The 107361-nt window shown below is 34.8% G+C and overlaps 3 protein-coding genes and 1 long non-coding RNA gene across 11 annotated transcripts; 2 read left to right on the forward strand and 2 right to left on the reverse strand.

Moving 5' to 3' along the window:
- Positions 1-1364: 1364 nt before the first annotated feature.
- LOC100233022 (serine carboxypeptidase-like) lies at positions 1365-6268 on the reverse strand. The gene is made up of 9 exons (XM_002266415.4): positions 5734-6268; positions 4900-5068; positions 3921-4040; positions 3284-3427; positions 3034-3184; positions 2797-2885; positions 2123-2381; positions 1859-1992; positions 1365-1756 (listed from the first exon to the last, which is right to left on the reverse strand). The coding sequence occupies exons 1-9, from the start codon at positions 6042-6044 to the stop codon at positions 1619-1621; spliced, it is 1515 nt and encodes a 504-aa protein (XP_002266451.1). The 5' UTR covers positions 6045-6268; the 3' UTR covers positions 1365-1618.
- Positions 6269-30553: 24285 nt separating this feature from the next.
- Positions 30554-37350, reverse strand: LOC100854399 (uncharacterized). 6 transcript variants are annotated; one of them, XM_010660033.3, is made up of 7 exons: positions 37171-37322; positions 35231-35306; positions 34669-35128; positions 33439-33712; positions 32523-32610; positions 31355-31421; positions 30554-31006 (listed from the first exon to the last, which is right to left on the reverse strand). In XM_010660033.3, exons 4-7 carry the CDS (start codon positions 33563-33565, stop codon positions 30953-30955), a joined length of 336 nt encoding a protein of 111 aa, XP_010658335.1. In that variant the 5' UTR covers positions 33566-33712; positions 34669-35128; positions 35231-35306; positions 37171-37322; the 3' UTR covers positions 30554-30952. The 6 variants fall into 6 exon arrangements, with proteins under 6 accessions (XP_010658335.1, XP_003633469.1, XP_059598079.1 ...); XM_003633421.4 differs by lacking the exon at positions 34669-35128; XM_059742096.1 differs by lacking the exons at positions 34669-35128; positions 35231-35306 and adding an exon at positions 36189-36896.
- A 5627-nt stretch (positions 37351-42977) lies between these two features.
- On the forward strand, positions 42978-103568 carry LOC100247866 (pullulanase 1, chloroplastic). 2 transcript variants are annotated; one of them, XM_002271784.5, is made up of 28 exons: positions 42978-43292; positions 43830-43971; positions 44086-44138; positions 44305-44413; positions 57348-57484; positions 57608-57807; positions 57988-58137; positions 59239-59299; positions 60621-60741; positions 67693-67783; positions 67874-67967; positions 68114-68209; positions 68993-69133; positions 69546-69596; positions 70435-70505; positions 70611-70703; positions 71161-71251; positions 72968-73039; positions 85681-85737; positions 87308-87376; positions 87625-87681; positions 87797-87871; positions 100153-100241; positions 100465-100542; positions 100737-100875; positions 102756-102865; positions 102961-103060; positions 103151-103568. In XM_002271784.5, the coding sequence occupies exons 1-28, from the start codon at positions 43080-43082 to the stop codon at positions 103259-103261; spliced, it is 2871 nt and encodes a 956-aa protein (XP_002271820.3). In that variant the 5' UTR covers positions 42978-43079; the 3' UTR covers positions 103262-103568. The 2 variants fall into 2 exon arrangements, with proteins under 2 accessions (XP_002271820.3, XP_010658333.1); XM_010660031.3 differs by having other exon boundaries at positions 43836-43971.
- On the forward strand, positions 87878-100144 carry LOC104881109 (uncharacterized). Of its 2 annotated transcripts, XR_787122.3 has the most exons (4): positions 87878-90065; positions 90608-92420; positions 92526-92853; positions 92942-100144. It is a non-coding gene; the product is annotated as an uncharacterized LOC104881109 (long non-coding RNA). The 2 variants fall into 2 exon arrangements; XR_009467317.1 differs by having other exon boundaries at positions 90608-92853.
- Positions 103569-107361: the final 3793 nt, after the last annotated feature.

Consider the following 107361-nt stretch of genomic DNA (forward strand, 5'->3'; position numbering starts at 1 on the left):
TTTGAATAAAATTAAGGGAAAGTGAGATTTGATTCACTAATATGAAAATATATGGAAAAAAGAACCTCAATTTTTTTTTAAATTAGTATTATATTCATCTATTTAAAAATAAGTTGAAGTTCATACATTTTTTTTAATGAGTCATTCAATTATTCCAAAAAATGTTCAATTACTTGTCATGTCATCTAAATCAATTGATAACTAGACTCAGGTCTAGATGTTTCTCTTCCTTCTAAATATTTTATTGTTATTATTATTATTATTATTTTATTATTATTTATGATTTTTTTTTGTTAGAGACATTATAAAGTAAGAATTTAAAAAAAAAATAGTATTAATAAGTTAAAAATAAATTCATATTCTTGATAATAAATAAACCGATAATAAATTTATATTTATTATATAATATTAATAATCATTTGATATAATAGAGAATAAAATTTGTTATAAGAGTTTTTCAGATATTAAATGTTTTACAGTATGATTATACTTTGATATGTAGCATAAAAATAAATAAATAAATAAATATTTTATATTAAATAAATTAATCATAATTAAAATAACTATATTTTATTAAATTTATTATTTAATAAACAACTTTATTACTTTTTGAATTAATAATTATGATTAAATATGATTTGTCTGATAATATTTCCTCTTAACATTTTAGGAAATAAAAAAAATATTAATCATATTTAAATTAAGTTTATTTTTTTTATCTATAATATTTCTTAAACTTTTAAGAAACTAAAATAAGAATACTACGAAGTTTTGTTTCTAATGAAAAAATAATAATTTACTTAGGTTAAATTTCTTTTTATTTTTTTCTCCTTTTCATTTTTATTTTCTTTTCTTCAAATTTCCAAAAAAATAAGATTCTTAACCATTTTTTAAAATAATTTTCTATTCTTTAAAATATAATTATTGAATATTTTTCCATTTTCAAAAAACATATTTTAATTATTTAATTATGATTTCTTTAAAAAATAATTATATTAAAAATAAAATACTACATATAAATTTTATTTCTAAAACATATTTAGCAACATAAAAATCATATTAGAATCATTTCAAATTCTTTATTTTAAAAACACTTCCGGACAGGCCTTACACATCCCCATAAGAGTAAAAAATGACAACTAAGAAACCAACCAGGGGCATTTGGGCGTACCAATTAGGTTGTATGATTGCCTTTTTGGAAGTCAAAATGTAAAAGCACAAAAGGAAATGATGACAAGTTTAAAGCAAGAAAATAACAGGGTTTTAGCAGCAACAATAAAGAGTGGTACTATAATCAAACCTCAAATCCAAACCAAAGGAATAAGCCCACAACCAACATTCAGATGAATACAATACAGAAGCAATGTAGAACAGTACGTATTCTTATCCCCAACATAAGTTTTTGTAAGATAATCAGTTGCTGAGTAGTCTTTAATAACCACAAAAACATCAAAAAGTTGTCCAGAAATTTATCTGTATCTGAGGGCAAATATATTTACAGGTGCACTCAAGACTTCAACATCAGCTAGCTTGCAATGTTGGACATACCCAATTACTCAACTGCTTGTGGATTTTGATAAACCTAGATATATGATGAACACAAACAGAGGGAATCAAATCACATTTGAGCAACTAATTTTTCTGGCTCTTCTGATTCATCTTGGCCTTCAACGAGTTTGCCTTCCATCCACCTCTTCAGCATCTCTAATGAAGCTTCGGGCTGATCCATGGGAACCATGTGACCAGCATCATGGACCTGTTTATTATTACATAGAAACCACATCACCATGTCAGCACTGGTAATCACCTACTTCCTAGTATAATGCTATGTAAAAAAGCAATGGTCAGAGAGAGAGACCTTGAGGAAGGTAAGAGGGCCATAGCTTTTCACCAGTCCAGCATGTGAATCTCTTACTTCGAAAGGAATTTCAAGGGATGCTTGGAAATCTTTCTGGCCACTCCATTTCATGGCATGAACCCATCTTGAATTACCTGTTCAAATAAAATCACACCCAACACACAACTAAGTCAAGCACATCCTCAGCTTTGATAACAATTCAAAAAGGTTAGCTCACTAAATCAAAAGATAAACATGGAGGTTCAAATTAAGCCCAAAGCTTACCAAGCCAATTGCAAATGAGATCATATTCTCCAGCATATACAAGCAATTTGACTTCATCCTCAAGTAATGCAGGAATACCAACTTCAAGATTCCTCATCCAGTCCATCAGCATAGCCTGATACACAGTGGGGCTACAAGAAACAAAATCTATGTCCCCAACTCCAAGAGCATCCCTAACAGATCTCTGGTTCAGGAATCTCTCCATGTTTGAGAAGTCATAGCAAAGACTCCCCTCACACTTCTTTCTGATGTCATAGTACTGCAGAGGTAACATAATAATGATTGCCAATAATTTAAGAAATGCCTGACACTGGATTCACTCACATGGTACTAGGATGCAAGTTTTCTTGACATCTTTTATGGAATGTTTTCTTGTAGCTGAGTTGATAAAGAATTGATTTTCTTCAAGAATCTTCTTTTATTGAAGAAGAGAAAGCTTAGAAAAGAAAACAAGCACATTTTTTTTCAGTTGAAATCAACATAAAATCATCTTTCAGTCTCATAGCAAAAGGATTTTATACATACATATGCTTTGGGTAGAAAAGGTTCTATGAAGAACTGACACCAAACAGCAACAATCATAATCCAGTTTAGTGCTTAATATGCAGAAGGAATTAACAAACATTCAATGTGGCACAGACGCTAAAGAAGGAAGGATTTATGTGCATTCTTACATTAGCATCACCAGCAATGGCCATTATACTACTGAATATGGTGTTGCAAACAAAATATGAAGCCATGCAAGAGATTGTCCCATCAGTGCCTGAAACAGAAAAAGAAATGCTCATCAGAAATAAGCATCTTCTGCCAATCCACATCCACGCAGAATGCAAAAAGGAAGAAACACATTACATAGAAGGGTTAAAAGAAAAGGTGCAAGCTCATTTTTAGAAAAAAGAATAAGAAGTTACCACAAAGCCTTATTGCCATCTCACACACCGGAAGCACCTTGTTGATACGGTCATAATCAGGTTTTTGAATTATCCCCATGTCTAATGCATAATCTGTATATGCTTTGTACTGGATTTGAGGATCAGTAAGCCCATTACCAATTGCAAATCCCTGCTCAAGCATTTTGAGTTAAGTCCAATACTACTAGTTAGAATAACCAATAGCAACACTTAGAAGTAAAACTTGTGAATGGTAAAACTGATGATATACCTTAAGCTTAATGTGAATTCCTTCTTTAGCTTTGTTTCCTCGGTGAACTCGAGCAGCAAAAGCAGGAATATAGTGCCCAGCATATGATTCTCCGGTTATATAGAAGTCATTGTCTGCAAACTGGGGGTGCTCCTCAAAGAAGGCCTAATAACAAAGAAAATTGCCCACTGTCAAAACAAAAGATATTACACAGATAAAACTAAATCTTTCAACAATGTTGTTTTTCCCTTTCCTGTTGTATGCATGTCCAAATGTGCCATTGTCAAGTGGTATGGTATCCTAAACAATACAATCAAAGAGCAATCCAATTCTGTTAAATAACATGCTAACTTAAGGCTACACTTCAAAGATCACCTAGCCCTGAATTGCAATTCCATGCAGCAAACCACAACATAATTTATCATCAGAAAATCCTAAGGACCAATTCCATTTCAAAATTTGGTATGACATCTCCCTTTTGTTTCCTTTTCTTTTCTTTTTTTTCTTTTTTTGAGAGGCAAAATTTGGAATAAAATTAACACTTCAGGACTGCATATACACCCACGATAAAATGGTTAATAAATAATTGGATTTAAGAGGTTAACACCTGTTAAATCCCATGTTTATTACAGAAAATATAAGGATAGAAAAAACGGACCTGTAAGAAGTCATACAGGTCATTACTGACACCCTCTTCATTGTGACGAATGTCATGTTTATCAGAGCTATAACTGAAGCCAGTACCAATGGGCTGGTCAACATACAGAAGGTTTGATACCTGCAGAATCACCATCACAATAACATTATCTTTCTTGTAAAGAAGTCAGGAGTTACTGAAAGAAAACTTTTCAAAAAAATGAAAAACAGAAATACAGCTTGTCCAAACAAAAATTTCTAATTTGGTTATTCTACAACTCTTAATAGCTTTGTTCTATCCACTGCATTAAGCTCCGTATTTATTACAGCAGCAAGTACATGGTGCCAGAGTGATAGCTCAGTCTCTTAGACAATATGCTTAAACATGTTGGCAATTATTCTGGAGTTTGCACAAGAAACACTAAAGTAATCACTCCAAGCATCGAAGTTGCAGGAAAGTTTTCTAGGTTCAGGATGGGAGAAAATTAGATGGCCCAAACTACATACTATGCAAGGGAGTTGACTATAACAAGATCTGACACAGCGTATCACCTAACCTAGGTGAATTTAAATGGGAGTAGACAGCTGCTAAATGTGCATTATCTTACATAGGATGGATTCTACATGTGCAGCTGAAAGGTAATAACTCTCTATGTACTCTACATCCATGACAGAAAAAACAATGGAAGGAGGTAGGGAATGATGAAAATTCCAAAAAATATATTTAATAAAGAAGAGGAAGAACTAATTCATATTTTTTTACAAGTAATCTTAAACTTATGTAGTTATGTTGAACGTTCTATCTTAGATATATATTTCAATTTGGCTTAGGGAATAGAACAAGAGGATCAGAGAGTAGATTATGCCATATGGCACCTGACACTTGAACCCAAGTTCATGTAATATGGTCCAAGTGAGCTATAATGCCATATCAAGCTAAATCAGCTGTAAAAGTCCAACCAACTCTAATGACAAGATCGATTAAACAAGCATGAAGATACCTTGTCCCAACCAAACTCATTCCATAAGAGCGACAAGTTTTTAGCAATAGTGAAAGGCCCATTTTCATAAAATACAGCCAATTCACTACTACACCCTGGTCCTCCAGTCAACCAAATGACAACAGGGTCCTTCCTGTTGTCTCGCGATTCAAAGAAAAGGTAGAACATCCTGAAAACAACAAATGAAGGAATTCATCATTATGTGAAGAATACTACAAGAACACCAACCATGCAGACAAACAATTGGAAGATATAACAAAAGGATAACACATTAGCTGCAAATGAAAGTAAACTGATATAAGATGCAAGTATAATTTGATCAAGCAACTCAATCCAGAAAAATATGACAACCAACATGGATAACATTCATCACCTTAAGTTTCATCAGGGACGGATATCGTTATGGACAATTCCACATCTAAAATTGTTGCCCATTTATCCACTGGGTAATATCACCACATCGTAAAGCAACATGCTCCACAAATAAACAACACATGTATTTCCTTTTTGCCCATTACCAATCGGTGCTTTTTCATTTGATTAAACAGGTTCTCCAATAATGGACCCAATTCCACGGGAGTTATTTATTCATAAAGACCTCCACTGAGCATTAGAATTTCAATTTTTGTCCCAGAAAGAAAATAATCAGTATACAACACCCATCACATTCCAATAAACCCTTAAAAAAGAAAAAGAAAAAGAAAAAGAAATGAAATCTAGGGTTCCCGATTCTCCGATCAATAACACAAACTCCCGCCACATAACAACAAACCCTAAAAAGCACCCAAACAAAAATGAAAACCAACCAGAATCCTAGGGTTTCAGAAAACAAACCTTGCAGCACTAGAGTGCTTAATCTTGTAGTAGCCGGCATGGTGCCCCAGGTCCTCAACCGAAACCGAAGCATCAGAGTAGTCAATACCGGGGAACCTCAGCCGCGTCTCCACAAGGCTCTTCGGAGACTCACGGCCCACGGCGTTGACCGGCTCCGCGTCTTTGGGGAACAAATTAAGCTCCCTTATCAGCTTCTCCGCTTGCGACTTTGGAAACTTAGGGTTGGAAGAAAACCCTAGAATGTCATTGGCGGAAGAGAAAGGAGAGAGAAGAACAAGAAGAAGAAGAGAGAGAAACACCAAATTCTCCATTCTTCCCAAACTCTGCTGAGTCTCCGATCCCCAATACAAATATATATATACACACACGTGGGTGGTTTTAGCAAGAGAAAAGAGTGGAACTAACGTTCCATTCAACACAGTCTTGGGCCGAGAGAGGAGGGTGGTTGAGTGGTGACGTGGCAGTATCTTGGGTTGCTTTGGCGGGAAGAAACCATCTTTTTAGGGCATGGTCTTACGTGTAAAGTTCCCCACCCTTCATAACTTGCACGCCAGCTGATGTGTGGCCCTTGAAAAGCCATAACTGCCTTCCCAATTATTACAAAAAAAAAAAAATGCTCATTTTGCCCGCCAGCTTCAATCAGAAGCTTGTAGGATACTATAAATCTGATGTCAGATAAATTTAATGTATATTTTTGTTCCGATCAATCAATTTGATATGGGTTTTGGAAGATATTTTAAGGGAGTGACGCTTATTATTAATTAATTTTTAAATTTATTCAAATTTGTTTTGTCTGAAATTACAAGATTGGTTAGGTCTCAAATAAAATTGGATTTAACAGAGATTCAATCTTCTGTTGACATTTGATATGGTTGATGGGGACCAATATTTTATTATTATAAATGGATTTTTTCTAATTCGTTTTCTAGAAAATTACAAGGTGGAGTTCAATTTTGTATTGGCATGGAAATGTGAAGGTGAAGTATGATAATCGTATCATGTGATGTCTTTGATATATTGTGGGAGAGCTAGGAAATGCTTCGAGGGGGCAATATGTAATTTTTTATTTCAAGGGCAAAAGTAAAATAAAAAACATTTATTGGTTCAAATTTCCCGAGACAATTTTATAAAAATTTTATTAAGATATTTTTTATGCTCCCATGAAAGATGATTGATAAAACAACGATATCCACATGTTTTATGTTTGTCTAAATCGAAGAGTTAAGTAGAAGGGCCCAATTGGACTAATTAAATAGAAAGATTAGATGATTCTCGAATCCCTTCTTATATTTTCTCCTTAAATAGAAATGTCTCGCACCATTCATGTGACCAAGTCCTAAGAATGCGTCGAAAATGAAATTATCATTGTCTCGGCTCAGCCGAAAAATGCAATCCAAATCCAAATTAATGATTAGGGGAAAAAAAATGGGAAAAAATTATCAACATTGATATTTGATGTAAAAGTATGATATGACTATAGCAAGCCACATCTCATCTCTTCCACCTCTTGTTTGTTTGATATTTTAGCTGGTAGCTAAAAAGCACAAAATGAAAAGGAGAAAGGAAATGGGGGGATCACATACTTCTTGTGAGTTGGTTGTCTGCATAAGCAGCAGCTACCTAGCTTTTACTGATCTGTGGTTGCTGGCAGCTACTGCCTAGCAGTGGAGCTTATCCACTTCTTCCTCAATTTCCTCTTCCATATCTTCTGAAACACCTTGTAAAGAGTCCAAAGTAGGGTGACAGAGGCAGTGACTTGAAAATTGCCAAAAACCTCAAGGTCTTTAACATGGAGAAGCAACAGTATCATTCATTCTTTCTGCCCACTTCCTAGATGAACACATAATTTTTGTAAGAGGACACTTCTAACCTAATGGAAAACTAATGCAAACTTCTCTGAAGTAAATTTTTTTTATGCAAGTGAGGGAAAAAAATGTCATGAGACATGTCCGTGATATCCCTTATTGGATGAGAGAGAAAGTTTCGAATGCTATATAAATGTGTTTTTTTTTTAATTATATAAATGTGTTTTAAAATCGTAAGGGTCCTTTTAAATCCAATAACGAATAATATCTATATAGTTAGGTGTTTATTTGGCATCGTGAAAGGTGTTTGCCTATTTGATCTCACACTGTGCCGATCGATATGTAAGAGGTGAACGAATAATAGCTTTTTAACGGAAATAGCAATAAGCAACCTTATATCTAAACCTAACCATTTATTGAGAGAAACTCTAACATGCATCCAAACAATGCCCAACTAAATATTCTCTTTCTACTTTATAAATTCAATAATTTCTTAACCATACTTATCATTTTGTTTTTAATCTTTTCTAATTTTAAACTCACCATTTTTTTTATAAAAAGTTTATAACATTATTAATTTTTTTATATAAATATTATAATTATATTTTTTAATTAAAAATAAATAATAATAATATTTGAAAAAAATTTAACAATGAATCATAATATTTTAAAAATTCATATAAATTATTATATACTTTAAAATGAATATTAAATTGTTGAAAATAAATATAAAATAAATAATAATTTTTGTTTCAATAAAAATTCATATAAATATTTATCTACTTTAAAATCAATATTAAATTTTAAGACAAAATTACCCTATCTATTTTTTTTCGGACGGACTAACCAGAATTTTGATAGTCTATCTAGAAGTCAATCCAATCCCTATATGGAGACTCTAGAATAAGCATTAGATAAATTTGTATTTATTTTAAAATTAATGTTAAATTCTAAGACAAAATTTTAAAATAATATTATCTCATCTACTTTATTTATTGAAACAATTATTATTTATTTATTTTATATTTATTTCTTATAATTTAATATTTATTTTAAAGAAGATAACAATTTATATGAATTCTTTAAAATATTGTAATTCATTGTTAAAATATTTTCAATGCTATTATTCATTTTTTTTAATAAAAAAGAGTATTATAATGATCATATAAAAAATTTTAAAATTAAAAAAAAAAGAGAGGTCCATTTAGCTAGATGGAGGGGTTTGTGAAGTAGAAAAAAAACTGAAAATTAAATATTAAAAATTTCAAAAATTATTGAGTTTGTAATTTTTTTTTTTAAAAAAAAAAATCATACATTTAGCAACGTGTGAGGGTTTGTAAAGTAAAAAGATAAAAATAAAATTAGGAAAAAGAGGGGTATAATTGGCAAAATGGAAAAATTTAAAAAAAATAAAAAGATAATTACATTTAGAAACATAAATGGGTTTCTAAAGTAGTTCATAAGACTACTTTTGGAAATTACTATTTTTGGATAGTTGGGGGATTCATTTTAAAAAGACAACATATGCATCCTCCTAATATTTTTATACATCCCCTAGTTACACATCTATCTTAAAATATCAATCCTATCAACATATCCAATTAAATATTATCGATACATCTAAAATATTCTCCATATTCTTTTCTTCCACACCATACTTTCTTCTATCTTCGTCTTTCAATTTTTTGTCTTTTCAACAAAACCTAAGGTAAAATCTTCCCATTTCAAGTCTATTTATCATTAAAAATGTATTTGAGTTAGGTTTTCTTTTTTGTCCCTCAACGGGATCCTCCTTGCTGGTTTTGAGATTGGACGGCTAAGCTAAGCACCAACGTCCACAAGGATTGCCTTTAATGAACTTCCAAAATCAGGAGTATTGTAATTTTAGCAACTCTCACTATAACGCGTTTTAGCTTCTACATATTCCCGATTAGTGGCTTCTTCATAAATCAACCTCTTCTCGACCTTGCTAACAAATCCTTAAATTCCTTCTTATATCAAGGTTTATTATTTATGTAATTTTTGAAAAAATAAATTGTTGAATAAATAGTTTTAAAAAAATTAGAAATAATTTATAAGTGAAAGACATTTTAAAAAGAAGAAAAAATAAAAGAAAAAAATATAGTAGGTGTCCGACTTGAAAGGCTATATACCAAAGGGCGTTTAGAAGTACAATATTGAACCCCCTTAAGAGTATTTGGAGGTATAGTGTTTGGAGGTACAACGTCGGATGCTTTAAAATCCATCACCACTCTACAACTTCGAATAGTCTTCTCAATCATTCCTTTTCTAATAAACCTAAAAAAATAAGAGAAAAAAAGTGTTTGGAGGTATAGTGTCGAATACGCTTAAGGGTGTTTGGAGATACAATACTGAACACTTCAAAATCCATTTAAATCTATAATTGTGAACACTCTTCTCAATCATTCATTTTCTAAACCTAAAAAAACAAATAGATAAAAAAAAAAAAAAAACCGCCAAAAATGATACAAATGCACTTCTAACATCATTAAAGATGGTTATTAGTTTATTTATTGTTCAAAAATCACAATTTTCTTCACAAATTTTGTTAGGGTTTTTAAGGATATTAGAAGAGAAAAAATAGAGGAAAAAAGGAAGATGAGTATGTATTGAACTTTAAGGGTGTATTTGATATGTTAAAATGAGAATGAATATTTTGTTTTGATTTCTATTCCCTCTTAAATAAGAATGAATTTAGTAATTATAATTCTTATATTTGAATGTGCATAGGAATGTAAGGTTCAAATGATAATTTGATTCTATCTTAATGACAAAAATAAATAAATTGTCAATAATATATGTACATCTGCATTAAAATAGTTTATTTATTTTTTAATTACATAGTTTGAAATAATTTTTTTTATTTTCATTTAATAAAAATCTTTAAGAGTATTTTTTTTACTAAATAATAAAAACCTATTTGGGCGTGTGATTTAAAAACAAAATTACTTTTAAAAATTTATACCACTATTTGCTTACATCTGCATTAAAATAGTTTATTTATTATTTAATTACATAGTTTGAAATAATTTTTTTATTTTCATTTAATAAAAATCTTTAAGAGTATTTTTTTATTAAATAATAAAAACCTATTTGGGCGTGTGATTTTAAAAAAAAATTATTTTTAAAAATTTATACCACTATTTACTTATTTTTCTTTAAAAACAATTTTTGAAAACAAAATAAAATAGATGATTGTTCTTCCAAATTTTTTTCACTAGAAAAAATGAATTTCAAATCAAGTGAGACTTTATAATGAATTTATTAATAAGTTTGATAATTTTAAAAACTAATTTATAACTCAAAAAATATATATAATGACTATAAAATAATATACATAATTAATGTTTTAAATTGCTTAACAAATCTTGTAACTTTTAATAATAATTTGAAATTCAAAAAAACTAAATAATTAATTATAGATTAAATAAAATAATTCAGAATATCATCTTGAGTAATAAATGTACGCATATAATAAAATTTTTTGACTCATTTATACCTTAAAAAATTAAATTTTATTTATTTTTATATTCATTTAAAATAGAATATTATTAACAATTATTAATTTTGAATAGCTATTCTTTTTTTTTTTTAACAAAATTAATTAATTATGCTCTTATAAGATATTAATATTCATATTTTATAATGTTTATAAAATCATATAAAAAGTATTAGAAATTATTAATTTTGAATTATTATTATTTACTTTTAACAAAATAAAGTAATTAGTGTTAATATCTATATTTTTATAATATTTATAAAAAAAAATATAATTTATGATTTTATTTTATTATTAAGAATCATATTTTTGTATATTAAAAACTATTTATTTTTTAATAAAAATTTGTTTTTATTTTTAATAAGATATGAATTAAATTAAATTTACATTTTATAAATTGAATTTAAAATTTGTGTTTTTCACAAAGTCAAAATTTAAAAAAATTAAAAACAACTTATCCAAAAATAATAACTTATCTAAAAAAAATTAATTTTTAAAATTTTAAAGTGTTTTAACGTTATTAAGGAATCAAACTACCTCCTAGTTGAAGAAAATTGAAATGTCACTTATAAATGAGATTTCATTTCCATTGAAATCACTTTTGACTTCATTCTTTATCATGATTTAAGTTATTCAAACATTATAATAAAACGAAAAAGGAATAAGATTATTTCCACGTTCCAAACACACCCTCAAGGTAGGTACTTTCATGAAAAAGTTTTTTTATTCTTAAAAAGTCATGAATACATATATTAGTTTCTTGTTTTCAAAATTGGACTTTTGGGTTAAAATAGTGAAAACTAAAGGCATCAAGTGTTCGAGTTTTCCAAATTTTGACCCAAAAGCATAATTCTCCATTCTTTTTGCCTATGAAATTTTGATGAACATAGAAGCAAAACAATCTAAAGAAAACTTATGCCTTAAAAGTAATATAGATTTGAAAATTGTTTTGAAACTATCATATTTTAAAATATATTTTTTAAAAAGTACTGTATTTTTTTTTAAATACAGAATTTGTAATATTTGTATAATTGGATTGATCATTGAATCACAAAAGTTACCCATTCACGATCTAATGGTCAAATTGGTGGTTGAACTGTAGTCGAATTGATAATATAATAAATATATCATTTATATTTTATATAAAATTAAAATTATTTATAAGAAATTAAAATTAAAAAATAATAATATTTTATTTTTATATTTTAATTAAATAATAATGATAAATATAAATATATCAATATTTTAAATTTTATTAAATATAACTTCTATAATATTTTAGTGGGAAGATATGTTTAAGATGGGGAAAAATTTAAAATATTTAGTTTTATTTTGCATGTCAACATTTCACAACATCAAATAATTTAATGCTTTCATATCCCAATGGTCCCTTCAACAAACCGGTGATCCAAGGGTCAAGTGCAATTTTTGGTCAACTAAAGTCGAATCAACTAAGGCTCAATCGATTTTTAGAGAATCAGTTGGTCCATTCAATTTGGTTTAACTAAGCTGATCGAATCAAAGAGGTCGACAATTTGATTGGTCTAACCAACCAATCTGATTTGGTTTTTAAAATCTTATGGATTTATTTGCTTAATTTATTTTTGTACATGAGATGTTAGTGAAATAAAAAAAAAAATGCTTATTATAAGTAATGTTGGTACGTGACCTCTTCTTGGGTCCTGATTTGCTGCTTTATAGACTTAGCAATCTTTAGCAGTGACTATCCAAGCCTCTTTAAATGCTCTTAAGGGTGGAAGTATTGTTGCTAAAGTGAACACAATACTCTTAGAGGAAGTAATATCTCTCTTGTTTCTAGGTGTTAGCCCAAGGGTTCTCCTAATCGGGTTTTGATGATAACAAACCATGGTTAAGTAACTAATTGGTTTAATGTTTAAGAATCTCAGGTATAAACTCGAAAATTCATCAAATGACCAAATGGATACAAAATCGAGACGCTTGGAAGACTTGAGATCATAGGAAACTAATGTAAGATGAATGCATGAGTGCACTTAGAATTTTCATATGTTTTCATGCATCTTAGAAAACTCGGTTTATTCTTTAAAACGTCGACTTCATTAAAACTCGAGTTTTTAACTAATTTACCTTCGGCAAAATGTTTCAAAATTGGCTTGATAATTTACCTAAATACATTGCCTAAGTGTTAGAAAAGAAAGGAATCAAAAAATAGGTTTTTCGGGGCCAAAAATGCTCAATCGGTCGAGGCTAAGGCCAACTAGTCAATCGGTTGAGGAACCGATCGACCGGCTAAGGTCGTCCGGTCGAGGACCTGTCGAGGAAGGTTAAAAACCTTCTCTCTCTCCCAGTAGCCTTCTCTTCCTGGTCGAGGTGATTCCTTTACCAGTCGAGGTCCGGTCGAGGTAACAGTAACCTGTCATGCATTAAATGCTCCAACGGCTAGTGAACTGGTCGACCCTTTGCTCGTCCGGTCGAGGCTACTTTCTGCTGTTTTTGTCTCCCGAGCTTAGAAACCTATAAATAGAGAGCTCCACTTTATTTATGACTAAGAGAACCTTTACAATCAATTGTCTACCTACTTGTTCTTGATCAAAAAGCTCTCATTTCTTTCTTAGTGCATTAAACCATCACTTGCATATTCTTAGTGCACTCTTGTAAATCATCCTAGCTTTCTCTTGTACTTGAGTCATCCTTAAGCTAGGTTGAGAGTTTCATCTTTGTGTAAACTAAGTATGAAAGCCTTCAAGTGGTTCAAATCTTGAAGAGATTGTGTAAGAGCCCATTGGAGTCGGAATCCAAGTGTAAGAAGATTGAAAGCTTGATTGAAGCTTCAAGTTAGTGGAACCCTTACTCGGTTAGGAAATTGAGGAGAGTGGACGTAGGCAAGGGAGTGCCGAACCACTATAAACCCGAGTTTGAATTCTCTAACTTTATCTATTTCCTTTATTTATTTTGTGCATATATTATTGTGTGGAAAAAGATTTTGAAAAATCCAATTCACCCCTCCCCCCCCCCCCCCCCCCCCCCCCTCTTTTGGGTATTTTCCTTAATTATTCACGACCTTTGTTTTATCACTAGGAATTACTTATCTTTTCAGGTCTAAGAGGCCTCCATATTAGCTTTTCCTCACTAGGTTTTGATTGATAGGAGGATGAATCAACTTTCCTTTAGGAAATGACAAACTAGTAAGTCAGATCTTGGAAAACTCTTAAGCTCATTATTGGTTGATCAGGTTTACGTCAAATTGTACCAAGCAAAGTCGAAGGAATATTTTATTGATGGGATTGGTCTTTGCCTCAAGATTTGTTTTAAGGTGATAACTCATGATGGATCATCGAATGACTCACACTCACACAAACTTGTTGGGGAGTTTTCATTCTACTCGGGGCCTGGACATTTCTACAAGGATGTGTTGGCCAAGCACTCTACCTAAATGCAATTGTTATGACTACTCATAGTTCGAGTTGAGTATCTCAAGTACTATAACAAAAAGAATGAGAATTCTTGTCTACAAACTATATTTTCTTTTTATCATTCCACAAATTTTCATTTTGTATACAAAGAATACAAAAAGAAGTCTAAGACGATGGAAAGTGTAATACTCAAATTTTATTCTAGTACTATGATTGCAATATGATTGTGTGATCATCACTAGTTTAATGATTTTATAATTTTTCTCTCTTAGCCCTGAACAAGCTAGTTCTAACTATCATGTCTCATGTAATTCATAGTTGATTATTTCAACTTTGGGTGCAATGGAACATCCCAAGTCGAGAGAGTTGGTTTGGATGTACGAGGTAAAGTGCCTGGACGGGAGAACACGTCCTCTATCCAAATAGACTTCACCCAATCAGAGAAAAACATCTAGACAAACTATGTCCAAACATACTCTATGACAGATGAGCACATCCTCTATCCAGATAAACTTCACCTAAACAGAGAAAAACATCCTGATAGACTATGTTCGGATATACTATTCCAAACGAACTATATTTGGGCAGACTATGTCCAAACAAGCAGAAAGACTATCTTTAGACAAATTATGTTCGGATAGACTATGTTCAAACAAACTATGCTTGAATAGACTATGTTTGATAGGTAAACAAGAAAATCAAAATTCACCCACTAAAGCCTATTTGGCACAGCTAGTTCGAATAGATCAACAAAATTAAAATTAATTTGAAATAGTCGACCATTACACATTATTAATATGGTAATGTAAGAATAAATGTTAACTTAAAGGAGCCATAAAAGTTGTGCAAATGTTACAAATTTCAACTATATAAAATGACAAAGTATTAGAGAAAATAAGAAAACTTTCCCCATAAAAGCTATACATTACATAGTTTGACTTAGTCTTTAGAAGTGTTTGCCCGAACAATATCCTGACACATTTTTTTTTTTTTTTATATAGGAATAGTTAAGGGAAGGAAGCACGAAAGCTAAGGTAAAGAGGTATGAAAAAAGCAAGGGCCCAACAATGGCGTTGTTTGTGGGAAACTAGCAAAAAGCCATATTCCCGATAAAAAACAATTTTACCCCTCTAACTCAAATGGAGGATCTACCATTTCTTTTATCTACTTTTCCTTTTTTTATTTTTTTATTTTATGTTCATAACCAAAATCTTCTACTAAAAAAAACCTTTTTCCCCAAAGCTGCCAAACCAAGGCACTGGGGATCTCTCCAACTAAAAAATAGGTCAAAGAGAGCCTTAGTAAAAAAGAACAAGCTAAAAAGAACATTAAAGAAAAAAAAAACCTTTCTCGGCTCTAGCAAAAGCCTTAAGCAAAAGACACAAATGTTCATATAGCCAAACAAGAAAGCAAAAGCCTCTTGGTTATAGTAAGAGCCTTGAGCCAAAGGCACTAATGGGTATATAGTCAAACATGAAGGCAAAAACTTCCTACTTGCAATAAAAGTCTTTCTTACACTTCTCTCATAAATTTTCAAATCACTCGCTAAGACGCTTTGTGGGACCTTTTCTACAATGTCGATCCGTAGTTCTTTACTCTCTTGCGACCGTTTGGCAGTGCAAGTCGTTTGGAATATCGTTTTCAGTCATATGGCCCAACGACCCTAAGGTTAAGTGACTGACCCGTCCTAAAGTGGGCCAGATGGACAAATTGTCCTCCACACATTTACTTACCCATTAATGCACAGATTGTGCGTCAGCCATGCTTCATATTAAATGTAGTCGCTATTAGAAAACATTCCATTATCAACAGCTCATCAAGGCAAGACAGTCGTTATACATCGATAGTCAATGCCATAATATTGCGTAATCAAGCATAGTTAAGGTGCTATTAAGACACCTGGAAAGGCGTTACATTGGAATAAGTATAAATAACCATGCAAACTCCACAAATGGTAGGCGCTCTCTTTCTAACAAAATTCCAGTACTTGCATAAGTCACTCATTGACTTTAGCATCGGACGGCCATGCCCAGACAAACCATTCGGACAGCCTTTCGTGCAAATATTGCAACCATCTGTATCTCGAGCAAGCTAGATGGAATTACTGGTCGTGCCATTCATCCGACTCTTGGGAGCTAGACGAAACAATTTGTTTGGATCGTGCAACAACATTGGTGTCGTCTATGGGAAAACAACACAAAAAGCATACTAGCACAATGGCCAATACGTCTAACGCATCCCAATCAGCCACTATGGTTTACCAATTCCAAGCTTGGCAAACTAGAATGAAAAGAAAGTAAGAAGAAAACGAGCATCGTATGCAGTCTCTACTTCAGCAGGTAGAACAGTTGAGGCAAGAGAACTAGAAGTTGCAAGCTCGGATGGTTGAGGAGCGTCGCTCACAGAGCCGTTACACCTCTCTTCAGCAGACCAACCCTAACCGAAGTCATAGCCAAATGACATGTTCATCTCGACGTCATGTTGTGTCGTCTTATCATGCACATGAGGAAAACTTTTACTCTATTCGTTTTCCTACCTGGCCCAAACCTACTTATCCCTCAACTCACCAGTCTCATCCTGACAAAGCCACTAGTTCCACCAGAGGAAAACGAAAGAGGGGACAACGGTGGGGCTCCCACTTGTCTAAAGCCATGAGGGTCCGCTTGGGGCCCTAAGACCAACGGGCGTAAACACCACCATGCATCTCCTACACCTTGAAGGCCTGGTTGGGCCAACCAAAACAAAAGGCATCACCAAGCTTCCAGCCACCTTAAATAAAGTTGCTAGCAGTGCCCAAGCCCACAGGAAAGGTCTTCCTTGGCTCTATAAGCCAGAGGTTGGATGATATGCTCTCCACACCGTTCGACCCTCATATAATCAACTACGGTTTATAATGCCCAAGTTCACTATGTATGATGGGATGAGTAATCCTGTAACGCCCAAGTTTTTATTTTTAGGGATAATTTAGGAAATTCTTAATTTAATAAAAATGAAGAGGGGTGAAAAGAGAGTTCCTGAGAACGTAAGATTGGAGTCGGATTTTAGGGTTTGAAGAACATATCTCTATAGGTAAGATTCTAACCCATAGATTAATATTTAGATTCATTAGTTAATTTTTAAGCACATTAGATTTTTTTTTTTTGAAAACCCAAATCTAGATTAGGGTTAGTTTATTATTTTTTTTTTAATTTGTTTTAATATCAAATAATGAAAATTTAAGATTTTGATTTATTGTTGGAATTGGGGAGATCTTAAGTTTTTTTAGAAAAAAAAAAAAAATTCCTGTGAAGATTTCGATTTAGATTAGGGTTAGTTTATTTTTTTTTTTAATTCATTTTAATATTAAATAGTGAAAATTTAAGATTTTGATTTATTGTTGGAATTTGGGAGATCTTAAGTTTTTTTTTTAAAAAAAAAAAACGCGTGTGCACTAGTTGCATGCGTGTGGGAACTGTGCATCCATTTTTTTTTTTTTTTGTAAGGATTTCATGGTTGAAATCTAGTTGGTGGATTTTCACATACTCTATTATTAGACTTTGATGGATACTTGGGTATGTAATATTTAATAGTAGCAGGACTCCGTATTGTTAGACTTTGATGGGTACTTGAGTACTGAGTACTGTATTATTTAACAAAGGTAGGGCTTTGTGTTATTAGAAACAAATTGGGAATTTATTAATTTATTGAAATAAGGAATAAATTAGTTAAATTATAGATAAATAGTAATAGTTATTTCCTCTTATATTTTGTTAGGTGAAGAGTAGATTTTCAGGATTATTTTAACTTCAAAGTTTTTGAGGACTTCTTTTGAGGTAAGGGAAATTAATGTAGTTATTATTATTTTTTTAGAAACAAATTTTTATATACATCTTTTGGAAATATTTTGAATTATTATTCGTTTTATGCATGGATTAAATATGTTTTGTATGAAAAGTATGTTAGAACTTTATATTTTGTTTACAATAGAGAAATGTGTAGATATTATGTTTTGAAAATTCGAATAATTGAAATAAGTGTTTGACTCTGGTTTGTTTGGCCCTTGTCAACGGGATATAATAGTTGACCTTTACATTTCTTGGTGGGGAATGTAATTGATTTGGACCCCAACCTTTAGGGGTTTGGTTAGAGGTTACTAGTACTAGTAGTGTTTAGTTCCGTCCACCTTAAATGAACAATTAGAGGCTAGCCACCCATTTGAAAAGTCCCACCCAACTAGGCACCCTTTGATGTTTGATGACCAGAGTAAATAAATTATTAGAATGTTTTGACTGAATTTGATATGAAAATGTTTGAATAAAAAATAAATGCATACAGTTAGAAATTTTGAATGTATTGGCAAAAAAAAAAAAATTAACTCACAGGTTTATGAAAATGATTGATTACAATGTCTCCTATTTTGCAAGTGAATTTGAAATATTTGATCCATGGACTGCATTAATGTTCCTTATTGGGCTGTGAGTTCATTCTATTTGTTGACTACTTTTCAGGTACCTTTAGTTCAAGTGAGGAGTGATGGCTAGGCTGAGGAATGGTCATCATTAAGATTTGACTTAGGATTTTATGTTGGTTTTTGTTTAACTGTTAGTTATGTTCATTTGGATCTTTTGGTATTTGGAAGCTATTTGGATATTGATCCTTTAAAATTTATGTTAATTCAAAGTTGAGTTTTGGAGATTTTGAAATTTGTTTTAGTACTTGAATTGTTTAAGTTTGCAAATATTTGGACAATGGATTTTGGATAATGGATGTTTTAGTTTTAGAATTGAATTTTGAGGATTTTAGATTTTGTTCCGCTACTCTGAACAGGTATTTGGTAATTGGTAACTTTCGATTACAAGATAATTGTTTGAGTCAGGTTACATTGTAAGTCTTCGGGTTGAAGTGTGAAATGACCGTCATGCCCTTGGAGTGGGTCTTGAGGTGTGACAAATCCATTCAATCATCTACTGCATTATCGACAGTTAATGACATTGGACTTTGAAAACAATGTATTGCTCTACAAAGTCTTTCTAGTCAGCCTTCATGGTTCGACCCTATCATGGTTTCACCAGCTCCCTAAAAACTCCATCAATTCATTTCACGATGTCTCTAAGGCATTTTTCAGCCACTACTTATGTTCTACATACCAGAAGCAAAACATAAGCACCTTGCAGAACATTAAAATGCAAGAGAATGAATCATTGAGAGACTTCATGAAGTAATTTGGTCAAGTAGTACTCCAAATTGAGTCCTACAACATGAATGCTATACTCCAGATATTTAAATAGAGCATAAGCTTAGACACTCTGTTCTTTGAGTCCCTTGCCAAAAACCCATCCGTCTCAATGGACGACTTGTTCAGACAAGCGAATAAATATGCTATGCTCGAAAATGATGTTCGAGCAACTTCCCAACAGGTTCTGGTCACGAACGAGCCAACAAAAAACAATAAAGTTGGAAACTCAAAAACCCTCAAACAATCACTCTAGAAATTAGGAAAGAAAACAAGACGGATAGCAACAGCAGCCCTTAAGGCTCACCCCGTTGACCGTCTTTTATGAACAACTCCTTCCATAATTCAAGAGTTGCCTAAATTCAAATGGTTAGAGCCGATCAAAACTAATCCGACCAGGCGAGACTAGAAGCGACGATGCTCCTACCATAAGGAGCATGGACATACCACGGAGTACTGAAAAAATTTGCACTACTTGGTAAAGGAGCTCATTAAGGCTAAACACTTAAAGCAGTACGTATGTGCCTCTAGTAGACAAATGAGGCAAAGGCAACCAAACGGGCCCCTCCGTCTCTTACAGCACCTAAAGTGGTTATCAATTATATACACAGTGGACACGTAGATAATAAATAGTATTCCAAAAAGCATAGTCGAATGCTAGTCCGCACAGCTTCTATAATTGAGAGATTGCATACCGTTCAGTGCACGTTCACTGATGAAAGTGTCCAACCGATAAATGAACCCATTACCTTCCCTCATATCAACTCCAACAAGGTGATCCTACCACACGAGGATGCCCTAGTCTTAACACTTGGAGTCAATGGTTTTGACTTGCATAGAATTCTAATCAATCTCGGAAGCTCCGCAAATCTCTTGCAAATGTCGGCCTATAGGCAAATAAGGTACCCTCCGTCTACTTTAGAAAATCCCGATCACATCCTAATCGGCTTTAACAAAGCAACAATAGTCTCCCTAGGCAATATCGTTATTGTCGTCTAGGTTGACCCAATCACCTTAAACATCCACTTCTCAGTAGTAGAGGACTTATCACCCTACAACGTCATTATGAGACAGATATGGCTACACAAAATGAAAGTCATCTCGTCTACATATCATCAAATCGTAAAATACCTTATTGAGGCTGGGCAAGTGGACTTACTTAGTAACCAATTAGTTGCTCGACAATACTACCAGGTGATTATAAAAGCCGAGTAGACAGACTTAGCCGAAGACGAACTCAAGTCGTCAAGTGCAAAGAGCCAATAACAATTACAATAACAGGTGAAGAGGGATCCACCAGCCGCTAATCCCCTGCTACCCATTGTCCTTATCAGACAAAGAAGGTCATATGACAAACGCCAACTCTTTGCTAACGACAGAGGAGTGTAGCCACCTAGAAGCCCTGCTCTGTCAAAACGCAGATATCTCCGCCTAGACCTATTCAAATATGCTAGGAATCAACCCTTCTGTGGTTGCTCATAAGCTAAATATTCTCCTGAATACATGTCTTTTGAGACAAAAAATTCAAAGCTTCCACCCGGATCACCATAAAGTAATCTAAACAAAAATTGATAAGTTGTTGGTCGTTAGCTTTATTCGAGAAGTCGCCTATCTAGATTTGTTAGCCAACGTCGTGGTGGTCCCAAAGAAATGAGGAACCTTGCAAGTATGTGTGGATTATACGAACTTAAACGATGTTTGCCCGAATAATAGCTTCTTTTTGCCCCAAATTGATCAAATTGTTGATTCTATGTCAAGGAATGGAATTCTCTTTTTCTTAGATGCTTTTTTTGGATACCACCAAATCCCCATAATCTGGTCAGATTAAGAAAAAACATTATTCATTATTTCTCATGGATTATACTGTTATAGCGTCATGCCTTTTGGACTAAAAAATACGGGCGCAATGTATTAATGGTTGATGACAAGAATCTTTAAACCATTTATGGGACGGAGAGTAGAGGTGTACATTGATGACATAGTCGTCAAAAGTAAAACATGCACAAAACACATTCAGCACTTAAAAGAAATGTTTGACTTAATGCGGAAATATAATATGAAACTTAAGCCGCTTAAATGTGCATTTGGCGTCAGTATAGACAAGTATCTTGATTTTTTTGGTGACCCAACAAGGAATCGAAATAAACCTAGATCAAGTAAAATTCATGCTTGAGATGCCCATTTCGTCCACTAAGAAAGAAATGCAGTGACTCATGGATCGTCTAGTAACCTTGGGTTGGTTTATAACTTGCTTCACTGATAAGCTCCGTTATTTCTTCACTATTTTGCGCGGAACCCAAACGTTTAGCTGGACTAAGGAATGTAAAAGTGCCTTTGATGCTATCAAGCACTACCTCATAGAACCTCACATTTTAAGCAGTCTAGAGGTGGGCGAGAAACTATACATGTATTTCACTATGTCAGACTACGCAGTTAGTGTCGTCTCGTAGTCCTTCACTTTCTCGCAACCATTTGGTGGTGCAAGTTGTTTGAAATATCATTTTCAGTTGTATGGCCTAACGGCCCTAAGGCCGAGTGACTAATTTGTCCCAAAGTGGGTCAGACGGACAAATTGTCCTCCACGCATTTACTCACCCATTAATGTGTAGATTACGCGCCAGACACGCTCCATATTAAATGTAATCGTTACTAGAAAACATTTCATTATCAACGGGTCATCAAAATAAGACAATTGTTATGCATCGGCAATCAATGTCATAATATCACGTAATCAAGCACAATTAAGGTGTTATTAAGATACTTGGAAAGGCGTTACATTGGAATAAATATAAATAACCATGCAAACTCCATAAATGGTATACGCTTTCTTTCTGACAAAATTCTCTTACTTGTTTAAGCCACTTATTGACTTTAGCATTGGAGGGGTGTGCCCAGACAAACCATCTGGATAGCCTTTTGTGCAAATACCGCAACCATTTGTATCTCGAGCAAGCTAGACGAAACCATTGGTCATGCCATTTATCCAACTCTTGGAAGCTAAATAAGGGACAATTATCAGAGCAAAGGAACATTTTTGGTTAAAGTGAAGAAAGCTAGTCTGGACATTCAATGTATAGTGCCTAGACGGATGAGCACATCCTCTATCTGGACAAACTTCAACCAAACAAAGAAAAACATCTAGACAAACTATGTACAAACATACTTTGTGACAGATGAGCACAATCTCCATCCAAATAAACTTCACCCAAAATAAAGAAAAACATTCGAACAGACTATGTTTGGACACACTATTTCGAACAGACTATATCTTGGCAGACTATGTCCGAATAGACTATGTCTAGACAAACTATGCCCGAACAAACTATATTCGAACATATAAATGAGCATATCAGAATTCACCCACTAAAGCTTATTTAACCAAGTCAGTCCAAGTATATCAATAAAGTTAAAAGTAGTTTAAAACAACTATCTATTACACATTATTAATAGGGTAACATAAGAATAAATGTCGGACTTAAAGGAGCCATAAAAGCCATGCAAAGGTTACGAAATTCAACTTTATAAAGTAACAAAGCATAAGAAAAAATAAAGAAGAGAAAACTCCCATAAAAACTATCCATTATGTAGTCTAACTTAATCTTTGGAGGGATCTGTTTCGACAATATTCAAACACACCTTGATTTGCAGGAATAACTAAGGAAATGAGACATGAAAGGTATGGGAAAAAAAAAAAAAAAAAAAACAATGGCCCAACATCAACTAATATAAATGGCAAGATAAATAAAAAAAATATATATATTTTTTTATCCATAACACTCCAAACTTTTAGAACCTACTTCGAGACAAAATATGTTGATAATTTCTCAAAGAAAACATTAAAAATTTTAATTATATAAATATGAAAAATAATTGAAAGGAAAAATTATAAATAAAAATTATGTTTAAGAAATATTTAAAAATATAGAAAACAAGTTAAAGACATTCTGAATTTTCAAAACAACTTTTATTATATAAAAAAAAATATAAAAGAAATATTTTAAAAATTCTCAAAAATGATTTTTTGAGAACTTTAAAAAAAAAAAAAAAAAAAACCATTCCTTAATGAGCCATCATTCTTTAACGCATAGTTGGTATGTAAAACTTTTCCTTGAGTCATTTTTCATACCTTAGCTTAGCATGGTTGTGGACCCCACATTTCACTCGATGGTGAACTCACTTTTTATTTGTGAAAAAATTATTTTTTAGAAAAAAAATTGGAATCGTCACTTATTTTTGTTTTATTTTTAAAGTGAAAACAAAATAAGAAAGAAAACCCTAAGTGTGACTCTTTATTCGAAAAAAACAGTATGTGGAAAACCAAAGTCAAGTTCAAGGGTCAGGTTACTTATTGGGAAGGTACGGTTGTGAGCCGTAGCACTCCTCTAAACCCTATAATAAGGTCTCTACTAAATAAGGTGAGACAAGTGTAGCAATTGAAAAGGAAATTAATGGATACCAATGAAATGATCAAATAATAAAACAAATCGAGCATAAAAACGAATAAATAAATGAAGTAGGAGTGGGAGCATACCTTAGCAGCAAATAAGAACATGCTATTATGAAATGGGATTAGTGCACAATAATGAATACAAAATATATCACATGTGTCACAAAACAGAGTAAGAAATCCTCAATGGCAATTATGCACTTCACTCAAATCATTTTTAAAGAAAATATCTTGGATGTTGAGCCTTTACCAAAGCCCAATTTATTTTGCATGAATTAATCCCACAAATTTCGTTATTTTGAAATTACGAAAAATTCATTCATGCTTATTAAAAATCGAGAAAATCGGAAAATTATTTGAAAATCAAAGAAAATTTGTAAAAATGCGTACTTGAAAGGAAATGTAGCAGATTTATTAAAAAACAAAAACAAAAACAAAAAAAATGGGATTTTTGGTGACTTTCAACCCTAAGGAAGGAAGGAAGAAGAAAAGAAATGACTTAAACTTATTTGAAAACCAGAATAGAATTAAAATTATTTGAAAATCCGGAGTTTTGAAAATTGAAATTTTGAAAATTAAATTTGAAAATTAAATTTGAAAATTGGAGTTTTGAAAATTGAAGTTTTAAAAAATTATTCGAAAATTGGAGTTTTGAAAATTAAATTTTTACACTAAAAGATGAAAAAAAAAAAAAAAAAAAAACAAAGAGGATGACATGTGGCCTTTAGGTGGTGCACTAAAGGATGGTCATGCAAGAGTGGGACCCGGGGTGCAAGGTGGCTGCTCTGTGGATACTAGTGGTTTCAATTTAGAGCAAGTAGCTTGTTTGTTGACCTTCTACTGGCATAAGTATACCTTCGTGGGTTGGTCGAAATAGAAACTTCACTCTTAAATTTGTGTTGTTCTTGACAACGTTTTAAAAACTGGACTGGACCGACTGGTCCAACCAATCTAACTGTCAACTGGTGGCCTTCCTGGTTCAGTCCTTTCCTCTAAACCGTTTAGCTATTGAATCGGTCACGAACCGTCTAAACTAACGATTGGACTAGTAAATCGGGTGAACCGAATGGTTCTTCAAGAACCGAATTTTTGAATTACCCCTTTTTTTCGTTCAAAACAACCCCTTTGCTCATTAGACTCTAAGTCTCTAGCAGCCTCCACCTCCAATCCATTGGAAGGATGTGCCAATGACTGGCCGACGTCCACTAGCGTGGTAAGGCTAGGTGGGATGTGAGAGAAAATGGGTAGTAAAAGAGAGATTATGAGCTATAAGAGAGAAAGATGATGAGATGAGAAGGAAGTAGGGGGGTGTTAGTTGGGGTAGTGCCTAGAGTCCCATCGCAGACGATGGTTGACGAGAGTGGCAGCAGTGGGGGTCAATGATGACAAGTTGCAGTAGGTATGGTGAGGGAAAAAAAGAAGAAAGAAGAAAGAAAATAAAGAGAAGGGAAATAGGGGAAATGAGGGTGGCTTGTGGCAATTAAGGCTTATTTTTTAATGAACAGTTAGAATGAAGCCTAAAAATGGAGGGTCTAGATTAGTTCTCTAAAAATGGATATAAAGAATTGAGTTTGGATGTTAGACCAAAGAAAAGGCCAAAAATAAAATATAAAAAAAAAAAATTAAAAACCACAATTAAAAATGGGCTTAAAATAATTTTTGAGGTCTATAATTATATATATTATATTTAATAAAATTTTAAATATTAATATATTTATATTTATCTTTATAATTTAATTTAACATATCAAATATAAAAATAAAATAATATTAAATTTTTTAATTATATATATTTTAAATTTCTTATAAATATTTTTTATTTTATATAATATATAAATTATATATTTATGACGTCACCGGTTTGACCAGTGAACCGTAAACCGGTAACTTTTCTGGTTCAATGACCGATCCGATTTTGAAAGGTTCTTGAACATTGCCATTAGGACATCATCCACCAGGAATACTATCAAATATATATTCCATAAAACTGAGTACGAGTGGAAAGCCTTGGTTGGGTTAAGCCAAAGATAGATTCTATGTTATCTCTCTCATTTTCTTCCCGTGAAGACATTTGTTTGTAAAATGAAGCGTTGGCCAAACTTGTTCCCCGAGAACTCAAAGTTTATTTCATCATGCTCTGAGTTTTGAGAAGATAGATAGAAAGCAGTAACAATTCCTGTGCATTTGTCAAGAACAAGCTAAATCTCAGAGCCTCCATTATAGGACTTGTTGTGGTTAAAAACCCATGTAGGCACTAGTTTCTACTAAATGGCACATCGATACACTTCCTTATAGCAACACCCCTCGCTCTAGAAAGCATAAATAGTAAACCCAGACAGAGAACCCAAAATTTTTTTATTCCAAGAGGAAGAGACTGAGGAAGTGTGGTGAGCATGGTAATGAGATTCCGACATGGAGTTTTCTAGCTTGAGGTTTGGATTTGCTAAAATAAGGATTTTGATGGAGGCTTTGCCAACGCTTTGGGTGGCCATGCATGCATGGGTCATATGTGCGTGGGTAGGATGGTGGTGCATAGGTGACTCCAAGCTGCTGGAGCTTGTGGATGATGGTGGAGCCAACAAAACCATGGTGACCAATGACAAGGACCTTGGCGGATTGGTTTGAAAGGAAAGAGTCCACAGTAGTTTCGTGACTAGAGCTTCCTATTGTCAGAGATTAGAGTGGGAACGAGAAAGAGAGTGAGAACAAGCGTGAGAATGAGAATGAGATTGGGTGAGTGCACAATTTCTGACCTTCCAACTATTTTAACTTCTATAGTCTAGAAACTGCTTGCGAGACCTTCCTTGGCTACTGAATTATTGTGCATATCACCAGAGACTTTTTATGATTTACTTTTTATTCACACAGTTGGCAATCATGTTCTGAAGCAGTCTCATTGGCTTCATTGCCAACTAAATCAACATTTGAAGCCACTTCTAGAAAGTTGGGTGATAACTTGAATGTCGTGAAGACTTAGTAGCAAGCTAGAAGACTCGAAAGGAAATGGCCATGTACACTAAGATGGCCATACCCATAAGAGCTTCATACATGTAGAAAGTGGAAGGAAATGAGCTAAAGGTGGATTATGTGATGGTGGAAATGATGATGTACTTAGTAGGTATGAAGGATAAGGAGATGAATAGTGGGGATGACAGGTTGCTTTATGCATAAAGTGGTTTGGCCCAAGAGGTGGGCTTGATGGAGGAGGGCTTTTTATGGAGGATTTTGCAAAGGACCGGAGTGATTGCGTTAATGAGGTGCTACTATGGAATTCTAGCCGTCATCTCCATGCAAAGAAGTCATGATGGGGTCAAATCCTCAAGGATACAGTTCATTCAGCCTGTCAAAGGCTCTTGACCATAAGGGAACAACTAAACAAATCTCCAGCTCTCTTCATCTCTCATTTTTCCATGCAACCCTCTTTCAATAAAGTACAAGCCCGAGACACGCATCTACCAATTGTGTCGCATTGCTCCTACTCTCATCCTTAGGGCCTTCAATTTCTTTACTCTGTGATGACCCATGTTCACCCAAATAGCAAAACAAACTCACTAACCAACTTTTGGTACCCTCAAAACTGTGTCAAACTTGAGAAACAATCACCAGCATTCCAAGGAAATGCAAAAGAAATTGCACTTATCCTCATAAACATCCTTGAAATTATCGAGTATTATCTCACCCAATCTCATAAACGCCTTTGATTCACCAGCACTAAGAACATCCTGGTGCTCCAAAATTATTGTGCCCAACTCTCCATAGATAGACATCAGAAACAAGGGAAAATGGGAAGCAATAAGAAAATAGAGCACAAATGAAAGAAGCAAATGGAACCAACCATGGCCACATTTCACATTTTAATCAACGAGCTAAGAATTGGTGGATGAAAAAAGAAGCAGAGAACATGATTCTCGTACGTCATATAGTAAAACTGAATTGTGTTCAGGATATACTTAAAAAAAACAAAACACAATAGATGAATATAGCAAGATCTAGTCCATCAACAACTTGATAGGCAACAAGCGATGCATGAACATATAATATTCACACCCATATCAGTAATCAATACTCAAAATCAATAAGCAAAGAGGAAAAGAAAAAAAAACAGTGAAATGCACGATAACGATACCTGAAAGTTTATTTTCCAATAATGTATTTTTGGGTTGCAGCTCACTACTCTTTCTTATCCTCCCAATCACCGGAAACCCATAATATTTCTTTGTGTCCCCTCGCACCTCTCTCGCTTCTTGCCCCTCTTCTTGCAACTTTTTTTTTTTTCTGCACCTTCTTACTCCACTGCTCCCCGCTCAACAAAAAAAGTTTCTATCTCAACCACCACCATGGCAAGGTGGTAGTGTGTTTTTCCACACGTCCCATGCAGCTTGCTCACTTGTGGAGGTCATCCCCCACTCCTCTCTGTAGTGATAGTGTTTCACCATCCTACCCCTAAAAAACCAAGCTTCCCAGGTGGTGACAAATACATATTCCATGAAATGCAATCAATGAAAGCAATTAAAAAAACAAAAAAAAAAAATGTCCCTTGGTCCCAAAAGAGGGGTCTACAATGGTGTAATTAATCCTCTAATTCTAGGATATGATATCCGAACATGATATCATAGAGTAGCATATCCTTTGAGATATGTTATATTATATTATATTTATATTTAGTTTGTGAAATGAATAAAAAAAATAACATAGAATATATATTATTGTTCAATGCTTAAAATTAAAAATACATTATATTTCAATATTTTTTATTTTAAAAAATGAAATTTCTCTTACATTTAACAATTTATGATTAAAATATTTAAATTAAATAAATAAAAATTTAAAATTAATTAAAAAAAAATTATGATACAAAATATATGCATATCTCACATCTTAGGATAAGATTAACATATCTTATCTAGAAGGGATATAAAAAAAAAAAGGAAAATAATATATCTCACCACTTATCATAATTGAACATAAAATAAGTTATTAGATAGTTTATCTTATCTCATTACAAACTAAATATGAGATATTATAATATTTTTTTCTTTTATCCTATTTCATGGTTTATCCAATCAACCAAACATAACTTAAGGTTACGTTTGGTTGGAAAGATATGATATGCATATCTTAAGATACCATATTTCATTTGATAGGATATCCTAAAATATGATTTCCAACTAAATATGATATCTTTAATAGATATCCTATGAATATATAATATTGTAAGGTAACATATACAATGAGATATGTTATATTATATTATATTATGTTGATATTTAATTTGTAAAATGAATAAAACAATAATATGGAATATATATTATTTTCAATATTTAAAATAAAAATGATATCACATTTTAATATTTATATTTAAAAAAATGAAAGTTCTCTTATATTTAACAAGTTTCATGATTAAAATATTTAAACTTTATAAAAAAAAATATTATGTTATTCAATATATAAAAATAATTTATATATCATATATTAATATTATTTTATAAATTTTTTTTTAACCATAAATTTAATTTATAATAAAAAGTTTTATTTAGAAAATGAGTATATAAAAAAATAATAAATAATAAATTTATGATACAAGAAGATATGCATATCTCTTATCATAGCATGAAATTAACATATATGATGTAGAAGGAATAAAAAAAATTGTGAATAATATATTTTATCACTTTATCTTATCCCATATTTGGTTGAATATAGGATCGAAATAAGTAATAGGCTGACTTATCTTATCTCATCACCAATCAAACATAAAATATAATATAATATCCTCTTTTTTATCCTATCTCATGCTATCTCCAACCAACCAAACATAGCTAAAGGTATCAAGACTTTTTAGTAGCCAAAATAAATATGAGATTAGGATTTGTTCATACTTGTGAAATAAGTATGGCAATGAGGCAGCCGAATGAGTTTAGATCAAAATAAACAGGTTAGAGAGTTGGGTTAGAGTGTTTGGAACAAGTTCAAGTATTACTTTATCCCTCCCACCCCACTTATAAATATAATTAAATTTTTAATACATATAAAATAGTTAAAAAAAAAAAAAAAACTACTTTTAAGTTATACAAATTACAATATTTCTTTATCTAAAAATATATTTATTTTTAATATAATTAAAAAAAATTAACTAATCCCATCCAGCCTCACTTAAATATTTTATTGAGATGGAGATGAGAATTAATTTATATAATCGAGATAAGACAACTCATCCTGACCCACCGCATTGCCATCCCTGCTGTCAAGAGAGCATCAACTAATGTGTATAAACTTAGCAAGAAATATAACAACCTGCACTGGAGGATCAAGAGGAAAATAAAAACCAAAATTGATATCCTACATACACTGTGAGCATGTTTGAAGGAAATGAAATGGAAAATTATTACAATGATTGATTACTAGAAATTCTCATTCTCATGAAAAACAAAAACTCACTCCTGTATGGTATTGTAATTCACCTTTATTTTTATTCCTATCATGTCTGTATTTTATACCAGGAACATTTAGCACCACTCTTCAGATAACTCATTCAAAGATCACCAAAAAAATACCAGAGAAATGTCATGCGTCCACGACTCAGTAAGAATCTCTTTCAAGTGTCTTAATAAAACAGCAACAACAACATCATGTAATAATCAATTTTTCTGTCCTATAAATGAGAGAGCGAAACTGTTCAAATTGCTGTCTAAATTTTAATCAGAAGCCAAAAATAAAAATTCAATTTTGGCTCCATTGGGAGTTAATCTGAAGTTTAGCAGAGGCTTTTCAGAGTTCATATGATCAAGAAATGGAAGAATCAGCAGCTAGAAAGGAATAGAGCATGTCCAACCTTCCACTAGAATTAATCATACAGCCCCTCATCTTGCCAGATATCAACTAAAAAATCTACCATCTCCTGAAATCCACAAATCAAGCAAATTCATAATGGTGTTTTTCCCCCAAAAAAATAAAAGATATTAACTGAGGAAGAAATAATAAACTGTATCAGGATCATTTAGAGGTTCTGATCACTGCAGTTTGATTGCCTTGCATTTTCTAAACCCATCCTATATGATGCAGCAATGACCCACACAGCCATGTCCTATGTGGTTATAATGATGGAATTTCAATGGGATTTTCAATGACTCCATTTCAATGGGATGTTCAAATGCATACTCAATTTCATTCCATGGCATGATTTAAAATTACATAATTGAATATCTAAAAAGATTCTTTGGTTGGTTTGAGCATCAAAGAAGCTTACAGTCAAAGGGATTGGCTCTGAAAAAGGCTCATTAGTTGAGAGCAAATCCTCATAAGTCATTGACCAGCTGCAAAGAAAACTTCCAGCAGTTAATTTCCATATAATGGTTTAGAAGCAAGAAAGGATGATGACAGGAAAAAGCCTGAGCCGTCACAAAGTAATATGATACTCATAAATGAAATAAGAAAGGATTATGCATTCTTTTGTAGGTGTATTTGCAATCCTTCACTTTTCTTTTGGGATTTTTTCCTCAATGTACAGTCACCAGTCATGAATTTCAAAGCTGAATCACCATTTCAAATGTAAATATCTCTCCTTTTGAAGGTAGCACACAATTCTCATGAATTCAGAGTCCAAATGTTGGGTGGCCAACCTAACTGAGATTCCTAGTATAGCTTTCTCAGAATCTAGACCATCAGTTGAAAATATGAAGCAAACCCCTCAAAATCTTGAATGAGTCCATTTTGCAAGTGCAGAAATGGATACATTAAGGGAAATGCCAAGAAAATATCCAAGTCTGTAAACTACACTTCAATATAAAAAAAGTTTGGATTACTATGTCAGTATGAAAACTTGTCATTAATAATTTTTTCTTTTTTCTGAAAGGCCCTTTTGTACAAAAGTTTAAAGCATGAGATTTATAATACAGGGGAGACAATATTTGTCACATATGAACAAAAACATCACCGTATGCCCTTGGTCTCAAATTCAAAAGCACAGGGTTTACACTTTACAGCGTTCTGCTAAATTGAAATATTACATAAGAGAAAATATTGATGCCCTTCAAAGTTCAGACTCATGCATGCAATTTCAACTAGATGTATGTGTTTCCTTTTTCTCTTTTGCATTTTTTATGCTGAGGACAAGCCCACAAAAGAACAGCCGGTAAGGTGAATAGTGGCACTCTCCAACTTATTTGCCCAACCATTCTGTACAAATTTTATTCATTATACTATTATGGCATAATTTTCATCCAGTGATTCATGCAACTATGATTTTTACTTTGTTTCACCCTGAAAAGTGGAAATATTTCCAGAAACTTCTACTGTTTCAGTTATAGAGTTCTTTAAGGGAGACCATTCCCAAATCATACAGATCGATAATATGGAATTTTAACCATAAAGTTTGTATCGGGAAATGAAAGAGCTCCAGAAAAGCATGTCAATACCTTATAATTGGATCCTTCTGCTTTCTTTGTGACTTTTGGGATTGATCTCCAACCCACTCTCTTCTTCTGTCATGCCAAGCAATTGCAGCTACAAGATATATACCAGATTACACTCAGAAAACTACTAAATTTATGAAAAACTGAGTATGAAAAAGGGAAAAAATGCTAGTAATATTAAGCTATAGAGGATAACACCAAGAGGAAAGAAAAACTTCATTGAGCCAATCATAAAATTTCAAATTAATTTCTAATCTTCATTTTTTCTTTTAATCAAAATTTTTAACAACTTAACTTTCTAATGCAACCTCAGAGTATATAATGATATCTTAATTATCAGGCATCCCAGAGGGCTGCACTGCAGGATATAAATTTTTGTGTTTGATGTGTCAAGGGAAAAAATTAGCCTTTTGTTGACTGCAATTTTAAAGGAAAATTTAATCCATTCTTGGACAGATATTCCCCCAAGATAGCGACCTGGGCATAGATCCAATGAGAGAAAGTCAACATGCCACCTTGTTTTTCTTTCCTTTTTTTTTTTTTTTTGTTTAAATTTCCTCTTAGATTTTTACATCTAGAACAATTTATTGAGTCCAATATACCAAAGTAGCATTGCCTGTTTTTGTAAAGGATTTTTGTTCATAACTGCATATCTAAAATTATATATAAAAAAAAAATCTTACTTTGAATACTACAATGACATAGATACTAAAAAAAAAAAAATCTTTCTGGGCCTCATAGCATTGAATAGTTAGGAGTTATTTGATTGGACTACTGGAGAGGGAGATGGGAGGTAGTTAGTTGATCTATAATCTTCAATAGAATTATTGATATTTAGTTTGTTGTTCAGCAAAATGTCCACTAATTTTCTCCTTCTGTCCAACTTAGAGAGAAATCTAGAGAAAGTGAGGGTGGTTACCATGGTTGATGAATACAAAGGTGCTCACTTCCATAGGCTCCTTTTGTTCATTAGCGGATGCTGAACACTCCAAAGTTTGCTTCTCATTGGAATGGGAACCTCCAGTATTGACCTCTGCCATCTCCATAATGAACGACCATTCCCTTTTGCAATGACACAGGAGTTAATGACTGGTGTTCCTTTTTAGAAGTCCTCCCAAGGTTCTGCTAATAGATATAGCCACCTGGAATGTAGCTAGGTTTCCAATGCAACTACTCTGCGTAAACTAGCTCTTCTGTGCAATAAACAGATAAAAAGAAAAGAGAAAAATATCAGCCTGGATGCAATACATGTTATTCCAATCAAGAACTCCATATATATATTGGAGATAATTAAGACAATGTCTCTAAAATTTATAATGAAGTCCTCTCAATCTCTGAGAAATTCATCTTACCCAATTTTTACATTAAGCATATGTGACCTGGTTTCCAAATCATTCAAGTCCATCTGAAATAAATCTAGAATGACAACATTCATTCCTTTTCCCTATTAGAGTTCATTCTTGAATTCTTCTTCCAAATTATTTCATAGAGCGCTAATTGAGATTAGAGTGGCAATTGGCTCGAGGAGAAAGGTCATGCACTTGTCTAGGAGGTAAAAAACTTTGCCATGTGTATGTATCACTCAAGCCATTAACGTATTAACTAAGCAAGATGCATCTCTAATCTGATGAGCAATACAGATGTACCAGAAGATTTTGGTATAACAAATAGCTTTATGCAGCCTATTCAAATCTGAGCAAGACAGATATAGCAGAAGATTTTGGTATAATGAATAGCTTTATGCAGCCCATTCAAATCTTATTCTAGGCATGGAAAGTTGAGTAATAGCTAAAATTTAGGTTATGTAGTGAGGATAAATCTCCAAGATATACATCAAGAAAGGGAATTAGTATTAGTTGGAACTGAAGTAGGATTAGTATTTGTTGGAGTTTAATTAGGAGGAGCTAATTATTAGACTCATAATAGGAGAATTAGAATTAGAGTTATAATAGGTTATTAGAATCCTAGTAAAATTTGGAATTCTTAGATAAACCTATAAATAAGGCTAATTGATGTAAACCAAGAAAGAAATTCAGAATCTCTTCCCTCTGCTGCACCTCTGGCAAGCCTAACTGAAGCCACACTGATACATCTACAACCATTTTCTCTCTGCACTACCTCAGAGAAAGACCCCTTCTGCAGGCATTACCTGTCTTCTGCTCCCCTCCTTTGACCTCTGCTGCAGCATCTCTCCTTTTGAATCTGAGAAAGAACCACACTAAGATCCCTCAACTTTTTGGCCAGAATGGTCCACCCTCCCACCACTACCCTGCCTTCAGGGAAGATCAGAACCCTTGGCCTCAATGGATTTAACTGAACATTGAATAAAACTTTCCATCTCCTTTTGAAAGGCTTTCCATCCTGAAAGACCTCTCTCCTCCCAAACCTTGCAAAACTCCTTCCCGCCTAATTTATTGCAACAAGCTTCCACCCCCTCCAGAAACTGAGACAAGCTCACCTTTCTGAATCCAATCCACCTAGAGGAACCTCAGCTCCTCTCCAAAATGCTTCCTCTCAAGCCTCCATTGACCTCCTCAACAATGATTTGGAAGGATTTCAACACCACTGTGAACCAGCTCTTACCTCCCATGCTAGCTCTCTTAGCTTCCCTATGATGATAATTAGCCAAATTTTTATAGGGTTAAGGGAGCAAAGATATTCCCTAAAACCTGCCACATTTAGTCTACATATTTAACTTCACCGTTTCTTACCCAAAAAGGTTGCTGCAAAACAATCTGACTCCATGACTGAATCCGAAACAAACCTCAAAGGCTCATGAGACCAACCCTGCACTTCCAGAAAGTACAGTCAAAAAGAGCTTGCACTGATATATATTGAGCTACAATCAAGCCTAAACTGAGCTATAGTCAAGCTTAAATTCAACAGGCTATGAAAACCCCAATCGGAGTATCATAATGTTTGCCACTATAGACTGAAATGTTCCTCTATCAGTGTATATAGAAAAAATTTTAGGAAGAAGAAAGAAACAACAAAACAAAATAAAATCATTAATAAATTCCAGAGCTTTCTGACAAGTTTTAACCTCAATAGGATTGGAGTTAGAATGAGCTATGACCATAGAAAGAAAGCATACACTACAAAATCATTTAAAGGGCAAACCCAAAGGCTTTTGTTTATGAATAACAATTTTAGCCTTCAAATCAGACCCAAAGGCCCAAAGCCAAATGAGATCATTTTTGAGGACATAGAGAACCAAATATTTGAACCCTAAATCCCTATTCCTTTTTTTTTTTCTTTCTTTTGTTTTTTGAATAGGCACCTTAAATATCTATATTTTTTTCTCTTTTACGTTTTATCCATGTCTCTAGGTCAATGTTTTTCTTACTTGAGACAATATAACAGAATCAAAAATTTCAGAAGGAAGAATGCAACAAGGAATAAGTAAATATAGTGCTCAAACTAATTCCTTACGTTCCTTAGATGGTCTGCCCCACTTGATCATTGATTAATGATGCTCAAACTCTTTACTGTTTCCTTCTTATTTTTATTCCATTATGAGGATATCAATAAAAATTTAGTGCCTAAACCCTTCCAACCTCATAAATTGATCTCTAAATGCAAACCAAAAAAGAGGATTAAACCCTTTACATATTTAAATATTTGGGGTTTCAAACCCATCTTGATAAGGCACTGTAAATGGAATTTTACTTCTGTTGAAGATTCTCCCCAGCACTTTATGCTTCTTTAGGCTTTGCTTGCCACATCGAAGAGAGAGAAGAACAGGGAATCAGAATCTTACTATAGCCCTTCCCATTCCCAACAGCTGTAAGATTAATGTTTTCACTTCTTTTCCTCAATCTTGTTTGCAACCAAATTCAGAATTAGTCTCCAAGTGCTCCACTTTCCACCACCAACACAAGCAAAGAGAGATTTGCAAATTCTCCCTTCAAAACTAAAAAGATAAGCTCCAACAATCATATCTTGTTCAACATAGACTCAATTAGGAAACCCTATCCTTGTTTGATCTAAACCCAAATTAGCGTGTAAACCAAACCCTTCATAAATCCCCTTTTTACAATTCAATTCCAAACAAGAAGCTTCAAAACTGTCCTTTCAAATTCAGGGGATTTCTCCCTTCAACGGAGACCCAATCATGACAAACCCAGCCTTGGCATTTCATCCTTCAAACCCCAATAGCCACAACAACAACAACAACAACAAGAATAAAAATTAAAACTTTTATTATTGTAATCATGAAGCTCCAAGCTTAATATCTCAGAAAAATTCCTTCACATCTCTCCAAGATCCATAAAATTCCTCATCCAGAACTCGGAACATTTGTACAACGCAACCTCGAGAGCACCGCTCCACAAAATGCCATGTTTGGCTTCTAAGATCCCCAACATCAATAATCACCTATACCAAATTAACATTCCTTAATCTTAACATCTCAGATATGGAATTAATTAAAACCATAACAACAAACTGAGCCAATACAGGAAAATCCCCACAAAAACTCCAACTCATTAACAAAACCCACCGAAACCCATCAATTTCTTTCCATAATTATCAATGCATTCACCACAAAAACAAAAAACAAAAAAAAAAACAAAAAAAAAAAAAAACAGAAAGAACCCATCTGAGAACCAACAGATTTACACACAAATCTCCAAAAAATAGAAGACCATACCTGAGTCGGAGAGGAGAAGTAGATCGGAGAACGGAGGAAGAAGATTCCGTATTTTAGAGAGAGAAAATAAAGAATTCAACGTTAGATTTTGAGTCTTTGTAGGCTAATAAAAAACAATTAAACATAGATTTGTATATTTTGTTTTTTTTTTATTTTATGTTTTTTGGTTTGTTCGCTTACTGTTTCCATTCTCTCTCTAGATGACATGGATATGATTTGGAATTTGCAGTGGATAAGCCACGTGTTATATTCCTTGTGACCATAATACCCTCCACCTAACGACTTCAACTAAAATATTTTAGGGCCTTTTTGTCATTTTCTAAATAATTTCCAACAAAATGATGCCACAAAATAAAATATTTATATATTTCATCTTGCAAATGGATATTAATATATTATTCTATGGTAGCTGAGCTGTTAGCCCCTCACTCTAACATCGTGGCAAAAGGGCCTCATGGACCGATGGACGGAAACATTAAACCTATGGGGGCAGCCGAGAAAGTGACAAGCTACTGAAAGTTTGGTAAGCATCGCAAAGGCTTTCCCGTGGTGTGACACTAGTCGATCATAGCAATTTTAATCATACAAAATCAATTATCTTTATTTTTAAGTAATATTTGATCTCAAAAAATATTAAGAAAAAAAAATGAAGGAAAATCGTTTTTATATTTAATTTATTATGAAAAATTAAAATTAATTTAAAACTCATTTATTTTTAAATTATATAATTTTTATATAAAGAAAAAGATAAATGAAATAGCTTTCAAGAAATATGTACATAAAAAAATGAATTTTTGTAATTTGGATAAATGGCCCTTTGAAAAAAATAAAATTCATTGATGCTTTTTATATGGCAAGGTACTAATAATAATAAACTAGATAAATAAAGAAGAAAATGAATGATTCTTAATACAACACAACAAATTTTTACCAACATCTTGATGATTTAAGTTTGTGACATATGATTCAACATTTTGCAATATTTGCTAAATAGTAAAGTTGGAAAACACTTTTTCCTGAATAAAATGATAATTGATCTCGATGTCCTTTGTATAAGTGTGAAATGTTAGGTCGTGAGACCTACTAAGAATTTAGTAGTGATAGTGGCTAGGGATCAATATTTAACCTCAACACTAGACTATATTTCGCTTGAAGTCCAAGATATGCAATTTGAACTAAGAAAGATGCAATAGTTGATTGTGCTCTACCTTATAACTAGATAGTCAATCCAATATAGACAATGAAAAGCTTTTAAGTGTAAGGGAACTTTGTGATAAATATTGAAATGTCATAAGTGAGAGTCCTTTTAATTAATCATCAAATGCATGTAATTGCACACAAAATTTTCATGTTTGGGTTTTGAAAATTTGTCACATAAGGTTTACAACATGTGTGAGATCCGGTCTAGTAAGTATAAGGTATTGTAAAGAGTCACATAATTGACAATATTCAATGGAGTCGATTGGTCCATGATCATCACGAGAATGAGTGGTTTTTGAAACAATAGGGGTATTTATTTTAAAGGCTTCAAGCATGTTGGCTTTGGCAAGGAGGTCACTATCATATTTTGTTTGGGAGAGTGTAAGACCACTAGAAAAATATTTGACTTCAAAATTGAGGAAATAATTAAGTTGGCAAAGATTCTTGAGAGTAAATTCTTCGTGTAGCTGACAAATGAGCTAAGAAATAAGAGAAGAGACATTGTCAATGAGAATGATCGCATTTACATACACGAGTAACAAAATTAAGTTAGATTCGTGTCAATAAATGAATAAAGAGGAATTGTCGCTACTACATCTAAAACCAAAAAAGAAGATATATTGAGATCATTTTGAAACCAAACATATGGGTGTCTTGTTTGAGACTATAAAGAAACTCGTGTAATAGGCAAAAATGATTAGAAAGTTTAGGATGCGCAAAATCGAGTGATTGTTTAATATAAACTTACTTATTAAAGACACTATGGAAGAACACATTTCTTACATCAGTAGTCATTTAAAGTCAATAATAAGGGAAATGATAACTTAGATTGTTGTAACCTTAATACTAGGACTAGATGTTTTTCCAAAAATCAAGGTTTGGAATTTGTGTGTAGCCTTGGGTGTGACCAATCAAGCTTCAAACCTATCAAAGTTCATCTTTTTTGTATTTTATGCAATACAACTAGATGAGGAACAAATAAGTTTGGTTGCCTTGTAAGGTAGCTTAATTCCCTTTTTACTGAATGAGGGACAAGAGACCAAGTTTCGTTACCTTGTGAGGTAGCTTAATTTCTTTTTTACTAGACGAGGGATGAGGAGACCAAGTTCGATTGCTTTGTAAGGTGGCTTAATTTCTTTTTTACTGGACAAGGGATGAAAGACCAAGTTCCATTACCTTGTTGGGTGGTTTAATTTCCTTTTACATTGCTTATCTCCAATTTGTAAATTTTAAGATTGTTTTCGAACTTTTTGAGTTCAACAAGGGAAACAAAGAGTGTGGGGTTGGAATGATTGGAAATAAAAGGTCACACATAGTATTTAAGGTAAGCAAGATGACATTTTTCTCGAATTAGGTTTGAAAATGTGTAAATTTTATATTATTTTAAATTATATTTGATTTTCTTTCATATTTTTTTTATATAAACAAAAAATGGAATCATTTTTCCTAAAAAACATTCCCTTTCTTTGAGTACCTTCTCATTTTCTTAGCATCTCTAGGTTTAATACTTTTTTGTTAGAACTTTAAATTTTTAATTTTTTGAACCTTGAGTTCATTTGATCACATTTTTTTTAACTAATTTTTAAAATTATTTTTAAGTTAAAGAATAAAAAATAGTTTTTGGTAATTTTTGAAAACAATGGTGTTTGATAAGGTGTTTTTAAAAGTACTTTTCAACAAACAAAAACCAAAAAATTCATTTGTATAAATAAATTTTAGTTTTTTAAAATATTTTTTGTATTTTGATTTTATAAAAAATTAGTAGGTTCATTAAAAAAATCTAAAGAATTAACTTTCCTTTGATTTTATTTCATTTTATTTAAAGTCCATTTGCAAAAACAATATAGTTATAACTAATTTTAGACCAATTTTGGTCTAGTATATTTTTTTGTAATGATCTATTTTTGAGTTGTAAACTATTTTTAAAAATTATTAATAAGTCCAACACATGAAGTCTTTATTAGTTTAAAGTTTATTTGCTTAATAAAAATATTAAGAGAAATAATCAAAGAAGTGCACAAAATGGCATGATAAAAATAAGTAAGAAGAACACAAAATGAAAGAATGGAAATTTATAAAAAGAAGTAATATAATTTAACATTTTTATTATCATATTATCAAACTTTTCATGATATCAAAGTTGGAGGAAAAGGCTAAAACTCAAGTATTCTTCAAAAGACTCGATTATTATCAAGCTAAATGATGGATCACCCAAATAATGGTGGTCGAATGTTATAAAAGACTCGAGCTACCCTCACAAACCATGTCTTCTCTTCGGAAAAAAAACCCCCTTAATATTTAAGTCTCCTATTAATATTCCAGTTTAATCTCAATTAATTCAAACACCATAAATTTTCTAATATGACAAAACTAAATCACCTTCTTAGTTCGTAGCATCAATATCATTCTTAAGTAGAGAAAACTTGTTGAAGAAATTAAAGATGATGAAGGTAGCAAAAAATATCATCACACAAACACTAGCTAGGATTGACAACAATGGTAAGCTTGTCGCTTCATAAGTTCTTAAAACCATGAAAGAAGACATTTTTAACATAATCTTTGGTGTTAACATAGTATGTTAGGTATAAACTTTTCTTAAAGGACATTTGTTCTTGTAATAGTTAAGAAATAAAGAAATTTAAAAAATATATTGATGACTCGAGAAAAGAAAAAGTCATGGTCTTTTGAAGAATATTTATATAACTTCAAAAATATATGTGACGAGCTCATCATGATTAAAAAAAAAAAAAAAACCAATTTCAAACCAATATAATGTTTTTCATAGAATAAATGTATGAAAATTTCGTTTTGTTAGGCTTACAAAACCATCTCATTATTCTTTTAGCCCATCCATGCTAACTAAATCTTCAAAGACTTGAGCAATTACTCCCTACCCAAAAGAGGAGAAAATGTTTTTAAAACATGTGTAAGTTTTTATTTGGACAATAAGATCATTATCAAAATGGTTAAGGAGGCAAACATTTTAATTTGAGGGGAAGAGACTGCACCCTTGAAATTTTTGAAATAGTTTTATCAATCTCTGCTTAAATATGTCTTCACCATATTTTGTGACAAACTAGACTTTCATATTCATTATCACTTTATCTTGAGAGGCAAATTAAAGAAAATGATGTAAGAAATACGTAAAGAATTGAAATGAGCAACGAGATCACAACATAAAATCAAGAATGACAAAATGAAAATAACAAAAAAAAAGTACACAAAATCAAGTATATAGTGACAAGAATCTATTCGATCCATATTTCTAGAAATAAAATGCAATCAAATAATAATTATTTTAATTTTAGGAAATAACATTTGTTTCCTTTAGGATATCCATTATTATTATTATTATAACTTATTATACTTTTTTTGTTTGAATTTTTGAAAAGAAGTAATAAATTCAACTATTCCATCACAAAATTATTAAAATTTCCAAAATAATTCATAAAAATGTAATTATGTGCTAGATAAACAACATAATTATTATAGACCAGTCTTAGTATATGATTTTCTAGTGGAGTTTCAAGTTATTTTAAAATTTTAATGAGTTTGTTAATCAATCCAATGTATTTACTTTGGAGTCTAATTATCTAGTAATTTTTTTTTTAAAAGTATGATACTACCTGGAAGAGGAATAACATGGTTATGGACCAATTTTTATACGTAAATTTATTCGATTCATATTGTTAGTATTTGAGTTTCAAATTATTTTAAAATATCATTGAACTCATTAACTAATTTAGGTATTAAGTTTTTTTCTTAAAATTTAAAGTTTATTTACTTAGATGGTGTTTGTTTTTTTTACTTTTGGTTGAAAACCACTTGTTTTTAGAATTTAGGTTGTTTGTTTTTATATTTTTTCATTACTTATTATAAACTTTTTACTAAATAGAAAAAACCAAAATATGTAGTTTTTTTTTAATAGAAAAACTAATATCTTGTTTTTTTTACTTTTTAATACTTAATAAAAATAAAATATTATAAAAATAAACAATCTAATATTTAATACTATTAAGTATTAAGATTCTATTTAGAATTAAGTAAAAAAACAAATACTACCTTAGTGAAAAAATTTAGAAAAGTTAAAAGGAGAGAATCTATATTAAATAAAATAGTGAATTAGGTAAAGGTACACAAAGAGAGAGATTCAAACCCTCGATAAACAGAAAAACCTACATAATAGTGCTAATGCTATGTTTTGAATCACTTGGTCATATTTCCTACATAATGATTATCACTTAAAAACCACTTTGTGAAAAATCGTTAGATATGAATAAGTTAAATATCTGTGACTCAATTGGTGAAATAGTATATTTCTAAAAAAAACATGTTTTTATTTTATTTTTTATTATTACAAAAAGAAAATATTTTCTTGCAAATGAACAAAATATTAAGGAATTATTCATATGTAAAATCAAAATTATTAGATAAAAACATGAATAATTTAAAAAATATTTATTTAAAGATTATAGGTGCAAAAGAATAAAGAAAATGAAACATCAAAAAAATATCATTTTCTATTATATTGACTTTTTATATTTTGTATTATTATTATTATATATAACTATATTTGAATCACATGCTTTAAATTTCAGAAGATCACCAACAACTATTCAAGATATTTTTCTCTGCTTACAAGTTACAATCCCATGGGTGTGGGTGGTTCTTACTTCTGAAAGGGATCTGAAAAGTAGATTGCCACTTCCATGGCTCTTTCATTGTCACCTCCACTTTCTCTCCTGCCAATCACTCCTTCCTCAAACCCCAACTATCACTTCCCTTCTCGCTTCGCTTTCAAACCATTCCCAACTTCCACCCCACTCTCTTTTCCCACCCTTCCCAGAACCTTTCATAATCAACCCATCAGTTTCTGCAGCTGTCTCCCCATGCCCCTTGAAGTTTCCACTTCAACTGCACAGGTTCATACTGTTTCTATTTTGAGTCATAAATTGAGGGTTTCTTTTTCTTTTTGATTTCTTTAGCTTTCCGAGCAACCATACTGTTGGCTAAATTGAGCATTTTGTGATGTTCCAATTTAGCAAAGTTGCCAACTCAATTTGAGTGGCACTTTTGATAGTTCAAAGTATGAAAACCAATCATTCACTGCCTGCCTATTAAGGTTTATGATGATTTTCTTTAATTTTACTGGGAATGTAGTGCTCTGTATATTTATTCCCACTGAGTAGAGAAAAAATTATGATGCTTCTAAGAATTTGAATACAACATAATAGTTTGTGTTGAATGCTTTTGGATGAGCAGTATAAACAAATGGATGCTCGAAAAAGGTATGCAAGTCCTGTGATTAGCTTTTACGCCCTTGAATCGGATTTCTGGGTTGGGACTTTTATTGTTCATATAAGAATGTGATTATCTGTTGGTGTGCTAATAATTGTAAACTTTCAATCTACTTCAGATGGCACTCTTTAACTTAAAATAGTTCATATAAAATCTTGCAGTTGCAGGATAGTTTGTTGTACTCTAGAGCATACTGGGTCAGTGAGTCTATAATTGCGTGGAATGTGGATGTTGGAGATGGTTCCTGCTATTTGTATTCTAGTAAAATTGCTGCTTTATCAATCGGGGACAGTGGAATCACAGGTTTGGATTTTACTAACTACTGCCAATTTGTCGTGATTTGTATAACTGAAGAAAATTCTAGGCTCTTCTTAAGCAAGTAACCTTAGTTGGAAAGCTTTATTTCCATGTGAACAGGGCATGATATGACGATTCAGCTTGAAGAAGACAATGGCGGGCTTCCTATAAATGTAATACATTTTCATTTCCATAATTAATTTTCTGTTGTATTACTGGTTGATGGTCTCTTCTTGTGGTTTGCTCAATTATAACCTCCTATTGGTGTCGTAATGCATCTTCTTGGTTTTCATAGGACTAATGGTACTAATTAGTCTTAAATCTGTGTAATATTTCTAGGTGATCGAAAAATTTCCTCAACTTCAAGGTTATAAGGCTTTTAAAGTCCCTCAGGCAGTAGATGCTAAAAGTCTCATCAAATGCCAGTTAGCAGTTGCTGCTTTTAGTTGTAAGCCCTTTTCTGTATTTACATCTTTTGTAGTTGCTTATAGGCATTACAGATTATCTCTCAAGAATAATGCATCATCGTTTTGTAATAAGAAAATGCTCTAACATCACTCCCAAAGGTTCTTTAACATCCTCCAATAGTGCTTGTGCCATCTTGGAATGTCCTTATTGAGTATTTCATTTTGCATCTCAACATCATTACTAGAACCTCAGTCGTGTCATATTCTATGTGCCTATTGAAGTTGGTTTTTGCAACTTGCATTCACATAAAGGCTGCTTGAGAAAATTTGCTGATTAGTTACAACAACACTTACAACATTGTGATGTGCAATGTTTACGGTTATTGTGGAGAAAAATTGAATTTCTCATTCATATTTTGAAAGTATACAACCTTAGAAATATACATTGTAGCAGAAAAGAAAGAATAAAGAAAGAATTGAAAACTACCCTATTAAAGGTTAGAACGGATTCAGAGAAGCTTTCTTTGGGGTGGTGGGACTTTGGAGTGCAAACCTCATCTTGTTAAATGGACGTTTGTTTGTTGTGACAGGAGGAAAGAGGGCTTGGGGGTTAAAAGTCTTGCACTTCTTAATAAGGCACTTCTTTGCAAGTGGAGTTGGCATTTTGGGGGTTAAGAGAGGGGAACTAGGTTATTTGTGGTAGGCATGAGGAAGTAAGAGGGGGGTGGGCAACTCAGGAGGTAAAAGAGGGGTATGAGGTTTGGTTGTGGAAAGCAATGAGGAAGGATTGAGATATTGTGAAATCTAGGTGTTCCTGTGCGGTGGGCAATGGACAGAGGGTACTTATTTAGAAGGATAGGTGGTGCGGGGATAACCTTTTGTTTGTGTTGTTTCCTTAACTTTTTGCTTTGTTAATCTCTAAGGATGCATGGGTGGCGGATGTTTGGAATTCTTTGGCTGAAATGGGGGGCAAGGGCTGAAATCCTTATTTCTCTAGATCTTTTATTGATTGGGAGGTGAATTTTGTGGCGAGATTTCTGACTTGTTTGCAAGGGCAGCAAGTTTGTCGGGATGTGGAAGATTCTTTGATATGGTCAATGACAAAAAGTGACAAGTTTATAATTAAGTCCCTTTATCATGTGTTGGAACCAGACATCGGTGGATCTTTTCCAATTGGAATTTGGATTTCATGGGTTTAGCCAAAAGTTAGTTTTTTTTTCTAGGGAGGCAGTGTGAAGTAAAGTTCTAACCTTGGATCAACTGCAGAGATGAGGTTGGTTTTTGGCAAATCGATGTTTTTTGTGTTTTCGACATGAAAAATCTATTGATCACTTGTTGCTCCATTATAAAATGACAAGGGTTTTATGGAAGCTGATTTTTGCATTTTCTAAGGTGTCTTGGGTGCTTTCTTCATCGATTAATGATACTTTGCTAGGTTGGCATGGTTCTTTTGTGGGTAAGAAACGAAGGAAGGTTTGGCAAGCAATCCCTTTGTGTTTGTTTTAGATGATGTGGAAGACTAGGAACAATATTGCTTTCTGTAATGATGTTTTTTCTATTCAAAAGTTGAAAAAGGAGTTTGTTTGCTTTTTGTGGTCTGAGGCTAAGTTGTTTGTCAATGAGTGCCCACTGACTTTAGTTGGATTTTTTGAATGGTTGGGTACTGGTTGAGTCTGTTAAAGTTCTTTCTATACTCTTGTGGTTGAGTCTTAGTGGGTAAGGGAGGTTTGTTATCTTGTATACTTGGGGCTATTTTCTGGTGGCTTTTTTATTTAATTTAATTTAATTATTTATTTATAAAAAAAAAAAGATCCCTACAAATCAAAGATTATATACACAAATATACACAAATCTACACAACTGGATATTTGTGTAGATATTATAGTACACACACACATGTAGCTATATTTTTTTTTTTTTTGATAAGTAAAAGAAGTATATTAAACGAAAAGAGGAAACACCAAAAACCGGTGCCCTCTAAGTATACAGGGAGTATACACACCACCTTCCCTAACTAAGAGCCTATCCAGTCTACAAAACTTACAAGAGAAGAATGACTCTCTGCTAGGGAACCCCTGACCCAAAACTAAAGATTACATACAAAAGAATATTTCAACCTTTGAAGCGAAAAGTCCTCATCCCCAAACGCTAACCTATTTCTCTCCTTCCAAACTGACCAAAAAATACATAAAGGGGCCATTTGCTAAGCCTTCTTGCGTCTTTTTCCCACAAACCCTCCATTCCACCCAAGAAGGGTTGTCTTCACTGTACACGAGAGAATCCAAGATATTCCAAAAAGAGAGAAAAGGAGGTTCCATAGGACTCGCGTCTTGACACAATGCAGTAAAAGATGATCCACTGTTTCTTCTTCAGATAGACAGAGAAAGCACCTGTTTGCCAAAGAGAACCCCCTCCTTTGAAGTTGTTCCTGTGTTAAAACTTTACCCCAAGAAGCCTCCCAAGCAAAGAAAGCTACCCTGGGAGGCACTCTTGCCCTCCAAATTCTTTCACTAGGGAACAAAGAAAGGCCCCCCGGCTCCATCATAGAATAAAGGGATCTAACTGAGAAAGCCCCATTATTTGAAGCTGTCCATATCACTCTATCTTCCTCCTCCCTTTGAACCCTGAAAGCTTGGATCTTCTGTAACAACCACTCCACCAAATCAATCTCCCAATCGTTAAACGCCCTTGCAAAGAGAGGAGTCCAACCAATCCCATCACCAACAGGATTCCACACCTTCGAAACCCAAGCATTCTTCGACATGGACATGGAAAAAAGAGATGGGAAGGATTCACAAAGAGGCCCATCACCACACCACTTGTTTGTCCAAAATTTCACTCTTTGCCCATTACCCAAATGGAAAGCTACCCTGCCATCAAACAACCCCCACTTCTTCCTAATTGCTTTCCAAAGTCCAACTCCGTTTCTTCCCATCACATCCCGAGTACACCAACCCCCCTCCTCTATGCCATACTTGAGGCTAATTACACTCCTCCACAACGCATCTCTCTCATTAGCAAACCTCCAATTCCACTTACACAAAAGGGCGTTATTCATCAAAGATAAATTTCTCACCCCTAGTCCACCTTTTCTTTTCTCCAAGCATACCAAGTTCCATCTTACAAGGTGAGGTTTATGGGCTAAAGTTCCCCCACCCCACAGAAAATCAAATAAATAGGCATACTAGACATAGTGCTTCTAATTAGGGTGAGTCTTCCCCCTTTAGATATGTACTGCCTCTTCCACATAGCAAGCCTTCTACGAAAACGCTCTTCAACCCCATCCCACACCGCCAAAGAGTTGAAAGCTGCCCCTAGGGGCATTCCCAAATAACTAGAAGGAATCCCTCCCACTTTACACCCTAACTCCAAAGCCAAACCCTCTATATTCAGCACCCTTCCAACCGGGATCATCTCACTCTTCTCTAAGTTAATCCTCAAACCCGAGCACGCCTCAAACCACATGAGAAGCCAACTTAGATAAGTCATCTCGTCTAAAGACTCCTCACAAAAAACCAACGTATCATCCGCAAACAACAAATGCGATATATGCCTCCCCTCACCCCTCCCACCACTCACCTTCCACCCAGATAAGTAGCCCCCACTAATAGCCCTTCTCATCATACTACTAAAAACCTCCATGGCGATCACAAACAAATAAGGGGAAAGGGGATCTCCTTGTCTTAGCCCCCTCGTGCTTTGGAAAAAACCGGATGGAGACCCATTAACTAACACGGAGAATTTCATTGTGGAGATACACCAATCAATCCACTTTATCCATCTCTCTCCAAACCCCATCTCTTTAAGAACAGCCAGCAAAAAGCTCCAACTAACACGGTCATAAGCCTTCTCTATATCCAACTTGCATAACACCCCTCCCACATTGTCTTTCAATCTTGAGTCTGTCAAAATATTGTGTGAATGGTCGAATACCTTGGCCTTGAGTTTTGTATATTATATATAGGCTTTACAAGGATGCTATACATGGAAAGCAAATAAAAGCAAATAAGAATCCTCATGATTCTAGTCCTATACATGTAAACTATAATCTGTCAAATAATATATGCTAACTGTACAGAATAATAAATGGAGAAATAAGGAAACAATTGTAGGCTAAAATAAGGAAAGAAGTGTGGGTTAAAATAAGGAAAGAAGTGTGGACAGCAAAGCTGTCCTTTGACAGCCCCCCTCAAATTGATGCAGGTTGATCAACAAGCATCAATTTGCTACTTAGCAAGCAATGTCGATGACGAGGGAGAGCCTTGGTGAAGATATCAACAATTTGTAAGTCAGTGGAAATATGTGGAAGAGTGATAACACGAGCTTCAAAGGCTTCACGGATAGAGTGACAGTCCACTTCAATATGCTTTGTGCGCTCATGATAGACAGAATTGGTTGTGATCTGAATAGCACTTGTATTATCGGCATGTAGAGGTATAAGATCGGTCTCAGAAAAATCTAACTCCGCAAGCAAACCTCGAAGCCAAATGATTTCAGAACAAGCAAGAGACATCGCCCGGTACTCAGATTCCGTAGATGACTTAGAGACTCTGTCTTGCTTCTTACTTTTCACAAACATCTTAAACTAAAACTCCCAACTAAGATAGTTTTTGCCATTGAAACGAACAATAGAATATTCTCCAGACATTATGAAGACAGAAATAGCCTAGGAAACAAAAAAAAGAAAAAAAACATCGTCAAAGAGCCTAAATATGATAACAAACCTCCAAATAATCGAAGATCTCCAAGAGCCTAGAAGCGAAGAAACCTAAAGAAAACTCCAAGATCACACCACAGATGTGTTATCACAATCACCAAAAAGAAAAAAAAAAAGGAACCCAAAAGCTGGGCTAGAGTCCGAGAGCCCCTAGGGCTAAATCCGAGAACCCCTAGGGCTAAATCAGAGAGCCCCTAGGGCTAAATCCGAGAGCCCCTAGGGCTAAATCCGAGAAAACCCAAAGAAAAACCTAGAAAGCGTATAAACTCTAGGTTCAAAACACAAGCTCTGATACCATGTCAAAATATTGTGTGAATGGTCGAATACCTTGGCCTTGAGTTTTGTATATTATATATAGACTTTACAAGGATGCTATACATGGAAAGCAAATAAAAGCAAATAAGAATCCTCATGATTCTAGTCTTATACATGTAAACTATAATCTGTCAAATAATATATGCTAACTGTACAGAATAATAAATGGAGAAATAAGGAAACAATTGTAGGCTAAAATAAGGAAAGAAGTGTGGGTTAAAATAAGGAAAGAAGTGTGGACAGCAAAGCTGTCCTTTGACAGAGTCCACAGCCTCGTTTGCAATCAGCACTGCATCCAAAATCTGTCTACCCTCCACAAAGGCATTTTGAGACTCTGAGATCACTTTCCCCAACACCTTTTTAATTCTATTGGCCAACACCTTGGCCAGCAGCTTGTAGAGGCTGCCTACAAGGCTGATGGGCCTGAAATCTTTCAAATCTTCAGCTCCTCCCCTCTTTGGGACTAGAACAAGGAATGTTGCATTAAGAGATTTTACAAATCTGCCCCTCTCGTGAAATTCCTTGAAGAAGCCCATTATTTCAGCCTTTACTAAATCCCAACTGAACAACCAGAAGACCATGGTGAAGCCATCCGGGCCAGGGACTTTATCCTTGCCTAGATCTTAAAGTGCCACGAACACCTCCCCTTCTGTAAAGGGAATTTCCAGCCCCTCAGCCTCATAGCTGTCTAATCTCATGAAGGGCAGCCCCTCAACACCAGGACGCCACCCCCCTTCTTCAGTGTACAGATTTTTAAAAGCACCCACCACACTATTTTTTAAATCTAACTCCTCCGTATGCCAACAATCATCCACTTTCAGCCTAGACAACCAGTTCCTTTTGCTATGCGCGTTCGCCATCCTATGAAAGAATTTGGTATTATTGTCCCCCTCCTTCAACCACAATTCCCTTGATCTCTGTCTCCAAGAAATTTCACACACATGTAGCTATATATTATAGTTGTAATAATATTCTACAATTATAATAATTTTCAACACTCCCCTTCGAGCTAGTGAATAGATATTGTCCATTCTCACCTTGATAATGATTTCTTGAAACCGGGTGTTGGCTAATCCTTTCATTAAGACATTGGCTAATTGACCTCTAGTGGACATATTTGACATGCAAATTAAGCCATTGCCTAACTTCTCCTTAATAAAATGTTTGTTTGCTTTGACATGCTTGGTTTTGTCATGTTGTATCAGGTTATGTGCAATATTGATGACTGACTTATTGTCGCAATAAAGTCTCATCGGTGTTTCCTACTTAATCTTCAAGTCCTCCAAGATAATCTTGGGCCAAAGCAACTCACAGATTCCTTGGGCCATTGCACGAAACTATGCTTTTGTATTAGATTTTGCAACAATGTTTGGTTTCTTATTCCTACAAGTTACGAAGTTCTCTCTAAGAAATGTGCAATATCCTATAGTAGACCTTCGATCAATAACTGATCTTGCATAATCTGCATTAATATAGGCCTTCAATGATAGTTTAGTGCTTTTCTTAAACAAAATTCCTTTCCTTGGAGTTGCTTTCAGGTAGGGTAGGATTTTGTATACAACCTGTAGATGAACTTTCTTCGGGTTATGCATAAATTGACTTACTAGGCTGATCGCATAAGCAATGTCTTGCCAACCAATCTCTGGTCCATACCCTTATCTACAACTGCATCATCATTTGCTTTTCCAAGCTTGTGATTTTGATTAGTAGGTGTGTCAACCAATTTACATCTTGTTTTTCCTATCTCCTACAATAAGTCAAAAACATACTTCTGTTAGGGGATACAAATTCCTTTTTTGAGTGAGTCGCTTCAATTCCCAAGAAATACATTAATCTTCCAAGCTCCTTTATTTCAAACTCTTTTGCTAAGTATGCTTCAATGCTTCTCTTTCTTTAAGATCATTTCCAATCTCTATTATATCATCCACATAAACCAATAGGGCAATTACTCCCCATCAGGACGAGTGCTTGACAAATAAGGTGTGCTCATCGTTGATTTGTTTGTAGCCAATAGTTATCATGACTTTGACAAATCTTGCAAACCAAGCCCATGGAGATTGTTTTAACCCATACAAAGCTTTTTTCAATTTATATACCTTTTTTTCCCTTTCAAGTGCAAATTTAAACCAGGTGGAAGATCCATATAAATTTCGTCTTCGAGCTCTCCATGTTGTAATGCATTTTTCACATTAAACTGTTATAAGTTTCAATTAGATTGGGCAGCCAAAGAGAGCAAAACTCTCATAGTGTTCATCTTGGCTATTGGTGCGAAAGTATCGTGGTAATCTACTTTATATGTGTGAGTATAGCCTTTGGCAATAAGCCTGGCTTTGTATCTCTCAAGAGAACCATCTGCTTTGGACTTTATTGTGAACACCCACTTGCACCCTACTGGAATCTTCTCTCTTGGTAACTTAACCACATCCTAAGTCCCATTCTTTTCAAGTGTGTCCATCTCAACCCTCATGGCTTGTTTATCTTTCTTACTATTTAGTAACTTGGATAAGGTCTTAGGTATGACTATGATATTTGGGTTGGTGAGAAAATTTCTATGAGATGATGACAATCTGTTATTAGACACAAAATGGGAAAGTGGATATAAAGGGTGTTGAGTAAATGTTCTCGTGCCTTTTCTAACTGCAATTGGCAGATTTAGATCACTAATATCAATAGAATGAGGAGAAATCTCAGAATAAGATGGATTATTTACCTCATAAGAATCGGTTGGTTCTGACTCTTGGACCTGCATAGGTTCAATGATGGTTACTTCCTTCCTTGAGTAAACCAAAGTTGGCCTTGTAGGATCAGGAACTTGTTTTCTAGGGTCAAGACTAGCAGGTTCAAGAATTTATGAGTGCTTGGACACAAACTCAGACATAGACTTAGATACGGATGATTGTGCTTGTGAGGGTTTATTGGTTTAGACACATATAGGGGCAAGTTAAGTAAGAACAAGTCTCCTATATCCGTATCTTCCATGAATGATGTCTCCCTCCTAAGGATAAGGATGATTGAAGTAATTTTCATGTCCAACAAAGTGTACATCGGAAGATACATAAAATTATTGAATGAGTGGATGATAATATTTGTAACCTTTTTTAGTAGATGAATACCCCACAAAAACGTGCTTAATTGCTCTTAGATCTAGTTTTCCTCTATTATTATGAGTGTGGACATGGATAAAAGAAACACGACAAAAAACTTTTGGAACAAGATTGGTATATGTTGTAAAGTTTGGGAAGTATTTTGAAAAAATTTCTAGTGGACTTTTGAATCCCAAAACTCTAGATGGAAACCAGTTTATAAGATGAGTAGCAATAAGTATTGCTTTCCCCCAATATGATTTGAGAACATTTTTCTAGAACAAAAAAGTTTTTGTAATAGTAAGAAGATGACCATTTTTTCTTTTAGCAAACCCATTTTGTTGAGAAACATTAACATTCATGGATAATACCTTCATTTTGAAAACAAGGAGAAAGGACTTGATTGAAGTAATCCTTTACATTATTAGATCTAAACTTCTTGATTCTTGTTCCAAATTGAGTTGTGACCATATTGTGAAAATTGGGAAATATAATACTCACATCCAATTTTTGTTTGAGAAGAACGATCTAAGTTACTCAAGTGCAATCATTTATAAATGAGACAAACCATCTAGAGCCTAAAATATTAGGAATTGTGGAAGGATCCCAAATATCACCATGAACTAACACAAAAGGACTTGAAACTCTTTAATTACTTATTGGAAAAGAAGCACGATGGTGCTTTGCAAGCTCACAAACATCACAATGTAATTTTTCCTTCGTGTGTAAACCGAAGGAAATAGGGGGTTTGGGTTTTGGGAATATTTCTCTGAGGAATCTTGCTCTTTTAGGGAAATGGCTGTGGAGGTACCCTAGAGAGGGTTCAGCTCTATGGCATCAGGTCATACTAAGCATTTATGGTTCACACTCCAATGGTTGGGATGCCAACACAATAGTCAGATGGTCACATCGCTGTCCTTGGAAGGCTATTACTCAAGTCTTTCAGGAGTTTTCCTCGTTTACTCGGTTTGTGGTAGGAAATGGGGAAAGAATTCGGTTCTGGGAAGATTTGTGGTGGAGGGACCAACCTTTGGGATCCCAATATCCAAGTCTATTTAGAGTAGTCTTGGATAAAAACATACCTATTTCTTCAGTTCTCGGTCCTACTCGTCCTTTCTCTTGGAATTTAAATTTCCGTCGTAACCTGTCAGATTCTGAGATAGAGGACTTAGAAGGCCTCATGCGATCTCTCGATGGATTGCATTTATCTCCTTCGGCTCCAGATGCCAGATTGTGACCCTTATCTTCTTCAGGGCTTTTTTCAGTTAAATCTTTCTTTCTAGCTTTATCCCAATTTTCTGGATCTCCTCAGGTTTTTCCTTCTAAGTTCGTTTGGAATTCTCAAATTCCTTTCAAAGTGCAGTCCTTCATCCGATTAGTGGCACACAAGAAGGTGAATACTAATGACATGCTACAAGTGAGAAGACCCTACAAAGCCCTTAGTCCGGATATTTGTATTCTGTGCATGAAGCATGGGGAATCAGCTGATCATATTTTTCTTCATTGCTCCTTGACGATTGGGTTATGGAACAGGTTATTTCAGTTAGCTAAGATGGATTGGGTCCCCCCGAGGAGCATCCTTGACATGATGTACATCAAATTTAATGGATTTGGTTCGTCTAAGAGAGGGATAGCCTTGTGGCAAGCTGCAAACATCGCTCTTATTCGGATTGTGTGGAGGGAAAGAAATGCGAGGATTTTTGAGGATAAAGCAAGGAATTTAGAGTTTATTTGGGACTCTATTGTTTTCCTTGCTTCTCTTTGGGCTTATTGTTCCAAGGTTTTTAAGGGGACTCCCCTTAATGTGATACAACTTGATTGGATAGCAGTGTGTACTCCATAAGGAGTGGTCTTTTTAGAGTGTTTGCTTGTTTTTAAGTGTATTTTTCTATAGATTAGCTTTCTTTGGCAGGAGGATTCCTCATCCTTTTTTTGTACTTATTTTTATCTATCAATAAATCTTTGTGTCGTTTCCAATCAAAAAAAAAAAAATTCCTTTGAACAATAAAGGATAAATAATTTTAAGAATGCCAAAAGACGGATGTCCAAGATGACAATGATGAAGCCAAATCTTATCTTTTATTGCGGATGAGATTTCAAAAAGGAATGATAAGGATACCTGATTCTTAGTCCTATTTTGACCAAACTACAACTCAAGATAGTAAAGTCCGTCCTTTTCCCTAGTATGTCCAATCGTCTTTCCCATACCCTGTTCTTGAAATACACAGTAAAAGGGAAAAAAAATCACATGACAATTCAATTCTTTGGTAAGTTGATGAATGGAAACAAGATTGGTGGAAAGCTTAGGTACATGTAGCATATTTTTCAAAACTATGGATTTATTCAAGTGAACTTCCCCTTAACCAACTACGGTGGTTATAGAGCCATCAACAATGACTACTTTCTTATTGCTAGGACATGGGCTATAGGTACTAAACTTTTGTGAGGAATGGGTCATATGATCTGTAGCTCCCAAGTTGATGACCTAAGAGCCTAGGAAAGACACATCTGAGACACTAAAAGCAAGAGAAGGGCAATACTTACCCGATTGAGTGAGTGAGCAAGCACCACTGGGATTCTCAAGGGTTCCAAGGAGATTCTTCAATTTCTCAATCTCTTCCTTGTTACGCTCAATATGTTCACTACCATCAGAATTCACCCGCTCTTATAAAGGTTTTTTATTGATTTGAAAGTTGGTGAAGTGTGCCTGAGTTCTTTGTTATCCACCTTTGAAACCTTGTTGTCCACTCTTGAAAACCCAATTTTTACTCGAAGTTTGTGGCTTTCCATATTGGTCCCTTGTGTTTCTTGGCTTCTTACAGTAGGTACATCAAATTGTGTCCTTGTTTGTTGTTCTGGACAAATCTGCCTGACCATTCTCAACTCCAACTTGTCGTTCTGGTGCTACAATTTTGACACCCACGTTATTGGAACTTGTTGAAATCATTGTCGAGCCTTGTTATGGTTGAGGGTTTAACATAAATCCTCTCCTACTTTCTTTAGCCCGAATCAAAGAAATGATTTCATTTAAAGAAGGCAAATCATCCTTTCCTAATATTTGAACCCTCATCTAATCAAATTCAGCTTTTAGACCCGCAAGAAAATTATAAATCTGATCCTTTTCAATGAAGTCTTTTTGTATGGCTGCATCATCGCTGCCCTTCATCTTAATACATCGATAATGATCCATCTTTTGCCATAGATTCTTCAACTGATTGGCATATTCAGGGATAGAGCGTCCTCCTTGTTTTGTGGTAGTGGTCTTAAATCTTAATCTCATAGACTTGAGCAACATCCCTAACCTTAGAATATGTCTGTCAAATTGCTTCTCATATATCTTTGGCAGTGGGTAGAAACACACAAGTGTCACTAATTTCTGGAAGCATTGAATTCCATAGCTAAGACATAACCATGGAGTCTTATTCGACCCAAGCCTCAAATATGGAATCCCCTGGTTTGGGTCCAATACCAAGTAGGTGACTCAATTTGCCCTTTCCTTTTAGAAAGGTTCAAACTGAGACTGAGACCACTTTAAATAATTTTTCTGTTCAATCTATAGGCTGCCTGAATGTTCTGCAAATCTTCCGTTGATGGAGGATTCACGTTGTCAATCACTTGAGTTTGGGCAGTGTTGGTGTCATCAACAATCTCAGACATGGTGGGTAGAATTCGGGAATAATTTCAGAGAAAAATATAGCAGGATGGCTTTGAAATGACAATGAAGGCCGTTAAACCGGCTTTCAAAAACAGAGGAAAAAGGTTAATACAACTCAACAATGAAGATTGAAAAGAAAAAATCCCAAGGAGCCTAATTCGGCTTTGATAACCATATGGAGAAAAATTGTATTTCTCATTTATATTTTAAAAGTATACAGCCCTAGAAATATATACTGCAATAGAAAAGAAAGAATAATGAAACAATTGGAAACTACCCTCTTAAAGATCCTTACAAATCAGGGATTATATACACAAATATACATAAATCTACACAGCTGGATATTCACACAGCTGTACACACACACACAGAGCTATATATTATAGCTGTATATCTCCCACATCTATATATTACAGTTGTAATAATCTACCACCGGTAATAACCTTGAACAGTCATATTGTCTATTTGTGCTGAAAGAAACAAGATAAATTTTTAGGACATTTTTAGTGTTGCAGAGTTTGAGAAAAAAATCACTTTCATTCATCCCGTTGAGCTTCAGTTTCTAAGGAATTTCAAGGATTCTCCATCCCTCTGGTTTTAAATTCTTATGACCTTTCTCTTTTCCAAGTACTTTTTAAGCGGTGGCTGCACTTTCAATATTAGTGATGGCGGCATTTCTAGGAATACTTTGGGCCATACTTTGTTTCATTTATTAATGCTGTATATGTTGGGGAAATGTAGTGAAAGCTGATATTATGGCTTTTTTTTTTGTTTAGTTTTGGAGAAGGTAGATGAATTGGTTTAACCAACACTTGTTGAACATTATTCATCCTGTGTCACTAGTTGGAAGAGGTGGGTTTTTGTGGTTCTATGTTACAGGATTGTACTGGCTCACTTTTATCCTCTGTAGCATCCTCAACTAAAATAGCTTTCTACTTATTTTGCTTCTCTTGGAGCTGGGTGTTTATTTCCCCGTTTTCAAGGATATATTGTCGTTCTGGTAGTTTGCATGGTTTAGTTGAGTTAATTAAGTACAATTCCTAAGCATTGAAATGTTTAAATGAATTTACCTTTTTCCTTTTTGTTGATAAATCATAATGGCTTTTATATGATCTTACTCACCTTGACTAGTAAACTACCTTTGGCATAGTCACTAAATTTCAACTAGTGACAAGTACACATCTGATTCCCTCTCTTTCGTACAGGTGATGGGCAATGCAACAATGTTACTGGTTTACAGTTACCTGGTGTCCTAGATGAATTATTCTCATATGAAGGCCCTCTTGGTGCAATTTTCTCTAAAGAAGCTGTAACACTTTACCTCTGGGCTCCCACTGCTCAGGTATATTACATTCCAAGAAATATTTTACTGCTTACTCTATGCTTTTTCTCCTTTGCTCCACACCATCCTCTTCTCATATTACTTCAGTAAGTGTTCTTTTCTTCTAACAGTACATCAAAACAGGTTGTGCATGCTTGCATTTACGGGGATCCATCAGGTGGTGATCCCTTAGAAATTGTCTGCCTTGAGGAATTTAATGGTGTTTGGAGTGCTAGTGGACCAAAAAGTTGGGAAGGTTGCTATTATGAGTATGAAGTCTCTGTCTATCATCCTAGCACACTGCAAATTGAAAAATGTACTGCCAATGATCCATATGCTAGAGGGTATGCTGGTTGTCTCAGACTCTTAGTTAGTCCATACTTCTCTGAAAATAACTAAGGTGTCTATGTATTCTAAAATTTCATATCATTAACCTTAACAAGTATGTATCAACATATGTATGTACCTGCACATACATATGCACGTTTATACATATCTTTATAACTGTTGTCTTCTTCTAATAGGTTATCTGCAGATGCCAGGCGGACATTATTAGTAAATCTCGATTCTGATGATTTAAAACCTGAAGGATGGGATAATTTGGCAGATGAGAAACCTGCTCTTCTTTCTTTCTCTGATATTAGTATTTATGAATTGCATATAAGAGACTTCAGGTAATAATCAATTCTCCTTGTGTTTCTGATCCAAAACCTGCTCTCAATGAAGTTTGTTGTTTCTGATTAAAGAAAAAAACACTCTTTAACATTTCTAGATCTGGTGTCTTTAATTTTTTCCCTGTGCCCTTCAAAAAATTTTGGAGTTCAACACATTCTAAAATCTATTTTAACGTGTGAACAAATTATGGACTTGAAAAAGTACTAACATAAAGGGTTACAAACCAACATGTCAAGTTTCATAATGAGTAACTGCAGAATTGCTAAACTTTAAACATGGCTACTGCTTTCTCCATCTGTCCCCAGTTTTTCTTTTGGTCCTCTGCAACCTGGACTCTGTAAAGTGAGAGACTGCTCTCATTCCATATATGTAGGGATGACAATAGGGCAAGTTTTTTTGGATACCCACCCTAATAGAATGAGTTTGACATGATGATAAATGGGTTAAGGGTGGATTTGAATTTTTTTTAACCCAGGTTTTGGGTTCTTAGCGGATTTGGGTATTGCTTTATCCTGCCTTGCCACACCCCATTGATATATATATATATATATATAATTAATAAAAAATATTTTAATTTAATTTCTTTTTCATTTTCCCCTTTTAACACATAAAATAAAAAAATTATTTCCCATTAAAATAAATCATAAAAAATTATAATATTTATTTATTTATAAATTCTATTCATTTTTAATGTAATTAAAATTTTAAAAAATTGAAAGAAATTAATTGAGGCGGGCATGGAAAATTCTCATAATCGCTCTCCTTGTTAAATTTTTATTTTTATTTTTATTTTTGGTACATGGATGAGAATATGTTGAAATAATTGGGGCAGGGTTGGGATGGAGGTGGCCTGTTTCAAACCCGCCCCATTGTCATCTCTGCATATTTGGTTTGAATCTCATTTGAAAATCTCTTTTACTCTTATCCCTTTGTGGAACAAGCATTGATCTACTATAGTCTTATGTGCTGAGATTTAGTTTTCATTTCTTTTTTCTACTCTCTCTCTCTCTCTCTCTCGCTCTCTCCCTCTCTCACTTTTCATTTTCATGAGTGTCTGCTTTGGGGGTTTCTTTTCCAAATATTCTATTTTGCTATTGCAGTGCCAGTGACCACACTGTGCATCCTGACTTTCGTGGTGGTTATCTTGCCTTCACTTCTCAGGTAGTTTTGCTATTGCTCTTCAGACTTTTGAAGAAGTTTTTTCTCAAAATATATTATGAATTTGTAATTATGTATATTTTTCTTGACTGATTTTGATTTTCAGAACAATAGTGCTAAGTTTCTTTGCTTCTATTTTCTTCAATAAGCAACTTGGTGAAAATTTTGTGTTTTTGGTTGATCTCTTTGACTTATCAGCTGTGTATACTAGACAGGGTGTGGAAAAGCAAAATGTTGCTTCTTGTTTTATTATCTTTATTTTACATGGTGAAGATGACATTTTTCTTGGGAATGGGGGTACAAAGGGTACATCCAAAGTGCATGGGTGTATTCAAGATCACAAATAATCTCTCAAGGACCAGTACTGTTTTCATATTATCTTGCAGTGTCATTGTAGAGCTAGTTGGTAGTGGTTTTGTATGTTAGCACGTGACATGGCATTCTGGGTGGTAGGTGGTTATTTCAGTAGTTTTGTCACCGACCATCGTTTTGATGCTGGCCATAGGTCAGATGCTTGTGATTTCTTAAAATTTTCAGGCAATGATGGATTGGGTGGAAACTCAAAATGGGCAAATCAGATATTAAGTGTTATATTAGGTTGAGTTCAGTGAAGGAATGAGTTCTATTTTGGCAGAAAGGATCAAATTGAAAACTAAACCAGGGTTTTATGGTAGGAATTAAGCACTGAATATATGACAATTGCCAAAGAAAACCAAGTGAGAAAATTTTAGTGGAAAGAGGAAAATGTTGTGTTGTGCCACACATTCTGGATTTCAATCTCTTCACCTTAGAGATCTAACCTAGTTTCTCTTTGGTGTGAATGTTTGGGTTGCAATGCACTATTTTTCCATCAGAAGTGACTTTGGGAAGGCTGTGGAAGGATTGGAAATCTGGCATCTTGTAAGGAAAATGTTCAGTTTATTAGATAAAAAGGACAGAAAGGCCTTGCTGCTGTGGGCTTTTCACCTCAAAAGTATTTCAGGTATGAATAGGGATTATCACTGTTTGATTTTTTATGAGAACAAAATACATTGAAGTTTTTATTATTTTTCACAGTAAAAATGACATGATCTTGTTTTTTTTAATTTTTTTTCCTAGTAAACGATCTTAGTTATATAAGTTTCACATTTTTCTGGGGATCCCTTATTCCTACTTTTGTCATGGTTCTTACCTAGATTATGTCATACGATTTTGCCTGGTAGTTTTTCTTGTTTATAATTTCTATGAGAAAGCATAAAATATTGGTATCTAACTTTTAATTATTTATTATAGACTAAGACTTAACAAACACACTGGTACTGAAGTTAACAAATGATGTTTGAAGGATTCAGCAGGCATTCTTCATCTAAAAAAATTATGTAATGCTGGTATCTCTCACTTACATCTTCTGCCAACTTTCCAATTTGCTGGTGTTGATGATGAGAAGGACAAATGGAAATGTGTGGGTAAATTTCTTATTTCAACCTCTGATATTTGAAGTACTCTTTTTTTATTTATTTATCATTACTTCTCTGTTTATATTTTGGTAAGACAGAATTCCATACATGTGGATATTATTAAAGTAATACCTTTGCTTCAGAAAAAAGGTCTAATTTGGCCCATGCCAATTGTTTAGGCATAAATGCAGAAGTTAGCTGTCCAACTCTCTGCCAGTCATATTGATTTGTCAATTAAAATGGATAATAGCCAAGTAATGGAGAAAACCCTGCATATGATAAGAATTATAAATTCATTTTCATGATGATTTATGTTGCACATGCTTATCAGTGATACCCTTGAGGAAAACTGAGTCATATTGCGAATTTTGCCTAGATGTATAGGCAAGATCGTTAATTTTCCAGTGCTATAGGCTTATCAAAAAATAAAACAAAATAAAATATAAACTCCAGTACTACCATCTCTCTCTCTCTCTCTCTGAGTTTAGAACAAGGTGAAAGGAGTTGGGAAGACTAGATGAGGAAAGAAAATCTTGGCAATCACACCTAGGGTTCCTAAGCAATATCATCAAGGAGAAGTCAATCACATCTTTCAAAGAAGCTTGGTAGCAACCAAAAGTTTGAATAAATTATATTATTAAATTTGATAAACTATCTAGGTTTATATAGATGGCTCTATCTTGAATGTGACTCCTAACAATCAAATTACAAATTAAGACAAATAAAAGATGAACTACCAAGACCAAGGTTCCGACTAACCAAGACGTGCTAGTCTAGCCATGCCAACAATCTGAACTTACTAAGGTACCCTTGCCTAAGTTTTCCCCCTTTTCTTTCACAATTCTTGAAAAGGTTACTTCCATTTAAGCTTTTTTGGAATATATTGAGCATTTTTTTCCTCTTTCTCTTTATTGATTTAACCAATTTCACATGAAGAACTAATAAATATGAAAGGAAAGTTTCACTAAAAATTTGGAGTTTTTGGGTAACTTAAAATCATTTAGACTTGCAAGTAGCATAAATTTATAGTCTAGGGATCCCTTGTCATTTAGGTGCAAACTGATGTGCAAACTAAGACTCCTTATGATGGATTGTATCGATGTGGAAGGAAAAACTCAACGTTCCACCATCCATTATAATGATTACATTCCCCTTTACATATAGATGATAATACTCATCTATTTTAGGGATATTTACAACTTATAAAAAAAAAATCAAAACTACCTAAAACAGAAATGGATTTGGTAACAGATTACCAAATCCCATAAAATCATGGGATAAGAAAAGATGATTTGTTAGCTGTAGATATCCTCAATCTTAGCCCTTAACATTGCTGACAAATCATCAAATTAAATCTTCCTATAATTTTACACTCCCCCTCAAGCTGGGCGGTAAATATTTATTAACCCCAGCTTGGAACTTAGATCATCAAACACCTTTCTCGGTAGAGCCTTGGTAAGAATGTCAACTGTTTGAAGGCTTGTAGGCACGTACAACATCTTGATTATTCCTTCCTCTATCTTCTCCTTTATGAAATGTCGATCAATTTCCACATGTTTTGTTCTATCATGATGTACTGGATTTTTTGCAATGCTGATTGCTGACTGATTATCACAGAACATTTTCATAGGTTCTTCATTTGAAATCTTTAATTCCTTTAGCACCCTTCTTAACCATATTCCCTCACAAATGCCGTGTGCCATTGCCCGGAATTCAGCTTCTGCACTGCTCCTTGACACCACTGATTGCTTCTTACTTCTCCATGTGACCAGATTACCCCACACATATGTGCAGTACCCTGAAGTTGATCTTCGGTCTTGTACTGATCCTGCCCAATCTGCATTGCTGAACACTTCAATATTTCTTCTTTGGTTCTTCTCAAAAAATAATCCTTTACCTGATGTTAGTTTTAGGTATCTCAAGATTCTATACACAGCCTCCATGTGTTCTTCATTTGGATTATTCATGAATTGACTTACCATGCTGACAGAAAAACCAATATCTGGTCGTGTATGAGATAGGTATATTAGTTTACCTACTAATCTTTGGTATTTCCCTTTATCCAAGGGTGCACAATTTTCCTTAGCTCCTAGTTTGGTTGTTGGATCCATAGGAGTATCTGCTAGCTTACACCCAAGCATTCCAGTCTCTTTTAAGAGATCCAGGACATATTTTCTTTGTGAGACAGAGATTCCCTTTCTTGACCTTGCAATCTCCATACCTAAGAAGTATTTGAGATTCCCAAGGTCCTTGATCTCAAATTCTGTAGCTAGAAAACTTTTGATGGTGCAGATTTCCTCTTCATATTCTCCCGTTAGAATTATGTCATCCACATATACAATGAAGACAACAAGCTTTCTTGCAGGAGAGTGTTTAACAAATAAAGTATGGTCCGTCTAACATTGGGAGTAGCCATGTTTCTTAACTACCTTTGTGAATCTTTCAAACCAGACTCTTGGAGATTCCTTGAGCCCATATAGAGATCTCCGAAGTTTACAAACTTTGTTGCGTGTAGTTTGTGTCTCAAATCCTGGAGGAATTTCCATGTAAACTTCTTCAGCTAGGTCCCCATTTAGGAATGCATTCTTGACATCTAGTTGGTGGAGAGGCCAGTCAAGGTTTGCAGCCAAAGATAGTAGAACCCGAACTGTGTTTAACTTGGCTACAGGGGCAAATGTCTCCTCATAGTCGATTTCGTATGATTGGGTGAATCCCTTTGCAACCAGCCGTGCTTTGAATCGATTAACACTCCCATCTTCATTATATTTGACTGTGAAGATCCATTTGCAGCCCACTGGGCGTTTTCCAGCTGGTAATTCTGAGATTTCCCAGGTTCCATTTTTTTCAAGTGCATGAATTTCTTCATACACAGCTGATTTCCACTCAGGTGAGCCGAGAGCTTCTTGTATATTATTAGGAACCTGGATGTTGTCGAGGTTGGCAACAAATGTTTTGAACTTCGGTGATAGTCCTTCATATGACACAAATGTGTATATAGGGTGTTTTGTGCATGATCTTACACCTTTTCTCACAGCAATAGGAAAGTCACTATCATCATTAGTTTCGGGATTATAGTTACCTGATGGATCTTCACTTGATCTAGAACTTGGGTCAGACTCTTGGGTTGGCTCAAGAGATGCTTGTTGTTCCATCTCCTTTTGGTTCTGTCTCCTTCTTGAGTAGGTAATCAACTCATCATTCTTTGTTGATTGAATAGTGTCCAGATTTTGAGGAGGTGGATTAGTAGGCGGATTGTTGGTTTGATCTTGAGAAGGAGATTCTAGGAAGTAAGGAGACTCAAGGAAGAGATTTTGAGGAGGAATGGATTCATGATTTAGTGATGGGTAGGGTTGGTCAGAATTAGGAGAGAAATGAGATGATTCTTCAATATCCCAAAGCTGGTATTCCTGGATAAAGTTAGTCTCCCCCTAAATATCAGATTTGGAGAAATAAGATTGTTGCTCAAAGAAGGTGACATCCATGGAGTGATAGAACTGTTTAGTGACCAGTGAGTAGCACTTATATCCTTTTTGAGTTTGAGAGTACCCAAGGAAAATACATTTAAGAGCTCTAGGATCAAGTTTGTCCCTGTGTTGTTGATGGACATGGACAAAAGCTGAGCACCCGAAAACTTTGAATGGGATTGTTGAGATTAGACGAGTATTGGGAAAGGACTGAAGAAGAATTTGACAAGGAGTCTGGAAGTCGAGAATACGAGATGGCATCCTATTTATGAGATAGGCAGCAGTGAGGATGGCTTCACCCCAGAAAAATTTTGGTACATGGGTAGAGAACATTAGGGAACGAGCAACATTAAGAAGATGTCGTTTTTTCTTTCGGCAATACCATTTTGTTGAGGAGTGTTGACACAGGAACTTTGGTGAACTATAACATGACTTAAGAGATAATCATTAAGAATGGAGTTGAAATACTCTTTGGCATTGTCAGTTTTCAGAATTTGGATTTTTGCTTGGAATTGTGTTTGGATCATGGTGTTGAAGGTTTTGAAAATCTGGTTTGCCTTTGATTTTTCTTTCATGAGGAATACCCATGTGAGTCTAGTGTGATCATCAATAAATGAAATGAACCAGCGAGAACCAATAACATTTTTTATCCTAAAAGGACCCCATACATCACTATGAATCATGGAAAAAGGTTGAGATGCTTTGTAGGATCGGTTAGGATAAGAATTACGAATATGTTTAGAAAATTGACAGATCTCACATTGAAACTCATTTGGATTTTTATTATGGAATAATGAAGGAAACAACTTCTCAAGGTACAAGAAATTTGGATGACCTAACCTATAGTGCCACAACATAACTGCACTATCATTATTAGATTGACTCACAGACAAAGAAATAGGACTACTGGACTCTGAACAATCAGAATGATGAGTTGATCCTTGAGGAGGATCATTAACCTCTAGAAGATAGAGCCCCGAACACATCTTAGCACTGCCAATCGTCTTCCTCAAGTCCAAGACCTGAAATTCACACAGATTTGAGTCAAACTTAGTAACACAGTTGAGATCCCGAGTGAGTTTACTAATGGACAGTAAATTGCAATTTAATTTTGGCACAAGGAGAACTAAATCAAGGGTGATGTTCTTTGAAACTCTAACAGAACCTGTACCAGCCACCTTTGAGAGTGAACCATCGGCTATTCTCACAGTTAAATTTTTATAGCATGGATTGTAAGTAGAAAAAAGCTTCTCATCTCCAATCATATGATCAGATGCTCTCGAGTCTATAATCCAGGGACTTAACTTCTCCTTTTTAACATTTAGAGCACTCAAAAAATTACCTTTTTGTGTCAAGGAACCAGTACCAACCACAGTGGGGACAGCTGCAGGCAAGGATTGGCTGAACAATTTCTGTAGGACTTCTATCTGTTCCTTGCTGAAGGGAGTGGGTTCGGGTGATGGTTTTTCATCCATGGAGACGAGGTTGCCCCGTCCTTCTTTGTCATTGGCAAACCGGGAAGGCTTCCAATCTGCAGATTTGCCGTGAATCTTCCAGCAGGTGTCCTTGGTGTGACCAGGACGTCGGCAATGATCACACCATGGTCGCCCTTTCTTCGGTTTGTGATCATTGTTGTTAAATGGATTTCCTCTAACTGCAAAGGCTGAGCTCTCAGGATTTGTCACAGAATCTTGAGAGCCCATCATGATCTTCTTTCGACTTTCCTCTCTCCGAACTTCTGAAAATGCTTCCCGGATATTTAGTAGTGGTTTGGATCCTAAGATTCTTCCTCGTACTTCATCGAGATTCTTATTTAATCCAATCAGAAATTTGTATATTCTTTTCCGTTCAATAGTCTGTTTATACTTGATTCCATCACCCGGACAGCTCCAATTGTGCTCCTCGAACAGGTCCAGCTGCTGCCAGTAGCGATTGAGTGTGTTGAAATACTGAGTCACCGTTAACTCTCCTTGGCGGAAGTCATGGAGAACACTCTCCACCTCGAACAATTCCAATGTATTCTCATTGTTGGAATACGTTTCCTTGGTAGCGTCCCAAATCTCCTTTGCTGTTCCATAGAGAAGAAAATTTTCTCCAATGTCATTTGTCATGGAATTAATGAGCCATGACATGACCATATTATTTTCAGCATTCCAGACTTTGAACTTTTCATCTGTCTTGTTTGGTTTGGCAGCAACTCCATTGAGATAATCGTCTTTGCCCTTTCCGCATATGAACATCATTACGGAATGGGACCATTGGAGATAGTTGTTCCCATTCAGTTTGTGTCTTGTAATGGGCATGAGGTTACTATCTGCACTACTATTGCTGGAAGCCATGGCTTCCTGATTGGAGGTGATTTGGGAAACAGTAGCAGTTGAATTATGTTTGCCGTATTTGGTCATATGAGGGAATTAGGGTTCAGAGAATGCTCTGATACCATATCGATGTGGAAGGAAAAACTCAACATTCCACCATCCATTATAATGATTACATTCCCCTTTACATATAGATGATAATACTCATCTATTTTAGGGATATTTATAACTTATAAAAAAAAAATCAAAACTACCTAAAATAGAAATGGATTTGGTAACAGATTACCAAATCCCATAAAATCATGGGATAAGAAAAGATGATTTGTTAGCTGTAGATATCCTCAATCTTAGCCCTTTAACATTGCTGACAAATCATCAAATTAAATCTTCCTATAATTTTACAGATTGGAAACCTAAAATCACACTTATTTTTTCTTGTTTTGTTTTCCTAAATTAAAACGATACTGTAATTTTTATTTGCTGCATTAATTAGTATATCATAGTCTAAAACCTATTTGTATTTTCTTCTTTTTTAATTTTTTATTTTATGTTTTCGTTTTTAGAATTTTGAAGTTGTTTAAATTTAAGGGAGCTTGTTTACAAAAAAAGTAGATCAAGTTTTAACCTTATACATCTGATGCCTAAAGACTTTGCCTCTTGCCTTTTACCTTGTGAAATTTGACATGGAAAATGTGGAGGGTTTTTCCAAAAATGAAATTTATTTGTGGGCTGAGAAAATATATTAATTTGGAAAATTAAATTGGCCAAAATTAACAATGTGGAAAAATTATGAGGGACTTAGAAACCTAAACTCTAGTTTAACATAAATTAGTTTCTTTCAATTCTGATTTAATATTCTATGAGTTGCACATATGTTTTTACACATGAAGATTTCAGGATACAATTTTTTTCTGTTCTAGCTCCAGAGGAATACTTTGCTAAGTCACATTTTCATTTCTAATGACTTGCTTTGAATAGGTAGATAGCTTAGCACATGTTGGACCATCTTTAGATAGGTTGTTCATTTTGACTGTAGTCCTATACTTGTACCTTATTTTGGAAGATTCAATTATTTAAAATTTCTTTTGGAAAAATATAAAAGTCTTGATTCAAAATTATATTGAATAGTTTCATGTTTATTGGCATTATTCCTCAAAATGACATAAAGGATTTTACAGATCCTAACATCCTGGAAACGTTACCTCCTGATTCAGTTGAACAACAAGCACAAATCATGACCATACAAGATGAGGATGGTTACAACTGGGGGTATGATAGAATACCCATATATGTCAATTTGAATTATTTTTATGTTTTTAATAAATTTGCATTTGCTAATTATATCATTTGTTAACAAAGGTACAATCCTGTTCTCTGGGGGGTTCCTAAAGGAAGCTATGCAAGTAACCCTAATAGTCCATGCCGTACACTTGAGTTTAGAAAGATGGTGCAGGTAGGGATCTTGGGTTTCATTTTGCATGAAAGAATAACAGATCTGATTTTTCACTGTCTTCTCTCATGGGGACTACAGATATGTTATGTTGCATTACATCCACATTCAACTTAATCCTGCTTTTAAGTTATTTTTCTAAATTTCAGGCACTTAACCGTATTGGCTTTCGTGTTGTGTTGGATGTTGTCTATAATCATTTGCATGGAAGCGGGCCATTTGATGAGAACTCTGTTTTGGACAAGGTCATAAGTGAATTCTTATGTTCTATTTCCACTTTGCTTTTCATATTGTAGCTTAGCTTGCTTCTCTTCATAGGATCTCATTGAAGGCAGGGGTAGCAATTGGGCCATGTCATGTCAAGGTTAAAAAAATCATGAAATTTAGTTGATATGAACATGCGCTATTTAATAACCGTGTCAGAGTTCTTTGGTATGGCAACAATTTGTTTGTTATATGGGTAACATGACAAAGCCTATGTAACCCTATAAATAGGTCGAATTTGGTGGGGTTGAAGTATATTTAATTATCTCGGAAATTACATGAACAATCCATTTAACCTGAATACCTGCCTAACATGAGTATGACACTACTTCATAACTTTAACATGAATTAAAAGTTAGCTTATTTTTCAAAATAATTTACTATAAATATAATAAAATTATTGTAATTCAAATTTTAAAAGAAAAGTCTTAAAATTTACAACTATATGAATAAGTGGGCCATATATGGGTCAAGTCATAATTGTGTTAACACGACAAGGTAAATTAAATGTGTTAAAATGGGTTGTGTTCAGTTTGAGGACTTCAACTTGAACATGACTTGTTTAATAAACAGGTTAAGTGGGTTGACACAAATATAACATGAACATGACCTCAACTCAAACTCGCTAGTTTCATGTTGTTTTTGGGTTGTCTTACCAAGTTGTGTCAAAAATTGCCACCTCTAATAGAAGGCTGTCCTGTCAAATTTATCCTTTTTCGTTAAGAGTTTTGCCTCTCCTTTTCTGACAATACTTTTCCCTGTAGATTGTTCCAGGTTACTATTTGAGAAGAAACAGTGATGGCTGCATTGAGCATAGTGCATGTGTAAATAATACAGCCAGTGAGCATTTTATGGTTGAACGTCTGATTCTCGATGATCTTTTGTGCTGGGCAGTTGATTATAAGGTATTTCTCATGATGGTTCACTTTTTTGTATTTCTCACAATGGTTCACTTCCCCCCCCCCCCCTAAATGCCTCAGAAAAAGCGTTGTGAAATGCTAAATGCCTAATAAAAGGTCTCCTTAGAATATAATTGGAACTAGGGAAAAGCAAAGTCGATCTTTTGGAGACTAGATTTCTGGAAGTCAACAATTGTATGGCAACTATACTATTGTACATGACAAAATTTGATTGCCATCAGTTGATGAATATTCCCTAACACTATTCAGTCAAATCCAATATTAAATAGTAGGAATTTTATAACATCTGTTTTTACAATTTGCACATCATTGCAGTTATGTAGTTCTTCATGTATTTAAATTTTCATGTGCGGTTCTATAATGTGATTAATAATTGACTACATGGATTCCTTGTCAGGTTGATGGGTTCCGGTTTGATCTCATGGGTCACATAATGAAAAGGACCATGGTATGTGACTCTGTCTGACTTTTGAATTGAGGCAATTTAACGCAGAACTTATATAGAAAGCCAATTTAAGTTCTCAGCAGTGAAAGCCAAAGGAAAAGTGTATATTCAAATGCTAATTTCACATTCTAATCAGTTATAGCACATCTAGGGGTTTTGTGTTAATTGCTTCTAAACCTTTATATAGCTAGCGAGCCAGATAGACTTTGAGTTGGCTATGTATTTGACTTCATAGTTTTTTTTTTTTTTAATTTTTTTTTTGTTTCTACATAGCATGTTTGATTGTCATGCTAGTTTGCAAGTCTGCATTTCTAGTGGAAACTCCTCCCTCTCTTTCTCTCTCTCTCTCTCAATCACTCCGTTCTTGAAACTTGATAAATTAAAGATGTTGATATGCTTTCTAGTCTGCAACATGTTAATCTGTAATTTTTCGCATTTCTTATTTTTTTGTTGGGTATTTCTGGAGAACTGAAGTTAATTCCATATCAGTATTGCCTATATCTAGCCAGAAAGACTCTTCATGTACTGTTTTTTGTTACATTTTCTGAACAAAAGTTGATTTTTCAGTTTTCTCATTCTGAAGGTTAAATAGAAGTCATGAAAACTTGTAGATGAATGGCAATAACCTTAATTCAGAACAGAAGTTGCATATCTATTATGGTCAAAAATAAAAACTAACAATGTGTATAGTGAAAAAAGGAAATTTGAATGTAATTTAGACTTTCTGATAAAAAAATGAATATAATTTGGACTTAATGTTCTGTCCAAATTTATTTTATTGCAATTATGAGCAATGTATAAGAGATGCGCAACTGAAGGAGAGGCTTGTATTCAATCACAGGTGAAGGCCAAAAATATGCTCCACAGTCTATCAAAGGATACAGATGGAATTGATGGTTCAAGTATCTATATGTGAGTGTGGACTTATTAAGTGCAATTTTTTTGCCTTAAGCTTTTTATGTTGTATCATTAAGGTATGAATTTATTTGTCTCCATTACTCTTGTTTCTGTTTATAGATATGGTGAAGGATGGGACTTTGGTGAAGTTGCAAAAAATGGACGTGGAGTAAATGCATCACAGTTCAATCTTTGTGGAACTGGTATTGGAAGGTACTTTCTTTTCCCCTCTTATGCTGTCTAACATTTTCCTCTTATTACTTGCTTTCTCTTTTGAATTTCGGAAGCAGGGATTAACCACATAATGAGTCTATATCTGCAATCTTGGCTCCATGATTGACATGTTTGAGGTATAGAAGGATATATTAATTATGATTGCCTTTTAGATTTGCAATAGTAGGACAAACCATATCTCTTCCTTAAGAGATGGAAACTGAGATGCAACTTTGTTTCAAACAAAGCAGTACCAGAGGGATGCCTCATCTTAGAGACACATGAATCCAGTGGATACCCTCTATTTATTGCAACTTTTGCTGCTTCTATGTATCCTGGGTTTATTAAGAAGCAGGGTTGTCTTGATAACTGAATCATATTTCTTGATTTTAAAATTTCATTCACTATTCGCATGGAGGCTTGATAACTTTGTTATTATTTTGAAACTCTCATTCAGCTTTAATGATCGAATTCGAGATGCAATGCTTGGTGGATCTCCATTTGGCCATCCTCTTCAACAAGGTTTTGTAACGGGTCTATTTTTACAGGTAGTCAATCAACTGTTATGTGTGGAGGCATGTTGTTTGAATTTTCATATGGTTCTTTTCTCTTACAATATCATTTTGTTGGAGCGAATATTTTGTTAAGATAAGGAAAATACCTCTGAAATGTGCTTGAACTAAGGGGATTTTCATTGTACAATTGTCACAAATGGCTAATACTTGTATAGATATTGTTTGCTGTGACCCATTAACCTTCACTAACTACCGATGCATTTAGAAACACTAGACAAAACTAGCTTATTAGCCTTCATGACTACCAATGCATTTAGAAACACTAGTGAAAATAACACTCATAGGTGCTAGCAACTTCTACTCCAGTCGATGTGGGATTTCACATCACCCTTCCATATAGGCATGATATCTTTGTAAGCCTATGATTCACAATAGGCCAAATTCCATACATCTTATTGGAATTGATTCTAATACAGTCTACAACTTGCTAGTCTTGTGTTCATTTAGGCAGATTAGCCCTTATAGCTTTAAAATACATGCACACATTCTAGAGGAATTCCTCTTTATAAATGAGAGGTACTTGTTTCCTTTGGCACCATCAGATGTCATATTCCTCCTTCAATACATGCATGGCATCCTCGTCATTCCATGACTTATAAGATGTCAAACTCTTCATGTTTTTGCTTGGGGAGTAGCTTTGATTCCATTTGCAAGGACCCTCTAATCCTATGTAGATATTATCTATTTTGAGCTCATTGGATCTCTCGACTTTGAAAGACATTCATACATTATGGAGGACTCACCCCTTACAAGTGCTAAGAACTTCTTCTCCAAGATGATATTGGATTTTATTTTCTTTTTAATATATATATTTATCTTGTTTAGGTCAATTTCTTAGTTGATACGAATATTTTTGAAAAATTATTGCTGGAAAGTGTTTCAAATTCTTATTTGTTATATATTCCTTTTAGTAAAAAATATTACATGGAATATTTCATATATTAATATTTCCTTATAAAATTAGATTTCCTTGTAGGATAAGGAATATTTTTATAAATATTCTAGGCTATCAGGGGAAAAAAACTTAAGAGATTGATGAGTTTGTAAAAGCTACATAGGATAGGTAGAGATGTGAAGAATAGTGAGAGACATTTAATGGGGGCACAACTTGCGTTGGAGCATAACACAAGGTTTGGGGTATAGATACGAGGAGCATAGAGGCATGAGATTGTTTTAGGGCTCGGGAGTTACATTTGTTTTTTTTTTTTTTTTGTCTATCCTCTGTAATTTTTCAATATATAGTGGATTGATTTATTCTCATCCGTGGATGTAGGCATGATCGACCAAATCACTTTAGAATCCCATGTCTCTTTGTGTGTGAATTTATTTTTTTGTTTATGTCAATGTTCTTGTATTAATATGTGATATTAAAGTTTCTGCACGCAACAATTATTTTACGAGATTCATCTGGTCTTTTTCAAGATTCAGTCACCAACCTATTATCTGCATTCCTCTCTACTGTTTATGCAGTTGTTTTAGAGATTCTAAATTTCATTTGATCAAACCCTTCGACATATTTCTTTCAGGACAATGATTTATTTAGTTATGTAAACAAAGTTTTGGTTGAAGGTGTCATCGTGGACAGTTTGGAGGTTTATCTGTAGAAAAAGATGATTCTTTCCCTATATGGTTCTTGTATGATCTACATTTAATTCACTTCAGTAAATGAAATTGCTTCTACTTCTTCAGCCTAATGATCATGACCATGGTGGTGAAGAAGTTGCAGAGCGTATGCTTGCTGTCTCAAAGGATCACATCCAGGTTTATCATCTTAATACATTGTTATTAATAACATCATATATATAGTATTGCACCTCTTCATTGAATTATTTTATTTAGTCATAGCATTTATATTTAGAGTAATATGTGAATCAAGTTGCAGTAACAAGTTAGTAGCCTTAGTGTTCACGGAACTAAAGTGCTAGCGCGCTATACTATTCATACTGCTGTATCTGTGAACTAACTAGGGGTTGCTGCTTACTTGTAGTATTAATATGCTCACTGTTCTAGGATTAATTGTTGTTAGGTGTTAAAAAGTTATAAAAAGGCAGCCGTTCTATCCATGTAAGGTTTTCTATCCCTTTAAGGTTAATGAATGATTGTTGTGAATTTTCCCCTTTGAAGATCTTGTTCAGAGGCAGTAATTGCCTTATTTTCTAAGCCCAATTGCTCAGGAAACCCTAGGTTTGGCTGCTGAGAATTTTCCTCCTTTTTTCTTCCCTCAATTACTTTGAAAATAGAGACTCTCTTATATTTTTTTTTGATCAGAAACGAAGAAGATTATATTAATAAAAGAACAAATACAGGAGAGAAAAAAGAGACAAAAGAAAGAGAAAAAAACCAAGGGAAGGATGAGAGGTCCTTCCTACACAAAAACCAAGGAAAAACACCCAACAATAGAACACTAAAGACAAAAGAAACACCAGCAATCTTCAAACTCTTGAAACGCAAACCCCAATCCAATTGAGTTGTAGAATGCTTAGAGGAACTCCTCTAAAAGCTTCAGTACAAGAAGCCCATAGAGAAGAATAAAACCGGATCAAATCCCAAACCATCTCTTCCGTTCTCCCTTTATCCTCAAAGATTCTATTATTCCTTTCTTGCCACACCACCCAAATTAAAGTAAGGCAAGCAATTTGCCAAAGTGTCTTGCCTCTTAATGAGTTCCCCAAGCCTTTAAAAGAAATAACCAACATGTCCTCAATGCTCCTTGGAGGGACCCAACTCACACCTACTAGATTGAACAACCTGTGCCAAAGTCAGAGACTCTCTTATATGGACCTTGGAATTTCTACATTAGAGAGATTAGTAGTAAAAGAATGGAAGGAAAGTGATAGGTTTTCATAGGACACAAACTAAGATATGGGAACAACTGTACATGACTTGACTCCTTTCATAAGGGTAGTGGGGAAATCTACGTCTATAAGATCATTTTCAATAGATGAAGCTGAGATGGAAATGGAATTGAGATTACTTGAATTATTTTGGTTTGCCACTACTGATTCAAAGTCTTAACCATGAGGAGACATGAGCTGTTGTTTGCTTTAAGGATTGGATCTCCTTGAATAAAAAGGAAGCCCTGGTTGCTTTAGCCCTTGAAAATCTCCCCCTGCTTCTAAGTTTTCTTGATTTGGTGATGACATAGTTGGTTCAGCCATGACACAAGAAGAAGAAACAGAAGGGATTGAAGCAGGATCAGGCAATGATAATTCCTAGAGACGATCTTCACTTGGTTGTGTCTCCTCTCGAAGAGAAGTGGCTGGGAAATAGGGATGAGACTCAAAGGTCACACCTTTGGACACCTAGAATTTTTTTGTAACGTATAGTAGCATTTGTAATTCTTTTGAGTAGGTGAATAGCTAAGATAGACACATTTAATGGCTTGGGGTTCAAGCTTACTTTGGTTAGGTGAATGATTATGAGCAAGTGCTATACAAACAGAGATTTGAAAGGGTAGAGGGTTAACGGACTTGAAATGAGGATACGATTTCATAAGGCTTGAAATTGGAGTTTGGTAGTTTAGAACCCTGGATGGCATTCTATTTATCAAGTAAGAGGCAGTAAGGATGACCTCTCCCTATAGGTACTTAGGAACATGCATAGTGAACATTAAAGCCTTTGCAACCTTTAGTAAATGCCTATTTTTCCTTTTGAAAACCTCATTCTATGATGGAGTCTCCACACATGAAATTTGGTGAATTATCCCTTGTTTAGCTAGGTATTCTCCCAAGATAGAATGGAACCTAAATTTGTGTTTGGAAGTGATTTTGGACCATGGAGTGGAAATTTTGAAAGATTTGGCTAGTTCCAAATTTTTCCTTTGAGAGATAAACCCAACATAATGGTCATCTATAAATGTTAAAACCATTTTTTTTTCTAGAGATGTTTGTCACTCTAGAAGGTCCCCAAATGTTGCTATGGATTACAGAAAATGGCTTTGAAGATTTATGGGGTTGAGCAAGAAACATTGCACGTTTGTGTTTGGCACGTTGGCATACTTCACATTGGAATTTGGAACAAACATGGATTTTTATTTCTGAAAAACAATGGAGACAAGTTTTTCAAGTAAGGAAAGTTAGGATGGCCTAACCTACAATGCCAAAACATTATTTCTTGAATACTAGAAAGAGAAGCAAATTTGCAACTAGAAACTAAACCTTGTTAATACTTGGGTTCTTCCTCCTTAAAGTAGTACAACCCCTCATGTTTTCTAGCATTGCCAATTGTCTTCCCCAAAAGTGGTTCCTAAAATTCGTAGCAAGATGGAGAGAATTTACCAACACATTTTTTTTTATCTTTTGTTAGTTTGATAATTGACAAAAGGTTGCAAGACAAATTTGAAACATGGAGAATTGAAAAAAGTGTCAAGATTTTTTATTTTTTATTATTTTTTTTATTGAACCTTTTCTTACAACAATGGAAAGTGACCCCTTGACTATCTTTACCTTGTAGTTACTAGACATGGAAAATAAGTGTTAGATAATGTATAGTTATTTAGGTTATTTACTTTTCCTTTTCCTTTTCCTTTTCTTTCCTTACTGTATTGTGGGTCCCACTAGCATGTATATATATACCCAAGTCCAATGTGTATTTTTTTTACAGTTTTTCAATAACAATAATTAGGGATTCTCCCTTTTCTCTCTCTCTCTTCACATGATATCAGAGCCTAGGGAGAAAAAAACCCTAATTATTTCCGGTTTATCCGTGAATCCATTTTGGGAAATCTTTCAGTGACTGTGTTTCATTCTAGTCATCCTTCCCATCTTCTAAAGTTTCCAATCAACCCTCACCGCCGTCGGAAAACCCTCACCGCCGACGAATTTTCCGGCGACCTTTTCTGGCGAATTTTCCGACGAAGTCCTTTTCCGACACCGACCATACCATCAGGTGCGCAAGGAGGAGATCTTCAACTTTTCTCAAGCTAACTCTCGAGGAGGACACAGTGGTAACTGAGGTAGAGGCCAACATCCTCATTGCACCTATTGTAATAAGCTTGGCCGCACTCGTGATCGGTGTTATCAGTTACATGGGCGGCCTACCCGCACTGCCCACGTGGCCCAGTCCTCTGATCCTCAGTCGCCTCAGCTTCCTAGTTCCTCCACATCTCAGGGTATTTTCCTTACTAACAGTGAGTATGACGACTATCTCCGCTATCAGGCCACCAAGTTAGCTTCTGTTGCCCAGACTGGTAATGCTTCTGCTTGTCTTACCCACACATCTTCTCTTGGACCTTAGATTCTAGATTCTGGCGCTTCTGATCACATATCTGGTAATAAGGATCTTTTCTCTTCTATTACTACTACCTCTGCCTTACCTATTGTTACTTTAGCTAATGGTTCCCAAACTATGGCTAAAGGTTTTGGTTTCGCTCATCCTCTCCCTTCCCTACCTCTCCATTCTGTCCTTTATGCCCCTGAGTGTCCTTTTAATCTTATTTCCATCAGCAAAATAACTCGCACTCTTAACTATTCTATCACTTTCTCTGATAAATTTGTGACCTTGCAGGACCGGAGTACGAGGAAGACGATTGGCATAGGACGTGAGTCTCAAGGCCTCTATCACTTCACCTCGCCTTCACTTGCAGTTTGCATTTCCACTGATGCTCTCCTCTTCATCTACAGTCGCCTGGGCCACCCTAGTCTATCCAAGTTCCAGAAAATGGTCCCTAGTTTTTCATCTTTGTCGTCGCTTGCGTGTGAGTCCTGTCAGCTTGGGAGACATACTCGTGTCTCATTCCCAAAGCGTTTGAATAATCGGGCAAAGTCTCCTTTTAAACTTGTCCACACCGATGTTTGGGGTCCTTGTCGGACCGCGTCTACTTTAGGATTTCAGTATTTTGTCACTTTCATTGATGACTATTCTCGATGTACTTGGTTATTTTTAATGAAAAATCGAGCTGAGTTATTCTCTATTTTTCAGAAAATTTATGCTAAAATCCAAACCCAGTTCAATATTTCTATTCGTGTGTTGTGCAGTGACAATGCCAGGGAATATTTTTCTACACCATTTACTTCATTTATGTCCCAACATGGGATCATTCATCAGTCTTCTTGTGCTCATACTCCTCAACAAAATGGGGTAGCTGAACGTAAGAATCGACATCTTGTTGAGACAACTCGTACTCTCCTTCTCCATAGTCATGTTTCTTTTCGTTTTGAAGGGGACGCTGTTCTTACAGCATGTTATTTGATTAATCGTATGCTATCATCTGTATTACACGATCGGATTCCTCATTCCCTTCTTTTCCCTGACCAACCACTTTATTTCCTTCCTCCTTGTGTTTTTGGTTGTACTTGTTTTGTTCATATTCTCACTCCTGGACAGGACAAACTTTCTGCCAGAGCCACAAAATGCATCTTCTTGGGATATTCTAGACTTCAAAAGGGTTATCGTTGTTATTCCTCTGAGACTCATCGCTACTTTCTCTCCGCTGATGTCACTTTCTTTGAGGACTCACCGTTTTTCTCCACCTCTGAGTCTCTTCCTGTTTCTAAAGTCTTACCCCTTCCCATTATCTCCCCACCTGATGCAGTGCCTTCTCGCCCACTTCAGGTTTATCATCGCCGTCATCGTGTCGCTGTTCCTCCTTCTTTGGCCACGGTACCTACTGACTCACCTCCTATCCCTTCGGCTTCTCCTGCCCCGGCCCTGCCTCCTTTTGTTGACTTACCTATTGCTCTTCGGAAAGGCAATCGATCTACTCGTAATCCTCATCCCATTTACAATTTTTTGAGTTACCATCAATTATCTTCACCCTATTCTGCATTTGTTTCTGCTATATCTTCTGTTTCTCTTCCTAAGAGCACCCCTGAGGCTCTTTCCCATCTAGGCTGGCGACAGGCAATGGTAGATGAAATGGCTGCTTTACACTCCAATGGCACTTGGGATCTTGTTGTTTTACCCTCTGGTAAATCTACAGTTGGTTGTCGTTGGGTCTACATAGTTAAGGTTGGCCCTGATGGTCAGGTTGATCGCCTTAAGGTCTGCTTAGTTGCTAAAGGCTATACTCAGGTTTATGGTTCTGATTATGGTGACACTTTCTCTCCTGTTGCCAAGATAGCTTCTGTTCGTCTATTGCTCTCCATGACTACTATGCGTTCTTGGCCTCTTTATCAGTTAGATATTAAAAATGCTTTCCTTCATGGGGATCTTGCTGAGGAAGTTTATATGGAGCAACCACCTGGTTTTGTTGCTTAGGGGGAGTCTGGTTTAGTGTGCAGGTTACACCGTTCTCTATATGACTTGAAACAATCTCCTCGAGCATGGTTTAGCCGTTTTAGTTCTGTTGTTCAGGAGTTTGGCATGTTTCGCAGTACAACAGACTATTCCGTTTTCTATCATCATAACTCTTCGGGGCAGTGTATTTATCTGGTAATTTATGTGGACGACATCGTCATTATAGGCAGTGATCAGAATGGTATTTAGAAACTAAAGCAACACCTTTTCACCCACTTTCAGACTAAAGACTTGGGGAAACTCAAGTATTTCTTAGGGATTGAGATAGCTCAATCCAGTTCCGGTGTGGTTCTTTCCCAAAGGAAGTATGCTTTAGACATCTTTGAAGAAACCGGTATGTTAGACTGTAAACCGGTAGACACTCCTATGGATCCAAATGTCAAACTTATACCAGGACAGGGGGAGCCTTTAGGAGATCCTGGGAGATATCGGCGACTTGTAGGTAAACTGAACTACCTCACCATTACTTGTCCAGACATTTCTTTTCCTGTAAGTGTTGTTAGTCAATTCCCACAATCACCATGTGATAGCCATTGGGATGCTGTAATCCACATTCTTCGATATATCAAAAGCACACCAGACCAAGGTGTGTTGTACAAGAACAGAGGTCATACCCAAGTTGTTGGTTACACAGATGCAGATTGGGCTGACTCACCCATAGATAGACGTTCCACTTCCGGGTATTGTGTTTTTATTGGAGGTAACCTAATATCTTGGAAGAGTAAGAAACAAGATGTAGTGGTCAGATCTAGTGCTAAAGCCGAGTATCGAGCTATGGCTCTGGCAACATGTGAACTCATATGGCTGAAACATCTTCTTCGGGAGTTGAGATTTGGAAAGGATGAACAGATGAAGCTCATCTGTGACAACCAAGCTGCTTTGCATATTGCATCCAATCCAGTCTTCCATGAAAGGACCAAACACATTGAAGTTGACTGTCACTTCATTAGAGAGAAGATCGCATCAGGATGTGTGGCGACTAATTTTGTCAATTCAAATGATCAACTAGCAGATATTTTTACTAAATCTCTCAGAGGTCCTAGAATTAAATACATTTGTAACAAGCTTGGTGCATATAACATATATGCTCCAGCTTGAGGGGGAGTGTTAGATAATGTATAGTTATTTAGGTTATTTACTTTTCCTTTTCCTTTTCTTTCCTTACTATATTGTGGGTCCCACTAGCATGTATATATATACCCAAGTCCAATGTGTATTCTTTACAGTTTTTCAATAACAATAATTAGGGATTCTCCCTTTTCTCTCTCTCTCTTCACAATAAGAAATAAAGAAATGTGGACTACAGGTCATATGATTTGAAGCGCCCAAATCAATGATCTAGGTTTCCCTTTTATTTTGATCAACATGAAGAGTAGTAACAAATGTACTTGTTTGGGCTAAAGTGCATGAGAAAGTATAGACCATTGGTTGTGACTAAGATTAAGACTAATTTGGGAGCTTATATAGGTTGTCTAGTTGCTCTTTAATTTCTTCCCTATTGAGTGAATCTCATCCAATATTGTTGGATTTGATGGTAGCATGATTCTCTACTCTAGCTTAGAAACCTCTTGCATTAGTTGGTCTGCTTGGTTTCAGTTTGGTGGCTTGCCATGTAGCCTACAATAGGCCTCCTTTGGGTGGTGAGTGTTAGGATAGAATCCTTAAAAGTATGACATAATGTAACATTTTTGGAATACATTATTCATTTAATGAGATTTCAGGTTCACTTTAATCCATCCTTAATCTTTGCATTATTTTTTATAAGCATTTTGGCCTAACATCTCTTACATTGTACATGATTTGGGTGCATTAAAAGTTGCACTGAAGATCTAAGTCATGGGTTTCTTGCAAGTAGATGATTTGTTCACAGTTGATTCGTGAACTTAGACAATCCATTTGAGGCTGTACTGTACCACCTTATAATTGGAGGGATGACTGGTTTTGATTGTCGGGATGGGGTTCCCATGATGAGTACACTAATGTGTATGGTTACATATTGGACAGGACCTACAATGAGTCATGACATAAGGCTATTGGGTAGTCATGACTTTACCAAGTTGTTATATTGTATTGTTTCTCAACATTGAAAGAATATTGAGCTTGTATAGAAGTTAGCATTGGTTTTGACCTACGGATGAGATTGTAAGCTGATTATATATTTCCTATGAATTTGGTCATTGTTGATGGAAACCAATAATAATAGGTATTCTCAATAAAGACTCCATGATATCTTATGGATTTTGAGATAGTGTCCTTTTGGGTGATCCTAAGGACGTGTGATCATGAAATTTGTAGATGCATATTAATTCTTTTAGTGAAATTTGACATATGCTCTTAGTAAGTTAAAGTAAGTCATTTGATCACATAATAGGAGGATCTGTAATTCAAGGATTGTAGAGGTAGTCTTGAAAGGTTGATAACTTTCACCTTGTTAAACTATGGATGACCAATTCATGGGGAGATTGTATACAATGAATAAGAGGTCATAGACCCGATCACTTGCTGTCTTGTTGTAATATACATAGGGTATTAGAGTGTAGTTGACTTTCTGTAATGGGATGTTGTGTCAACTTCAAAATTAAATTATGAGGGAGCTAATACCCTATGGGTTCCAGTGGTTTTGACTTGAGCTCATATTCCTTAATGACACAATTTATGGGGGTTGAATGAGTTTTTAGTTCACTTTTGTGTAAAATGGCGTTTTGGTAATTATGCAAGGTGGCACAAAGGTAAGTAAGTGATATCACTGGATTGAGCTAATTGATTAATTGAAGTCTTGTTGGGTTAATTAATCAATTAGCAACCTTTTTAGGTTAGATTAAGTGATCCAAGCTCATGGTGGACTTAAGTCACTTAAGCCTGTAATATCCTTTTAGGGGAGAAACCTTTTGTCATTCTCTCCCTACAGTCCAGAGAGAGAACCTAGCCTCCAACCTTGAAACTCCATCATCTCAATGCCTAGACTTAAGGAGGAGTCATCGGGTGGAAGATCATGGTGTTTATGAGATCTACTATACGCTGACTAGAATCGATTTGGGAACATTTAGATCAAAGGTATGCGACATTATTCTCTAGATCTATGTTTTCTATGGTATCAATATTATTTTTAAATACCAAGTTTTTCGTTGTGATAGATTTAGAGAGCCTAGGATAGATTTTTATGCACTCTAACAATCTAGGGCAAGAGAATAGAGCAATCCAGGGTTTCCCAATAGTGAGGCCTATGACAATGGTCATACCAGTTTCTTTTTCCTTTTTTGGTTGTTTTTTGATCTCCACTTCCATGGCCTAGGTTCTCATAGCCCCTTCATGCCAAAGCAGAACCTTTGGTATTCAAGGATGTTATGTCTGATTCTCTGCCTTCTCCCATCATTACTTTTCTTCTACTTTCTTCTCATCTGAACTCAACAAATACTTCTTGAATTGAAGGTAATGATTCCTTCCTAAGAATTCTCCCTCTTACTTTATCTAGGTCTTTATTGAGACAAGTGAGGAACTCAAACACTATTTACTATTCAATCATTTTTTTTTAATTCACACTACACTAGATACACCTCTAATCAGCTTTGTAAAATAAATCAAGCTCTTGCCATAAGTTCTTCAATGCATTATAGTAGAGATTCACGGATTGGCTTCCTTGTTTTGTATCTTGTAGCTTTGATTTTATCTCAAATACTTGTGCGGAATTCCCCAAATCTGAGTAGGCCATTTTTACATCATTCCAAACATCCTTTGCAGTAGGCAGAAAACGGTATGTTTGGCCAATTTCAATCTCCATAAAATTAATCACACATGCAATTACTATTGAATTTTCTGCATCCCATCCTTGAAAAGTAGGACCATCCTCCTTCGGTGGTTTAGTGGCTCCAATCAAGTGTTCGAGTTTTCCTCTCCCTTGAATAACCAATTTGATTGATTGAGACCATTGCAGGTAATTTTTTCTGTTCAACTTATGGGCTGTAATTTGGAGGGAAGCGTCCTCTCCTCCCTGCAATATGCTTGTCCCAACTCTGTCCATTTTAGCCATTAAACCCTAGAACCAGAGGTACTACTTTGACACCATAAACAGAGGCTAGAAAATAAATGGAATAGCTCACTTGATTTATTGGAATGAACAACTAATACATTTATAGAGAAAAACCTAACAAACAGATAGAAACTAGGTTAAAATAAATCCCTAAAAAATAGGAGACAATCGGATAGAATCCAGGCTAACTAAATCCCTTGAAAATAGGGGCAAAAAATTCAAAGGGATAAAGCTTCCTGATCACCTACTATTTTGAATTTAAAAATACAGAATATTAATAAAACAAAAACATAACAAACTTGATTTCTACAAAAGTGAATCTCAGACATCGATTAGCACCTGTAGGGAAAGGGGAGTTGTTAATGTGGTGGTGGTACCAAATAGGTGCCTTTAAAAATTAGATTGACCCACAATATTATAATTCCCTTGATCTTTCTTCTTCTTTTTTTTTAATTAACAAATAAAAACACATTCTCCAATATATATGCAGCAATACTCTTCCAACAACTAAAATATGCAAGTTCTATACAAATAAAATCAACACTCTCCCAAACAATACTTAAATAACAGTTTATATCACCATTATGACTACTGAGCTAATACTTATCTCTCATCCACATCATATCAAATAAAATGAACCAAATGTAGCTCTTAAAATACCAACATCTTCTAAAGGTAGAAAATCAATCAATAATTGCTGGTTAGAATTAAATGAAAATTGAGAGAGTTGATGAGAGATGAACAAACAAAGATTTAACATGGAAAATCTTTGAAAGGATAAAAAACAAGGGTCTCTAACGATTGCAAAATCCACTATGAAGAAAACACTGAGTACCAGGTTTTATCTAGCCCAAAACTCCAGTCCTGCCTACTACATTCCGAACTTCAGATTCACACCATCTTCATATGGAGCATATTGGGAATTACTGCTAAACATGATTTTGACCTCCTTTTGGTACCCTAACAAAAAAACACTTTGGTTGTATCCCAATAGATGAAAAACTAGTGAGAAGGGTTAGTTGGACAATAATCAACCCATTTTGTAGATGAAAAATCTAGGCAAACATTTAGTTTTCGGCTTAAAACATAAGGTTTTCTCAAGAAACAAACGATCCCAATTTATAAATAGCTTCAAGGGAAGGTCTCTCGTGGCTGTTCTCTCTCAAACTCTAATCTGGAAAATTTGGTTACAATTGACAGTAAGAGCATCAATCAAACAGGTCATATTTGATCAAAAAATGTGTAAAAAAAATGTATGTCCATTGATTAAACTTTGATCTGGAAAATAGATTCATGTGCCAAATTGTCCCTTCGAGTTCTTAAGATGCATTGCTCACTCTAAAGGTTGGATCAATTGCATATTTGGCTATTTGACTGATCTTGGAAGATAACTGCATAAACTTCCTACAAGATTTCACCACAAACACACATTTGAAAAGCCTGGTTGATCAGGTTTACAACCATCCACAATCTTGAGCCACCAACCATTGCCTTTTGCCACCTTGATGGAGATATTGATCTTTAACAAAACTAGTTCAAGGGAGGATTTGAAAGTACCAAGTTGGGAGGATAGAATGGATTTTGGTCCTGGAATTGCCAACACAATAAGACGCTCATAGGCTACCCATGAGGCAAAATGTTTGGGTTTAGTCCATATTGGCTTGATACACATTGTTGGCCTATTACTTAACAACTTAAGCTTTTAGGTCAAATTGGTAACTTAATAAATAGTAGGCCATATGCCTTTGATAAAGAGTAGATAAGAAGTTGGAAAACTAATATAATAAGTTATTGTGGCATATATTCAACATTCCCTCTCAATCTCACAAGGTTTGAAAATGAGCTAATCCTGGAACCTTGTTTATGAAATCCTCCCTGCATGCATCTATGTTATTCAAATATAGGGGTGGCATGGGTAGGATAGTAAAATCCTATTCCTGTCCTAAATCCAATGTGGTTTGCTTCTAAAAACACTTCTACCCCTACTTGAAATAAAGATGTATTGTCCCCATCCCAATAGGACCGAGATGGGTAACCAACTTGCAAGTTACAGGTGCAATTGGCATCCTTAGTCAGCTAATACTGGTCATCTGAAATGACATTCCGAATATCTATTGTTTATGCCTGATTCAATGATATAAATATTGTAGTAAATGATTTTCATTATGGCTAAATAAGAAGACTTGCAGTCTAAGGCTCCCTTTTATGGCTGGATTGTATCTTTGTTGTGCTTTCAAATGGGACATTAGGGATTCAGGTCCTAGTGGAATGCTCATTAACCTTAGTTAGCAGTGATAACGTATTCCACACCCTTTTGGTGGGCAAATTGCTTGAATCTAAGGTAATGCCTTCTGGCAAGGGCTTGAGTAGGACGCTGAAAAGAAAAAGAAACCTTGAGCTTTACTTTGTTCACACAAGTTAGCTAATCCTTTGTAAGAATGGAAATTATCAGAAAAAGTTGTTCATACACAAATAAGTTCAGACCAATTCAGCATGTTTATCACTGGATATTAGTTTAATATCAGCAAAAAAGTGTCTCTACTTTCTAAATTTTTATTCCTGAATACTCTGATTGGTGGGTAAATTTATTTTCTCTAGCTACATTGTTATTTTATTTTGGAGATTGAAGTGGGTATGCATAGAAGTTTGATTTCTATCTATGCTGGTAAAAAAACATAGATGAACATGAATATGGTTATAGGGGACGCTAGATATACTACTTCTATATATGTCGGGAAAAGAACATGTAGACTTATATAGGGGATAGCTGGAAGTTTGAGGCTCTAGGAAACCATAGGAGGCATGTGTATAGGGGAGAGCTGGAAGTTCAAGGCTGTGGCTAGTAGCTCCTCCTTACCCTTAAGTTGAACCCTAGACCTTTCACAATGAGGAGTCAGGAGAGACTACTAGGCCACACAAGACAGTCCTCTATTGCCTGGTCTTCCTCAGGGATTTTGAGAATCTTGTATAGAACTTTATGGAAATAAAAAATGGATCAAAAAGGGAAAATAAAATTCTTGGCCATTTCTATCAACAATATGAGATGAATCTTTGTCTTCACATCCACATTTTTTTGAAATTTATGTTATTTGTACTTTCTTCATTATACTTCAAATTAGAGAGATTTCTTGTAATTCAGGTTGGGATGGCTGCAAACTTAAAGGACTTTGTTCTGACTAATTGTGAAGGGGAAGAGGTAAAGAAAGGGGTTGCATTGGGTGAAGTTTGATGCAGTTGCAATTTTGTTATGCTATTTAAATTTGTACTACTTTTCTAATATTTTATGGAAGGTTTACCTTAAATAAAATTTATTCTCATTTTTCTTATGTTTGTTATGAAATTGGATATTATTTGTTATGCCTATCTATTACATTAAGCATTTTTATCTTTTGCAGTTATTTTCTATTTGGCCTTTAATAATCCACCAACTTACATCCTAGGTATGTACCTACACATATACGTACATATGTACCTACACATATACGTACATATGTACCTATATACCTATGTATGTGCAAACATACATACATATATACATATCTGTGTACCTATGTGCCTATGTACATACCTACTACATATGTACCTGCCTACGTACATAAAGACAGATATTCATATATATATATACCAACATATCTACATACATAATTATGCGCATATACTACTTACCTGCATATCGACAAATATACCTATCTACTTACATTGTGGATACACACACGTGTACTTAGATACATGCTTGGATACATACAAGTATAGAATTTGAAGACCAAGTCATAACCAAGACATTCTTAGAATTTTTAAATTGGCTAAAGAAATCAAGTTCTTCGTATGTATACATGCATACATAGCTCTTAAAGACCAAGTCTCTCAACAGTTGAGGAAGATATTTGTGATCTGAAGGACCTTATCAGAACTAGTTAAACCAATTAAATCTTTTTGCTTGTTTGGGTTTTTTGTTTTGGTATGTATATGGCTCTGTAATATCCCGGCCTAAGCCTAAGATCAGAAATTTGTTATGGATTTTTTGTACATACATGAGAACTTTTCATATATATATATGCATGTATGTATGTGCATTTTACATAGACTTATTCATATGGTTGTTATGAGTTGATGATAAATCAAATACCATTCCCAGGACAAGACTTAAAAATGCAAAGCAATAATTTTTTAATGCATTGTATGAAGGTACATAAGATGTTAATTTGAACAAAGACTAAGTCTCTTAGAAGTTGATGAAGATATTTGTGATCTGAAGGACCTTATCAGAACTAGTTAAACCAATTAAATTCTTTTGCTTGTTTGGTTTTTTTCTTTGGGATATATATGGCTCTGTAATAGTCTGGCCTAAGCCTAGGATCAGAAATTTGTTATGCATCTTTTATACATACATGAGAACTTTTCATATATATATGTGTGTGTGTGTGTGCATATTTGCATTTTACATTGATGTATTTGTATGGTTGTTTTGAGTTGATGATAAATCATACCATTCCCAAGACAAGACTAAAAATGTAAGGCAATGATTTTTTTAATGCGTTATATGAAGGTACATTAGTGATAAAGATGTTAATTTGTTCAAAGTAGGCACACACACACACATGCACATAAATGGTTTATAAATTTCTTTTATCTTTTCTATAAACATTCTTATTCAGTTGACTTCTTTACATAGATTAACTAGTTGATAGCCAAACTCTTTACAGTTGGCATCAGCAGTCCTGCTCTTTCATTTGTGTATGACTTTTAGAGTATTATTTCTTTCTCAGGTGAAAGGATCTGAAGTTTCAACTTATGATGGGACACCTGTTGCATATACCGTATGCCCCACAGAAACAGTAAGGATCTTCATCATATTCACAATTAGATGTCTCACATATGTTTACATTTCTAGTTTGGTTGTGCTTCGACTTATGTTTTCAAGACATGCACCATGGAACAGATCTACAACATCACTATTTGCTTGTGGTGTTTAATCCTCATTGGGTTCATGTTAAGTTTTAATCTGAATCTGGTGCGGTAGCTGTGTTCTGATAAGGACATCATTTTCTGAAACCATGTCACAACATTTTTTTATTTTTTCCAGATCAATTATGTTTCTGCTCATGATAACGAAACTCTATTCGACATTGTCAGTCTGAAGGTAGGCTCAACTCTACTCTTTCAATGCTTTATATGCAATCTGAGAAATATTCCATTGTCCACCAAAAGAGATGTTTGTTCATATGCTTTTCTAATGCATTTCTTTGCTTGTATAGACTCCAATGCAGATTTCTGTAGAAGAGAGATGCAGGATAAATCATTTGGCAACAAGCATAATAGCACTTTCACAGGTTCCATCTGTATTTCATATGTTCATTAATGATATTTTTCTTCTAAAATGCTCATTTTGTACCATCACTTTTATATCTCTGAATTACATGGTAGGTAAATATTTGATAGTCTTTCTTATGGTTGTAGTAAGATAGTGGTCACCAAAAGCAAGGGGGAACCATCCAGGGAAAAATGTTCATGGATGAGTGGGGATTGCGTGTCATCACTTAATATCTGGCTTTCTGCAAGCCTGTAAAAATATCTTGTACATGCTCAATAGTGCTGCTAGTTTTTGAACAGTATAGATGACAATGAGTTGTTTTCAAGTAGCTTGAGTTTGGGCTGGTTTTCATTGCCTAGCTGAAGCACCCTCTATTTGCACCAAATTAATGCTTGTAACAGTTCAATCTGAACCTGGCCCATTAACTAGGGGCTCCAAGTCTGGGTCAAAATTGCTAAATCTAATCAAGAGTCCTTAAAAAGAAGTTTGCTTGGGAAAGAGCTTCTACTCATGAATCCTCGATAAAATTGAAATTAAGGCCTCCAATGCCTCTAGGTTCTAAAATGTGGAATTTAGCTTTGTTTTTTGCTTGGGAAGCTAGAAAGCTTAGCATGTTATTCAACTTTCTTCTTATATAGTAATGAAATGCGCTCAAAAGTGGTGGAGGTCACAATTAATTCTAATAGTTGGCAGGGGTTCTTTCTTGACTAAGGTGGTGTTTGTTTTTTTTCCTTAATTCTAAATAGAACTTAAAACTAAATAGTGTTTAATACTGTTAAGTATTAGGTTGTTTGTGTTTGTAATATTTTATTTCTATTAAGCATTAAAAAGTAAAGAAAAACTAATATAGAAAAAACCAATATTTTGTCCTTTTTTATCCAGCCAAAAATTTCTAGTAAGTCATGAAAAAGTAGATAAACAAACAACCTAAAGTTTGAAAGCAAATTGTTTTTAGCAAAAAGTTAAAAAAAACATATACCCTAAGTCATTAAAGACCATTCTCACCTCACCTTAGCTCATAGAGTGGGGTTGGTTTTTTGCAAATTTTGGTGTTGCCAATGCAAGCATAATGAAGGGTTGGCTGACCATATCCTTAACCATTGTGGGACGCCTTGTTGTTTCTGTACTTGGTTATTCTCCTTGTTTGGAGTCTCATGGGTGCTTCCCCATTCTGCCAAGTAGATGTTACTGGGTTGGCATGGGAATTTCCTGTACAAAAGCTGCAAGAGGATATGGAAGTTGCCCCTGTTTGCTTGATTTGGTACAAGGGTAGTGGTATCGAAGAATTGTTTAGGGCTTGGAACTTTTGGGATGATGATGAAAAATATCTTCATTAAGTTTTTCTTTACTTGGTCTCATGATTCATTGGGGATTGATAATGGTGCTTTTTTAGATTTCATTGACAGTTAAGATGGCACAGTGCCTATTTATCTTCTTCGTCTTGTTGGTTTTTTTTAGGCACACTTGATATACTTCATGCGTTCTTAGACTGCACTCCATTTTTTTCCTATGCACCTACTGATATATCCTTGGTTTCCTAACAAGAAAAAGAAAGAGAAAGAGAAAACAAGAGAAGAAGAAGAAGAATCCATGATTAATTCCTATAAGCAGCTTTAATTCTGCAGAAATATATACTGATATTTCCTACTAAAAATTGGGAAAAATGGGACTTTAAAAATAAACTACATGTATGGAGTTGTCTGTTGGTTTCAATTGGGATACCTATTATGAACCCTCAATGTTCTTATTCGACAAAATTTTCATACATTTTAGTGGGACAACACAATTTTTTGACAACATGATTTTCTGGGTCAAATTAATTTGACTTTGCTATCTAACCCCAAGTTTTTAAAGGCGTTTCTCGAGCACGCCTCAGGGCGAGGCCGGGCTAAAATGCCTTGAGGCGTAAGAAATAAAACGCGACTCTTGAAAGGCGTACGCCTTTTCTAGTGAGGTGTGACGTCTTTTATGCTCCAAGAAGAAAGCGTACGCTTTGTGAGAGCTGATGTGGCCATAAACAGAAATAAAAAAAAAAACCCTAAGTAATCCCTAAAATAGCAACCCAAGTCCCGATTGAAAACTTTGGCAAACACATATTGGGAGAAAAGCTCAAAACGAAACCCTATCTCAAGTGGCGACGGAGTGCTCAACCTCAGGCGGTGACCAACCGTAGTGCATCTTCTCCGGCGACGATCCCTCTCATTCATCTCCAGGTATGTTGCGAACTCGCGATCTCCCTCTCTTCGTCTCCCATACTTTCCCCTCTCTTCATCTCCCATAGTTTTCTCCCTCTTCGTCTCCCTCGGCATTCGGCTCTTCATCAAATTTTATTTTTTATTTTTTATTATCAAATTAACTTTCAAACGGCCTCTTCATCCAATATATATATATATATATTTAAATCATTTTGACCAATTGGAACTCTCAGCCAGTGTTGGAGCTCTCAGCCAGTAAGCTGTTATTTGTTTCTCCCTTTATTCATTTTTTTTAAATATTCTGCTTAAAATTATTTTTTTATTTCTGATTTAATTTTAATTTCCACCCAAATTTTTTTTATTTCATTATTAAATTCCAATTAAAATTTATGCGTATAATTTTTAAATTCCTCTAAAAAAATATTGGTTTTTTAAAATTTAAATCAATTAAATTTTGTATTTCATTTCTAAATTTCTTTCAATTATGTCTTGTTATTATTTTTTAGTCAATTATATTGTTATATAGAAATTTGAATATTATTATTGGTGTTTTTTTTTAGAATGAGTTCCTCCGATTTGAAAAATTCAAGAAAAGATTTTGTGTGGAAGTATGTTGTTGAAGTTTCCAGGGAGCAATATTTAAGATGTAAATTTTGCAATCAAAGATGTGCGGAAGGGGTGAATAGACTCAAGCATCACTTAGCAGGAACTGATCATGGTATGAAACCATGCAACAAAGTTAGTGAAGATGCTAGATTGGAATGCAAAGAGGCATTGACCAATTTTAAGGATCAAAAAACGAAAAAAAAATGAATTGCTCCAAGAAATTGGTATGGATCCAACTTCAATGCATGAGAGTGACTTGTCTAAAACAATAGGGACATTAGGGAGTGGGAGTGGGAGTGGGAAACCTATTCCTAGGGGACCCATGGATAAATTTATCACTTCACAACCTAGACAAAGTACTTTGAATTCAAAGTGGAAGCAAGAAGAAAGGAAGGAAGTGTGTAGAAAAATTGGTAGGTTTATGTATTCAAAAGGTCTCCCATTCAACACTGTGAATGATCCTTATTGGTTTCCTATGATGGGTGCTGTTGCAAATTTTGAGCCCGGGTTTAAGCCTCCATCTATGCACGAATTGAGGACATGGATTCTTAAAGAATAGGTGAATGACCTAAGTATCATTATGGAAGATCACAAAAAAGCTTGGAAATAATATGGATGTTCAATTATGTCAGATGGTTGGACAGATGGAAAGAGTAGGTGTCTTATCAATTTTTTGGTGAATAGTCCTGCTGACACTTGGTTTATGAAATCAATTGATACTTCTGATACAATAAAAAATGGGGAATTGATGTTCAAATATCTTGATGAGGTGGTTGAAGAAATTGGAGAGGATAATGTTGTGCAAGTCATCACTGATAATGCCTTTAATTATGTGAATGCTGGAATGAGGCTTATGGAAAAAAGGAGAAGATTGTGGTGGACTCCTTGTGCTGCTCATTGTATTGATTTGATGTTGGAGAATATTGGAAAGCTAAATGTTCATGCTACTACACTTTCTCGAGCTAGGCAAGTAGTGAAGTTCATATATGGACATACTTAGGTTCTTAGCTTGATGAGAACATTTACAAAAAATCATGAACTTCTTTGTCTAGCAATTACACGGTTTGCTACTGCATTTCTTACCCTCCAAAGTCTTTATAAGCAAAAGCAAGCTCTTATAGCAATGTTCTCCTCAGAAAAATGGTGTTCAAGCACATGAGCTGAAAATGTAGAAGGTGTGAAAACTCGAAGTACAGTATTGTTTGATCCAAAATTTTGGCCTCATGTTGCTTTTTGCATAAAGACCACTGTTCCATTAGTTAGTGTCTTGAGAGAGGTTGATTCAGAGGAAAGACCAGCCATGGGTTATATTTATGAGTTGATGGATTCAATTAAGGAGAAGATTGCATTTAATTGTGGGGGCGTGGAGAGAAAATATGGCCCAATTTGGAGAAAAATTGATGCAAGATGGACTTTGCAACTTCATCGACCTTTACATGTAGCAGGTTATTATCTTAATCCTCAATTGCGGTATGGAGATAAGTTCTCTAATGTTGATGAGATGAGGAAGGGATTATTTGAATGCATGGATAAGATGTTGGATTATCAAGAACATTTAAAAGCTGACATTCAGTTGGACTCATATGACCAAGCAATGGGTGAATTTGGGAGTCGTATTGCAATTGATTCTTGAACATTAAGAAGTCCTATAAGTTGGTGATGCGTTTTGGGGGTTCAACACCGAAGTTGCAAAAGTTTGCTATTCAAGTCCTTAGCCTTATTTGTAGTGCTTTGGGATGTGAAAGAAATTGGAGCACATTTGAATCAGTAATACTTCTATTTTTGTAAATTTTTATGCCTATATTTCTATTTCAATGTTAGTGAACTTTATTTCATTTTAACACATAAATTTGTTTCTTTTATTATTTGTAGATCCATACAAAAAAAAGAAATAGATTTGAACATCAAAGGTTGAATGCTCTAGTGTATGTAAGGTACAACACTAGATTGAGAGAGCGAAGTTTACAAAGGAAACAAAATGTTGATCCGATTTTGGTAGAGGAGATTGATTCGGATGATGAATGGATTGCAGAGAAAGAAGATCCCTTCCTCCCCCTTGATCTTTGTTGGCTTCAAGATAATGAGTTATTCAGTGTTGATGCTATTAGAGTTGTGTCATCCAACTCCCAAGAGACTCAAGCATCATCGGATCACATGGTTTCTTTACATTTCTACAAAAGGAAACATAATGAAGTACCAAGTAAGTACTCAAAAATTGAAGTAATAAATTTGATTAAATTTAATAAAAAAACTTATAATATTTACACCTAATTAATACTTTATGCTAGGTACAAGTGGAGGCAAAGGCAAAGAGAAGGAGTTGAATTTGACACCAATTGTTGAAGATGAAGATTTACATGAAATGGGGATACATGATTGTGGACATTTTCCTACTATTGATACATTGGATGAGGATGATGATGACCTTGGAGAGGAGGATTTAAGTTGAAACAATTTACTCTAGTTGTTATTTCATGACTTAGTTATGGATTTTTTGTAAAAGTTTAGAACTATTATTAAGTTTGACTCTATTTTCTATTTCATGACTTAGTTATGACTCTTTGTTAAAGTTTGAAACTATTAGTATAGTTGAATCTATTTTCTATTTTATGACTTTGTTGTGGTTTTTTGTGAAAGTAGGGAACTAGTATGTCTTTTTTATTTATGATTCTAATGAATTGTTTTCCTGTTTTTATTTATGCTATTTTATTTTATATATTTTAAAATATTAATTAATTATATAATGTGAGGCTTAAAAAGCTTACACCTCAACGCCTCGAGGCTTACGCCTCGCCTCACGAACACAAAAACATCTCGTCTTACGCTTTCGCCTTTAAAAACTTTGATCTAACCCACCTCATCTTATTTCATCCTTTTCATGTTCGTAGGGCTGCATTGGAATTAGAATATGCTGAGAGAGTACAGATGGATGGTTTGATTTATTTTGTGTACTTTATGTTAGAAAGTTAGTTTGGTTAGATTAGTTCAAATTGGACTCAAATTTTAGAATGGATAGGTTCATTGATTTGAGGAATTTTAGAATGGATAGGTTCCTTGGTTTTTTTGTACGTAGTCAAAGTTTTATTCAAATTAGGATTAGAATCAGATTTATTTTTCAGTTTCCTTATTTTTAGCCTAGGAATTATCCATCTGCTGGTTATTTAAACGGATGTAGCCTGTGTTATGAAGATTAGAATAATAAAATAGAAGTTTATCCAAAAAAACCTTTCACAGTTTTATGATATCAGAGCTAGAGAGAAAAAAAAAAGGAGAGTAGAACGATGGTGAAGACTGCTATGACTGGCACAACTCACAGGGAGGAATCTGATGCCTCATATGGGACTTCACAGCTACAATTTCCAGCAACAAATCCAGGCGGTACAGAGAATCCAACCCAGCAAATTATGATTCATAAATTAAATGGACGTAATTTTCTTCACTGGTCGCAATTGGTGAAGCTGTTCATCAGAGGAAAAGGAAAGTTTGGCTATCTCACAAGCACCAACAAAGCACCTAAATCAGAAGATCCTGTGTACCAAACCTGGGATTCTGAGAATTCCATGGTAATGGTCTGGTTAATCAACTCCATGGAGGTAGCTATTAGGCAGACCTACCTCTTTCTTCCTATCGCCAAGGACCTCTAGGATGTAGTCTAAGAGACTTATTCAGATCTAGGTAATGCTGCTCAAATGTTTGAAATTAAGACTAAGTTGAAAGATATTAAACATGGTAGTTATAGTGTTACACGATACTATAATATCCTTCAAAATGCATGACAAGAACTTGATTTATTTTCTATTATGGACTGGAAGTGTGTTGAAGATAGTGCCCATTATTGCAAGATTCTCGAAAATAAAGGGCATTTGATTTTTTGGTAGGACTCAATAAGGAACTTGATGAGGTTTGAGGTTGAATCCTGGGAAAAGAGCCACTGCCATCTATAAGGGAGATCTTCTCTGAGGTGTGACGGGAAGAGAGTAGGCGGAAAGTGATGTTGGGAGAACAACAATCTAGCCAATTTGAGACTTCTACCCTGGTTATTCATGGTGGGGAGACTTTTCAACCAAATGACTAGTGACCAAGAAAAAAGGGTGATCGTCCTTGGTGTGACCACTGTAAAAAACTAGGCCACACAAGAGATACGTGTTGGAAAATCCACGGGAAGCCGCCTATTAGGAGAAACCCGAGACCTGACCGCAATTCCAAAGCCTACCATAGTGAATCCGAGAACCCTAACAACTAAATAACCACTTCACCATTCACCAAGGAGCAGTTAGATGTCTTGCAATATCTCCTTAATCCACACACTACATCCACTTCTGTCTTAGGTTCACCAAATGTTGATCCCTCACCATCTTGCTTTCTAGCATAATAAGGTAGAACTCAATACCCATTTAGTGCCTTAGTCAATTCTTATAAACCTTGGATCATTGATTCCGGAGCTATAGATCACATGACTTGGTCATCCACTTCATTTACAACATGTGTACCATGTGCTGGTAATATGAAAGTTTGAATTGCAGATGGGTCATATACCCCGGTCGTTGGAAAAGGAACCATCTCCCTGACAAAAACTTTTTCTCTTGAATTAGTCTTACATGTCTCAAATTTGTCGTGTAATTTATTGTCCATTAGTAAACTCACTAGAGATCTCAATTGTGTAGCTAAATATTCTTCTACTGGTGTTGTTTTTTAGGACTTAGCTTTGGGGAGGACGATTGGTAGTGCATGTGAGTGTGAAGGTCTATACCACTTTGATGACCGTGAAGTTGTGCAAGGACAAGCCGCTGTTGCTGGTAGCAGTGTTTTATCTTTACCTTTTGATCATGAAACGATGTTATGATACTTGTTTCCAAAACTTTTCAAAAATAAAAGGTTGTCCAATTTTCAATGTGAAGTGTGTCAAATGGCAAAGCATACCAGATTAGTATTTCCTGCTAAACCTTACAGGTCCTCTAAATCTTTTACTCTCATACATAGTGATCTTTGGGGACCATCTCGGGTAACAGATCTAATTGGTGCAAAATGGTTCATTACCTTCATCGATAATCATTCAAGAATTTGTTGGGTTTACCTCCTTAAAGAAACATCTAAAGTCTTTCAAACCTTCAAAAATTTCTATTCAATGATCAAAAATCAGTTTCAAACGTCCATTACAATTCTTAGAACCGACAATGGTAGTGAATATATATATGTTGTTCTTGGAGAATTTTTATCAATTAATGGGATTATTCATCAAAAATCATGTGTAGATACTCCACAACAAAATGGAGTTGCCGAAAGAAAGAATAAGCCCCTCTTAGAAGTTGCTTGGTCCTTATTATTTTCAATGAATGTTAGAAAAATACATTGGGGGGATGCCATTCTTACAGCAGCATATTTGATCAATTGGATGCCCTCAAAAGTTCTTAATTTTAAAACTCCCATTGTTGTTTTTCTTGCTTCATTCCTAGATTCTTGAATTTGCCAAGATCTACCAATTAAAATTTTTGGGTGCATTGCTTTTGTACATGTTCATTCACATAATCGTGTTAAACTTGATCCTAGGGCTATGAAATGCTTATTTTTAGGATATGCAGCAACTAAAAGAGGATATAGATGTTTTGATCCTGTTAATTGGAAACTGTACATCGCTAAAGATGTAACCTTCTTTGAATAGCAATCCTATTACACTTCGCTTCAAGGGGAGAATTCTACTGAAGCTTCGTCATGGAAAATTCCACAATCTCCTTTTCTGGTTCCTAAACTCCCAGCAACAAGTCCAGTGTCTACTCAAATCTCTCCATCCATTCCTTTCGTTCGATCAAACCCAACAATAGTTCGAGTACATGACAGATTGTCAAATGCATGGGAAGATAAAGCATTGCCACCAACAACCCAGTCTACACCACAGTTCAAAGTCTGCTGAAGGAGGTGTATAGTACCTGATACACTCACACCTTGCCATGAAGCCACATCGGAGATAGTGCTTGAATCAGGTTTGGATAATTCTTCATTCCCCCTCACATTCCTTACTTCATGTAGACCCAGTGCATAGTGACTTAGATCTCCCGATAGCACTTAGGAAAGGTGTTAGATCCTGTACCATTCATCCCATATCTAATTTTGTCTCTTATCATAGATTATCCTCGTCTTTTTCTGCTTTTACCTCTCACCTTTCTTCCATAGAAATTCCAAAAAATGTACAAGAAACATTTGGTGATCCAAGATGGAAAGCAGCAGTTGTGGAGGAAGTCAAAGCTTTGATAAAAAATGGAATGTGGGAACTTGTTACCCTACCAAAAGGTAAAAGAATTGAGATGTAAATGGGCTTTTTCAGTAAAATACAAATCTGATAGCTCGGTGGAACGATACAAGGCAAGATTGGTTGTTAAAGGATTTACTTAGACTTATGGGATAGATTACCAGAAGACTTTTGCACTGATGGCAAAATTGAACACAATCCAAATTCTTCTCTCTCTGGCTGCAAACTATGATTGGCCTTGTCAGCAGCTGGACATAAAAAATGCTTTTCTCAATGGGGAATTAGAGGAGGAGGTTTACATGGTAGTACCACCAGGACTTGAACAAGGAAGTTCCAATAAAGTTTGTCAATTGAAGAAAGCTCTCTACGGTCTCAAACAATCACCTCGGGCATGGTTCGAAAGACTCTTAAGAGTAGTAAAACAATATGGCTATCCTCAAGGACATTTAGATCATACCATGTTTTACAAATCTACTGATGAGGGTAAAATAACTGTTCTCGTAGTTTATGTTGATGATATGATTTTAATAGGCAATAATCATGTAGAAATTGAAGCTTTGAAGAAGATCCTAGCTAAGGAGTTTGAGGTAAAGGACCTTGTTGCACTAAGGTATTTTCTAGGAACGGAGATTGCCAAAAAAAAAAATGGAATCTCTGTTTCTAAAAAAAATACACTTTAGACTTACTCAAGGAAACAGGGATCCTTTGTTGCAAGCCCAACGACATTCCGATTGATTCAAGACACAAGATAGACCCGACTGAAAAAGGGGATCCAGTTGACAAAGGAAGATACCAACGGTTGGTTGGAAAGCTCATTTACCTCTCTCACACTAGGCCGAATATTGCTTTTGCAGTAAGTACAGTTAATTAGTACATGCATTCTCCATATGAAGTACACATGAATGTTGTCTATAAAATACTGCAGCATCTCAAAGGAACCCCAAGAAAAGGACTTCACTTTGGAAAGCACGATCAATTCAAAATAAAGGCCTTCACAGATGCAGATTGGGCGGGGTCTATAGAAGATAGGAGGTCAACATCTGGCTATTGTACATTTGTATTTGGAAATCTTGTCACATGGAGAAGTAAAAAACAAAATGTGGTGGCGAGAAGTAGTGTTGAAGTTGGGTTTAGATCGATAGCTCATGGAATTTGTGAAGTCTTGTGGATCAAGAGAGTATTAGAAGAACTAAAGATTACAATTCATCCTCCAGCTAAGATGTATTGTAACAACAAGGCAACTATAAGCATCTCCCACAATCCAGTCCACCATGATTGAACAAAACATGTTGAGGTGGACTGACATTTTATCAAGGAAAAAATTGAGCAAGGGGAAATATGCATGACATATGTGCCATCCAAAAGCCAGATTGCAGATGTTTTAACTAAAAGGATCCTGACAGAAGACTTTGAAGATAATGTGGACAAGTTGGGTATGATAGACATCTATGTCCCAACTTGAGGGGGATTGTTGGGAAGTTAGTTTGATTAGACTAGTTCAAATTGGACTCAAATTTTAGAATGGATAGGTTCCTTGATTTGAGGAATTATTTGAATTCTAGTTTTTTTGTACTAGTCGAAGTTTTATTCAGATTAGGATTAGAATCAGATTTGTTTTTCAATTTCCTTATTTTTAGATTAGGAATTATCTATCTGCTGGTTATTTAAATGGATGTAGCCTGTGTTATGAAGATTAGAGCAATAAAATAAAAGTTTATCCAAAAAAACCTTTCATGGTTTTACTTTCTGTGGTACCTTTTAGTGTGTGTATATTGGGGCATGCATGGTTTGTCTGTTTTCCTTTTTTTTTTTTTCTGTAGTCAAAACAAAAAGGTGTTAAATTAAAAGTGTCCAGCAAAAAGGACACACAGAATCCACCAAAGCCTCCTTCTTAAAGAGATTTCTTCTATAACTGAGATTTCATCTTCTCCCATTCCAACATTCAGAGGCCTAACCTTCTTTGTGAGCTGTTACATTAAATAGCCTAGTGAAACAATCTTTCAGCAGTCTACTTTCACATCAGATATCATGCCAGAACATGATCTATTGTCCATTTCCAATTGATTAGAGCTTGTCCTTGAGAAAAAAATTGTCACCCACCTTCATGGGTTTTTCTTTCCATTTTGCATAAGAAATTTTCTAATAGCACTGAAAAGTTGTTTCTGAGAATAAGTGCTTTTCTAGAGTAAAACCAGGGAAGTGCATTCCTAGACTAAAACTTCCATGCCTAGTGAACTTATAGTTTGGAAAATCATAAGTGGATAGTGTACTTAGATAGTTTAAAAGGTAAAATTTATTTTGCAAATTCAATTCCCCTAACCATTTAGAGTTCTAGTAGAATTTATTTCCTTTAAAAGGAATTTTCGAATTTGTCCCTCCCCGGATGCCACTTTGGTGGCTCATGCAATGGGTAATGACATTTTCTATTCTGGTATGGATTTACCTGTACGTCTATAACGTTTTTTGTCCCATATATAAATGATGGAACATCCTTCTCAAATTTCTATAACAGTTTGAAATGGAATTCATATTAATATCTATTACCTCTTTGTCCACTAGAATAGTTTGGAACTTTGACCATTTAGCACTTTAACCATGTTTAAATTATTGTAGTTGGAACTGATTGAACAAGCCATATATCTTTATTAGATGTGTTGGAGGGTCATTGGAGATCATGGTGGCAGGATGATCAGGGTGTGATTGTAGCCTGTTAGTTCTAGGCTAGCTATAAAAGTAGAGAGTCTAGCTTTATGGAAAGGTTTTTTGGAGGTGAAATCTCTGCGGTACTATAGACTTCTTGTGGAAGGGGATGCAGTTTTCTTTTGTTGGGTGTCTCTGGGGAAGGTCATTTGGAGATAGAATGGATGGATTTGTCAAATTTTGGTTGTCTTTAAAGAGATGTGATTTTCTTTTCACTGGAGGCCTAGATCAACCAACCAACAGTTGAGTTGGCAAAGCATGGAGCCTACCTGTTAAAAGGTTTTTGTAGGGAATTTTCTTCCCATTGACAGATTTTAGAGTATGATACACTTTGGAAGCTCATTTTGTTCTTTCTTTTGTACTCTTTCCTTCTTCGGTTTGAAGAACTGCTAATCTTTGTATCCTATCTCTTGTTTTGATGGTGAAATGTTTATTTCCCTATTAAAAAAGAGGCATATATATTCCTTCATAACATCTAATGTGTCTTTGCCAATAATTGTTTTGTTTCTTATGCATTACTATTCTACCTATGGTAAATAATTTTTTTTTTTTTAGGGAATACCTTTTTTTCATTCTGGTGATGAGATGCTACGTTCAAAATCTATAGATCGTGATTCGTACAACTCTGGTGACTGGTTTAACAGGTCCACTACCAATTTTTAATATAAAAGCGTGTTTATATTGGAATTTATTTTTGTATGCATTTTGCATAGCCCTGAGTTCATTATCTGCTGAATTCCATGATTCTACCATAATGGAATTATATAGACATCTCTGCCCCTGTTATCTGATACGAAAGAGACTTCACTATCAGTTCTGGCGTATCACGTTTTACCTCAAATGTGATGTTGTATCTTATTGTTGCAGGCTAGACTTCAGCTACAATTCTAACAACTGGGGTGTTGGCCTTCCACCAAAAGAGAAAAACGAGAAGAATTGGCCACTGTAAGCATTTATTAGTTTTCTATTCATCATTTGATGAATGTGTTGTTTTTAGTTTCAAAACAATTTGAATTATTCTGATCAATTTCTTTTAGAGTTAATATTGTGATGCAGAGAACTCTTTGCTGATTATTGTTTCCTTACATTTTGTCTTGGAGAACATGCTATCTGATATATTGGACCCTGTCTTGTTTCAGGATTAAACCAAGATTGGCAGATCCATCCTTTAAGCCTCAGAAAAATCACATAATTGCTGCAGTTGAAAATTTCTTAAATTTATTAAAGATTAGGTACTCTTCACCACTCTTCCGCTTAAGGACAGCAAATTCTATCCAAGTGAGTACAGATATCATCCCTGCACTTTCATATAAAACATTTGTTAGGAATTTGAGGTTAATCCAAACTATGGTAATCACCCTGGGGGGGGGGGTAAATAGGGTGATGGTCTTTTTTTCACAAATTTAAACTATGCAAAAATAAGAGACAATTATATGCAAATATATAATAAACACAATTGCATATAATTTAAAAGAGTTAGGGAAGAGAGAGTGCAAACATGAGAGTTTATAGTGGTTTGACACTTCCTTGCCTACGTCTACTCTCCTCAACCTCCTAACCGAGTGAGGGTTCCACTATCTTGAAGCTTCAACCAAGCTTCCAATCTTTTTATAATTGGATTATGGTTCTAATTCACCCTCTTGGAATTTTGGCTCCAAGCACCCTTTACACTTCTTCAAGAGATATCCCTCTCTTGAACAACCTCTCAAGTGATACCCCTCACTTGAGAAAATTCCTCACAAAGATATACAAATAATGATCTCTCAAAGTCCTAGTAATAGAACTTTAGGTTCAAAGATACAAGAAAAACTAGGATTGAATGATGCACTAAAGATATGCAAGTTTTGGAATAATGGTGCACTAAAAAATACTCTTCCAAGGCTCAAATATAATCAAGAAAGATTTGGGAAGGTTTTTGCTTATAAAACAATGAAGTTTGGAGCCTTTTTATAGAAGAAAAAAGTCATACTAGCCGTTGGGGGTTCGACCGGTCGAGCTAGGGGTCGACCGGTTGACTAGCCGTTAGGAAAAGTGACCGTTGGGGCCTCAACTGGACCTCAACCGGTTGAGGTACAACCTTGACCGGGAAGAGAAGGCCACTGGGAGAGAGAGAAACTTTTTGGCCTTCTTCAACCGGTCCTCGACCGGACGAGCACAACTGGTCGACCGGTTTAACCGGTTGAGCCATTCTTTTGGCTCAACACTCAACCTTTTTTAACTTAAAACCTTTTAACACAAGTTTGAAAATCATTTAACACAAGGTTTTAGTTGAAAACATGAAATCATCCAATTCTTAAGATATTTAAAATAATATTACTCTTGGATGATTTTGGTGCATAAATAAAGAATGAAATGCATGAAAGTCCTAGTGCACCAACAACCTTACAAAGAGATCTTAAGAAGCTTTGGTCTTGAAAAACTCTTCTCTTTGAGGTGGTCTTCTTCATCATGATTTCTCCTTGGCTTGATTTGTCTTTCGATTGCCACTTTGGAAGTCGTCTTGCCTAAACACACTTGAAATATGAGCATTAGTTCTAAAACTTGTTTGGTTATCATCAAAATCAAGATTAACCAAACCTTGGTTTCACAACATTGTTGTGAGATACTAAGGTATCATCCGAGGGGATTGAAGCAATGTGCGTAGGGAAAAGGAGACATCTTTGTCTAGTTAGAAAAATATAAGAAGGAAACTGGATTTCCATGCCTTCTATTTCTTATATGAGAAACATATAAAAAATTTCTGGGATACCCACTTCTGAATGAATGCTTCCATGATGGTGAAGTCATATATATATGTATGTAGTAGATTGCTGAATGTTTCCTTGACTCTTACTGTTCATTTTTGGCATTGTGTTTCCTGCTTTCTATCTCTATGTTATAAGTTTTAGCCACTTCCCAAGCTAGTAGTTGTGGTTAGATATTTTACTTTACTCCAAGAGATGAACCCATGTCAGTAGAATTTTTACTGCATTGATAATTCTGTGCTTCTTGATTTCCTTCTCCCTCTTTTCTTCACTCTTTAATTCCACTGCAACTGCAACTGGAATTAGGCTCAAGGCACCAACTAATGAACAAACACTTGTTACAACGTCATATGACATTTTACCAATGAACTCATGGAAATTCTTTGACAATGTGGTACGATGCTCCTTTTTCAGGCACGGGTGCGTTTCCATAATACTGGTCCATCATGGGTCCCTGGCATCATAGTAATGAGCATTGAAGATGGCCATGAAGGTGTCCCTGGCTTATCTCAACTTGATCCTGTGTGGGTAAACCTAAATTTGTTTCTTTCTTGCTTATTATGCTGGTGTCAATTATCTGATTGGATAATAGTGTTCTCACCGTTTTTATTTCAAACAGCTACTCGTATATTGTTGTCATCATTAATCCAAGTCCAACTGAGATCAAATTTGCTAGCCCTGCACTGCAGGCAAGAACTCTTCAATTGCATCCAGTACAGGTATAGTCAGTCATGTGCTTCTGCCATCAGAAGTGATTGTTCTTGTAGCAAATATCAATAATGTGTTTTCAATTTGAGCCCTTGATGCAGGTGATGTCAAGTGATGGGGTAATCAAGAACTCAACCTATGAAGCATCATCTGGGTGCTTCATTGTGCCCCCAAGGACGACATCTGTGTTTGTTGAGCCTAGGGAAATCTGAGTAGCATGCATCCCTACTGAAGGCATCTGATATGTGCCATGGTTAGCCAAGAACTTTGGAAATTCCCCCAATGGAGGTACACCAGCTATCTCGGCTTCCTGGAGAGGATGAAGCAAGAAATACCAACATGCACATGTTTGTGTCTCAAAGTCTTCTTTTACTTGAAATGAATTTTGCCAAAAAGAGTGTAAATTAGCAAGTGTGTGTAACACATAATAGAATGCATTTACCTTGGATCAGTATGTGCTCATTTAAGAATTTAGTTTGCTATATCCTGCAGAAGAATGAAATGGATACTCATTTATAATCTTCTTTGCAATTGAATACCTTTTGCATTGTTAAGCAATCTATGATTCTTGGCTGCATCAGGAACAGAACAGGCCAGATGAACCGAAGTGCATATCGTAAAGGAACTTAAGCTGTTTTTATGTCATCCATTCTTCGAGGTTTTGCCCAAGAGATGGATTGTTGAGATGAAATGTTAAATTGAGAGGGAGTGTTCATGGGTGCGCTGCTCGCTTGGCTGATGGAAATGAGCTCATAAGCATGCCCAGCAAGGCCATTATACCCAGATATTGCTCGAGGTTCTCTGCAAAGGTGCCACAGCCAAGGTACCTGAGGCCCCATCAAATAGAAATATTGAGACCCGGTATTAGAACGATATTATATCATCAAATTACCTTGAAATTTCATGCTTTATGGATTTAAAATCTTGCATGCATGGATAACATTTGTTCATCTAAATGGTTGGATGAATCATTAAAGCATTTTCAACATCTTTTGATACAATCTCTCAGAATGGCATTGTTTTTTTTGTTTGCTAGGATTCTCAAATAACACTAATTGTTAAACAAAAAATCGGAAAGAAAATCAAATGGGCGTTGATCAGTTGATTTGATTGTCCTAAACTGTACAACATCAGATCCCATAAGTCTCCTCTCTATCTGCAGAGTATATGAACTAATAGCAAATGGCATGGATTACTAGTAACCAGCCAGCCAAATGAGATTGAGATTTTTGTATGACCTCAGATTACAGCCAAGATTTACCTATAAACCAACACTCAGTGGTGTTTTTGGTATAACAACCATTTTCCTTGCTGACATACTTTGAGATATTGTCATCAGATGTAGCCCTCTTGAAAATGAAGTGAAAACATGACAATGTCACCATACCCATGTGCATTATATGTCTCAATTTCAGGTCCCTATTTTCAGATTGACAAAGGCAACTCTTTTTCAGCCCTAGCTATGTCATCAGTAACATCATGGATCATGCCTGCATGTTGCTGGATAATCAAACGTACTGTTTGATGGTTCTAATGATTTGAATTTAGAAATTTCAGTGGAGAAAAGGATGTATCTTGCTTTGTGAGTTGCCTCATGAGATGAGGCAAATGTGAAGTGGGAGGAAAAGACTAGAGAGAAGGTAGTTATGTGTACCTAAACTTGGGTGGAGTAGGCAGCAAATCCTTATCCTTGAAAGCAAAGGATCGCCTTCCAATCTTTTGCATCTCATTTACATCTTTGCTACTACTACCACCATCATCACCCACATCTAGCTTAACATACAAATCTGTCTCATCCTCATCATTATCAAAGAAAATCCAACTTCTTTCAGTATTGGTTACTTAATATCATATACTTCAATCTTCAGAAAAAATAGTACTTATTATGCTTAGAGTATGTTTCCAGAGGAAAAAGTTTCTGTTATGCTGATGTTAGGCCAATAAAAATCTACGGCTGACCTAGTTGGTGGCCACTGGTGATGCAAGCAAAATTGCCTTTCCCAATACTTTATTTTTACTTAAATTCTATTCATTTCTCATGCCTATCCTGAGTTGCTTCTTTTTAATTGATCTCACATATAAGTCAGCTTATCTAAGTGGGTCACTGCCACACAACACAACTGTATTTAGCATTAAATATTCTAAGAGTTTATCTGAATTTCAGACTGAAAATTCCAAGTAAAGAAAGGCTAGTGGAGCATTGACTCCCTACTCCACTCCACATTACTTGTCAGCTCTCCATTTTTCTTACTATTATTTCTTTCATTCCTTAGTACCAAATTTTGAACCACTCAAAAGGAAGTGCCTTTTTCAAATGAAAATTTTCACATACTGACCTTAAAGGTGGTTGAGTTACTTGTGCTTTCTGTAAAGTGGATCCTGAAATTCAGAGAATTCAGATCAAAAATCAAGCTCTGTGCACAAACACTTAAGGAAACAAAAAATTTAGTGGGTTCTCTTCCACATTCTTTCACCAAATTCAGTGCAAAACACTGATGGGGTTATGGCTATAAAAATAAATAAATAAATAAATTAAATTAAATTAAAAAAATAAACCTATGTGGGTTGTCTTACACATTCTGTTATGTTTATTTATTTGGAGGGGTTTGCTTAGTTGCAACAAACATGCTATGTGGAGTGGCTCAGAAGGCAGTGACCCTCTCCCTGTCTCTCATGGATGCCTTGTGAAGTAGTAGAAAAATTATTATATCTAGACACACCAAGGCATAAAATATTAGAGAGTCGGTTGCATAATCACTGGCAATCTCTTCCAAGCTAGATCTTCTTGTTCTCTCTCTCTCTCTCTCTCTCTCTCTCTAGTTTCTTTAAGCAATAATGAAGAATAATATATTGTTCTTGTGGCAAATATGGAGAGGTGTGGATGAAGAAGAAGTGTAAGGGGAGAGGAGAGGAAGCCATGATGTTTGGTTACAGCCTCAGAGAATCCTTTGCTTCCCCATAACCCATTTGTTGAGGTGGTTTACGTGCCTCACACAACCAACCCTAGAATATATAATTCTTCACGCCAAGAACTTCTCCTATTCCCTTTTTCCACTCTTCTCCATGTACCCTAGTCATTGAAACCCAAAATTAAAAACCATCAAAAAATGTCAATTAGGGTTTTTATTACGTGAATTATATAAATATTCTTAATTTTATAATAATTAAGTCATAATTTTAATATTAATTAGTCAAACTTTCAAAATTATATTAATACTTTAAAATCTAGAAAACGAAAAAACTCACATCAAATTTCTTTTCATTATCATGTTTTTGCTCGGTAGGTAGAGGTGAATCAATTAATCAAACTATTAAAACTATTTATATTAGTACATAATCACCGTCTTTATCTTTTGAAATCTCCTGGAAGCATTGTGTTGTTTGGACATTATTGCTAAGTTACCAAACCAATCTCAAATTATGTACATGTTGGAAAATACTTTACTTTGGTTTCATCCATGCTTAGTTTATTATAGATTTTAGACACACAAACAGTTGAATGATGCTGATGAGTGGGAAATCTATGAGCCATATATATAATTTTGAAGTTTTTGGTCACTTCAAATAGATGAAATGCTTATCCATACTGTTTTTCCAACTAGAGGTACCCCTATTCTACACATGAAGGGTGTCCCCATGTCCTTGGGCTGTCTTGATTCCTCATCAAAATTTTCAAATTTATGTTGTTCTAATTTATGGGACTTTTTTCACCAAGTTTTTACAGCCTCAAAAAAAAGAAAAAAAGAAAAAAAGAAAAAAAAAAAGGAAGATGCCAGGGTGGTAGTCCCCTACATCATACCCCAATAATGGTACATATTTTTGGGCCTGAATCTCCGCATGCTTACTTCAAATGGTAGCTCTAATTAATACAAGAAGTGGCTTCAATTAGATGGCAAAAATATTTTCATTTACAAATGTAAGAAGTAAAAATCATTTAAAAATTCCAGTTTCTGCACAAATGGCAGGCTTTGATTGGTGGGCTGTTCTTAATCCAAGATAATCTGATAGGGTGAGACCCATTGATTGAACAGAAAAATATAATTAGCGACCCATTGAATTATTTGATGATAGACCAGGCGTGAAATTTGGGTATGGTCCATGCAAGCCATGATATTATAATAATTGGATGAAGTATGATTGTGGGTGGGTCAACACCACATGAACTCTTTGATTGGATATATAACAAATCCTCTTTTTTATTTTATGTCACCCATAAATATTTCCCTTCATTTCCTTAGTAAAAAAAAAATTTATTAATTTTTGAAAAAGAAAATATTTTCATAATTAGAATATGAATATATAATGTTTTAAA

Source organism: Vitis vinifera, chromosome 13 (genome assembly GCF_030704535.1).
Source record: "Vitis vinifera cultivar Pinot Noir 40024 chromosome 13, ASM3070453v1".
Classification (NCBI taxonomy): domain Eukaryota; kingdom Viridiplantae; phylum Streptophyta; class Magnoliopsida; order Vitales; family Vitaceae; genus Vitis; species Vitis vinifera.

Coding starts and splice junctions, on each gene's coding strand:
- LOC100233022 (XM_002266415.4), bottom strand. CDS start 6,044: ATGGAGAATTTGGTGTTTCTCTCTCTTCTTCTTCTTGTTCTTCTCTCT. Junction 3,428..3,920: donor ACCTGTATGACTTCTTACAG/GTCCGTTTTTTC, acceptor CTTTGTTATTAG/GCCTTCTTTGAGGAGCACCC. Junction 2,382..2,796: donor CCATTGCTGGTGATGCTAAT/GTAAGAATGCAC, acceptor TTACCTCTGCAG/TACTATGACATCAGAAAGAA.
- LOC100854399 (XM_059742094.1), bottom strand. CDS start 33,565: ATGGAGATGGCAGAGGTCAATACTGGAGGTTCCCATTCCAATGAGAAG. Junction 32,611..33,438: donor CTTTGTATTCATCAACCATG/GTAACCACCCTC, acceptor TATATCTTGTAG/CTGCAATTGCTTGGCATGAC. Junction 31,422..32,522: donor CAGAAGGATCCAATTATAAG/GTATTGACATGC, acceptor TTTTCTTTGCAG/CTGGTCAATGACTTATGAGG.
- LOC100247866 (XM_002271784.5), top strand. CDS start 43,080: ATGGCTCTTTCATTGTCACCTCCACTTTCTCTCCTGCCAATCACTCCT. Junction 58,138..59,238: donor TTGCATATAAGAGACTTCAG/GTAATAATCAAT, acceptor TTGCTATTGCAG/TGCCAGTGACCACACTGTGC. Junction 85,738..87,307: donor CTAATTGTGAAGGGGAAGAG/GTAAAGAAAGGG, acceptor TTTCTTTCTCAG/GTGAAAGGATCTGAAGTTTC.